The 124,894-nt window shown below is 38.3% G+C and overlaps 6 protein-coding genes across 12 annotated transcripts; 1 reads left to right on the forward strand and 5 right to left on the reverse strand.

Moving 5' to 3' along the window:
* Positions 1-35,150: 35,150 nt before the first annotated feature.
* Positions 35,151-47,836, reverse strand: micall2a (mical-like 2a). 2 transcript variants are annotated; one of them, XM_006798186.3, is made up of 17 exons: positions 47,478-47,836; positions 47,109-47,157; positions 45,061-45,202; positions 44,731-44,897; positions 44,386-44,513; positions 43,774-44,292; positions 43,476-43,660; positions 42,246-42,300; positions 41,625-41,824; positions 40,774-40,881; positions 40,510-40,574; positions 40,207-40,330; positions 37,308-37,410; positions 36,858-36,931; positions 36,666-36,780; positions 36,509-36,555; positions 35,151-36,429 (listed from the first exon to the last, which is right to left on the reverse strand). In XM_006798186.3, exons 1-17 carry the CDS (start codon positions 47,618-47,620, stop codon positions 36,350-36,352), a joined length of 2,304 nt encoding a protein of 767 aa, XP_006798249.2. In that variant the 5' UTR covers positions 47,621-47,836; the 3' UTR covers positions 35,151-36,349. The 2 variants fall into 2 exon arrangements, with proteins under 2 accessions (XP_006798249.2, XP_006798248.2); XM_006798185.2 differs by having other exon boundaries at positions 44,386-44,516.
* A 2,492-nt stretch (positions 47,837-50,328) lies between these two features.
* si:dkey-43p13.5 (visual system homeobox 2) lies at positions 50,329-52,044 on the reverse strand. The gene is made up of 3 exons (XM_035910870.2): positions 51,622-52,044; positions 51,162-51,319; positions 50,329-50,703 (listed from the first exon to the last, which is right to left on the reverse strand). The coding sequence occupies exons 1-3, from the start codon at positions 51,854-51,856 to the stop codon at positions 50,329-50,331; spliced, it is 768 nt and encodes a 255-aa protein (XP_035766763.2). The 5' UTR covers positions 51,857-52,044.
* An 8,300-nt stretch (positions 52,045-60,344) lies between these two features.
* ints1 (integrator complex subunit 1) lies at positions 60,345-78,856 on the reverse strand. 3 transcript variants are annotated; one of them, XM_006798188.3, is made up of 48 exons: positions 78,750-78,856; positions 78,271-78,390; positions 77,878-78,153; positions 77,566-77,762; positions 77,289-77,426; positions 77,046-77,205; positions 76,856-76,961; positions 76,488-76,674; positions 76,162-76,307; positions 75,930-76,071; positions 75,665-75,841; positions 75,473-75,581; positions 75,269-75,389; positions 75,105-75,182; positions 74,847-75,004; positions 74,486-74,585; positions 74,305-74,396; positions 74,149-74,209; positions 73,866-74,063; positions 73,529-73,658; positions 72,504-72,683; positions 72,190-72,339; positions 71,921-72,100; positions 71,724-71,828; positions 71,447-71,614; positions 70,779-70,890; positions 70,539-70,697; positions 70,301-70,447; positions 70,097-70,195; positions 69,775-69,899; positions 69,311-69,565; positions 69,046-69,205; positions 68,831-68,962; positions 68,497-68,665; positions 67,818-67,944; positions 67,597-67,712; positions 67,405-67,492; positions 67,058-67,308; positions 65,469-65,598; positions 64,717-64,850; positions 64,395-64,587; positions 64,146-64,270; positions 62,763-62,872; positions 62,424-62,537; positions 62,248-62,318; positions 62,067-62,158; positions 61,750-61,859; positions 60,345-61,268 (listed from the first exon to the last, which is right to left on the reverse strand). In XM_006798188.3, exons 2-48 carry the CDS (start codon positions 78,323-78,325, stop codon positions 61,153-61,155), a joined length of 6,549 nt encoding a protein of 2,182 aa, XP_006798251.1. In that variant the 5' UTR covers positions 78,326-78,390; positions 78,750-78,856; the 3' UTR covers positions 60,345-61,152. The 3 variants fall into 3 exon arrangements, with proteins under 3 accessions (XP_006798251.1, XP_035766793.1, XP_006798250.1); XM_035910900.2 differs by having other exon boundaries at positions 77,878-78,168; XM_006798187.3 differs by having other exon boundaries at positions 74,486-74,582; positions 77,878-78,168; positions 78,750-78,855.
* A 5,865-nt stretch (positions 78,857-84,721) lies between these two features.
* On the forward strand, positions 84,722-95,345 carry mafk (MAF bZIP transcription factor K). Of its 3 annotated transcripts, none has more exons than XM_006798190.3 (3): positions 84,722-84,876; positions 90,746-90,822; positions 90,903-95,345. In XM_006798190.3, exons 2-3 carry the CDS (start codon positions 90,778-90,780, stop codon positions 91,338-91,340), a joined length of 483 nt encoding a protein of 160 aa, XP_006798253.1. In that variant the 5' UTR covers positions 84,722-84,876; positions 90,746-90,777; the 3' UTR covers positions 91,341-95,345. The 3 variants fall into 3 exon arrangements, with proteins under 3 accessions (XP_006798253.1, XP_006798252.1, XP_087696068.1); XM_006798189.3 differs by having other exon boundaries at positions 84,722-84,871; XM_087839942.1 differs by lacking the exon at positions 84,722-84,876 and adding an exon at positions 86,368-87,763.
* A 104-nt stretch (positions 95,346-95,449) lies between these two features.
* On the reverse strand, positions 95,450-115,228 carry tmem184a (transmembrane protein 184a). Of its 2 annotated transcripts, XM_006798191.3 has the most exons (9): positions 114,806-115,228; positions 114,385-114,591; positions 105,694-105,859; positions 104,687-104,777; positions 102,993-103,068; positions 100,017-100,108; positions 98,626-98,795; positions 98,337-98,534; positions 95,450-96,891 (listed from the first exon to the last, which is right to left on the reverse strand). In XM_006798191.3, the coding sequence occupies exons 2-9, from the start codon at positions 114,589-114,591 to the stop codon at positions 96,668-96,670; spliced, it is 1,224 nt and encodes a 407-aa protein (XP_006798254.1). In that variant the 5' UTR covers positions 114,806-115,228; the 3' UTR covers positions 95,450-96,667. The 2 variants fall into 2 exon arrangements, with proteins under 2 accessions (XP_006798254.1, XP_087696067.1); XM_087839941.1 differs by lacking the exon at positions 114,806-115,228 and having other exon boundaries at positions 114,385-114,699.
* A 3,205-nt stretch (positions 115,229-118,433) lies between these two features.
* psmg3 (proteasome (prosome, macropain) assembly chaperone 3) lies at positions 118,434-121,033 on the reverse strand. The gene is made up of 3 exons (XM_006798192.3): positions 120,894-121,033; positions 119,765-119,987; positions 118,434-119,160 (listed from the first exon to the last, which is right to left on the reverse strand). Exons 2-3 carry the CDS (start codon positions 119,975-119,977, stop codon positions 119,008-119,010), a joined length of 366 nt encoding a protein of 121 aa, XP_006798255.1. The 5' UTR covers positions 119,978-119,987; positions 120,894-121,033; the 3' UTR covers positions 118,434-119,007.
* Positions 121,034-124,894: the final 3,861 nt, after the last annotated feature.

Genomic DNA, 124,894 nt, shown 5'->3' on the forward strand with positions numbered 1-124,894 from the left:
AGATTGTTTTATATAATCTGTGATTAGGGGATGAGGAAGGAGAGTTTGATCTCTCAGACTTGCTGACCTCCTAATCACAGGGGGTCTTTCGATCCAGCCTGCACCAACAACTTCAATCAGACACACTCTGCGAGTTTAAAACTGGCAGCAGGGAAAAGGAAAAACTAACAGGGAAAGAAATCAATGTTTTTGCATTCTTTTTACAAGAAGAGATATATGGGAATACATAAATGTATATGTGTTTGGTATTTATATAGGAATTACTGAATTCTCATGGTGTATGAAATATTCTGCTTTTACAGCTGGTTGATGTAGAACAGGTTCCAGCTGCTTTATATACAATTCAGATGGGTAGTTACACACAGTGTTATCTCTCCTCAGAACATAAGTCTGATGGGTACAAATCATACTCTATATGGTACAATGAGGCTCTTCTAGTCATCACCACAGGCATTTAACTTAGTTCTGATAACTCTGCAGCCATGTTTAAAAAGTAATTGCTGGCAGTTATGATTTTTATTTGCAAACCCAATAATTAAAACACCCTCGTTTAGCGAAAAACGTAGCCATTTCAAAATTCGACACAGTATGAAACCAAAACTGGATGGAAAATTGGAAAGATATTATTTACACGGGATACTTGTCCAGAAAATACAAAGGATTCAAGGTTTTTCTGTAAATTTCCTAGTGCAAAAAACTCTCCAGAGTACAACATAATTATCTACATCATCAAAAGCAATTATGGAAGCATAAATTGAATGCATGTCTACACCCCCATTGTCCCTGGCATATTTGTCCCTTGCACAGATAACGCAGCATTAACATTACAATGGAGGGGCAATAATGGAGTTGCCCAGCTGGGGTTAAAGGGACGTGACAATAGGCGTGACAAGCTGCGGTTAGATGCAGTGCACAAAAAAGAAATAAATAATTTTAACCCATTGAAATGTTGTCTTGTAGAGTCAAAGGACTCACACGCATCATGGTTTAAGAGATGAGCTGCCATGACAAGCATAAACAATGTGAACTATACTCAACAGTCTGAAGATGATTTAAATGTTCTATTTATCATCCTGAGATGAGTCATGATAGTAAGTGAGGATAAGTCATAGTAATTAAAAAATAAATGCTGTAAGAACTTCAGTGTAGCAATATATATACTTTTAGTCCTTTGTGGGTGAAAAAAAACATGCAAGACGACAGTGATGCTTACTGGGCTAAAGTTTTAGTTTAATCATATAAAGAGGCCATGAGGAAAACCACTGAGCATCATCTTCTTTATAACCATTTACTTTGAATTTGTGCACTATCCACTTCCAAGTCCAGTCTTTGTATAATGCCTTATGATTTAACAGGTGTAGATATAAAATCTGATAAAATCTTGTCATAACTTCTAACAATTAACAGCATTAGTCAGAAAATGACATAAAAAACACCAATCATTGATTTGGTTGTAAGCAAAAGAGGAAATATCATTCGTTGTCATTGCCAAAGTCTTCCTGAGCCTCTTTCTTAGCTAATATGTCTAAATTTTGGGTCCAAAAATTTGTTACCAGGAGAAGATTACAAATAACTAATACCATAACTATGAGCCCCATGCATTCCACGTGTTCATTTTTAATGCATCTATCAAATAAAGACAAAAACTTTCATTATGAGTTGCTCTGTCATAATGTGTTAAGACCAACATAGGTCAGTCAGATAAGCTGGTTTGTCATTAGCCATAGAAATAGTTTGAGTCGGTTATTTTGCGCACTGCCAACAGAAATACCGATGATGCTGATGAATGAGCACCTTATTCAGTGTTTTAATAACAGTGAAGAACATTAACAGTTTGCTATCAGAAAGTAGAATTATTTTGAAGTCTCTTGAGAAATTAATAAATTTCTTTCGTCTTTTTTTTAATCAGAGGACCAAATTCTTTAACGGATCCATTAATGAAAGAGTCCCAAACTGCCATTTTCAGACTAATTACAAATGATTGGAGTGTAAATATTCAGACACGCTTCGGTGACTTCAAGTCCACCGACTAATTATTTGTCAGGAGAAGCTGAACATTGCTTCTTTACTTCTTTTTCATCTGCAGTCTGCACAGATAAAATTCAAATGATCAACAGAACCAATAACTATTTAGAAATATTCAATATTTGAGCTTGTCATTGAGAAGTTGGCATTTGTCAGATGGTAAAAACGGCTCTAAAATGGATTGTCAAACATCAATTCATCCTCTGATCTAACATCCTTATCCTCAATCAACAAGAAGTGATAAACGTCTCCAAATGCTTGATCCACATTATTATCACGGTCTGCTGCAGTGGCTCATTTTGGGCCCGTTTCCTGAGCTGCAGTCAGCACACCAGGCCTACTTTTCCTCAGCTGAGACACTCTGAGAATCCCTGGCAGCTCATATATCAAGGGAGATCCTCACAGCAGTACTCCTCTTCCTTTTTCAATGCACAGGGTAAGTATTTTAATTAGTTGGCTAATTGTCTAAGTAATTGGAAGACAACTTAGCTCAAAGAGTAATCAATCTCTACAGGGCTACGTTCTATCACATCAAAGGATCTGTAATTAACACTGCAAACCATGGGATGGTCTTTGACTGAGCTCGATAGCATGGGGGCGTATGATCACAGATAAAACAGAGGTTGAGGAGACAGATCTGGGAGGCCTCCGCTGAATATGGAGAGGTGTTATCATTTAGACACAAGCAGATTCAGACCCAAACAGAGGCAGTCGGGCCCTCGTGCAAAGGCTGTGATGCAAGAGTTGCACTCCTTAAACAAAAGGCAGATAAAGCTACTGGCTATTAAATAATGCGTATGTGTTTTCGTGTGTTTGGCTTTCACACATCTGAGCATCGTTGATTCTTTTAAACTCTGGGAAAGCAGTGTTTTTTCTTTTTTTGTTGTTGTTGTTGTCAATTTTTAAAAAAAATCAACCTGAATGTCCAACTGCAAAGCTTGAATGTTCAAACGTGCATCCAACTCCCCCCTTAAATTTCCCCAAAGAATATCTGTTAGCTTGATTTTGACAATAAAATTGGCAATTCATTAAATGTTTTCATATACCGAGTATCAATTTCACTTTGCAGCAAAGCTCACGCCAGGCATTAAAAAAATTATACATTTGGGATGAACAAGACTAATCATGTCTCAGATTCATCCGTTCGAGGCCCCTTAATTTCCCCATTGTGGAAAACAAGACATATAATGAACAATTATACATAAAGTCAATTTCAGTGTTGTGCGGAAGACTTAATTAAAATCACTAATGAAAAAAAAAAAATGAACTGCTTACAGTGTGGAGGTTTACGTGTCAATTTCAAAATGACTAAATGCTTTGTCTTCGTGGAATGTGATGAAAATGACCCCGAATGGCAACACACTCCATTTTTCTGTTTACAAACAATCATCATGAATTTAAATTACCAACCATAACCCCATCCTGTAATTCACTGAGAAAAGAAGTTGGCATAATTGGGCAAATTGTGGAAGGAAACAGCAGCTAAACATCAATACCATTATATTATTGTGGAACAGCGTCTCATACTATCAATTAACAAATGCATTCAAAATGCAGAAATGACTGTCATGCTTGTGGCAGCAGCCTAAAAAGGATAATTATGATGAAACATCCAAAGGAGAGCAATCATTGGAAGACATGATATTCCCTGAAGTGATCCCCTCCCCCCCTCCAGCCCTGCACTCCCTGCCACAAGGCACAATTCACACAGTGGTACTGACAGATTGACAAATAAGGTTAATAAGTACTTTCCACCCCTCCTAAAGGCTAATCAAATATTAATCCTTGAGGTGTGGTCAGCAGAAAAAAAATACAACAAACAATTGGTAGAGCGGAATTGATCGAATTGATTCTCTCGTGTAATGCTTGGGGCCGGGGAGGAAGAAGAAGAAGAAGAAGAAGAGGAGGAGGACGAGGTGGGAGGGGTGGAGTTGAGTTGGAACTGTAGGAATTCATTTCAGGCTGAGAATGGACAAATATTTGGATATAAGCGCTTAAAGCAATTTCAATTTTTAATCCATCTCCACGTTCTGGTGGCTCTGTGGGCGCAGTTTATACGCAGCACGCTTGCAGTATTGGGTGGGTGTGAAAGTGGCTCATGACCCCCCCACCCACACACAACAAGCCCTTCCCAAACCCTCTACATGTACACACACACCTACGCCTGAAAAACACTGGTTTTTATGTGATTCTGTACTTCATGCAATGGGGATGCAATTGAAAACTCTCCTTAGTGTCTATTTTTAAAACAAACTAAATGAACAGAGGTTTTCAAACATGAAAATCCACATTTATATGACTTTGAGTGTAACCTTGTTCACAAAAGGGTGAGGGTCAAAAACCTGGAACCATTAAAAAAAACCAAAACAAACAAAAACAAACCATACTATTGGTGACAAATTTGAATTTTACACAAATCTCTTCCCCCCCCTTCCTTGAACAGTTGTCACTAATCGGAAGCCTCGGGACATCTCGAGGCCTGGTGGACCATGTGAGCAGAGCCACACACACTCATGCTCTGATAGGGCAAAATTGGATCCAGTGAGAATGCAAAGAAGCTTATCAACCAACACTTCCAGGCAGTGCTCTCTGCAAGAGCATATGTCAACATCATTTATTAGATGTGGCCAGGGACTAAATTATGTATGATCACAAAACGAAAAAAGGAAAAAAAAAAGCGGGGGGTGGGGGGGTAGGATCACACGCAGCAGGTGGATAGAATAATATTTGCAGAGAATATGAAATTATTAATAGAGGCCCTTAAGGGAGAATATTTGTTAACATTAACCGGTGAGTCATTTGTAATGCTTGGAGTCTGTAATTAATCATATTGGACATTTCAAAATCATATATAGACTTATATATAGTGAATGTTTTACTCACTCTCTGTTTTTAGAGAAGCAATCCATATTATTATTATTGTCACATATTCTTCTATATTAATATGTACTGATACAACAAGAGCCAAATTGTGCCTTTTCAAATAACATCCACTAAATTATATATTTTTTAAAGCTGCTTGGAATTTAAAAAAAAAACAAACTGTTAACTGTATTTCCTTCATTCCAGCCAAACATATACTAAGTAGCTTTAATATTGCCAGATGAGCAATATCTCAAGCAAAATACTCTTCAGAGATACTATGTAATTGACTCCACATCTAACAGTATGGAACAAATCCCACGAGCAGAGGGAGTTGACAAATTGCATTAAAAACACTCAATTGGGCCAGGATTGGATAGAAGCTCATGTTCCTCCTTATCCCATTAAACATGAAACAGTTTAATCTCTAAAACTTGCTGACATACAGGGAAACGCTTAAGCGTGCAGCTCGTATTTGATTTGCAGAAAAAAGTCAAGATACAACAACATGAACTACTGTACGCGTCTGTACGCGTCTGTACGCGCGTAACACATGTAGACATAAGCAGAATTTACACTTGCCTCAACATAGAAACTGCATTATTTTTAATCAACATCAATTACAGCGTCATTTAGCAGCACCGGAACAGCAAAACCATAAGCACGCACATTATTTGTTTCAGCCTCCTCAAAGTGAGCAATATTAAAGAGACTCAAACTGTCAAATCATCCAAGTTTTTTTTTTCTTCAATAGCTTACCCGATTTGAACATGTTCTGCTTCTTTTCATGACATGTAAACAGGTTTTGACATGGGTCTAGTTAAATGTGTAAGACATGCTGAAAAAAAGGAAAGGGAAATGCCTGAGAAAAAAAAAAAAACTCCAAACCTGTCAACACACAGTACCTGCTTTAAATCTGTTCCCCATTTCAGGCAATCTGTGGGAACCAGGCCTGTGGAGTCTAATCCTGTTTTCATCCGTACCCCTTCAACACCCCCCTCATCTGTATCACACTTTCAATTCCACTTGCTGGTGCCTTTGTGCGATTTTCATTTGATCTAGCTTTTAAAATTCTAAATCTATTCAAGGTTTTTTTAGTTGGATTCACGCTGTTGCCGTGAAGCCCTATTTATGTTCTAGATTTGGAATTGCAAATCAAGAGTGTGTGATTTAGGGGGAATGGGAGTCCAAAATTCCCCGGCATCACCTTTTATGATGCCGTAGGTTTAAAATGTTAACAAGGGTGTTTTACCAAGCTGATTTGTGCAGTATCAGTCTGTCTCTGGCAGACAAGCCTTTCAGACAATAATCATGGTAAACCAACACTTATTTACAGAGTATGGTCGTTTGAGTCACAGTTTAATTCAAAGGTCTGGACACAACCTGTGTTCCATAGTTATGGCACATAAAATGTGTGATTATGCTTTTGTTGTTGTTGTTGTTTTTACACCGATGCACAAAAACAACAGCTAATGTTATAAAAATAATTTTTTGGTCTGTTTATTATTATTACTATTATTACAATTATATTATAATGCAGCATTTCAAATATGAATACTACCAGAAATATCAGGCTGTAGTTAAAACTACATTTACAGTTCTTTATTAGTGATGCTCAGATTTATAATCATACTGTATGTACTGTATTTTTATTTTATTTTTTGCAATACTTAATAATGCTGCATCTCCTTGACTAGATATATCAAACCTGCAGATTACAGATATGAATACTGAGGTGCCTGAAAAATGCTACACCACTGTATAGAGTCATTGTTATAGTGTACTTCTCTTCATATGTCTGATTAATGTTGTCTCCAAAGTCTCAACAAGATGTCACATTTGCCAGGCTGGGTTTCAACAATGAAACAAAACCAGGAAGCAAACCTAGTCAGTATAAATAGATAATAACTGACTGCTGAAAAATAAAAGTGTCATTCCAAATAGTACTGTCTTTAGGAAGAAAAACCTCTACATGTACAATAATCTTGGACACCCGTGCACAATCACAAACCTTTGAATCGCAGACATCTAAATCCAGTTTCTATGCAAGAGTATAACAGCATCAAGAATACATGAGACAAAAACATTAGCATCCATAAAAGGATAAAGTTTGGATTGATTTTCTCTCACACCATTATAGTGATACCAATGGGACAATATCAGTATCAATGTCAACCAAATTAATGACTTTCCTACTGTGAAAGAGCTCTTGCCTGTATTGTACTTCTGTCTATTCACCGTCTATAAAAAGTAGTGAGGAAACAAACTTTGGATCTATCGAATAAATTCCTGTGAACAATTTATGCAAAGAAATTTAATATTGCTGCAGACTCTCATCCGCTCTGCAAATAAATGGTTACTTCTGCACTCAGATATGACTCTAAAGAGCACATCACAGAGAAGCCACAATCGGTCGATTCATATTCCCGAATCACAGACATTAACATTCAAAAAAGATACACTTGGTTGTTTTTCAAATGCCAAGGCATAATAAACAAGTATTTTTTTATGTGTATGTTTGTGCTCAGCACTATGTTGCTTATCTGCGGCGTGAGCTTTAGTAAGCACGTGTGAACCTTTGATGATCACTTTTCAGCCAATGTTTGTTTTGGAGTAAGTTGTAACTGATAATCGTTTTACGGTAAAACAGTGTATCGGCTTATCAGAGAATAATATTGCCGCACTTGATGCCCAGTCAGGGATTTAGGTGAGCATTATGAACTCAGCTATAACAAGTCCCGCTTCCTGTGATTATCTGACACAAGGTGCTGACAGACACTCACTGTTGACATTTCTGTTCATATTGGCAGTGAAAAAGACAGCAATAGCAGAGACTTACAGCGCTTACAGGGCTCTAGCAGTTGTATTTTCTCTTTGTAGGCCTGTGTTGTGGGACTTGGCGTATCATCTGCAACTGAATGAGCTGTGCTACTGACCTGTCGTGACAGACCAGGATCGTACATTAGGACTGTTTCTCTTTGTCATCACAGTTGTGTGGTCAGGCCTGACACCTGGAAAAGCTGAAACATCACAAATGCAAAATGTAAAAGCCCCATTGTAGAGCTGCATGTCAAAAAGTAGTATGTGTAATGGATAGAGGGTCACAATGTCAGCGTTTTTTTTATGTTGTGGTCGGATCCTAACCTGATTGGTTTCTGTTAGAAGTTATTATTAGAATAGCACAGACCCTACTTACCATAAAATAACAGGTGAGGTTAATGGCAAATGATTTGTAGCATTAAAACCACAGTTTTTGCATTTCCATCGCTTTTTTTGCCCTAATGGATTTTATTTTTACTGAATATTATCTGAAAGCATACATAATTCTGTGTGGAAGCAAATCTGTGTTTCATGAATACAAAGCAATATTAAAAGCACAACTTAAGAGACTATGAATAGATAATTTTGTATTACTAAAAACCAAAAATGCACAATTAAGGCCATTTTTCCACACCTCCTGTATGGTAGCATAGTCGATAATGTATTATAGTTTATGCTGAAATAAATTTCGGGTTAGATCCAACATGTAACAAATCCAACAAGTAACATTGGGTTTAGTTGGTACACTATATTTTTATGTACAAGACCATCAATGATGGTCAAGCGTCCAAAAACACATATTTTATATATACATTACTCTGAAAGTTCACCCTTATTGCCTCTAGAGGAATTAAGAGGGTATGTGGCAGCCAAGTGCTGCTAATCAAATGTACTTGATTAACAAGTGTGAGCACCGTTTATAAAAACAGCTTCCTGGTGTGGAACATTCAGGGTGTGTTAACAGCAGAGATGGGCAGTAATCCGATTACTTTTTTTCAAGTAACAAGTAAGGTAAGGGATTTCTATTGCAAAAACGGTAATTAGATTACCGTTACATTCCCGTAGGAACGCTGCGTTACTGCGTTACTAAAACCATGATTTTTTTTGCGAGACTGTCTCATGACAGTGACGTAAGTGAGTGCGACCTTTGTGACGACAGCTGTGTGCAGATCAACAATGGATAATATATGAGTGCGGGAGAGAGTATGAGCGTGCAGCGTTTAAAGCGTGGAAGTACTGACCTTACTTTGAGTTTGATTCCATAAAAAGTGACAAAAACATTAGTGTCCGTTGTGCAGGAAGAAAACTTCTTTTTACAGCGAAAAAAAGCCCTAAACTTCCAAGCAAGCACCGAGTGCGCTACGACGTAATGGGAAATTCACAGAGAAACTCGCGGATTCTTCCACTGACCGCTGCGGCACACCTGCACCAGGGTAAACCTCCGCCTCCCCACTCCTGCTTTACAGGTGAAAATAGAGCAAAAGGACCGCTGAGTCTTTGACTTTTTTTTATTTTCTGCGGTGTTTTACTTGCATCTATTTGAAAGAGTGAGTGTAAACACAAAAAAATATATATTTTATGTGCTGGAATGTGCAGAAAATAGGTTTAAATGTTAAACAAATGTCTTCCAGTCAGAGAATGTTGCATATAATTACATTTTTGCTTGATGCATAAAGTTAAAAGATTAAAACTAATAAAACAAGTTTTAAAAAGAGACTTTTCCATTTGATTACATTTTGTATGATGGATTATGCAGAAAAAGTAGAATCGGGCTGAAAGATCTATCACTTTATCACCTATTCAGGTTGTAAATCGTGTTTTTAAAAAGTAACTAAGTAATTAATTACTTTTGAAAATAAGTAATCAGTAAAGTAACGGGATTACTTTTTGGGGGAAGTAATCAGTAATTAGTTACTGATTACTTTTTTCAACTAACTTGACCAACACTGGTTAACAGAATGCCTACATTTTCCCGGGAGTGAATGTCCCAGGAAATTCACATCAAGGATCAATGAAAGATAAATTCCAAAAAACTCATGTGACAACACATGCAATGTAAACAACTTACAGGTCAAGCTTTTTCCCTCGACCTTTGACTATACAAGCCCTGTCTACAGTACAGCCTTGATGACTGTGATGAAGGCCGCAACCCAAAACGTGTTGGCCAAGTGATAAAACTTTTCTCAGTGCACCTTGGAAGTAGCTGAAGTTGTGCCAGAAGTTGTGTTTGGAGAAGTTCACAGTAAGAGACATATCAGCACAAACACGACATAGGGTTTGTTTTGCAGCCACAGGACCTGAGTACCTTACGGTCACTGAGTTGACCACAAACTCCTCTGTATACCAAAGTATTCTAGAGTCAAGTTAGCAGAGTCAACGTCTGGCTGAAAAGACATCATTCACCGAGACAATGATCCCAAGCACACCAGCAAATCTACAACAGAGTGGAAAAAGAATCAATGCTGCAATGGCTCAGTCAAAGACCAGACCTTAACCTGACTGAAATGCTATGTACAACTGAATGCTTGTAAACCTCAATGTGTTGAACCAATCTTGTAAAGAAGAGTAGACCAAAATTCTCCATAATGATGTGAGGAAACTGATAATCATGCAGAAAATTATTACTTCACCTTTTTGCTGCTAAATCTGGTTCTACAAGCTACTGAATGATGGGCGGAACTTGGATAGTTTGCTGTAAAGTTGCCAAGCTTTGCTTCTCTGTCTGACGGTCTACTCTTAGTATGTAGGCAACTAATTTACCACTAAGAAAAACAGTATTAAAAAAAAAAAAGGTCGCTCCAGCAAGTGTAAGTGAATAAGCGAAGAACTATTTTTAAACATGTAATTGGCAACCATAATGGCTACACTTAGAGCATCAAGACAACATGGATGCTTCTTCAAGAAGAACTCATTAATAGGATGTTATGGTCTAAATGGTCATTGAATCTTCCATATTTTTGACTCATTTTATAATCTCGTTTCTTCTCATTAATAGCAATACACTGTACATACCACAGACTCAACATCAATAATATAATGGGACTTTACTGCCTCCTATCATCTCACCGGCTCACAACCCAGATGACATACAACAGAATTTGTTGCCTTCTGATAAAGCATCAATATTAATTACATGTATTTATTAGATTTTAATATTTATAAAAGCCTATTAATATTGATATATGGTTCATAAATAGATACTTCAATTCCTGTGATATGCATCTATATGTCCACTATAGTGCAGTCACCAAGATTTATCTCTAAAGCACATACAGTAATGATTGTGGCACTAGCTTTTCCCATGACATTTAGAGGTTAATTTGCACTGGTTTCATGGTCATTTATCGATGGAGGGTTCAGAAATTAGCATTCACCACGCTTCTTATTGACAGAAGTGTTTAATAACCCATCAAATCAAATGGGATAGCGAGCCAGGAAGTGCTTCTCCGCCGAGAAAATATGGTCTAGTCAAACCACATGCATGTTTAGTTCAAAGCGTAGGCTGCTGATGTTGGATGTTAAGTCATAAAAGTTTCTGTGTAGAATAAATTTTAATGTAACACGGGAAGCTATAAGACTGATTCTTTCAAGGGAAGAGATAAATATTCTTTTGGAAGTATGCCTTATGTGTGGAGAGATTTGCAGATGACACACCTGCATGAGATGCTTCGATCCAGATGGACCTGGTCAGTCTAGTGGAGACAGATGAGACAAGCGGAAGGAGAGGCTTCTTGTTCTCGCCACAGGTTTCCCTTTATTTTGACAGATTTACAGCATTACTCAATCTATTATATCTGTTTTCACCTTCTGCCAGGGACATTCTGTTTGAGATTTACAGTCTTTCTTCTCACTTCCTTTCACAGCCCTATTCCCAAACTTTGTCACATTCCTGTGAGTAAGAGTGAAATTGTTTACCTGTGTGGTTGAATGAAGGACAATTTTCTATTTCAGGGGCTGCAGAGGAAGCATTGTGGGTTGTGGAACGACGTAGCATGTTCACAAACATGTATTTTATTCATCAGACAAAAGTGCTTGTACTAGCTGGAATGCCAAAGCAAATCATGCACATTTTTGTCTAGGAAATTAGTTCACGCCTAGGAAATGCACTGCACATAATTTCTCTGATCTCCTTTAGAACTCCTAGCTTTTTCCTACACTCTTATCTTGCTCTAACCACTGTTTGCTCGAATGTGTATAATTTCACATCCGCAGATTCACATGGCATGTCACTAACTCAGAGTGAAATATACTTATGTTCAAAGGAGTCCTAATGTGGATTGATGGGTGGGCCTTCAGTAGCCTCAGAGCCGTTGACACACAGCTGTCTTTGCTATAAATCTTACAAATCCACCAAAAAAGTCTCTTGAGACGCCTTTGAGTGCTAAATTACTTCAGCTCTGAAAGAAAGTGTAGCACGAATCTTCCTGTATACACAATTACTGAGCAAATCATTTTAGTCCAATAGAGTTACCCCGTCCTATCACAAAGCAGCTCTTTCATGTTACGCGCATGTGACCAAATGTAAATAAGTAAACAAATCTGACTTCCAACGTGTAGTCGCTGGACAAGGTTAATCCTGCAGGTTAATAAATACAACATATTCCCCCTCTTAATAGCACACACGGCCATGTCAGAGTTCCTTTATCTACAAGCCTTGTCTTTGACTCTATTATATAATTATATCATTGCATTTGTCATTGGGTTTCACCCTTGGGGTGAAGAACAAATTAAAGCACTATGAGTATGTTAGCTTTATATAAGCAGAACGTCGGCTACACAAACCATAACAAAAGTTCATATTTTCAGTGTAATGAATGTTACATTATTTATACTATGAATTATGGATGAACTTCTGCAGACCTATGCAGCCCTGACTGGGATGGCTTGTAATCAATCCTTGTCTGATGGACCTCTCCGACAAACATTTATTAGTGGTTACTCTTTCAAGTCTGTCTGGAAAAACCTCGCAGAACAATAATTATTACTACGATTACTCTTTTTACCTGCACTCAAGGTGTACATTACACTACTATTTGCAGAAAAGGTATTGCTGTGAATAAATATTAAGATATTGTTAGTGTGATAATTTGAAGATTGTGGCAACAGAGATTAAGCAGCTCAATGGTTCAGTGTCATTGAAAAGCTTATTGAAGCAGACTGTTAATACTACTCGCAAAATACTAAAGAGAATGCACATTAAATGACAGCATCCTTTGAATTAATACACTTTGTAACTTCACAGGCAGCGATATAAGCGCTGAGCTGAGATCGGAAAGAAACATTATTCATGGTGTTTTTCATCCTAACTCTACTTTATTAGCTTATTTGATTCCCCATTCTCCTCATAGTTGATTCAATACATTTCCTATTTGCATAAAACTGTCCGGTAAGATTATCTTCACTTATTCGATCTATCCTAAGAGTCACCTTGTTCAGGATCTTATATGAATAATGAGATTTTAAATTGGAAGACACTCACACAGAGAATAAGGCATTTACAGTTAATTCATCTCATTGAGTTACATTGCTTAGAGGTATTGGAGGGTTTAGATTTTCATTCAAGCATCATATTTAACAGTGTCTGCTTCCCCCACTTTACTGGCATTGAAATTTAAATGGCCCGAGCCTGACAGATCCAATATTGCGACCCACTGTTGCTATTTTCCTGGGAGCAAATATATTGTCAAAATCCGTATATTGAGAGAATGAGAAGGCACAAAAAAAGAGTGATCACATAAAAGTCTCACCTTTGTGGTCTCCCCCCCTTTTTTAAACAAATATTTAAAAGGAAAAAAAGTACTTTTTATTTGCCTATCTATAAGGACTTATGCATATCTAAATATTGCAGGAATTATTCCAGCATTTTTAAAAAAAAAAAATAATGTAATGTTTTCTTGAGAATACACATTTGTACATTAGCATCACATACTCATAGTGATTTGACAGAGAAAGAGACAGAGAATGAGAGAGAGGGAAAGAGCAAGGGGGGGTGGGGGGGTTAATTGGCTTTTTATGACTCCAATTAAATAACATTATGCATATACTGGCTTAACGGCTTATATGTGGCCTCCATTAACAATGTCCTCTTGATTGGTTCTTAGGCTTAAGGTCTCCTCCAACTCGGGCTTGTCATAGTGTTAAAATCCATATGTGCAGAAAACGCTTGTGACAGGGATTTTATATATATATTTATATATTTATATACGTGTGTGAATAACTTAAAAGAAACACCAGAAATCTTTAAAATATCAATGACATTATCTCTACTAAACACAACCTGCAACAAGAACACTTCAAATGTTCACTGTCTGAGATGACAATTGAATCAAATAAATCTCATCATTAAGGCCTCAGTGCGTTATCTTGAAAGCAAAAGAGAGAGAAAGAAAACAAGCATGTGCCTGTCCTGAAGCGGAGCTCCTGAGGTGTTAACTAATCTCTGGTGGCCAGTCTATGCAGTGCCTCCTCTAATTGCTCCCTGTATTTCAGTCTGGTGTGAGAGCAGCCATTGTAGCGAGCGCCCAGTCAGCCCCCAGAGGTCTCACACCTTCATTATCACTCTTTATTGCAGAACCTTATACGGGCACTCGGCACCAAACAGCCTGCCCGTTAAAAATAGAGCCTTCTCCTCTCCTCTCCTTTTGGTGGTTTCAGTTTTAATTACTAACACAGAGCCAAAGCCAGAGTCCTCAGCAGGCCTGGCGTTTTTGTTCACTAATTAAAGCGAGGATGGAGTTTATTGAAGGGACCCTGACTCTGCTCTCTCATCTATTATTAAGAGGGCAGGACAAATCATTTTCAAATTTATATGCTGAAACCTGTCCAGGGACAGGCAAGGGGCGGCAAAGGTTGGAGAAAGGTGGGGTGAAACGGTGCCGAGCACAAGGGAAGGTGGCTGAGACGCTGTATATGTGGAGGGTGGAGGATATCCTTGAGAAGGAGCATTGATGCGGAAAATCAGCTGTTGTATAACACAACACGAAGAAAGGAGGTGCAATAGATTAATGCTAACTGCTTTATGTGAGCAAACTTTCTGTGATGCATTTTGCCTTAATTTTGATCATTAAGGGATGAGAGACCTGCACCAATAGTATTAGCAAAGATAATGGCATTGATTGGAGGACCCCCTCTGTGTGCTCTGTGTAAACAGTGGGCATAAATACCAAAACAGCAGGGTGGTAATGTGAGAGCACAATGTCCAGCCAGATTGATGTTCTCGGCGATTCACTAACCTCCTCTGTCTAACATTCTTAATTGTCTAAACAGCCCCGACCCTGACAGCTGCACAGGTACCTCAATGAAGGAACAACAAGACAAGGATCGGACCAGGGAGATGAGGCAGGACAGCTGGCAACAAAATGCTAAATACAGCAGATGAGACACTGTACACAACTAGTCTTTACACGCTCAATTTTATGAGAAATATAGTGTTTTTACACACACATATATATAAGTAATGTTGCATTTTAAAAAAACTGATATAATATGAGAATAAATGCTACATTGCTTTGTAGATATACATCTGCTTTAAAATCCTGCAACACTCACTTCTTGCACAAAATTGTTGAACATGACAAAGATTAATCATAGCTCAGCTTTAGAATAAACGATTCAACTACATTTAATGTGCTGGGTTGGTTTGGGAATCCTATTAATTTGATAGCTTTAAAAAACAAACAAAAAAAGGAATTAAAAATCACCACATTATGGTTGAAGTGGTCTCAGAGTTGCAGTTGCAAAGGAAAAACACAACCGGGAACAAGTCTACACGGAAAATTAGCAACATACAATTAGAGAAAAAGAAAACCTTCATATCTGGCTTCTAACCTTTATAAGATGAGGTAGAGTGAATTGAAAAGGAGAAATAATGAATTTAGCCAGCTGAAGAGCAAGAGAATCCTCTCTTAGCCTAACAAGCAGCTCGCATCCTCAGGGCAATTAGTCACTGTCATATGAGGGCAAATGTAGAACCCTTTGCATGCTTGTTAAGTAAAAACTTACACAGAGGTCACTGACATGTAAGAGAAATGCAGTGTAACCACTGAGATATAGACCATTTCTAGAGTAACAGACAAAAGTCCAGCATTACAATAAATCTGTTATTAAAAACAAAATCTATTATAGCCTCAATAACTGAATGTACAGCAAAACACAAAAAACAAGAAAAAAAGCTTTTTTATTGCCGTCCCATTAACATTACATTCAGCTTGGACCTTCTCGGAATTTTAGATTCTTTATAAGCAATTTAGTATATAGCATAAGCACAAAAGAGAATTATTTTGGAGTTATATAGAATAGCTGCTATGTTTTATACATGATTTCATGTGCTGCATCTATTGCACATATTTACATCTAGATAATTCTCTCCACTTCTTTACCCAGCAAACAAACTAAGGAATAAAGTGAATTTCATGGCCATTTAATGCGCGATTGTTAAATTTGGTCACTTCTTTGCATTATAAATGTACACTTCTTTCAGGGTGAATTTTTCCAATACATACAGGGAGGGATATATAGGTCACAGACCCCAGTGCCTTATCAGTAATTCGCCATTGCCTGGTTATTAAGGACAGCTTAGGTGGAGAGGGCTGGAGTACCAGGAGGGGTTAAGGTGAATTGATTGCCTGTGGACATGTTAAACATGACCCTGTCAGGCCTCCACTCCACTCCTAAAATGCGCCAACCTGTGCACCTCACTCCAAGTAATCAGCTGTAGAGGCTTTAATAAAATTCAGAAAGCCCCGAGAACTTCCCCCCAGGGACTGTACCAAGTTGGAAATAATCGAAACCTGAGGCAAAAGACATTTGCACTGTGTTACTGTAGGAAGCATAACAAAATGCCTAGTGCTCTGGCCTCTAAAAAATGTTTTCAAGTACGGTAAGAAAAAAAAAGAAACAAGTTGTGGTTTATGAGCGTAATGGAAGCACATAGGTTGTTGTTGTTCACTGTTAAACAGATTGGAAAGTAATCACCAAAGTGTCTTTCCCTCTGCTGACTGGGTTCAGATGCAGCAGCTTGCAGCAGAGGGGCAGTGGCAGGGTAATTACGGGGTAACTTGGGCTCAATCTGTCTGTCGACGCCCTCCCTCTTGGAAGGGGGTGTTCCCCTTGATTAGCCGGACTCAGGGTGAAGCCCCCACTGCAAACGGCAGATTGAAGTTCATCACAGGGGTCTCAGCTGCCAGTATGTTGCAATGAATTGCTTGCTGTAAGAAGGTGTTGACAGGAGCAGCTGGACATCAGAGAGTGATGAAAAGAAAGGGAAATTCATGGACAACCCAGACAGAACAGTCCACTCGGGAAAAGACAGAGAATCGGTCATCTGGCGGCGAAGATCAGAACTGCAGCTTTTGTAGCCTCAGGGTGTGTATGTGTGTGTGTAAAAGGCACATTTGTTTATGTGTGGCCTTCTCTGAGGGGAACGCCTGCGTCTGAGTGTTGGGAATACCAAAGTGTAAGAAGTTCAGTCACTCTGATTGACTGGATCACCAATGCCTCTGGCAATTACTGAAGTGATAACCTCCATGAAAAAGATATTTAAGTCAAATGATAATACAAACCATTCAGAATGATGACACGCCTGCAGCATGTATAAAATGACATTACCTTTAAGACTATATAATAAATATTCCTATTATCTTTACATCATCATCACTTGGGCAGCAAAGTGAAAGTGGCAGGAATGAATGTCTGAAAGTGTTAAATGTGTCACCGTTTCAAACACAGATCACGCCGAACCATGTTTAGCATCCACATGATAAATAATGAGAGGTTTCAGAGGGGCTGACAGTGACTGTAAAACATTACATACATATGTGTCTATTGTCTCACAAGTGCTGCTCCTTAGTTCAACAATGGTGACTAATGTTAGTGAAAATGAGAAATGTGTGTGTGTGTGTGTGTGTCTGTGTGTTTTGATGAATAGAGATGGTGCCCTAAGGTGAGGACAGAGTATATTGGTGTGATTCTACCATTCAGTATATTAATGAACTGCCTAAAGGTGCAAATTAGGTTTTAATGGGTGTTACTTTACTATCTTGGTAGTACCACACACAAAGCCATTTCAGTCACTGTACTCCTCCACTTAAAAAAAACACACAGCTATTATAAATTTTAGTCATTTTATCCAAGACAAAATACAAACATGTACTTCTGGAAACAAAACAAAAAAAGCTTATTCATTTTGTTATGACTCTATACTCCAAGTCTAAGCTAGGCACTTGAAATGCCTCAACTCATACTGCCAAATTCTGTCTTCCACCAGCTTTACTGTGAACAAAGCTGGGCCCTTTTGCACGTGTGCATGTGTGCTGCATAATTTGCTGCTCTTTATTTTGAAGCAAGAGAATTTGAGGGAAAAGAACTGTGGATTGCTACATTTCAAAGAAATGCGTGACAAAAGACGAGTTTAAGAAAGACGAAAGACTCTGAGAACAAATATCTTTTAAGTCAGTGGTTTGAGGGAACAGCACCCTGCCTAACATGGTCTCCTAGCACACTTGACACCAGCCACTACTTAATTAGCTGCCATCATTGCTGAGCCCTGGAGAAAGGAAGACAGGCTAATGATTAATGATAAAAAAAAAATTCCTGGAAAAAAAAACTGTGACGCAACACGAAGTACTTTTATTTACCTGCACTGATGCTGATCAAGCATGTACTGTATATGCACACAGGCTGAAACCGTTTTCTTTCTCACAGTCAGTAACTGATAAGACATTTTTTGTGGCACAAAATATGTGACTTTGACGGTCTACAGGGAAATCTGAGGAGTCATGTTTCTGTCTGTATGGTCAGGCGGAGTTGCATTTTTCATGCTTTAACTCCTCCACTGGATCTCTGAGCATACTGCAAAATAAATAGCTTTATTGATCTACAACTAATTAGGAGAAGATAAATGGTTCAACTGTACAAATACAGGCTCTGTAATGAGCCGATGTCTAGCAAGACGTTTTAATTGAGTTCTGCATATGAGGCTATTCTTCTATATTAGAACTTGGACGGTGTTCAACATGAACCAGTGTGACTGATATACTCTGCAGATACCTGCAGCCTTAACTGATGTGGATTTCGAGTTACAGTTAATAGTATGTCTAACCTTCGTACCAAGATATTTTTTTGGGCTCATGTCAGCGTAGCAACCAGATCCCGTGGTAAAACCACCTCTCGGGTGTGACTCGTGTTGTGTGCAGTCACCAGCGATCAAAGGCTAATTAGTTTCAGCTGACACGGGGTATGGCCCTCAGGTCAAAGATCATGACTGATGTTATGGAGATGATGGCGGAAAGAGGGAGAAGCAGGGAAGAGCCGAGGGATCCGAATCCTCATTAAACAGATATTGTTGCTTTTGTATCAAATCCCAGGCCAACCTTAACATAGTGAACATGCTTCTTATTCTAATCACTTGTTTTAGACTCAAAAAAAAAAAAAAAATCTGAACTTTGAGTTGCTTATGTGAATACCTCTCCTTTCAGTCCTTTCAGTCCTTTCAGTGTGTGTTATATAGAGAAGACAAAAATAGATAGCGTTTAAATGTAATCATTTTTCAGTGCGTTCCCCAAAAGTAATTTAAAATTTAAAATATATATATATATATATAAATGTGTGTGTGTGTGTGTATAGAGAGTGTATATACATATATATATATATATATATATATATATACAGTGTAGCCAGTGTACTTTATAGACAGAGTCATGACGAGGGGCTCCCTCTACAGGCCGACCGCTAACTCCAACAGCAGGCAGCTGAGGCGCTTACTGACAGCATGCTCTCTTGCAATGCTTCATTTGTCATAGCAGATGTTCAAAACTATTTTCCCTGGAAGCCTAAAATCTGAAGAAGTAAATTAATATCCCCTCCCCTCCCATTTTAAGTCCCTCAGACTCAGTTCATAGCCTGCACTAAGTGCCCTTGTTGACTCAATTGGATTAACACTAATATGTAAACACAGGAGGTAAGAGGACTAATCCTCTAATGAGAGGAGAAAAAGTGAAATAAATAAGTTGAAATGCCATGCCTTGCCTTTAACTGAGGCATCTGTCAGGTAAGCCGGATATGTGTAGATTGAAAGTCGGTATCAAATGGGGACCAGGGGGATATTGTGAGATAAACAGTTGTGACCATTCAGTGACAGCGCAATTACTTGTTTGTAACTTAGTTGGATAATAGGAATACAGCCTCAAGGGGATAAGACAAAGACTTGTTAATTATTAAAGCTTACATCAGCCAGGCACTAGAGAGTTGCAATTATTAATGTTGTTGTTCTTGTTTGTGCTTAAACACTACCTCTGCTGTTAATATACTCATTAACCAAAATGAGTGATTTTATTACTCTTGATTTGGTTTGGGGTTTGTTAAACATATCAGAGCCCAGCTGTCGCTGTTTACTGAGGGATAAACACTTCTGGCATATGTGGACAGGTGATGAGAGAAACATCTCGTTATATCGCATTAATTATAAAACTCTGAATTTAAAAACACCTTGTTGCTCTTTAGGTACACAGTGTTCTCTTACTTTGGTAAAGTTAACTGTATGTTTCCCTGATGTCACTTATTGCGCTGCAAAGGTCTGCTCACAATTTAAGCATAATAATAATAATATAACATAATATTATGCTCTAAATGAAATGCTGTATTTTACCTGGAATCTTGAATATAATGCCTTTATGTATTTGTATTTTTAATCACTCTGTTAATGTTTGATCTAAAAAAAAATATCACAGCAGAAACCACTTTAACAGTCAGATATCATGACTCTATTGTTATTATTATATAAAAATGTGTTATAATCTGGCATATTGTAAATGAAAAAAGATTTTATTCTGTCACGTGCAGCTCGTCAAATGTTTTGTTTGTTAAATTCTTACAAATGAATTGAAAACAAGCTTATATCTTGCCAATAGTGACTTAGGTGTCCATACCGCTCTTGCTGCTCAAGAAGTCTCTCTAATTAAACCTTTTCGGTCGAGCACAGCGATAAGGTGGACGCTGATATCGGAAAACAGCATGATTAAGAAAACAACAGTTATTTTAACTAAAACTTGAGTTAGCATAGTATTCTCAGCTTGCGTCAGTTGCTCTGTGTTTAATTCACTACTTTTGATACTGAGCTGTAACTGCTGTGACTCTTAAAATGTGCTCCATATCTCCATGTACTGTAGCCTTTGTCTAATTTAGGGGAAAAAAAAATATTACATGAACATATTCTTGAAATACTCAAAGAATTAAAAAAGAAAGAAAGAAGTAAAGCAAACAAGCAATTATACTTGTTCACCCTCCATTGTGAGCTAAAGCCATATGCAGCTTTAAAGGGTGTTTCTCTTCCTAATGGGCCCCGTGAGGATGAAGGGGTTAATTGATGCAGATGTTGATCGCTTTTACACACGATGCAGGGAGCATCTCCCCGGTGGCTCCTATTAGAGGCAGTTTTAATGAAGTGCTAAACAGAAGGCTTTCCTACAGTGTGGTCTGTCCTCAGGAATACACGGCAAAGAAAGCACTTCACAGGAAAGCAAGGTCCCCTATTGATTGCCATGCCAAATAACTGAATCCCTTCCCAATCAATGCTTATTTATGGAACCTAATAGAAGACAACATGAGAGGAAGTCAATCGGAGGGGCGTTATGTTGCTTAGGGCACGTGAACGAGTACAGGGTTGTCATGTGGAGAAAAACTACTGCAGATTTCTACCTCTTGATGGTAATGGTCCCCATAATTTAGCTTTAATTTGAGTAATATGCTGGAGTTCCATTAGCGAATTTAATATAGTATTAATTAGGATATACTATGCTTTCTTATTGTTAGATGTTTTGGGATAAACAGAAAAACATTTAATGTTTGCAGGAACTTCAATACCCTTAAGACACAGTGTTCAGAAAAGATGAATTATTGCTTTGGCCATATTAAAATTTAAGGACAAAAATGACATTTTATATGTCTAAGATTACACATGAAGAAAATCCCCCACATACTAGTCAGTGGAGGTTGGTTAAAGTGATGGTAATGCATTGGGGCTTCTCATGCAGCGTTACCAGCCCATAGTCACTAAATTCTGCTCATTAAAATGACAAACCCAAACACACAGTTACTCAGGCGTGATCTTCAGCTGTGTATGGCATCTGGCCCTGATGCACCTCCGCCCCCAACTCCCCAGAGCATCACACGCACACACACGCACACACAGACACACACACACACACACACATACAGAGAGTAACCCCAATCAAATTTTAAAACAATCAGCATCCCTTTCATTTCCAATTTAGTCACCTGCCACAGTTTCCTATTAGTGTCCACTATGATACAGTATTAGGGGTTTATAAATACGGATGGTGTCTCGCTCCCTTTCAGTCTGAAAGAGTTTTCTCCATTTCCCCCAGTCAGCTTCTCACTCCATCCATCAGCCTCTTCCATCCTGATTATCAGGAGACACCAGTTTCAAAGAGACATCTTAATAGTGATGTCAACGTATTAATTAGAAGTGTTAATGAGCTAAAAGCAACCCAAATTAAATTAATGCAGCAATAGACAGAGAGCGAAATTAGCTTCAATTTCTGTAAATGATTCTGAAGTGTGCACAACATATCAGCCTGTCTGAACATTCCCATCCCCCAAAGCTAATCAAGAGCTACATTGCAATTAGCTGCTTAATTAAAGCAACACTCTGCTCGGAAAATCCGGCACAATTAAGTAATGGCTGTTATAGCATGAAGACAGACTGTATTTTTCTTCTGGAGGAAAGAAAAAAAATAGAAAACAACATATTCTATCCCTAATGGCCTGCAGGGGATTGAGCCAGCCAAGATGTGCCAAGATGGAGAGGTTTCTATCTCACGCTTCAATGGGAATCTTTGCTCCAGCTGGAAGCCTTGTGAATCAATGACAGCAAGGCAGATCAAACTGCCGTGCCCAGGGTTGCTAAGACATCTGAATTGGCACTGACTGGGGTGACTGCGTCCTAATCACCAGTTCTATTTTAGCAGCTCAATAGCTTCCAGTTGGACAGAGGGGCTCCAGACTATTGACACTTTGCACATATTTCAGCAGCAGACCTGTTACTGATCCCTGTGGCTATGGACACTGTTGTCCTTCAGTCCCTGCTGGTGTGGCTGGAATTCACCACAGTGTGGAATAAACAGTCTTAGAGCCAGAGGGAAAGGTGGCTATGGCTTTATATGCAATGTTTACACATCGAAATGGATAAATTAGGTGCATTTATCATTCAAAAATAATCTAAACAAAGAGGCATTTGGAACGCTAATTAGTCCCTGACATTGAAATGCCCAAGCTGTGGATGTTAAAGCATTTGTTTTAGGCAAAGGGTTTATACTGTTGAAAACATATCAGTATTCACCACTGTATACTACTAAATAGTACAATTAGCACTGAAACTACAAATTTTGTAGTGAATTGTATTGATATACTGCTAATTCTCAACAACAGTTTCTTCAAGGTCCTTCTATAGATAAAGAATGTGGAGAGATCACAATATGATCAAGCACTTGGCAACAGTGCAAAGGAAAACCTTCCAGCAGAACTGGACTCAAGGAGCTCCCAGTTAGGGGGTGCATGGAAATAAAAGGGGGAAAAAATGGAGATAGTAACAAAACAAAGGATACACAGGATGCTTCAGTCATCTTAACTTTCTAAGATAAAGGAGAAGAAAATCATTTTTTGTATTATTCACTGCATTTTCAACACTGATGTTAAATATAAGCAAACTACATAATAAATTTGGGGGGGTTGCATTGTCTCTTGCAATAAATATATCTCATTTGCAACTAACAAGAAAGAACAAAGCCAAGTCCAAGTGAGAAATCCCCTCTGCTACTCAGTTATTTTCTGTTTTAAAACTGCCTGAATGAGTGGTGAGCTGTGATTAACAGCCTTCTCAGAGGTGGAGTCCGGGGACTGTGGTGTAAACGCCATCTTTCAGCAGGTGTAGGCCACAGCAGACCATATGCCGTCAGGTAACCAGACCGGTATGCTCTACCGAGACTCAACTGTGATCATTTCCCTGGGCCTGCTTCTACTGGGAACCAGTGTCACTCACAAACACCATCTGCCAGGAATCAGGTCTGCTGCAAAGAGCGTTTATCAACGGGTCAAGGAGTGGTGCTTTCCTTTCATAAAAAGCCCACACACCTGCTGAAGGAAACAAAAGAAGAAGCTGCTTTGCACTGCTTTAACAGCAACTAATTTCTTCCAGGAATCAGCCGTGAAAACATAAAGCGGTAATAGCACCATGCACAAGAGATGGCTCCGACCCCACAGTGCTCCAGGATACCTTTCCCTTTGCTAAAGAGAGGGGAAAAGACACCTGAAGTGTTTGACGCTAAATTAGCTTTTCAAAGACAATAATTAGACTTCCACCCTAAAGGTAAATTACCTGCTAACCAACTGAACTGTGTTCTAATTATAGGATCTTGCCTCTGAGCCATTGCCAAAGATCCTTGTTCCTTGCAAGAAGATGTAAAACACATTTAGAAAAAAAAAATGTTGAAGTGGTAGAGCCTACATAATACAAAGTGGAAATGTGTTCAGTGCTTCCGTTGCTCTGTAACACAGAGCTGGGAAAGTGACGGATCACTTGCATAACTGCAATAACCTTTAGAGGATTTAAACAAGATAATTTCATACAGCACCCAGATGGCAGCAATCGCTCCCTATGTGCAATTCTGACAGAAGAAGTTGACTGAGCAACACTGGATGGGTGACAACTAGGTACTTATCTGTGCTTTGCATATTTTGCAGTTGATGTTGTGACACTGCAAATTGATTTATACGACACAGTCAGTGGAAGGATATTGAATATGTACACTGGCACAGTAATAAAACCTATCATGTCTCTGATGAGGAGGGCTTCTTTGGCCTTTAAGTCGAGGTAATTTCTTATTGTTCTGCTGGGCTTAGGACTGAGCCTCCCGCAAGGTGGCACTGTGACAGAGGATCCCTGCGAAAACGCAGCGAAGGGGCCACACATTTGAATTCATCACCTGTGCTGATAGCCTGTCTCTAATTAATATGTAAATTTAACATTGTTTGTTTACAGCTGTGTCGAACTTTGATGTGAAGAGTGGCTTCCAGGTTAGCAGAGATTTAGTGGAGATTGAGGGTTGGAGACTTGCCACATATTCCAACCAGCCTGTAATTTAATATTTTATTTAAATACACCGACTAATACTGTACGTCTCCACAGCTTACAACCTGGGAGACAGGCTAATGATATTTTATTAAGCCAGAGTAATTGAGGATCCCATCAAAATATGTAATTAAACACTTAAGCATAATTATCCAACACAGTAGGAACCCAAATGAATTAATTAAACGTCAATACATCAATTTATCTGAATTCCTTTGTCCCTTTTCTACTTGTAATAATTAACATTTTAATTGCCTTAATTTGTGATGAGTAAAAGAAATTCACACTTTATTTGACACCAGCAATAAAGCAAAGAATTCGAGCTCGCAGTATTAGCAGGAAAATTATGATAAATGTTAGCCACATATAGCTCATTGCAGGAAAAAAAAAACATGTTAAAAATGTATTTTAGCATCTGTGTGTGTGTGTGTGTGTGTAGAATAAACGTGGGGGATGTGATTATGGGTATATCCATTTGCGTGCATGTGTATATGTGTGTATCTTTGCTTGCTTGCCTGGGTATATGTTCATTATCAGCAGGCTGCCTGGGTTTGATGCATACCTGGAGAGCAACTTAATATCCTCGGGCCACTACTACATGTCAGGCCATGAGAAAGATACACACACAAGACAGAGGAACATCTCTGGCCCCGGTGGAGCCATTTACCTTTCTCCAAGTAGGTTCAAGATATTAATTAAGATAAATCTACCTCAATTCACACATTCTGCCATCTGCCTATTTATCAGAATTATGTTAATCATTTCTGTAGGGCAAAAGAATTATTACCCATTTTGTACGTAATTCGTATTAACATTCAGAACTAAATGATTTTGCATTCTGTTCCATATGGACTCCTTACACCATGACATCTTTTCAGCATACAGTGGAAAAATAAGGGGACACATTCATAACACTCGTACAGGGCGTATGACAGCACTTTCCCTGCGGTACTCCCACAAACAATATGGAAATGTATCCATTCTAATCATACACAGCCTCTCAGGATTTATTTGTCATGAAGCACCTCGTGCGTTTGAACAGCTTTAAACAAAACAATAATTTTATGATGATCCATGCCGTCTCCATGGCTGTGATTTCATGTGATTCAAGGCAGCTTTTTTTTTTTCCCCCTCTTTCCTTTTGGCCAATAGATGAGCTAGTTAATTAAACTCTGAGGAGATAATTAAGATGAGATGGCTGCTTGAATCACTCTGGTCATTTTTGCCATTATCTGGGGCAGACCGACAGGTGGCACAGGCCTGCATCAGGTGACAGCTAAGCCAACAGATCACATGATATGCTGGTATGGGCAAATTTCATAGCATCCCCTGGTGCAAGACACTTCATCTCACACACACACGTCGTGCTATTCTGTGGATCTTCCAACTAGTTGTGCTTTGGAATCTCAGCTTTGAGTTTGTGCCTGCGTGGATGCTGCTCGCACGTTTGGGTCAAAGCTGGGGCTGGAAGCAGTGCCAGGGCGAAAACAGGGCAGATCAGACTCCTGCACAAGCCAAGGACTAATGAGGGTGAGGACGGGGCCAGGCAAGGCTATGTGATTAAATTTAGATCTGGAGGGATATCTTGACCCATGGTGGCCTATGTCTAAGTGACATTTACCCAAGAGAAACACACTGCAGCTGAGGCTTATTAACCTTTTATAGATCTAAGCACTGCCGCCTGTCTTAATTGGCAATTGGACTATTAAACAGACCAAATTCAGAGTGATTTGATCCAACAAGGTCTACAATGTGGAGGCTATTTTGGAAGGTCCAGTCTGTGACAATGTGTGCATCCAATCCATGTACGTGATTTAATCCTCCAAAGTATATTCTCTGAGATCTTCAAACTATTACAGGACTATAACAAGCCTTATTTGAGGTAAGTCATTAGGTTAACTGTGAATCACACCGTCGGTAGTACAATTTGAATCAGCTCCCATGAATTATAAGTTAGAGAGAAAATTATATCAAAAGAAGACGAGAAGAGATGGACACCGGGTTGATCACTTTGAACTCCATCCTCAAAAAGTGTTTCTTTGAAAGCACAACTATTTGTACCAGTAGTGGTGTCAATTCAGCTCATTAAAACTTAATTGAAATAAACTAAATGATACAGCCATGAAGGTTGCCGGCATATTAAGAAGTATACCACAACATACGATTACTCTTTGAACATTTACAAAAAGATCCGAGCTGCTGAAAACACCTTCATTTATATGTTAAATAAATACAGATTAGCCTTTAACAAAAACTTGTTAATTATTTTGAGTCTGGCAAATTTACACGTGTCATCGTAATTCCTAAAACATAGTTTCCAGAGGTGGTCTGTTAAAAGTATTTTTTAATAAATCTGAATTCATTAAGAGTATCATGGAAACACCGAGCGCATTTTATCTGCACCAGTTAATTCAGTGATATAATAATGACCTAAACTGGGCCAATTACAGAACAGTTCTTTTTAAATGCTGTTTTCAGAGCAAAATGCTGCTTTTGATCGTATTTGGAACTTTGTATTAATCAAAATTCTGCTGCAGCATCATTTTAGAAAATGCAGGTAATTGGGTTTCACTGAATTTTTAAAAAGTCACACATAAACGGGGGCTCATATCATACACACAAAGTTTTTTGTACAAATGAAGAAATTTATAACTGCTTACAATATTAATGTGAATGCAGACTGATCAGTGACAACAAAGATAATGCAGTTTGTTAACGTTGCAGGTAAAATAAGTAAAAGTTTTTAATTATTTGCTTATTTTTTAAAAAACAACATCATTTACATGATGTGTCTAATGTTAAATAATGATGATCGGCGACAGAGTCAAATGTAATCAGCGCAACAAATATTCCGAGCAGCTCTAAAACTCGTGTCTGCCTTGTAGTGTTGATGAAGACTCATTCAGCACATGACGGCCACTTTTATGGACTTCTTACAGTCAGTTAAGATGACCGACAAGCACTGGGAACATTAGTTCTGTGCCACAAGTCCCTCACATCAACTGTCTTGTGGCGAGTAAGGGAGGGGATCAACATATTCTAAATGAGCAGACATAATCCCACTGAATGTGGAGTTAAGCCATTTCATAATTAGCAGATTTTCTAATGTATGCCAGGCTTTAATGACCTTTGCAAATGAGAATGGTTGTTTGAATTTCCATCCTTCACATCGTTTTATCCCTGCCATATCTGCCTGATAGAATGAGTGCACCAGTTGATGATATGCATAAGCTTAATGAACAAGTGCACACACTTCTGAATGGAAACTGATGAGCTCAAGGCAGGGAGATTGGAAATGCATTTCCACACCTTGCATATCATCATCATGACCATAAGTGGTGTCTCTATGACCCGTTAACAATGCATTTCAAGCCTTTTCCTTTAATTAGGTACACTTCTCCCTCAGATTTCTCTCATCAAAATATTATTAGCAAACTATGGCTTAAAAATACACTAGAATTATAGAGCAGCAAACGCCTTTAACTGTTCTAAATGACAAAATCATCATTCATTCAGCAGCACTGATGACATATTTCATCGCTAGACTGATGTTTTGTTTGTTAGATGTCTAACCTGAAGCTGAAATTCTCAGACCTTCAGTTTAAGATTGTGCATTGCTTTTAGATTTGGGTTAAAGGATATACCAAACTGCCGGTGTGGAGGGTCATTTACTCCATGTTTTATGGTCATGTAATAAAGTTCAGGGCTTTAAAAAATGTCCTGGTAATTTTCCACTAGTACATGATCTTTATTTTATGAAAGTTTATAGAAATGTTTTGGTAAAAATAAAATAAATAAATAAAAAAAAAATACAGAAAACATCTGAATATTAAAAAACAAAATGTGATATTATGCTGTATTTTTGCTTGTTTGTCTTTTCCAGTGTATCTGAATATTTGTAATATTTTATATATTCAAATGCATTCAATCCAAGTCTGTTCTGGGTGATGATACAGAATTGTCAAGAGAAAGTAAATATATTAAAAATTGGCTCATGCAAACAATTTAAAAGGCTGAAAAACTATTTTTAAAAAGTTGCAGAATCTATCTTGGTTGTTGTCTTTTTATTTATTTATTTATTTTTGGATAAACCTGGATTTAATGATGAAATGTGCTTATAATTAATTATGAGTGATGACTAATGTTGGGTGGGTGCTTGGGTGCGTGGAAGTGTATTTATGGATTATGATATTGTAATTTGTCTCTGTAAGTCTCTGTTTATTGTTGTTTGAAATAGAAATAAAACTGTTAATCAAAAAAAAATATCTCAAGCTCAATCGCTGCTGTAATAGATAATAGATTAAAATTGCTTAAATGTACCCTGTGTAACACAGAACTGGTCGCCAATAAAACAAACAAACAAAAAAAAAAACAACAACACCTTTTAGTGTTTTTTTAATATTTTTACTCACAGCAGGCAGTTTTTAATGAAACCAATGAGATAAATCTAAGTAAATCAGCTCAATCAGCACAATTCCAAATGAAACTATTGTTGCCCCTTCCTCTGCTGGCTGTTTAGACCTTGTAAAACAGCGCCTTACAAAAATTTAGTTATTGCACAAGCTAAAAATGATGCATAAATATATAATAAAGTTTTTCATGTGCAAGTTTTTCCTCTCTGCAACTACAGCAAAGATGATGCATTTGCTAAGGTCACATTATCTACTGCAATAAGATTTTGCCAGATGTGATTGGATAAACATAGAAAACTGATCAAAACTTCTTTGTCACAATGTGCACATGAAAGTAATGCATCAATATCTAGTGAAACCTAATTACCTATCTAATTACCTAACAGTTAGGGTTTCATACATCCATCCATTTTCTTCCACTTATCCAATTTAGGATTGCCGGGGGGCTGGAGCCTACGCCAGCTGTCATGGGGTAAGAGGTAGGGTATATCCTGGACAGGTCAGGTGTTGTGCATAAATAGCAATATTAATCCAACTACAAGTGGGCCTACTGTGCGTACCTTTCTTCAAACTGTAAATAGAGACATAAATAACACATTGATAACTGAAAAAAATCCCACACATAAATACAACTCTTTCATGTTTAAAATACTGTTAATCAGTGTATGAAGATGACATGGCCAGCAGTAGCAGCAATTTCTTCAAGACAGAAAAGTTTCAGGATAATAAATTGGCTCACAGAAAGAAAGTTTCATTAAATTATACCAGTGATGTATTTACCACTCTACTGTCAAGCTGCCTAACTTCTAGCCCTTCACAGGATCCTGGTAAGAAGCTACGTGGTGGGTTCTGCTAAAAGCCACCAGCATTCATCATGGTTTTAATGCTATCAAACTCTAATCTGTCTGGGATTTCATGTGTGTTAACACAGCTACAAATGCAGGGAGCATACACTTCAACAACACTACATAAATGTCTCAATATCCGAACTAGACAATAAACAAACCCATTCAGTTCCAGGGATTTGCATGAGAAACGTGAGCATTAGCGAACACTAAAGAGTCTTCTGCATTTCTGCAGAGGGGAACGATGGCTTCAAACATGATTCTTTGTCAGTCAGGATGGGGGACACAGTCGCGAGCGCTTCTCAGTTTTGGCAGATCTGGGCTCACAATGCCATAGATTAGTAACAGCCTGACCACGGATCTGGAATAAGCTAATTGCTTAATTAGCTGACCCAATTCTATAAGCTTCTTTTAGCATATTAACAAGAGCTATGTAACAAATAGTAATGTTTCACAGGGGCGGTGTTTGTTTATGGAATTACAATAATGAGGATCAAATACAAAACATCCGGTCAATGGCATTTCTTTTATGGAACCTCTGCTTTAGAAAATGATTGCATTGTGTGATTTCAGCAGAACACTGAGGTAAAACTTTGCTCTGATCATAATGCTTATTTGCTTCTTATTTTTTTCCTTTTCTTTTAAACAATTAAGCTACTTTGGGGTAATGGTTTGACTGCCCTCTTAATGATACTGGACATTTGAGCAATGTGGGACAAATGAGGAAAAGGATGGGGGGGAAATGTTATTAGATTGAATGATGATTGAAATGGATTAATTTACATTTTCGGCATGCATACTTTACATACATGATCTTTGCTCAGCACAGGGAGTTCTGGGCAAAAGAGCACTATTTGTATGAGATGAACTCATCTATATGCTAATTCATTGGCATGTAGACCTGCTTCATTTCTACCATTCAGGACTGTTTACCTATTAGCTCTTATAGATGCAAAGGGAATTGGAATATTAAAATAAAGTAAAAATAAATAAATAAATACAGGGCATTAGCAGCACATCAGATGTTATTATATTTATAGAAGCGGTGGCATTTCTGCCCTTTGTTTAAGCTGTAACCAGCACCACAATCCAAGACTCAAAATGAAATAAGCCAACTCTTTCACTTAAGTGGGACTTGTTGCCACTGACAAAGGTGCAGCGGCTTTTTAAAAGTCCTTCAAAGGACTAGAACAGACTAAACCAGGCTGAAAGCTATACAAACTCCTTTGATTCGAATGAAAAATGATCCGACGCTCAAAAAGCGCAAGGCAACTTCTCTTTAGCATGGAGCATTCAAGTCGATTTAAGGTGCTACATTATGTTTGTGTATTAGTCTACGTGACTATAATTCAAGGAAAAAAAGGAAGTGATTTAAATGTTGGCTGAGTGCTGCGTAGTAACACTAATATGGCCTTATAAAGAGATGTTTGACAGATCAAGCTGCAAGTGATGCCTAAATGCTAATGTAATTTCATATGAACCAGGCTGAAAGAGATGCAATCAACCATTCCCGATTCACATGACTGTTGTGTTTAAGAGGATGACAACCCCTTTTCTCATTGTCTATGTAATTCACCAAAATTGCCACTTACAGCCGCTAAGAGCAGGACGTTTCATCTCCAAGCTTCCTCTGGTCTTTGCTACTCATCCCATTTCTACTTCCTCCAAAAGTGCCACCACTTCATTAACCTTGCCAGGCATGAGATAAGAGAGGCAGTGCATCAAAGCTGCCAGCCCACAGAGAGAACAGAGCCCTGCATGTCTCCACTACACAGCGGCCGTCACACACACACACACACACACACACACACACTAGCAGATACACAGTCCAAAACCCATCCAACTCACAGAAAAGACCTTTTGTGTTCCAAACTGTCATTCACAAATGTGGTGGCTTTTTCTGTTCTTGTGCACATGACATCATTATGTTTTAAATATAAGTCCGGGTGGAGCAAAAGCATTTGGTTGTTCCAAAGGTTTTAAGCGAGTTTGACTGTGAGGAATGCAAAATAATTGGTCTCGGTCAGACTTTTCATTGCCTCCAACACTTATCTCCTAACACGCATTGTCTCATTGCATAGTCATAAGAAGAGTTCAGGTACACGCTGCTGTCATCGCTATGACCTACACACTTAAAACCTCAAAAGTGAGAAAATTAAACAAGAAAAGCATCGAGCATCATTCAGCCCGATGAGTAACAACTCCCGACTTCCTCAAAGCATGACAGTAGATGGAAGGAAATATATTAACTGAGTCACAATATTGTTTTACTTGCACCACATACAAATCTCTCTGGTGTATTTAATCCCTCTACCCACAGTTTCTCAGAAAGGAGGATATAAATTATTTTCCTTTGGTGGAAACGGCAAATCCCTGTCTGGATTCTGTTAAAAGGCTTAAAATGTCACTAAATGCCAAGGCTGAGACTCCTGCTAACACGTAGGTCTTTAAGACAAGATGTTAAAGCGTTGAAAGTTACCTGAAATTGATGAGGTTAATATTCTTATCGCAGACTGAGGCTTCTGAGAAAGTGGATATTGAAAATAGCCAGGTAACCCTTCATATTAGAGGCTATCAGGCGGATTAGTAGCATAAACACCAATTACACATTTCATTGTTTGTTAGCATTTTAAAAAACATGCCACAATGCATAAATTAAAAGGACCGGGATGTGAGGGGTGGGGGATGTATTTCGCTGTACAGTATCATTACCAGTATGGATTTCAGTAAAGAAGACAAGGAAATGTCCCTAAATAACAAGTCGGAATGCTGAATGCTGGGCTATAAATGAGTAATTTACCATGAATATCCTTCTCTATCCCTTTACGGCCATATGAGTTTCCAAACCACATTATAGGATCATGGAGGGGTCTGTCACTGAAATTTGAAATAGAGGACAAAGGGCCACGGAGCAAATAGGTTTTTTAGACACCATCCTCTGAGTTCTCTGCCAATGTGAATCAGAGGTAAAATACAGTGCATTAAGTCGACCTCTGAGGCTGCACAGAGGAGGGTAGAGTGAGACATTCTGCTATCTATTAAGACTTGCGTTATGTATATATTGTGTTTTGAAGGAATTTTACTGATCCACAAAACCAGCAGGCAAGGATAAGAGTGAGTCCCTAAGACCATGTGGTAAGCAACTGCAGTGCAAAATCTCAGGCAAGTTGAAAGTTGCTGTGCCGTTAAGGAGAAAGTCTGGCAGAATCCTGCATGCCCGCTGATAACATGGTTGGATTAAGGATGTTTAAGGGAAGTGAAAATTATTCATTTGAGATGGATGAAAGCTGCACTTGTCAAGTCTACCAGTCATGCACTTTATACATTTCATTTCCACTAGCCAGCATGCATAATTTCCCCTCAATGCAAATTTCTACACACTGAAAATGGTGAGCATATTTACACCGCTCCCTTAACACATTCTCTGACACAGAAAATGGATAATCTCTATTGAACAGGGAACAAAACAATGCAATTTTGTTTGCAGAGGTGTGAGAATCTAATTTTGTGCAGAAAGATAAACTCTCAAGACTCCCTAGAATGCAAACAATGGCTTTCATTTGAAATCATGCCTGAATCCCCCCCCCCTCCACCCCAAAAAAAAAAAAAAGAAAAGAAAAAAAGACGACTATGTTTTGTGCCCTGCTCATCACAGACACATCTTTTGTCATTTTTAAAGCATGTGCCCAGTTATCCAAACGGGCTTTTCTTAGTAGTGTAATTACTGATTTTAAGTCACAAAGTCTTGGCCTCGGTGTTGTTCTAGGAGCTTTGCAACCAAGTGTGTATATGTATACTGTATCAGTCTCACTCTCACTCTCTATACAAATATTATGATCTCTCTGATGAGAATTAAGTCTCCAGCCTGGATGGCCAATAAATTAGAGGCACGCTTCTCGTTTACTCATCAGAGCTAATGAGCCTGATAAAATTACCTCGAGGATCATAATTACAGGCTAGTGGCAGAGACTCTGGCAGTGACTGGAATAAGACGAAACACACATACGCACACACAGAATTTAGATGGTGCTGGAAGAGGCAGACTAACAGCCAACCTAGAACATCACAAAGAACTCACGCCCTATTAATAGAATAACAGACTCATTTCAGTAAAAGAAAAAAAAAATGCTTTGTACATTTTCATGAGACACACAGAAACCTATACTGTTTGACATCACGTCGTCACGAAATGCACAAGATTAACATAATGCAAGGTTCTGAACAATATTACGATTTCCACCTTTCTGTTCGAGCAGTTCAAACTGATTTCACCACCCTTTCATAAAGATTAAGCACTTCATGGGTAATGGCATATTTTAATGAACGATGGCAGCCTGGACACAAGAGCTCACCTCAGAGGATTCCATTTCATCACACATTCACAGGATGAATTGTTTTACTTATGAATATTAATGTCTCTCTAATTTGAGGCTGTTGTTAATGCTTGTCGCTAGGAGCTCGGCAAATCAGGTCCCATTCCTGTTAAAACCATGTATTAGACACCCCCCTGACACTAAGCCCTCGCCTTTGATTCTTAATTGCAGAAGTGCAAGCATTTGCAGTAGATGGGGCGCAAAGCTTTAATTAACTCTAATATCACACATTCAGTCTCGACTGTCACCCACATCACGCGTGGCATTTTGTACCAATATCATCCTCAACTGTGCTCAGCTAGAAAGATTGTGTTCCAAGTTCATGATCACAATTTCATGCATCTCAAAATGAGCGATGTGTAGTTTATAAGAAGCTGCGATATATTGACGCCAGTGAATTATCTTGATGCCGTCTTTAAAAAGCTTTAATGAAAGCATACATCGATGCTGCTCCTTGATCGCTGCGCAGCTTTAATGCAAAGGAGTTCCAGTGCTGTTGGCTTCTTACTGAAAGCAATGTCTGATCTTGGTAGTGTCATTGTATCAACAGTCATTGGTGAAGCTTGTAACATGGGGAGGGAAGAGATGAAAAGTTTGGGGATCTATTTAAAATGGGAAGGAAGCGGTTATTGAGTAAATAATTCAACCTCTCGTTCGTTCTAATCTTCAAAGGATTTATTGGACAACAGATTTCAAGTTTTAAAATACTATAAATAGGAGAACGCACACACACACACACCTTTCAATAACACTTCTAAAATGCAACATTACAGAGCATTCCTTACAAACACAGCAAATGCCATTTTCACAGATGAGTGCCCTCGCACGTCATTTCAACATTTTAATAGCTCAGGTATGGAGCAATTCTGATGCAGATATTAGTAAAGAGTAATGTTTAATTAAACCAGGTTTGAAGATAAAGAGCTCAATACATCCTATAGTTTATAAGCCTTTGCCAGCCATAAGCTACTGCTCTTCCTAATCCTCTTTCACATAACATTATTGCATCAGCACAGCTGAACATTTTTGCAGCATTTATAAAATTAGCAAAGAAATTAACTGTCTGTACTGTGGCAAATAGGATTTCCAAGTTCTTGCCGTGTGATACAGCATACCCAGGCTGCCACCTACAGTACAGTCTGGGAGAGGAACTACAGTCCAACAGTTCAACATGTGTGGCTCCCCATTTTACACTCCACAGCCATTCAAACTTAATTGTCAAGGCTCCCTCTAATATCCTTACAGGAAATTTGTTAAAATCCATTATTAAATAAATACTGAAATAATTTCATTTTGACTCAAGACTGGCAAAGGATTACACATTTATCCTCCTCACTCCTATTCACACGTGGAAGAGTCAGTGTTCCCCTCATCATTTTGACATTATGACAGTTGATTCGACGCTGCTTTTATTTTAAACCATGTGCGATTTTAAAATGGTTAAAAAGGTTACTTTATTCCAAGAATATATATCTATAAAAAATTAGTATATCCCCAAATGTGATATTCATTTTACTTTAGTGAGACTGGAATTATATTAACAGAAAATGAGAATTTTCTATACGAACAACTTTAACAGTGGAACAACAGTGGAGTAGCAACAAACCAAGAATTGAAAGTGATTTTCTAAACAAAAAAACAAAAACATTTGCACCGATTTTTTTTTAATTTTTTTTTTTTAAATAGTGTATAGACAAAATATGGCTTGGTACATCCTTCCTAATTTGAGATCTCTTCTGTTATCTTTCCCATGAGCACAAATTATACATAAAAAAGTTAAATATTTAAAAGGAATATTAATACAATAGAAATAATGACAATTTAGTAAAAAAAAATAAAAAAAAATAAATCAAATAATCCCCTTTAGGATCATTCAAAGCGTCTTTTACTTCTTCGCCTGAACACTTTTGAGATGGAGGATTTCCTTTCATTTTTGGCTTTCTTCACTCCTGTTCTCAACAAAACCAGTATATTAACAACTCAAATCAAATTGAAACAGAAAAAAAAGACATTTTATATGTTGCTTACCAAGGTTTTGCATCATTTTATTCAACTGCTGATCTTCCTCCACTTCCCTGAAATTAGCCAAAAATCAAACTAAGCACTGTCATATCTTTTTACCACATCAATCTTTAAGATTAACTACATTGTACTTAAGAATTAATTAGAAGATTGATCATGTTACCTCAGCCTGTCCTCATCGAGACCCTCCACAATTGCGTTTCTGCCATCCACGATCTCCATCAATTTCTGCATTAGTTTCTTCTCCTGCCGTTGTTCCTCTCTGGACTTTAAATGATCTGTGACAATGTTAACAACCGCATGTCGGAAAAGGAAGTAAGACAGATGCTGACAGGCAAAGAGACCGAGCGCTTACCTGGCTTCTCGAGCAGCCTGCGAAGTTCCCCCTCAACACCTGGCTGCTGCTGCTCCAGCTCTTGAGTCCTGGCTCTGAGTTTTAACACCAAATACTAATTCAAAACTCACATTGTATCTAAAACTTCTAAACAATCCTAAAAATTTTGAGTTTGATTTTTGTCCTAATGTTAAATCCAAGTAAAAGTGTAAAAATTGTGTACAAACAATGAGGGAAAAAATCTTTAAAGAAAATAAAAAGGTACAATAAATAAGGTTTGGAATTAATATAATCAAATATATAAAGAGAAATCCAACTTTCAAGTCTCAAAGTCAAGTCAAAGTAAGAATATTGTTCAAAAGCTTTTTCTGGTGTAAACAAATATTATCCAAATGAGTAATAATTCCCCGAATAATAGAGAAAGGGTCATTTAATATTCTCAACCTACATCGATCCTTCAATAATACTCACATGTAAACGAGCTCTGATTCTTTCCTAATGAACATTTGTTTTTTTCGAATGAGGTTAAACCAGTCGACCATCAGTGGGTCCATCAAGATGTCACCTTCTCCATCTGCAAAACAGGTTAGTAACACTCAGCTGAATTTATTCAGAAAATAAAATAAAAAGTTTTATAATGGTCTTGGTCTTGTTATTTAATCACTGATGTGTATATATTGTAGTAAATCAAGCATTTATGATCACTGACTAGATGTTTATTTAACAAACTCATAACATTTATCATTTCACATAAGCCAAATATTTGGTGCTGTTGTGATGTTAACTGATATACTCCAAGAGCAAACTTAAAAAAAATAAAATTAAAAATACCCCACTTGAGCAGACTCAACTACACTGTTTGCAAGAAAAACATTAAGTAGAAATTAGGGGGGGTTAGGATAATTTGGCTCATATGCAGGTAGGTGGTTCTCGATTTTTATTAAGAGAAGTGACTCACATCCTGGAACCACGCTGTCACCTTTATTAAGACACTATGTCACAGCCAACAATCTTAAAATGGAGCTTAGCCTGCCAAACCCAAATCTATTTTTTTTAATAATATCAAAATGTATGTCACAGAACATGACGTTACAAAAAACCTGTCTATACACACTTTATAGTTTGTCAGTCATCATTCCTGTGGCATCAACTATAGAATATAATACAATGTTTTGTTGACAAACATCTTTTTGCAATTTACTCAAAAACCAATCCAGTAAAAAAAAAATTAATGAACTGCTAATTAAATCATTCACAACAATACTGCTTATATTTTTCCAAAGCTTTCATTATGTGGAGCTAAACTGGTGGCCACACATATACAGAGAAGCTTTTTAAAATTTCATTTTCAGCCCTGAGAAGTTATATTATTACTCAGATTTTAAAGAAAATGTGAGAATGGATGAATTATGGATACATGATGCAGGGAACAATGCAATTTACCATCCAAGATGATTCAATATTTAAGGTTTTCACGATACGGTGTATACTTTTCAGTATTGGTCCACCACAGTACTCCGACATGCACTGCAACAGTGCTTAAATTTGCTGCTTCACCGAGTCATACCCGAGTAGGTGGATCAATTGATTTTAGGCTGAATATTTTGCTAATCCTAATTAGTGACCAATCAATCAAGTCACATTTACAACAGAGAGCGAGCTGCAGAGACAGAGGACAGAGCCCTACACATCCTGTCATTACCAGAACAAACATGATTTGATTCTGAACTGAACCTGAGTGCCAGGGTTTAGTTTTTATGCCAACAAATTCCAGTTGAGAAGTAGATGATCTCCTAGGTAGTGTGGAAATTATGTTAAATTCTGGCCAAGTGACTACATGCTCAGGCTTTCTGGGTGGCATGTAGGAAAAAGGAAAAAAAAAAAAAAAAAAAGCAATCGACCAGAATACACACACACACACACATATATTTATTACTATATCCAAGTCATGTTGACCTTGAGCAAAGCAATAAGGCCCCCTTACTCCTACTACCTCAAATGAGACGCAACATCCCTGTGGGCTAGCTGTGCCTCTCACCTCATTTGACTGCAGAAACACTAATAGAAATGGCAGGCAATTCCCCTGCACACGCACGCACGCACGCACGCACGCACGCACGCACGCACGCACGCACACCTGATGGTGAGCAAATGTGTGAAGCACCCAAGATACAACTCACCAATGCAGCAGAGTGATTCAGCAGTTCAGACAAAAATATGATGTCAAATTTTAGTTTAAGGTTATTGCAAGACACCTTTTGCTTTAGAATATTACCTCATTCAAACCAACATAGCGATGAAGGGTCTACCAACCCCCCTCTTGTTCAGAAATGGCCAGGTATTAAATATTACCTAGCTTAGTCCGATCCACATATACAGATATGATCATAATTGGTCATATTCAGTGATATAGATGTTACAGATGGGATAGGATACAATAAAATAAAGGAGATACCACAATAAAATTTAGTATAAACATCTTGCAGCTTAAACTTCTTGTTATTACACAGAAAATCCTTCACGTTTCGAGATAATCATGCTTCAAGCAATGTGATGATTGTATGGAAAGATGTAGTAGCTTTTACTTTAAGAGGTTATTAACATGGAATTAGATACAAATCAGCATTTTGAAACCCTGATTCCTGGTTTTTACATTACCATAGAAATAAGAAACTACAATAGACAATATGCCACAACTTTAAACATAATATTTACAAATAATAATAATAATAATACTAATTATTGAAGGAAAAAAAAGATAATATTTGCATTGTGACCTTGTGAATAAGGAGAAATGCTGGGGAAACAAGATTCCATAATCACAGTATGATAATACTATCCTGATATGGTAAAGCATCACCCAAAATAACCTTATGATTATGAGGTTACTACCACTTAAAAATAAATAAATCAGTGTATGAAAAATGTAAATGCACAGATGCAACGTATATGTATTCCTAACAAGTTATGATATCATTACCAATATACTGTACGATTAATAATTGGGTTTGCCTCAAAGGCATGTACGTTTTCATTGTATTACCCCTAGATTTTGACCCCTTATTAAATTTCAGTGTAATATTACTAAAGTAATTAGTAATGTAAGATATCACATGATATTCATTTGTAATCAAGATGTGGTAACTTGCCATTTCCATATCTTTAACTTATCATATCCAGCTTATTACCACACTACTGCCCTCACACTTGTTCAGAAATAATATGGAACTACGCTGCAGAGTTAAGAGTGAAAAGCCAGCTACTAAATGTCTCATGAACTATGTCTGAAAGTGGACTACTGATTGCATTGTTTAATATTTGTATGTTTTTACAAGTAAAAAGGAGAATAAGTGGAAGACACAAAACGTACCTTCCTCACAGCTTCGGAGCTTCTGTTCCAGCTCCACACCCTCCTTCTCCAAATGAGCCAAGTTTGTCTCAATATCATTCAGCTCCCTTTCAATCTGCTCCATTGGGATATGATAAGACCTTACCTGGTGCAAAACAGAGAATTTAAGAGTCACTGTCAAGTAAAGATTATCGTAATTTGAAAATTCTGACTTTGGCCACTTTAATGTAAAGAAGGTCATCCATTTTTTGCTGGGAATGTAATGAAAGCATATTTGTAGAGCTGTTAATTAATCTCTTAAGAGACTTAATGGAGGGAACTTACAGAGGGTGACCTCATTTCAGTCCTGGAGGCGTTGGTGGGTGACAAATACTTTCCCTTTTTAGCAGCTAAGAGGTAGATAAAATAGGATTAGATAGTCCTTTCATGGCAGCTTTTTAGAAAAGTATTGTCACATATGACTTAACCTGTTTTCAATAAAATAACAATTTTTAAATGTATTTATACACTTTTCATATGAAATCAACAAGAAATCTGAAATCATGTATATTTGGCTTTGATAAGCTATTAAAAAGATGGGGAAACAACCTGATGGATTTCCATGATTGGCTGGAAAAGTAGTTGAAGAGCTAATAGATTTCACAGCTGGCAGTCTGGGTGAGGATTTCACAGGCAAGCAACTCCCAAATTTAAAATCTAAAATAAAGAGAAGAGGCCTTAAACGCTGCAGAAGTGCAGAGTTCACAAAACTTTATTTTCATTTTGTTTGTTTAATATGGGAACTAATACTATAGGGTGTGTATAATTTTGTGAACGTTCAGAGCATACACAGGATGCGTCCCATTGGCTAGAGTGATTCATTTAGCATTTCCTCAAGCAAAACCATGAGGTTCACATTTATAGTTTTCACTAAAATAAGCCAACTAAAACTGGCATAAAATTTAATACAAACCACCAAGAATGTATTTCATTCTTTGTGTTGATGCTCGACTTCTCATACAGTCTAGATTATAGATAATATTTTTGGTTAGAACCCAATCACCCCCCCCCCAAAAAAAAATTAAATTCAAATTACAGCTATTTTACCATCTTAATAGATGAAAGTGTAAATTTTCCACCAACTTCATAGTTTCCTTGTGTCGCTTTGGATTCTTCAAGAGCTTGAATAAGTTAGCCAAATAAATAAAATAAAATATACATACAGTTGCTTTACATGGGTATTGCTGCTCTCAGTGTGTATTAATTGATTCCATTAACACATGACTGAACTTTGGTGACTCAAGCAGTTTTGTCTTGGCCATTTTCATGTTTAAATAACAAAACCTTTACAGAGAGGTTCCTTGCGAGCTAGTTCTGGTTCACTTTGACATCAAACACTCAATTCATTTAATACATCAGCAGACAAATGTCTCTCATTATAATGCAAAGAAGCCTCTCACCTAGGATTTCAGAGGCAGGCTGAGGTTTCTGGGGACTGACTTCCCTGCAGCACGCAGGATCAAACAGAGCAAAGCTAACTCCTGGTGCTGCAGGTGTTTGAGCCAGAGGAAGCCTTGTTGGACTAATTGAGACATTAGATGGAGGTGTGGGCATGAATTCAGCTTTATGGTTGTCAGTAAAAGCTTCAGGTTCAGCATTTCTGTAAGATATAAACAAAGAAATGAACTTATCATTTTAATACAGAGGCATTAATCCGACACAGGCGAAATGTACTAATAGTTCAGACGAGTAACAACCTCACCTTAAATTTTGAAATGTTAAAAAGGTGATAAACAGTTGAGGAATCATCAGCAGGGGTTAGAAAGGAGAAAATCTAGTGTTAAGGAGTAGGAAAGCAGGAGTTCAGGCCTTGCACTCCTCGGGACTTGTTAAGATGGGGGATAGAACTAGCGGCTCCACTTTGAGCCAGTCAGCAATAAAAGAGATGGACGAAGATGATTCTGCGTTCTGGAGAGTAAATAATCTGATAGGTCAGATGTATTTCAAGGCGAGTCTTTCAAGACATTCTGGTCCACTTGTGCAGCTTTTCAACATTCAGCCGAGCAACTGTAAATACTTACATTAGCCTGAGTTCGGTTTTAACAGGTTTTCTTTGCCACTCATGGTATACTGGATCTGCAGAGAAACGACAGACAGTAAAACCCAAAAATGAAAAATAAGGTCATTATTGCTAGTCTCCAAAGACCATGAATACTTAGATGTGAAAACTATAACGGCATATCACTGCATTTAAGAAAGGACTCGCTTGATAAACAGCTGAAACAACCGTGATTAAAATCATGTTGATTCCAACGATTCGTTTTTTCTTGCTGAAGCAGAAGGGCATTCCTCCACAAAGATCAATGATACTTTCCTCAATTTAAAGAAAGTGTTTCAAAATTTCAGAGGTGGTTCTTGTGCCTGTGATCGGCATCGCCACCAAGTTTCCCAGCATCTCACTTGGCAGTCTTTTTCATAATCTTGCTGACAACAATAACACGAATCGCAATGATCACAAACGTCTAACTCTGCATTAACCTTGGCGAATAAAAAGCACATTAGTAAATCTGTCATTACACTTCATCTTATAGTCTTGTGTAACTACCGTTTTAAAACTTTTAGAACGAGAGAAGATGGCACATTGCAGCTTATGAGACATCTGCTTTGTCGATGACGTGCACACTTGCGGCACTTCCAAGTTATTGTACACAATAAACAACAAAAAATAAATAAAAATTCCTTCGACTCGTGTGTCACACTCGTCTAAACAGCTGTCAAGCGCACAGTTACTGGTTTCATTATCCAGGTATTCACAGCACTCCAATAAAATGATTGCGCTCCACATTCTCGTCTGTACACAAGACCAAAATGATGCTTTAATCACTGACCTTGGCATAATGTCCAGTCAACATATGGTTAATATTAGTAAGAAACAGACTTCATTTCCATGTCTGGAAAACTTCCATCAATGCTAAAAGTAAAAGTGACTGAAAAGCCATTCTCAATAGACCCACCAGTAATTGTATTTCTGTCTACAAACCCACAGACAGTCAGAATGTGACACCCGTGCATGCACATCCATCCCAGGAGAATGACAGTTCAACTATGAAAGTTCATTAGTGTGAGACAGGAATTAAAATGTCAGCTATCAGCATGTGAGATGCACTGGTTTTATAAATAGGGCAAAAATGACAAAAGGGCTTTGTTTTCTAGGAATGTGAGAGACAGACTGAATGGTGGGGGTGGGTGGATGCTGGCTGGATGTCAAATAATGGATCAGACACAAGTAAAATGAATTTAGTGGAGCTTGCCTTTGGTGGTTTTGTGTACAGTTGTTGGCCCCGTGTTGTCTTTATTGATGGCCTTTAGACATGGCAATTCCTTATTGTTTGCCTGAGTGGTGGAGGGCTGTCCTGCGTAGTTTCCTGCTGAGGCTTGGCTGCATTTATCCTTTTTCAAAGCAGAGCTGTCAGCTAAACTTGGCTCATCACCAAACCTGGGGACAGAGAAAGCCCTCGCCATCAGCTTTAAAAAAAAGACTGTGGGAAAGTTTCCTTCAGAAGGACAGTGCATTCATGGCTATAGATTGTATACTAATGCAATGCTCACCATCTCTCATTCGCCGATCGGATTGTAAATGGGCGTTTGTTATTATTGTTGTAGTTTTGCTCTGCTAGTTTTTTCCCAACCATTACCCTCGACTGGCTTGTTCGATCATCATCATCAGTCGGGACCTTTGGCCTTACTTGAACACTTGATTGCTCTGTTGGCTTCCTGTTGTTGACTTTGGAGATTTCAGTAACTTGTGGCACAGCCTGGAAAAACTTCTGCCGGGCAGCCTGTGTCTTCTGGGCTGAGGCCGTCCAGGACTGGGAGGTTGGAGTAGGAGCAACTGGTTTCAAAACATTATTCAGTGGGGCTGACAACACCGAAGGGGGGTGTGGTGAAGGCTGTTTTATGCTGGCATCATTTAGTGGTCGCGCAGCTGAACTGGTGAGACCATTTTTGATCAGAGCCTCAAAGGAGGAAGTCTTGGAAGTGTTCTGGTGGGAGTTACAGATAAAAGTGTCTGGATCCGTCCCAGGTTTGTAACCACCTACATGGAGTACGCTGGCGCACTCGCCACACCTGGTGGTGGAAGTTTATTAATATTAAATTATTAATGGAATAAGCCCCTGTGCAGGGGGGGAAAGCATCTATGAATATAGATTAAATTCTTACTTGAAACAGCTTCTGTGATAGAGCTTGCCTTCCACAAAGTGCCTCTGAACAAGATGAACATGGCCCTTGCATGAAACACATTTGCTATTGAGAGTCCCGTTTTTGTTGGTGTTTTCAGCCAAAACTACCTTCTGTGAAAAAGAATCAAAAGTGAGAAAACATTTATCCAGAAAGGTATCCCATTTTTCCTATGATTCCTTTGGTGACCCACTGAAAATAAATGCTATGTTTAATCCTAAATATTATTCCTTTAAAAAAAAGCAAAGGTGTGTAAAAGAAAGACGTTTTAACACACAGCTTTAATTTTAGCTGACTGATAATGTGCCGTTTGACATGACTACTGACCTGAGTAGAAGCTCTTGCCAATTTGGGTGAGGTCTGAGCTGTGTGAGTGGAAGGTAAACAACTCTCAGTGGCAGTTTTAGATACAAAGCTTTTGGCAACCACTGGGAGATTTTTTTTCTCCGATGGCTCCTCCTTGGAGCCCTCTGCTGGCCTTTTTACACCTCCCACTGAAGACAGTAAAACATCATTAGTGTCAAAGAGTTGGGGGGGAAAAAAAATACCTCAGCCTGTACATAAAAAAGAAATATTTAAGGGAAAAAGCTCAGAATTAAAGAGGATGAACTACTCAAATGCAGTTGCTAGGGATTTTTAAAGCAGACATATTCTCACTGGGAGGCCGTCCTTTGAAGTAGTTGTAGTACTGGGAGACGTAGGTAAGAATGCTCAGCCTGTCTGGGATCCTTAAAGCCACCATGTCCTCTGCATCTAACAAAGCTGGGATCCCCAGCTTCTCCTCAGCGATCTGAAAAGCCTTAAGAGAAAAAAATAAATAAATCAAAGTTTAACCAACAGCCCCCAACTCCAACTAAATATGACAAACAAAGTAGGCATATCCAAAGCACTTTTTCCATGTAAAAACATGGCATTGGCTGGGCTAACTCCTACAGTTACAGCATGTGTAAATATGTCACACAATACAGTCTACTTTAAATAGACTGGCGATATTCTGTGGCACAACCCTAGGAGGTTTGGAAAGGGCTCTATAATGAATGGCACACTTCCTGTGAGCTTGTAGGGATAAGAAAGAGGATGGGAAGAGCGGGATATCAGTGCATTGTTTAAGATCAGCCTGGATATGCTCATTAAATTTAAAGAAAAGCCTTACGGAATAGCAAGTGGGCATATATAAAAGAAGGGAATACTGAGGAGTTCAAGTGGACAAAACCACAAATTTCAGGTCATGGGGAGGGAAAAGAAAAAGTCTAACACGGTTATTTATTAAATTAAAATATATAGAATTGACTCACCTTTAACCCCACCACCACCCCCTATCCCTGTACATGGGGGATTTTCCTAAACCTCCAGTAATATAAAAATAAATAACAGAGTATCGGAGATAGGGAAAATGGGTGTTCAATCAGGAGTTAGGCCCATAGGTACAGAATAGTGGATGTTGTTGACTATGAAGCAACCGGTTGCTCTGCTGGCCTCCACTGTGAGACATCTGTGGGTTCAGATAAGGGCAACAAGAGGCCCAGTGAACTCATAAACATCAGAAGACCTCCGCTGCTGGCAACAGGAGGAGGAGCATAGGCCAACTCCTCCATTGCAGACGTGTTAAAGACCCTAGATATAAAGGCAGATGGGATTAAAAAAAAAAAGAAAAAAAAGAAAATCGGTTTCCAATGACCATGTTCTCCTACAGAATCCTTCCTTCAATTACTTCTCTCGATAGGTCTTGTTGAACAAAAGGCTCGCTTTCTGTCCACGTGGCTTGAGCTGAACTAAATAGCTTAGGCTTTTAGAGTGTAAAAACACACCACTGTCAGGTAAAGGGGTGTGCTTTATTTCTAACACAAAACAAAATTAGAGCTTTATGGTGAAAATGAATTCTAAGAAGCAATTTCATACTAGATTGTACCTGAAATTAAAATCCAATTTATCATCCAGCCCTACCCGTAAGAAGCGTGACACCATTCATGAAATATAGAAAGGGTGTGAATTACCAGGTGCTCTCTCATGTTTCAGTAGAGGGAGCATCTTCAGCAGTGTATCCAACTTAACCTTGACCAAACACACAGTTCTTGGCCCACAAATCGTTTTGTTCTCGTATACCATTCAAGATGTATGTATCAGCAGTGCCTTCAAGAGAACAGTCACCATAAGGACAGAGTGGCAGACGACAGTAAAGCCTCATTCAAAATGAATAGACTTGAGAGCCTCTCCCCTGAGCTCAGGTTTGCTGCTGACACAGCCAAGATGATCGAAAACAACAAGGAAGTCGTACTGAGCGCGTACTGTAGTACACTTACTGCAGGGCCTGTAACCCTCAGAGGAAGCCGACAAGAGGGTAGAAAACTAAATAATGGAGAGGTCCCAGCTGCGCTGCTCATGTCACGCAGGGGTTAACCGAATAGATGAGTTCAAACGGACAGAGCAAGAGCAAAGATTGAGAAAGGTTGAGTTTGACACGAGTCTAAAATTAGTAGAGAGATATGGCTTTTGCTTAATCTGCTGTGCTGTGAAAATTGAAACAGCTAAATATTTGTCCAATCTGCTGCATAGATGCCAAGGCAAGAACAAACAGCGTGTTGCCGCGTGGCCCGTCATGTCTGGGGTTAATGAAGTGGATGTTTTCTGCTACATCAGATTTTGCAGTTTGTGTATGAAGTCTGCTCCTCTCAGTAAGACAAAGGCTGAACATCTTGACATCTTACCAGTCTGTTGTTCTCAAACACATCCTCCTTTCTGAGTGAGTCATAGTCTCTGGGAAAACAGGAATACAATGAACACAGAGAAGTTACCTCAACTACCCAGAATAGCTCTTTTACAGCATGTAGAAAAAATATATATTTAAAAGAAGAAAAAACAGCAGTATGAAACTGAACAAATGACAATGTATTAATAAAACACAGAAATAAGAATAAGGATCACTTAAGTTAGTACTTATACAACTAAAATATTAAAAACAAAATAAGGGTAAATTATTGGAGGAGGCAGGCTGTCTATATGTATTACAATTATTAAAGTACTTGACCAAACCAAAGTAAAGTTTTGGGAGAAAAGAAAAAGTTTTCAATACTTACAGCAGGTCCGGTCTGTACTTGTGTATTAGCGCACAAAAAGCCAACCCGTTCCTGAATGAAGTCGTCATGTTGGTGATGGCCACATCTCTGTAGCCCTCACATTGCATTTTACACCACTGCTCCAAAGCCTTGATGGCAGCCATGCTTGTAGCGCGACAGAACCACTACTGCAGACAAAGTGTGCAACAGGCAGGAGGTGTGACGGAGTGAGAGGAAAGACAGATATAAAACAACGTGTCTCTGTGCTGGCTTTGACCGTGATCTGCGAACTGCAGCTGCGTCCTGTTTCCTTCTTTCACCTGCTTGTCTGACTCACCGACTCTGCGAAGTGCTGCTGCTGGTGTGTGTTTCTCGGCTCATTTCACTAATTGACGCCACTGCCGATTCGTCATTCACGACAGTTGAAGAAAAGCTCATCCAGCTAAGGAAATAGTTGGCTAAGTCTGATGTTCATAATTCATGCACGTTTTAATCCCAGAGAGAAGTGGATCATGCTGACCTATTATTTATTTATTTTCCCTGGGGTGGGATTATTGAGTTAAATGATGTTCAGAAAACCAAATGAAGGTTAAATCCAGTTAGTAGGTAGGTTAGTGTAATCTGTTATCAGACAGCACATGTTGTTATTTAGTGTTTTTAGATCCTCGTGCTTGTCTCACCTGACCTTTTTTTTCACAATTAGGGCACATTTGAACCATCTTCTCTAATAGTCTTTATTGCATTTATTGACCCTGGTATGACAGCCAAAATGATGATCGTGGAATAAGCGCTTCTTGATTTTATTTTGTTGGTTAAACACAGTGTTGGACTTATATGCACGTGAGCCAGTTACGAAATTGAGTTTTCAGTTATATCTTTAAAGATGTAATTAAAAAGATCAAATTAAATAAAAGATATTAATTGAACATAATGACATGACAGTTATAGTTAAACAGACATAAGAGACATAACTAAATGACAGCTGCAACCTTTTGAGGACAGAAGTTTTATGGCCACAATATATTAATTTAATGCTAAATAAAAATATTCTTCGAGCTAAGCTTTGAAGAACAAGTGTGCTGTGGGATATCTAGAGTATAAAACCCCAGTATTGCTACCTCAGACAGTGTACATAAGGATAGTTAATGCTCTTCTACATGCATTCTTTAACCTTATTGTTCTTTGTGTGCGGCCTAATTGGGGACTAATTGAGGCCAGCAAGCCTCAGCTAAAGATTCTGACCCAATTAACCCATGTCGCCATGTCCCATTAAATCTTAGGGAAAAGTTATATGTTAATTTCTGGGCAATTTTTCTATGTAGTAAACTGAATACTTAGACATTTGATTTGCAAAGACAGCTTGCAGAGTGATTTCACCTTAACTGGGAACAAAATAAGTCTGTGTGCTTCCCCGGTCCGTTTTGAAAAGTAGTCCCAAATCAAATTTGACCCAGACCTCATCCATGAGTATTCAAACCTCTGACACAGAGAATGTAATTAGTGTGAGACCAGAGCTGAAATTGAGTCTTTGAACTGGGAGCAACCCACACTGACCTCATCATCGATACATGTCACAATTACTGTAATGCATGAATTGTTTATTAATTGACACAGGGTGACTCAGAATATGAAAGCAAAGTCTAAAACTATTGTAGACAACAATTTTTTTTAAAAAAAGTTTCAATACGTTACAATAAAATTTAAAAAAAAAAAAACGCATTCAGTCGGTACATGTAAAAAAAACAAACAAAAAACAAACAAAAAAAACAACAAACAATATTTGTCGCCTTGTCCTGTCTAAAGACGTATTGAAGCCCAGAAGGGGGCAGTGTCACACTGTTATCATACCGCTTTCAACCTGTGGTCAACTCTATAAACAAGGCACACATAACATAATTAGTATCTTTAAAATCTAGAAGTTTAGGTGAAGCAGGAACAATTCAAGAGGCACAGAGCACATATCATCAACCATATATCTTTCCACACTTCTGCGTGTGATTCAGCACATCAGAGCACAATTTCCTAATACTAAATAAATAGGCTGTAATTATAGTACAGAGGAATTAAACAACAGGGCTTGTTGATCCAAAAACACCTGAAGGTTCCAAAGAGAACCAAACCACCCCTCTCACAAGCGCTACTATGCAAATATGAGAAATATCTTTTTTTAAAATGTATTGTAGACCACTTCTATCTCCTTTACCTCATGTTTAATATTGAGGTTAAAGTTTTGACCCGACATCAGAAATGAATAAATGTAGATTTTGTAACAGAAATGTTGTATTAGTTAGTATTAAATGTCTAATAAATTAGAGTAAATACTGCAGTTAGTCTTCATGATTTCATTTTTTAGCTATTTGCATTGTTTCCTGTGAGGACGTGTGGCTGCATGTAGACATCCTGCCTGTGTGTGGAGGTAACCCAAGAGGTCAGGGATGGTTGTCGTGCTGAAATCATTTACAGATTGAGTGTATCCCATTTCAGTTTTGCCCTGATAGGCTGACACAATAAGACACATTTATCATTTGTCATTGTTACATGTTGAGGCCCCACCATGAAGCATCTACCATTCATTGGGAGTGGATGCCACTGCACATATCTGAGGTGTATCTAAAACTGTATTCAGCATATAAAAAGACATGATCATTTGCATATATATGTGCTCAAGAAAACATAAAGAAAGTTAAAAGTCAGTTTGAATGCACGGTAAAGCCAAAACCTTAAACTTTGACATTATGTAAATTTTATTTTTCAATATAAAATCTTACAGAATATATAGACATACATATATTCAGCTAATGACGGCTAAATATTTAAGTTCCACTTCCCCCAAAAGTTCCAACTCATGTATCAACAGGAAGATTGAAAATGATCAGTCATTGTGCGTGGCATCAGTTTCCTGTGTTTGTGACTGTTTGGTGCCTCCTGACATGCTTACATTGCCTTGGATCACAGCCTCGTGCTCTCTGGCTTTGGCCCGCAGCTTAGCAATGCTGCAGGAGCGGAGCTCCTCTGAGCTCGGCCCCTCCGGCCTCTCCCACTTCCCCAACTTCTGGGTTGTCCATGGATAACCTTCAGCTTCCTGTTGTTTCTCCCAGTGCTCACCGTCCGATCTCTCTGTGTGTTTTAAACTCTTGCTCGCTTTTGGAGATGTTTCATCGTTGTCCCTTTTCACATAAGGCCCTGGACACTGGCCCTGGAGTTTCAGTTGCCGTCTCATTTTTGCACGGCGGTTTTGAAACCAAACCTTGGAATAAATGAAAGAGATATAATATATGAATGTAAATAACATGGAGATTATATAGTTAAAAAACAATAGTTGAAATGTAACTGCACTAAACAGGCTCTGATGTATCTTTAGTCAAGAATTGCTTTCATACTGGTATCAGCTGAAACTGTGATTACATTTCTGTTGGGACAGAAAGGAATCTTGACCCATATGGATAGCAAAAAATTACAGATTAATCTAGTCAAGTTATTGTATTTATATAGAATAAAATACTATTTTTTTTTCTCCAGGCATTTTCCTTTATTTGGTGTGCAAGATGATTTTACTGTGAATTATTGTAAGTATTGTCAAACATGCCTATGATGGAAAATAAACAGTAGGGCTAAAGGCAAATTTGCACACTGTGCGTAAAAATTAATATCAGCTAAAGGAGTACAAAGTCAACAACTCCAGCAGGAGTTCGTCGTGCCAACCACCTGGACTCTGGCCTCAATAAGGTCCAGTCTGAGGGCCAGGGCTTCCCTCATGAAGATGTCCGGGTAGTGGGTGGTCTCGAATGCCTTCTCCAGCTCCTCCAGCTGCCAGCTGCTGTAGTTGGCCCGTGCACGACGCTGCTTCACTGGCCTCTGTTCATCTGGAAAGCGCACCACAAGCACCAATTACACAATCGCCAATGGGTGACAAGGAACTAATGGCTCTAGATTGGATAATTAGCACAGCAATCATTAGGCCCAATTTAACACTGCTTGATAATTGATTGTTAGTTACGAGCTGTTAGTCAGTCTTTTGTAAACATTTACACTGCAATCAGATGGTGCTCACAGACTGTCTTTGAGACTGGTCATACTGTGCCAGTTTGGCTACGCTCTATCTGAACAAGTCCAGTATGATACAATCAGTCCCATTTTGGCTACAGCAGCTGTGGCTTAAACTCACCTATGCTCTCTGTGAGTGGCCCAATCCCGACCGCCTGTGTGGCCAGGAGCAAAGCTTCCTTGCATAGCTCTGGCTGCAGATAATTCCTCAGGGATTCGTAGCTGATAAAAGGCCCCGGGATCAGGAACTGAGGTTGAGAGCCCAGTCTGGCTGGGAAGGCAGGAAAAAAATGAGCTGCAGGTGAATGGAAAACTGCAGGAAGGAGAGAGGATACCAGCTGCCCTGCGCCAAACATGTCCAAGTCCAATATTTAACGTCAGTCCACTGAAAAGGGTCTGGTTGACTTCTAGAGGTTTGCTGGTAGAAAGGTGAAATGCATTCCAAGGTCCAGGGTACAAATAGAAGAGAAAATTAAAGAGCTATGATTGTCCAGCAGATGCATCCACTTGGTTGTCAGAGCTGCTGTTTGCTGCTGAGGTGCTCAGCCCAGGTACAAGGTGTTGCCTGAAGAGGAAAGGTAAGACTTGAGCGGTGGAGGTGGGCTCACCTTAGCTTTCTTCCCTTCCCCTCCAATCATCTTCCCCTCTTTTCCCAGTCATATGACATCTAAACAGATGTAGGTTCATGGCCTAAAAAAAACAAAAAAACTATGACTTGTTTCTCACAGGATTAATAGTATCACCCCATCACTATTTACTGTATTTGTCATCTCTTCTCCAACCACATACATCCTGCAGTCTTTTTCAGACATGCCCCAAACCTCTCACTCTCTCTCGCTCTCTCTGCCTTTCATGGACATGTTGCAACATCTTTGGCTCCTGAAATTTCAGTGAGTGAGACGAATGGCAGCTCAGTAAGTAGCAGAGATGTTTATGTTCACTTAGGCGCATATGCTTCAGACAACTAGTTCAACGGTTGTCAGATATAATAGCAACAAATTACTGTACAGGGGGCATAATGAAAGCAGTTGTTCAGTTTTGTGGAATGGAAGTAAATACAACGGTAGCTGAACCTGACTAGCAGGTCTCAGTGTTATTGTTTTTGATTTTCTTCTTCTTTTTTTGGCTGTTCCCTTTCAGGGATCACCACGGTGGATCATTTGCCTCCATGCTGGTTTGAGTTTATTGTTTTTAGTAAATGAATGCTGTTATGTTTTTTTTTAACAACAGCAAGGATAGCTGTACATCATGCCACTCATCTTACACAGTAGCAGAAGTGCAGCACAAATTATTTTTACAAAAAATAGATAAACAAAGTTAGTTAAAATGTCTAAAACAACCCCAATAAAAACAAAGTATTTTTATTGTGTGCATTTTGCTTTATCCTATACATATCCTATACTCTGTATCCTAGACATCTTTTGCAAAATTTGGTCCCGGACAGTGTTTTTTTGTTTGTTTGTTTACAACTAATTTACTCATTTACAATTTGGCAGACTCCCATTATAACTCCAGAAAATCTAATGTAATAATCTCAGTTTCCTGTAGATGACTAAAGATCAAAAATAATAACTTGTCTCACCTGTGTTTGCTGTACTTTGTATTCTTCTGAGTTTAAAAAAAATGCTAGAAGAAGCCTATTAAGTCAATTTTTCAAACCTTTATTCTTGCACTCTACTGATGTTTCTTGCATTTATAGTTCATAATACTGCTTTGCTGTATAGCCCATCTTCCATTTGGCTTTCTGTTAGCAGACTGCAGGTTTCATCCACAGGTGGGTGGAGTTTCCCTGCCTAAAATGACCATAGTAGGTATATCCACTCTCGCTGATATCATACAGAGCCAGTGTTTGAAGAAAAAAAAAAAATGGTACATAGGTACATTTTAGCATGTTATCTATAGGGGTTAGTTAACATTTAAGATGATAAACTTAAAGGTTTACAACTTTTAAAAGCATATCATCAACAGCTGCATGAATTGGAATAAATTTTATAACACTTCTTTAAATTAATGGTCTCCTGTGGATGTTTGAAATTCTAGCACACTTTAAATGGCGATCATAAGTACTCTAACTGCTAACTCACTGTGTTAGGGTTACTTGCTTAAGGAAGTAACCAAGCGTCCATAACAAAGGGTATCTACATGCAAGGCTAGGTTTCTTCAAATGTTTAACCTCCTAAGACCCGAACTGTTTCATGGCATGCATTTTTAAATTATCTTTGCTATTTGGGCTGTTTGGGACCTGGTGAACGTAAAAACAAAGAATTACCAGATTTTTTTTTTTTACCTGATTTTTGTTTCTGAGAGAAATGAGATCCACATATGAGGATATTAGCTTTAAATTTCGATAGAACTGAGGCAGTATAATGTCCTCATAAGTGAATATCACGCCCTTGTAGAGCAAAATTTTGTATTTTGGTCTAGACATCCCAAAATGTGATGTCCACATATGTGGACGCCAGGTCCAAGGAGGTTAAGGTTCTCATATTATGTGGAAAGCAACTCTCATAATAACAACACTGTCACTTGTTCACTAAACCGGAATCAAAAATGCCACTTTTCTCACATCTGATAAAATACAAGTTTTAAAGAGGAACCAAATTGTCAAATATATCTTTTAACAAACATTGCATCAGAAGGATATGTCCTTGATAGCAAATGTTTAAAAAGGCAATTTTCTATTTTTGTGTATTTGTATTCTGTCACTTATCCCCTATGAAAACCCACGTTAGAAGCAAACTAGTGAGACATAAAATCTAAAGAAGTTCTGTAGCTACAGCAAAATAGTTTTATCATATCATGTGTTTGGTAATGATAATCTTACTTCCACAGCTGTAAAGTATGTAGTCAGTAGTCAAGCCCTGATGGGATTCTTCCATCTCAGATCAAAGCTAACACATCAACACATTAACAGCCAAGGCACGAAGATTATTAACACTTTTTTTTTAAAAGCAAGACAGCTGTAGCTTAGTGGTGATTGCTCTCTGATGAGATGATCTCCAGCACTGTCTGTGAGAATTAAACCCAGGTGTGTCAATTAATCCAAAGTTACACATCACCTAACAACATCTCTTTCTAACTGCTCGTCAGCTCAAATGGTGGTGAAAACACTCCGCTGTCAGTGTTGTCACCACAGAGCTGGCGCGCTGAGGTGGCTTTGATCAGCCTGGGATCTCTGCAAGAGGCAGCTGGTCAGAGCTAAGGTGAGTCACAGGATGGTCATTCCCATACATGCTGTGAGGACTACAAATCCATCACCTGTGTGGCCCTTTCATCTGCACCTGTTCAAACACTAAATTAGGAGGCAGGATTAGGGGTTGAGCAATTCGGATGTCTTTACAGCCTGAGTTGTACCTGAAAGCCAGTATTTAGGTGGAGTGTCTTAAATTGCAGATAAAAATTGCTCGTTTTCCCTACATTATGATTCCATAACAAAAACCTAACAACAATGAAATGTCAGCTAATAAAGCATTTTAGCATCTCTTTAGCAATCAAATCACCCCAACCCAAGGAAACAGCACTTCTAACTGCACTATTAATCAGTATGAATGATCTATCGTTTTAAGTGAGCCAACTCAACAATTAACAGGTTTTAGCACTACTTTCTACTCACGTGGAAGCGTATGCATGTAGGGATGGGAAAGGACAGACGGCGATTGAGAGAAATAATTTCTTGGGTTTGCAGGGAAAAGGAAAATAGATTAGAAGTGTCTGGTTTGAGCTGTGGCTAAATAAACACTGTGTGTGGCGGGACTGACGACTGAATAGCCATTCTGTTTGTCCCTGGCACACAGATAGTTACAGGGATTTCTGGATTGTCTGAAAGTAGACCCCTTTTCCCACCCTCAAACTACTTCTATTTGTCTGTGCCGGGGTCCTTTAATGCCCATTGATCCAGATAATCAGGGACAAGATTGGTGAAAAACCAGCGGGGGAGGTTCTGACAGTAGTTGCTCAAAAAGCCTGATAGTGGATAATTGAAGGAGGCATTAAGACAACAATAGTAATGGCTAATGCCAGCCTGTATTGGAGTTCCAGCTTCTTGAATGACAACACTGGAGATCCACAGCTAAAGTGGCAATCATTGTATTATTAGCAGACCTTCAAGTGAAGGGACGGACTACACATTATCTGAGATTTTAGTAAGTCACCAGTGGGATGCTCTTCACGTGTCTTTAGCTTGAAATCGGCATGTTTGAGCTTGAAATTATTCATTGTGAAAGTTAAAAAAAAAAAAAAAAAAGTTAAATCAGTTTTTTGGTCTCAAAGTGAAGTAAAGTGTTTTGTTTCTTCCACTTCAGTCACACTTGAATTTAAAACCAATCATCAACTCTATCTGACATAAAGAAGCAGAAAAGTACTATTAGACAAAAATCATTATTCAGATTTGAAATTTGTATACACCTGAAAGCCAGTGTGACTGTTATATAGCCATCTGGCAGCAGTGTATATAAATTACGAACACGACATTGATATACAGTCATGGTACAAACAAAGTCTGCCAGCTGTCTTTTCAAAGTTTCACATATGAGGACATAATATAAAATTAAATTAGGTAAATACAATCCCAGATGAACAACGCTTGGCATATTATGCCATGTCACTATTTAACAAAGTCAAAATACCGAAGCAGTGTGTGAAAACTACAGTACAACTCATGAGTCAACAGTTTACAAAAGCACTTCTGGCAGCAATAACGTTAAGTAATTATTTCGTGTATGACCGAATCATTCTCTTGTATCATTGTCAACTCTCATTTACAGCGATGCTTGAGTTCAATCCAAAGCAGTTCAATCCACCCAATTTAGTACAAAAGTCAGCTATTGGACAGACAGCCTCAAATTTCACTCTAGAATACTTTAGTATACAGAGGAGTTGTGTTCATGTTCCCTCCACCACCGTGCTTGACAGCTGGTTTGAGGTGTTTGTGCTGATTTGCTTAAAGTGCTTCTTTAAGATCATTGCTGATATACCACCCCCTTAGCATTGTCTTAACGTACACCAGAATGCTCCATATCTGCAAAATCCTGCTTTTATAGAAGTGCTCACACTTGCTAATGATCAATTAATCTCGTGCAATTGATTATCAGCACCTGGCTGCTACTTACCCTCCAATACTTACCTTCCAATGGAACCAGTTTTCTGATACATCTTCTGCAGTTTGACTTAATGTTTGCCAAATACATAATGACACATTGTAATAATTGTTTTGTTGTTCACCTGGAGTTGTACTTATCTAATTTTAAGACCTGTTAAGAACTAGATAACCGTCCTGATATGTAAACCCTTAGAACTGGCAGAAGGTGCATCTCCTTTTTACCATGACTTTATCACTTTCGGGTTGATATGGCAAACATTTTATCAAACTGCTGCTTTTCAGTAGATCCAGTTAAAAATAAGCATAGGGAAGTATGAATTGAATATCCAGATTCCTGATAAATCTTTGTCTATAATTAATGTTCTTGAATTAGTCAGTTTTGGTCTCCTCCAACTCTTAAAGAAAATACTTAAAGTGTCTATAGCAAGCACATCAGGAAGTTGCAGAGTGAGTCTGTCTGCAACTTGTTTTTTCTTTAACTTTGTAACCTAAAACAGCTTCTGGCCGCAGCCAAAAACAACATTACAAGAGCTGCGTGACTCAGGAGCTGATAATTATCTGTAGGTTCAGTTTTCAAGTATATAAATATTAGTGGGGGAAAATAATAATCTCAATATCTCCAAACAAACCTATGCATAAAATAACCTAAAAATATAGTTTATAAATATCTACTGAAGACGTGATACTACTCTATTTAAAGCTATTAATAAGACTTTTTCACTGATGCAGGAAACTTTTTATATCTTTAAATTTGTTGCACAAAAAAAAACACTTTCACTAAGCTGAAATTTAAATTAAATCACTCAGGCTATTTACCCACTTTTTTCCTTGACAGACATGGCTGAAGTGGATTAACTGTCACGCTCTGCCCTCGTTGTCATAAGATACCATCTGCTCTAATAGAGATCGTGAACACTGTGCATTATTATTTTTTCTGATCCACTCCAGTGGCACTTTAGCTCATAAAACAAGAGTTCTGCCAAATGTCATGCGAAGATGGATGATTATCGTCAGCTCCACTGTCATGGGAATTTATCTATCTGGTGTAATTTGCAGGCTGGAACAGCAATGAGCACAGATTCAATATTTAATGAAAGTATAAGTGAAGCTTAAGGGTTGTCACTTATGCCTCTGCTGTTAATGACGTGTCACATTATCATACTTATCTGATTGGGTCAATTTTAACTGCAATTACTAGCCTCATTTCTTTTTAATTCATTAAAAAATGTTGGATCATTTCAGTTGTCCACCTCTGCAAACACATTGGGAATGTATTGTAATGTATTCTCTAGCTTCTATATATTTTAGTGTCAACTGTCAGCACAAACTTAAGTCTAAAATCTATTAATGGGAGCTTGGATTTGTATAATTCAATCAACACACCTAAAATATTTTAGTTTAGAGCGGAGAAAAAGTATGATGACTGAGGAAGCCCCCATGGTTGGTGCCTCACTCTCGCTGGTAACAGTATCCCACAGCGAGCTGGTTGATTGTTTTAGTCCTGGATCACTGGCTATGGGATAAACCTGAGAGCCCAGCCTGCTTTTCATGTCAAAACCTTCAAGGGAAAGCGGCCACAATCCAAAAGCAATCACACTTGAGACATCAAAGTGCCAGGGAGAAGAGAGGCGAGAGACGGTCCACATTTTTTCCATGCAAGCCAAGTGCAACTCAAGCGTGGAGTAAAAGGAGATGATCTAAGACGAGGGTGCCATTGAGAGGAAGACTGAGAGCAGACAGATGTGCATGGGCAGGTAGTGGCACATCAGGGCCCCTCCTGCAGCTGAGAGGGAGACCAAAAGGCCTCCAGTGGTCGGCATTCCTGCTTGCCGCTCATTTACTGTCCACTTTGACATGGACGGGGGAAAATCGGTGATTTTTCCAACACTTGCATGGTTGGTGCTGGAAGAAATATTAAGACTTTGTATTCAAATTAAAGTGATCTTACACTGAGCAAACCAATTATAGCATTCAAATAGTATAGTGCCAAACAATTACAGCAAAATGTTCTGTAAAAATGAAAACTCCAAGCACTCGTTATGCACAAGTGACTGCTGTTAAAAAAAGAAAAGTGTACCGCAGGTTGAGATGGAGCTGAAATGTTTTAACCACAACTTAAACCGTTTGGTAGATTAGTCCACCCCCACCCCCACCAAGGTCACGGCCTTAACACAAGAGTGTGTGTTTTGGGGGCTGGAGACCATATGAGAAGCCTCCGTGTTGGAGCTGCAAACGAGCAGGGAGAAATCTGAAATGTGATAAGGAGCACCGACTAGCCACTGTTGTTTTGCAAGTGGTCATGACTACGAGCCAGAGTTGGCGTTCACGGCATTAAATACGAATAACATTTACTTTTATTCTGAACTCTTTACCCTTAAATCAACAGTTAAAGCCGGTGCCAAAATACATTTAGTGCATAATTACTTTCTGCAGTAGATTTGTTTTTTTTTGAAAGGATTCTTTATTTTACCATGAAGCAAAATGTTAACAGTGATCACGCAAACATTTAGCTCTCTGCAGCTGCCTTTGAGCGCATCTGGATTGGTATGATGAATAAAGACAGAGGTTGTTAACTTGTCAGTGGTCCATCAGGCTATTCAGCAATAGGCTTGGCCCCCCCGCTCTCCCTCCCACCACTTCCTCGTTCGCTGTCACTCATCTCTGTTCCGCCTCACTGCTGTCCAGCCAATGGGATGCTGGCGCCGGACCAAGAGCCCAAGCTGCTTGGACTTGTGTAGTCTGTTGACTGATAACCATAAACAGAATTTTTGGCGAGTTACAGGACACCATACAGGTGCAATTAACATATCACACAGCAAGTATGGTGCACAATATCATTTTTAAAACGTTTAAAATTTGAATTATGAACATCATTGTTGTCACAAGTCACCCTGTGACAATCCCCCAATACGTTTTTATAGCACTTTGTCCAACAGTTTTGTTATTGTTGTTTTTTTATAAGAAAAAACACATTATTTTGATCTGAAGAAAACCTGCTTCTAGCTGCCAGGCCCATATATCTCAATGGGTGACTGAACATTTCTGAATGACAGATTCCACTGACCCACCAGTGTGGGCATGTCTTATCATCGCTGATGATCCTCAACCGTGCTGCGACTGCATCTCCACGTCCTCCTATGTAACAAAACACCAAGAGCACTCTACGTTGTAAAACGGCCTACCCACATCACATCTTCAAAGAAGCCTTTGGTCTGTGTGATTGAACAATTACCACCATGGTTAATTTACCATAAATGTGGACGTCCACTTTGCTAGTTTACCGGCATGCCTGCATATTGTTTAACTTATCCCTTTGACTCCATCAAGAGGTTTCCAGATGAAGTCACTGGCACTGGGCAAAACAACTCACACTTTCATGGCAAAATGGTTTCCATCACAGCATGTGCATCACGCCTTTAATTTGTCTGTTACACCCCAGTGAAGAGCAAGCGTACATGTGACAGCTGTTTCCAGTTTTATCAGGATCCAAGAAATATTGGAATGAAATGAATCCTTACAGCATGAATTTTTCCTCCGTTAAATCTTTTTTTTTTTTGAGGTGCTAAAATATTATTTTGAAAGCTAATAATGGGTTCTTGTGAAATTTCTGTTGCTACATTTTGAACTTTAAACTGCTTTCCATATTAAGTTCCATCAAAGTGTCTCCACTGAGCTTCCAAACTACTGAAATATTACACTCCTCACATCCTGTCAGGTTGAGTTGAATGAAAAATAAAAAAGTGGCATTTTCCAAAAGTTATTTTATTAAGTTCACAATAAGGTTGCTTCCAAATGGTGCGCAGGTTTGAAAGGAATTCACAGCACTGTTTAAACAGTTACACTTTTCCGTTTCTTAGTTTTAATGATTCACAAGCTCTTCGAACATTTTAATAACTAGTTAATAAATGAAAGCTCTTCTTGAACCCAACTAATACAGTCAAGAAAATAAGTTAAACTCTTAATTTCAAATTCTGGAAAATTCGAAAATTCAAAGAAGGACTTCATTTTCAAAACTATTAAAAGTGTGAAGCCAAAAAAACCATTTTCTTTTTTCATGAAGCGTTGAAATAGTGCATCTGTAAATAATTTAATAACTTCAGAAATGCAAAAGTTTCTCTCCCAATTACACCGCAAATTATGAAATATGAATTCCTATATTATATTTATTTTTCATTATCTTCTGTTGAGAATTTCTTCAGCGTTATCTGCTCTGCTGTCTCCAACTAATATTCCTATATAATAATATGACCTTTTGATGTTCCATTTAACTTTATTGTTGAAGTAATCGAACCAAGTTAAATAATCCATATCTATTAAAATGTAGCACAGTAATACCTGTTCCATTATTACAATTAAGCAGATTTTACCATTTTAATTATATTATTTTCATTTTAATCAATGGGGTTTTTATGCATTTCTTGAAGTTAATAAATTATCCTGAAGTTACTGAACTGAAATTAAGGGATTTAAAAAACATAATATCAAGGTGTGGAACGCAAAGAATGACTGACAGCATTTTTAGTCAAACGTGGAGTCTAAACAAACACTTTATCGTTAGGTTGTTGCTTCCATGTGAAGGACTTTCATGGACTCTGAGATCATTGAACTGGTGTCGATTTGTCCGTAGATACCCACCAAAAACGCCTTGTAGAGCAAGATGTCTGCATGTTCTGGAGAGGGAGGGGGGAAAAGAGAACACGGCATCATTCAGCTACAAATGTGTGACTAAAAAAGACCTTTGTTAACCTCCTAAGACCCAAACTCTTCCACGGCATGCATTTTTAATTTCTCTTTGATATTTGGGCATATTGGGGCCCGATGAATGTAAAAACAAAGAATTACCTGATTTTTTTTTTTTTTACCTTATTTTCGTTTTTATGAAAAATCAGAGCCCCATATGAGGATATTCGTTTAAAATTTTGATAGAACAGTAGCAGTATGATGTCCTTGTAAATGGTTATCAGGCCCTTGTGGAGCAAAATTGAGTATTTTGGTCTAAATAACCCAAAATGTGATGTCCACATATGTGGACGCCAGGTCCTAGGAGGTTAAATCACTTAAATATTTAAAAATACACAATTTACAAAATGTTTAATATGTGGTTCGTTTGACCAGAATACCAGCGCAGGACTCACAGAAGTGTCTTCTTACCTTGACAGAGAAGCACATATTCTGGAAGATTCCTTAATGCAGTCTGCACCACGTCAAAGTTGCCACTGCCCATGCAATACATGAAAGTTGGCAGGAAGTCTGTTGCCAGGCTACAACACAAAAAACACACACTCTTATGTAAGCAATCAGAAACTATATAAATATATGAACTAAAGAACAATGACAGACAGATAGAGACCAACATATTTTTTCATGACTATTGGCCTTTTTCCTCCTCTCAGTTATTGCCACACATTTTCTTTTGCTATCAGCATGTTTTCCTTTGAGTGGTTTGTCCTGAAATGCTTTGAACCTACCATGGATTATTCTGAATGCAGCGTAGGGCGAGACTGAAGGCCATGTTCCGACACAACTCCTCAGGCGAAGTCATGAGCCTCTGCAAATCATTCTACCAACAGAAACACAATGTGGTGATTGACGTGTTTCACACTGAGACACTGCACTTGACCTTTTTTGTGTCCATTTTCCGTGACTCACAATGAAGTACTGTATGATCTCTGGGCTCCTCCTTGACTTCTCATCCACCTCTGTCAACACCTCCAACACATCTATAGCAGTTAAGGGGGAGAGAAAAAAATGAATGTATTACTCACTATAGGTATTAAAACAGTACATTACTCAGTATGATGTGGGACATAGAGGAGAGAAGTTACCCTCGACTGCCTCTCCCTTTGACATCTTTTTCAAGTACATTGTCATGTCTGCAGCGCTCAGTGAAAATGAGGCCGATATGTTGACTAAGGGCAGAGAACCTGCAGCCAAGTCGTCTGGTAAAGAGAAAAAAAATAAGATTAAAGAATTCACGCTTTTGTGGAAACCACAGTTTGCATAGAGAAATTACAAAAGATGCTCTCAAAGTGTATCACTGAAAACGTAGCAATGTATTCAGATATACAGTATGCCAGTAGGCACAAGGTGATCACTTGTAGCTTCAGTGTATCTACAACTTTAATTACACATGAGGATCAAATGTGGACAACAGCAACTCTTACCATCTCTCTCTTCTGTAGATACCTCTGCAGAAGAGCTTTTTACAGGCAAAGTGAGTCCAGCAAGGAGAGATTTCAGCTGGACCAAGTCTGGATTTTCCGCACACAAACTCCTGAAACGAGAACAGAAAAATTTGCCAAATCTTTCTGCAGTACAGACCAAGGTTATTATCGTTAACGAAAACTAACGAAATAACGAAAACTAGAAGTGAAAAAACATTTTCGTTAACGGAAATAAAAATAAAAACAAAAAAAGGAAAACTAACTAAAACTATAATGAGTGTTCACAAAACTACCTAAAATTAACTGAATTTATAGCAAAAATGTGTTTAGTTTTCATTGATGTGTGCGTGTCATACAATAGTCAAGGGTGAAAATGAAGTTTAGTTTCCAGATTTTTTTCTTGCTGTCTAATTACGCCAGCAGGTGGCAAGTACGTTAGTCGAGACGTCTGTGTTGCTGCTCCGTCCACGCGCAGAATCATGTCAGGAAAAGTCGGGAGCCAGAGTCCAATTTGGGATTACTTTGAATATGACTGTGTTTTGGATAAAGCAAGTGTCTTGTAGTGGAAACAGACAAATTATGAGGGACATTTCTAAAGGGAAAAAAATCCCACAAACCTTAAAGTGCACTTGAAAAGCTCACACAAGAAGGCTAACCTAGCTTACCTTGAGAAGGTAAGGGAGCACACTCAACCCTCATCCCCAGAAAACAGAAGCTAACCCCAGGCAAGACAGCGTGATGCATAACGAGACAACAGGACGGGGATATCTACATAACTGTGTGAGTCAATTGCCTTCAAAAAGTTTATCAATTCACTTGAACCAAAATTACGAACACCCGGTGCTGCGAGAGTTAATAGTCTCATTGGGGCCAAGATATACATTTTATAGTTGCCTGGTATCAGTGGTTGTTCATCTGCCTTTATTTATTTATTTATTTATTTATTTAAAGAACCCATAGGTGGGAATGTGAGTTGTCTGTCTCTGCATGTTAGCCCTGCGACAGACAGGCGACCTGTCCAGGGTGCAGGGTATGGTAGCTGGAATAGCAACATACCCAAGGATAAGCAGAAGAGAATGACTGATATGATGAAACTGGGATTTTGTTACACTTAATTATTGCAAACACAACTAAAACTATAACTGAAACTAATCAAAACTAAACTGAAACTAAGGATTTTCAAAAAAATAAAAACTCAACTAAACTAGCAAACAATTGGTAAAAACTAATTAAAACTGATATAAAATTAAAAATCTGAAGTCAAAACTAAATAAAAATAAAAACTAATGAAAATTGCAAAACTATTAAAACCCTGGTACAGACTTTTTTTTTTTTGGTGTTTACCCATCAGGAATGCTTTTTAAAGTTACTGCTGCCACTTACTGTAAGATGTCAGAGTGCTTCTGTAGATAAGGAATGGCTGCTGCTGCGTCGTGCGTAATGTACTTCTGTGTAAACTGAAGAAACTTGTTAATGAAGACTAACGGCGATCGTGTCCTCTGGAAATTCTACAAGGCAAGAGAGAGGCACAAACATAAAAAAGACACTATTAAAATCTTATTTGTAGCTCCTTTTGGTAGGATCCCGATACTAAATCCCCTAAAGAAGATTTGGAAACGTGGAGCTGCCCACCTGAAGGACCTTCATGAAAGACAGAAGGCAGTCTTGAAGCGCCCTCTGGTGATCACTGTGGAAAACAAGTGGCTGCAGAAGCTCCAGAATAGCGAGTACATTGCTGAAGAATGTCATGTGGTTTTGCTGGCGAAACTCCTGCATGTTTAGGTGCATGCGACCGTGTAGGAGGCCTGCAATCATGGGCAGGTGTCTGGAAGGCCAAAAGAAACAAAAGCGCATCAGTAATCAGCTTAAACACAACACACACATCTATAGTGATGGATAATTTACAAGCTCATGCAACAAAAAGCGGCATCATAGTTTAGTCTTTCTTTTTCACCTGAGTAACAGTACAGGGTGCGATACAGCCAACTTCCTGCAAGCGAGGTTGGCATCAGACACGCGGCTCTCGGCAGACTTTGAGTCTCCTATATCAGCAAGCAGTGTGACCAGGCGATGCACCAGGACATCAAGCTGAGAAACATAACATTTGGCAGTAGTAGTAGTAGTGAAATTGTGATTTTAAGAATTCAGAAAAGATTATTTATTAGGGAGACAGAGACAAAATATTTTACAAAAACACAATTCAGCATTATGAGAACTTTTAGTGGGTACATCACAGATGGTTTAACCATTAAGCAAAGCTGCAAGTTACAATGTGTGACCCGTTTCTACTACACAACATCATTGTGATCTACTGCTTCTGTTTAATTATATAAAAACTTAAAAATTCCCAACAGTATCCAGTATTCAGTTATGTTGTAAGCTACTATACTGTAGCCATGTGAACTGCACATAAGGGGATCTTTAGCATGATATTGCTATAACTAATTGTAACACTGAATAAAGGGAAATAAGAATAATTACATTTAAAGACACAATCAAATCACTCAATTACTTGTATTTAGTAAGAACTATACCATTCAGTCTACAGTAACATCTTGTTTCAAAGCTGGATCCTTATTGGATCCTGGCATGTTGATGTTGTTTATACTTTTAGTCCACCTTTACGTCGTTGGATACAAAAAAATACACAAGGAGCCTACACAAGATTAGGCAGGAAGTTCTATAACAGAGGGAAGAAATCTTTACCTTGCAGCTGCTGCCATCTGCTGCCCCGCCGCTGCTGAACGTGCTTTCAGGCAGGGCAACGTGCTGGATGACCTCAGGGAAGTGCAGATAGATCTGTAGCAGCAGGTTCTGGCACCTCTTACTCATTGCACTGAAAGCCAAAATAAACAAAACGCTAAGTATGCTATATGTTATGGTTCCACCATGAAAAGTTTCTTTGGGGGGCGGGGGGAAGACACCATTAATGCATTATTGGCTTAGAACAGTTCAGTTGTCCATCCTAAAGCTCCAAACTTAGCGAGAAAATAATCAAGAGTTTAATCCCTCATGTTATGGAGTTGTGTCACTTGGACCTTTTTATTTGACAGTAAATGGATGCTTACTTTTTGTGCAGTCACAGAACACTTGTCACAGCTTTTCTGCTAAAGCGAGCTAGAGTCCCACTGACTTTATAATATAACTTTTATCAAATTCACTCAAACTAATCTTTTTGCAAGTGATTATACACCAAGCTGACGTGACACCAGTTTAGCGAACACGATATAGTAGTTCCCTATTATTTATGTCTGTAGGCAACAACAATTAACATATATTAACACAAGCTATTGACATGAATAGCTTAATGCAATTCAGAGGTATTCACCTTCGAGTCAATGCAGTTTTATAAAATCCTCTTACTTGCTAAGGCTCTTGTCAGGCTCAAATGATGCACTTCTACTAAATGAGCAGTTTATTACAGCTATGCATTAAGCAAATCAGAGCGACCTTGACAAAGAGTAAAACATCGGCTCACTGTTCAATAGTTTCTGTGTAATTGGAATAAACACCAGCTTATCTGTCAGCAAGCTTTCGCAAGAAGAATGCTTAACATACAATCAAGTATTTACTCGACACAAGGCCGAAACCCTCTACTTTCAACATGTTTTTACCCCGCCATATTTTCACTAGCAACCATTTCACCAAACAGCTTAACTGCACTTAAATTACTGTAATTCTGAAGCTAATTTTCCTTGACCTTGGCCAAAGTTTCCTCATTAAAGTGGTTTAATAACCAGAGACATATTCATGAAAGGAGGGTTTGCCTCCACAAAGAGTTGCACCCTGATCTCTGACAGCTAAGTCAGTGCAGGAATTCACAACACAGGCAAGTTTAGAGCTTCAGCCTTAATCCTCTTGCCTTCATTATAATACACTGAGCTTTTAAAGAGATCACAGTACAGACGACTTCTGCTGGTTTTAATTTCACACCAATAGACCTAATTATCAAGTTTTCCCTGGTCCACAGCATTGTGGCTGACAGAGGAAGTCTGAAAAGTTCATCTGCACTGAGAAGGAAAATCTGGTGCGATTTACCCCAAGTTTATCAGCACAGCATAAGAAGGAAAAAATGACTTTCAGTATTGGGGCCAATTAGTGTGAATAATACAATGTGTCACAATAAGATTAATTGAGTACTATGGTAAAATATTCACAACTAAATGCAATAAACATATGTATTACCAACTAAGAATGGATAAAGAAAAAATCAATCTGAAAAAAGCAAAAAGAAGAAGAAACAGTGGAGGCATTGCCGATAAATACAGCAAATTTTTAAATAATATAAACCTTACCTGTCCTCCCATTTTTTTGAGCAGTTGATGAGGTACTCTGATACTTTCTTGATGTCTTCTAAATTTCCATCACAGTACGAGTGAAGGAGGGGCAGTCTGGATTGGATGAGGGAGCAGGGGGCCTGGTCCACACTGTTTTTGTCATCCTGGAGTGTGTCGTGGCTGTTAAGCTCTGATTCTGACAATATCAGGTCCATCAGGCTAATGAGCTCCTCTGAACTGAGCCGGAGAACAAACTTCTCGGTTTTCTTCTAAAAAGACCAAAAGGAGAGCACCAGAGTCACCAACATCAGCAGAAAAGAAATAAGAAAAAAAAAGGTGGTAACTATGAAAGCTTTCGATCCTACTTGAGGGATCTTCTGGTCACGTCCTTGCCAGATACGAGGAATGTGGCTGCACGCCCACAAGAAATCCAGAGCAGAGGATGGGTCCAGTCTAATAAAAGCAGCAAAGTGAAATTTTGAATTCTCTACACATAGGATAATCCTCAATAAAACCTCAAGACTGTGGCAGACAAAGGTTGTGATAAAACTACATACTTGTAGTCTCTGCGCTTGCTGAGAAGAGCACTGATACACTGCAGCAGAGTCGACCAGTTTGACTGATGTGTAAGCAAGGCCAAAAGATAAGGTCTGTAAGCTGGGGTCCCTCGTGCCTGAAACAGATAAACAGTAAGAAAGGATGCATCGCTAATGCCAAGCAAACACCTTCTCTGGTGTGATAAGCCAAGAACACTATCTGCACACAAGCCTTATCTTACCTTGTTGAGGGCAAACAGCAGCTTCTGTTGAAGGTCTGGACACACTGAAGTAACCTCAGGGTCAAGACGCTCCAGCCAATCAACCAGAAGCCCAGAGCTAAGTCCTGACTTTGTCACCTCTGAGCCACTGGCAAAGATCAAACCAAAGGATTAGTTTATACAAATGTAACTCAGCATCTGTTAACTACTAACAGAAGAGCTAAGGCACATCCATAATAATATTTAGTGTTAACAAAGTTGTACTGGTCAATTAGAAACAACAAACCAATTCTGAAGTTGTTACATGGAATCTGTCTTTGTCACCTTTAATTATCATTTTAGCCTCAATAATGACAACAAAATAGCTTTTAGAGCTACATCCCTTTTCTGACAATTTACAGAGAGCATCCAATAGTGCTATTACTCCCTCTACTTGTACTCCTATCAGAAAATATATATAACACAGTAAGCAACTTCTCAGTGGCAGAACTGATTACAGATGTCTTTGATGTGCATCTGAAAAGCCACCACAAAGCTGAAAAGCTAATTCAACGTTAAATTCCAAATGGAGTTTAAAGTATAAGGCCACAGGCAGCAGGCGCTGTTCTGCTATTTGTCCCAGGCAGGCATGTTTGCTATCTAGTCCTGTCAAAAATGTTTCTTGCATGACTTGTGAGGGAAATAGAACTGTAGCGCTCACTTATTAGAATCCACTTCCTTTTTCACAGCTCGCTCCTCGCTTTCCTGAAGGAGCAAAGAAATCACCATAGCAACAGAGCCCGCTGTCCCATTCTGTGTACCAACAGTCATCAGCAGAGACAGTAGCTCTTCCAAATATGGCGACTTCACCTCCATCAGCCCTTGTAGCACTGAAAAATATTAATAAGTAGTGTATTTATCATAGGCTTTGGACCACCTTTATATTGTTTAAACACAATAAATGGGAGTATGGGAGTGATAGTTCCTAATCCAAGCTGCTGTTTCTATCTATCTATCTATCTATGTCCTAAACAATCCAGTGACTTCATTATTACCTTTGCCAACAAGTTCAGGTTCTGCATTACATTTCTCTCCAGTTTTCAGCATTGCTATGATGGCTCTCAGTGGAACTTCAGTATCTCTGCGATATGCCAACGCCTCAGCCAGGTGAAGGAAACCTGTACGTACTGCAAAGCAGAGAAACACATTACTCGCTGTTTATAGAAAATGAATAAAGCAGCATCTGCAAAGAAATTACTGGTATACTCACCATCACTGAGCCTGTGCTTGTGAGAGTTCTGTCCAGCAAAAGATCTGAGCAGAGTCTTTAGTGGTCCTGCCTCTACAGTTGGGTTGTCTAACCAGATTAACATCTCAACAATGACTTTGAGAAACAGTGATGAGAAAGCAATGTCCTGGGAAACGAGACGCTGCAAAGAACATGCAGAAAGCAAAAGATGGGAATACTGTATTTAGAAGCTTTATAAAAATACATAGAAATATGAACTGACTCTGCTTGTGTATGTGTGTTTCACCTGATAGAGATGAAGCTGGCGCATAAGAGGACAGGACAGAGAGTGACTCCGATGCATTGATATTACTATTGGCCCTGCATGAGCAGAAGCGAGCAAGGCTGCAATAGCCTGCAGGAGTCGAAATGCCAAACCACCCTGCTGAATCTGGCCCTGCTTAGCTCGCATTAACTCTTTAGCTAAGGCCTGCTGGAGGGCCAGGGAGACCTGACTGGGAGGAGGGCCATGCCAGCGGGGGTCCACTTTCAAGGGGAAAATCTGTAAAGATTAAGAGAAAAAAAAAAGTAGGAGAAGTTACAGAAGTTATCCAACAGTCTCAAAAGAAATAAACTACTTTTTATTTGGATTTAAAACTCAAATAAATAATAAAATTCAGCCCAAAGGAAATTGTAACTTGTCTACTAAGTGAGCTAATAGTTTAAATAATGCCAGAAAGAGTGGAGAAATAAATGGCCAGTACATCCTACCTGAAGCAACATGCCAGTGAGATCATCGTCAGGCCCGACTACAGGAAGCTGAGTGGCTGCTCTCATCTTCACAGAGCTGTGAGGAGTTTCCACTGTAACTTTGGCCTTGCTTGTTTCAGATGAATCTGCCGGGAACAGTGCAATAAGAACATTAAATAATGTTGAAAATGCAGTAAATTCTGAGGTGTAATTTTGCAATCTACTTCAAATTAAAGCCCAGGGCCGTGTACTGTTAGAAATCAAAGCATAATGTGGATAAACATTTAATCTATCCAGTAATTTAAATGTTTACTTAAATGTTTTACAGGATAAAGACACTGACCTCTGTGTGGAGGAAGAGAGGAACTGAGTAAAGAATGGAAAGTATGCCCCCCAGTGGCCCCTCGCTCATGCTGCACTTCAACCAAATGGGCCATGTAGTCTGTGACAGAGGATATACACAGTAAGATCAATGTTAAACAATTTTTAAAAAATCCCCCAAAAAGTAAAAAAAACAGGTAGAACACAGAAGAAAAGAAAATCTTACGCTTGTCCATGATGTTTTGCTCTAAAGCCTGTGGATCATGGGACACAGCCTGATCCAAGTACTGCAAAAGTTTACTCATACTGGAGACTGGAATCCCAAAAGACTGAACAAAAAGCAGCAGCTGCTGAGCCTCGAGGTCTTGTAAAGCTGATAAAAGGGTACATACACATTCATTAAAAAGTAAAAAATGAATTATTTAATGAAAAACAAAGGTTTTTATTCACATGACAAGTTGTACCTGCGTCGACCAGTCGTGAGACCTCAGAACGAATCATCCTCAATTTCAACCAATCGGGAAGCAGCAGGGCTTCCTCTGAGGTGTCAACCAGGAAGGCAGTGGGTAGAGGTTTCTTGTCAGGAAACCAAATGTCCAAAAGCATGTGGAAATCACTCTCTCCTGTAATGATACACAATGCTAAACTTGTTCTTACAGCCCTTTAGCAGTGCTGACAATGTACTTTAAAGCAAACAGGGCTACCTTTGGGTGGTCCCAGAGTTAGCAAGATAACAATAGCGTGGACTACAAGAATGTGCATTGTAGCAGTCTCCCCTGTAGTCCAGCGTAGAAACACCTGGTCTTGAGATTCTGACTGTAAAACACAAAATAAAGCATAAAGTTACAAAATAAATGCATCTTTCCCTGGTGTATGCCCACAGTTTAAGAACAGAAATTACTCTTCGATTTCGAATGACTCTCAGGTGGAAGTTCAATATTTTCTGTACTTGGCTATTTAGTACTAGAATTTTTTTTCTTTAACTCAAGACTGTTCAATGAAAACAGAAAAATGATTAGTTTACAAGGCCTAAAATCTTAACATTTATTTAAAAGGGGAGCTATTTTAAACATTTCTGTTAACTTTCTTATCACTTAACTAGACTAGCTTTGCTAGGTTTAAAATAACCCTTATTTATCTTAAACGCAGCATTGGGCAGTTTTATCTCTCTTTAAGACCACCCTCCCTTAAAGAAAAAGGGTGGAGTCTAAAGCCTGAGCTTTTGGATCACAGGGATTACTTTTAGACAATTATTTAAAATCTTTAATAGAGAATCCAACATTGTAACAGTAGTTATATGACTAAAAATGAGGAAAAGTGTAAATTGCTGTGGGCTAGTGAGAAGAGAAAAGCATTCATCGCCAGTGCTCACCCAGCTGTAAAGATCCTCGCCCTCCTTGGTCTTCCTCATCCTCTTAATATACGTAGAGAAGATGGAGAGGAAAGCATAGAGCACAGCATCAGACTCAGGTCTGCTGGAGTGTTTGGAAAAGAGGTTGTTCATGATGGTTGAACGCTCGACGATGAGCCGGGCAATGTCCTGCAGAGAGCAAAAGGGAGACCAAACCCATGTCAGCGCTGCTCATTGACAAAAAGAACGGTTTAAAATAAAGTGACATGTGGAAACTCAAGCAACTCGCTGTGATTACCAAAGCCAGGTCATTATGAGAAGCCTGCTCCTCCACTGGTGCATGCTGGGATAGATAGATGAGATAGGCACTGATTGTCTGTGGATCTGTCTCCATGTGAATGGCCTTTAGAAAATTAACAGACATCAAAACTCTTACTTATTAACCTTCATTAAAGTTTTACACTTATTTCCAGTCCACTGTTGAGAAAAACTGACCTGCTGCAGGGCAGTGGATGTCATGCCTCTGACACTGTCAAACAAAGGGAGCTTGGGGAGGTCCTGTAGCAGCCACTGGTAACCTGGCAAGAGCTCAGCATCTGCAGAGTCTTCTTCCATGGGCTGGTCTCGCTCCTCCCCATCTTTCAAGCCTCCTTCAGTCAGCACCAAAGACAAACCCTGCACACAAATATGCAATGTATATTTTAAATAATGACATACGTACAACACAACACCATGAAACATTTTTTATCCTTTCAGGACGGTACCTTCATGGCTAAGACTCTTGATGCCACTTGAGAAGAGCTGAGACGGCGCAGGAAGTAATCCAGTACTTCACATGTTGTCTGCTCATCAGCCTTGGGACCTAACAAGAGATCCTGGAGGCGCCCGAGTAATTGCCTCTGCTTTTGTTGTCTCTGACAGGAATAAAGATTAGAAATCATAGGATTAGTCATTAAGTCTTATTTTGTACCCAGATGCAAATTTCTATTATCAAGCACATGTATACATTTTGTATGGAGGGTATGAATTTGGGATGAAGCCCTGTAATTAAGAAATAATGTTAAACTAATTAAAATACTTGTCTCTTCTTGGCTTTCTGCTCTTTGCTTTCTCCTTCTTCATCATCGTCTATGAGCAAGCTGTCATCTGCAGCATCGTGAAGAAGAAATTCACACAGGCATTGCACTGGGAGCACATCCAAGGACCCCTCACTGGACTGGACCAAATCAGCCAACCATGGCATGGACTGAGAAGAAGCCTGTAAGGGATTGAAAATATACATTTTAACACTGACACTACAACAGCAACACAATTTATATTTTCTTTCAAGTCAGTCCCATCCATCCAATCAGTCTGGATGTGAGAGGTAGGGTACACCCTGAACAGTTTGCAGGGGTTACACAAAAAGAGAGACAACCACTCACACTAACAACTTAGAAACACCAAGTAAAGTACAATGCACTTCTGGGGAGAATCCACACAGGTACAGGGATAAATATGTAAACTCTACTCAGAAAGGCCAAAGACAGCAAGAGGATTTGAACCCAGAAGCAATGGTACTAACAACAACTCAACCATGCTAAAGCTTACAGCACTCATGTGGTTTCCCATTCAAATACAAACCAGGCCAAACCCTGCTTAGCTCTTGAGATCAGATGAGAATCGGGCACACTCAGGGTGGTACAGCCTAAGCCCCAAGCCAAGCTAATATAGCTAATATGCACATCATATGATTGTTGAGGCATAATCTAATCTCTTATATCGAATATAATTATAATCTAGTATTAGATGTTCTTGAAAACATTAGATAAGTACTGAAGTCAATATAATACAACAATGACCAGGTCATTTTGGACATTTTAAAACCGATATGTTCCATGTAATGCCTTGAATTTGGTCATTGTTTGGTAATTACTGCAGATGAGTTTGAAAAAAAATTTGAGTCGCAACAGACAAAACTCACTGATTAATAACATAAACTACTGCTCTTTTTCAATACTGTGGCTGAACTGTCGAGACTACAACAAAAAACTAAAAAGGGGGAAAAAACAGGCTATTTTATGGAGATGGGGAGTTTGGGAGAGTTATTGAAATGGTCATTACCTGTCTCTGGATGATGTTGAGAAGAAAGTCGGGGTTGCGACTGCGGCAAAGGAGGTGACCGAGACGCAGAGACTGGTTGAGACTTTTAACCTGCTCCTGGACCTGAGGAGGAGGTCTGCGAGGAGGTCCCCTAAACACAAACACCAGCTATGATTCTGACCAGCAAATAAAAGCTAAGATTATTTGTTATGACTTCATTCACATTGTGATGGAAAGATATTGAGCTTATATAATTTTTTTCAGTAAAATAGGGGTTTTCAAATGTCCTAATATATGAGCAAAAATGTTTCATTCTAGTATGGGTGTCCACTCTCAAATAACTGTCTTAGTATCTTACTGTGGGTCCAGACTGGTAAGCTGAGACAAGAGCAAGCTGTTGCTCTCGGTGATGGTCTGTTTGGTTGAAGCTGCAGCCAAGTGGCTCTCAAAGGCTAAAATCTCTTGTTTCTCTCTCTGGGAGATCTGTAACTCTCTGTTGATCATCTCTGTTTTTGTGTCCTCATCCGCAATGGTACAAGGAGGGTATGTATAGTTACTATAAAACCACAGAGACAAAAGTGTTAGCCAATCAGAATTATTACATTTAAATAATTTAACCGTTACTGATAACCTTTACTTACTTTGTCATAACCATCTCCATAAGCATTTTTAGGGTGGGATATCCATCCCAGGCAGCCAAACCTAAAAGAAAAAAAGATATCAGACACCATATCTGTCAACAGATACCTAGAACAATTTATCTTATATGAAGATGTATGTAAATATGATTGCTGTACCTATCTTCTGAGGGTTAAATGCAGCCACAACAAGCAACAATAGCCATGCCTTCCAATAGAGTGTGGATATTGCCAAATTTGGTGGTTGGTACCTTAAACAAGAGTAGTCATTTGTTACTTAAGTCTGTAAACAGTATGACCTATATGTGTTGTTAAAAGCCATTAAGGATAAGTGACATACCCAGCAGGCAGTTGAATGTTCTCTGGGTGGTGGTATGTACACAGATTCAGAACAGCATCAATGAGCTGGATCCTCTCCACTCTCAGGACCTCGAGATCTGCTTAACAAGAAACAGGCAGACAGCTCAGCAGCACGCATCGTGCCAAGAAAACTATAACAATGAAAATAGTCTTTCCTTTGTTCCTAACATTACTTAGCAAACATAAAAAAACATAAAAGTTGCCCCCTGAAATATTTATAGCAGCTCATTAAAGAGAGGCACAAGTGTTTAACAAATCTACAAACATTCGACTAGAGTTTATCATAAATAACTTTAACAGCAGTCATAAACATTTACAACCAAAATGGGTCTTCCACAAACCATCTGACTGAACTCCGGCAGCTCTCTTAACCAGGTGATCAGCAAGCTCCATTGCGTCTGCCGGGCCCAGAGGCAAATCACGTGACAGCCCGATCACCAGAATACGCATCAGAGTGTCCTCCAAAAGAGGAACTTCAGAACAAAGGCGAAGGAAGAAACTGAGGGATGAAAAGAAAAGCTCCATAAAGTTACAGAAGCTAAAAAAATTTAAGAAATAACAAAAAGCTAATTATGTGCTACTATTACAGGGTTGCTCACTTTCTGTCGCTCTCTGGAGGCCAGTTGTCCCACTTGTAATATGTCTCAGGCTGCTCTGTGAAAAGCACTTTGTGAAGGCTGCAGACATGAAGCAGATAAATGATTTATAAAGCAGCAAAAATATTTCCACGTGGACAATCGACACATCTGCTACGGATACTGACCAGTGAACGTAGTCTTTTGCACCAAGTTTGCTGATGGTAGGAACAACAGTGTGAAGCCACCACACAGCATCTCTCTGGATGGCAGCAATCTGATTCTGAAAGGACCTCAGGACCTCAAGATCTGAAACAAACCAGACACATGTTTAACCCAAGCCAAGTCGAGCTACTTTAAATACAGCAGAAGGACAAATAGACAGAACGCACTCTTCTTCTCTCCTTTGTCCCATGCAATGCCTGCTTCCTTGACCTGAGCGGTGATGCCCAACATCATAGAAACAGTGAGTAAATCTGTCACCTGGATGACAAATCGCTCCTATGGGAGAAATAACCAAGTTTAAATGCATGAACGAAACAGCTTCAACAAAGTAGGCCTGCTGAATTTTCATATCCACTTACTTTAAACTCCATGTCAACATAGCTGGCCTCTTTTCTCTCCTGCATCAAACCAAAGCAAAAGGACTGGAAGTTGATCTCATGCTTAGTCTGTTTGATGATTTCTCTGAGCAAAGCTCTTGAGGCACGAAGGTAATCATCCTTATTGGTTAACAGGTCCTGGAACACCATTGCCAAGAACTGCCGAGACAAAGGTAAAATTAAATGCTGAGTTTATTAAAAAAGAATTTCATTTCTGTTGAAATGTTTCCAAACGATCTAGTTTTACCTTTGGAGCTTGCTCTGGGCTGTGCTGCAGCACTGTATGGAGGACTTGCATGTTGTTGGGATTCCGGGCATTAGACAGCTCATTAAAGATGACGAGCTTCACCATAGTTCCCAGGTTGTCTCTGTGTGCATTTAGTAGCTCCCTGCAAAGATACACCCAAAGCTCCGGTTAGTGCGAATTACTGACTGTGATGACAAAATAGATGTGTGACAATAAGAACAACTTTACAGACCTGACACACAGCATGTAATGATTAAGAAGAACTTTGGGTTTGAGTCGGATCTTGATCAGGTTGGAGATAACCTCCATGTCATCTGCTCCGTGGGTGTTGCAGTTCATGCACAAAGACATCAGGAGGTCCTGAGCTGGGCGAGTCAACTGCAACCACAGAAAAAAGTAAGCTAATGCTTAATCGCCTACTTTTAATGTATTGCAATAGCTGTATCTTTAGAGGCCACATTTCACCTTTTATTTACACAAATCCTGCAACATATTATTAGTACAACTATATAACACTATGGATTTATTTAACACAGCTGTCAGTATCAAGGGTTTCACCTTTGGGTTCTGGAGCCACATCTCCAGCCTTTGCACCGCCATGAGTCTTGCCTCTTTGTAGCCACATGTGGCTGTGAGCAGACGTAACAGGTTTCGGGACACATTGTCCATCGGCTGCCTGCGGTTCAACTGATCCCTGAGGACATCAAGCACATAGTCCTCCACACTCTCTGCAAGTTCGTCATACCTACAGGTTTCCAGTGAATAAGAACAATAAACACAAAATGATCAAGGAGCTCAGTGCATTGTTTCAATCATTTTTCATTATTCAATTGTGAAAATTTAACTGTGTTACCTATATATGCTGTAAATCTGAACACACAGACTGTACTCTATGGCCGTCACATTTATGTTGGTAGCTTTCATACCTTGGCATAATCTGCCCTTCATCCTCAGGGCTGAGTTTCTCCTCAGCTATCAGCAACTCAGTCTGGCTGTCATCCTCATCTGGGGTTGATGGATGAGGGCTGCTACCTAAAGATCAAAAGCAGCATGACCAATCAGAACTTGTTTCTGACATCAGTAATCCTGACTTGCAGAAACCTGAATGTACCATACCTGCACTCAGATCTCCAGCAGAGCGGCCCGTATCAGCCTGGAGCAGCATACTCTTTGGGGGCATTTTTGTTCCAAAAGCAGTCTGAATGTTGTCAACAAAATTCTTACAGTGAGAGCTGTCCACCCAGATTCTTTCACCCAGAGAGTCCTCAATGTAAACCTGAAAGTATATGTCAGAAGGACAAATTATAAGAAGAGCTCATGCATGACAGAAATGTGTTTGAATTTTGTGGGCGTTCTCACTTTGACAAATATCTCTGGCCAGTTCTCGTCCTCCTCGTATGCTGCCATCAGCAGATTGCATGCCAGAACAGAGACCAGGCTGTTGCCTTTTGCTTTAAAGTTGATAGAAGCATCCCTACGCAGGAGGCTGCACAAGGCCTAGTGACACAAGTGTAACACATGGAAAGTAACAAAGATTTTGTCAAATCAGTGAGGTTGACTTGGCGAAATATTGCAATGCTAATATACATTATTCATCTGTGTATGTGTACTGAAAAATAACTGTTAAAAGAATTACCTCAATAATTCCCTCAGTTGCAAAAACATTGGGCTTGATTTTGGCCAAAAACATGAGACTAAGGTAAAGTGTGATGTCGGGCTTGGCTCTGTTCATCTTGAGCTGTTTCACTGCTCCACACAGCAATCCCTCAATGCGATCGTCATTTCCTTCTGATTCAGCTGCTTCAATCTCATCCAGCAGCACTGCTGGAGAAACTGCCATAGAGAAACATATTTTTTTACTTTCCTTGTCAGTTGTCACCTGAAGATTTTCTGACATTTCTATCTCAAATTTTACAACACTTCAGAAAGGCACAGGCTTCAAAGTTACCTTCAATAGGTACTACTGATGGCTCCTTTATTGAGGGCGATATAGCCCTCTTGTCCACTGCAGCAACATCAGCGAGACGTCCAAGGGCACTGACAGGAGGGGTGGTGGATAGTTTGGGCCGCTTAGTTAGGTTGGCTAGCCCTGATGAGGATGGCAGAGTGGAGGAAGTCTCTCTCTTGCGGTCAGCAGGTAAATTTGTAGAGGTTGCCTTCAGGAGGACAGCGGGGGCTTTCGGCTCTCCTCCCTGGCTTTTAGAGCCCAGAGCAATAAAATCTCCTGTAGGGGGATGGCCTGCAAAAATGCAGATGTTACAATTTTAGTTTCTCCTGCCTAGGTGCTATTCAACATGGAACACACAGCTAAGATTGGATTTGGTTGCACAAGTAGTCCGACCTGATGGTTTCGCTGCACTGGGGCGCCTAAGAGTTGTAGGCTTTGGACGATTCATATTTACTGGTAGGCACAATTACAATCAAAGTAGAGCGGGAGACATGTATGTGTCATATGTGTAGCCTGTGTAAGACAAAACAATAAGTAAACATGAGGTTAGAAACAACAGCAAAGGTAAAAGCCAGTAATAAATAGCAGTTTAAATCTCTCTAAATCTCTACAGCTAGTAAATCATTGCATATGAAGACTAGCAAGAAGGATGTATTCAATGCCGCTTAGCACTATAAAGGTTATTAATTACATGTTTATAACACATAAGACAAAAAATGCTAGGCTAACAACGAAAACTATGGCTAGTATGACTACTAGCCCGACGTTAAACGTTAACACTGACAACTAACAGGTGTTAGGTTTCATTTAACTTAAATCAACCGTAAGTCGTTTGATTAATATGTTCAATAAAAGTCATACTGATATGATACCTGGACGATATACTTCACACAAAAAAGTCATTCGCCGCCTCAAAGCTATCAGACAGACAGAGCCGTGGTGGCTTCTTTTTCTCGACTGAAATTACTCGATAACACCAACAAGTAACAAGCGCCACCAAGCGCCAGGGAGGGTCATGTACATCTACTTTGAGTGTCACCTCCTGCTAGTCGTGCTGTATATATACACTAAGTTCGTATACGAACTTGCTCTCAACTTTTTATTATTAAGGCATTTCCAATCAGTTCAAAGTAAATAGTTCGTCGTATCCTTAAATGTCTATGCAGCAAACATTTGTGTTTAATTACTTTTACAGATTAAAATGGTTAACTCTTCCAATCATGGTGGAATTCTTATCTTTAACCCTCGTGTGTAATATTTACGACAGAACTGCGCCATCACAGTTTTATGATTTTATTCCCCAGCTTCAGTACCAGTAGACGTGGTTTGTAATATGTAAAAAAAAAGAAGTTAAAAATCTAATAATAAAAACTATATATGTTTAGCCAGTTTTATTTGCGGGGGAAAACTTATCATTTAATCACATCTGCCTTGGTAGATATGACAAATCTTCTCCTATAACTTTGTGTATTAACAAGTTTTTTTTTAACCGGAAGTCGTATTATGTCATTGTTCCCGTAAGCTGACGAGCCAACGGTGATCGTCAGAGGGCGTCCCTATACAAAATAACGACATTATAGATTCATAATACATAACTGTTTCCATTTACTGTTGATATAACAGAGATAATGTGTGTATAATGCTGTTACAGTACTATCTATGCTAATGTAATACAAGTTAAAGGAAACGTGCTGTACACCACAGGGTTTGTACCATCACAGCAGAGGAACGTGAATATTTGTGTGTACTGTATTTGGTCAATACTTAATTTAAAACACCTTCCGGTCACCTCCAAAATAAAAAACTTTTCTTTTTCTTTTTTTTCTTTTTTTCTAAGCTAAGTAATTACGTGATATTACCAATTGGGGGCGCTAAAGATTCACACTTTTTTCTTCTCCCTTTAGTGTTAATAACATGAAAATAAAAATAAACAAGAATGTGTTGATAAAAATGTTTTTGTATCAAAATTACTGATGTTAACGCATGTTGTGAAAAATAAATATGTGTTAATTGAAATAGTTTATGGTAAAGTTAAGTTGAAATCAGTGTCACATAAAGGGACAGAAATAATATTTTACTACTCTCTACAGTAAATATATCACTTTTTTCAATAGAATCTCCAAAATCTTTTTCTATTGGAGTAAAATATGAGAATAACAGCAATGTTTTATACTTTGACTCAGCTTTTTGATTAGGTCTTTTTCTAAAATCCCAAGTGAAAGATGAAGAAATGGCCAGCAGATGTCATCACTCTAATTCTATCAAATGCTGCAAAACCGTGAATCATTTTAAGCATAGTTACTGGCATTTGCTTAATGGGTTTCAGTCAGTGCCCTTTCAAAGCTTTTTCATCATCACTTGTGCCAGAGTCTGCAGATATTTTGCCATCTCATAATCATAGTCATCATTATTTCTGCACACTGTTCCTCACTACAGCTTTAGACTGGTCGAGCTTGAAAAAAAAAATACCCCTCTTCTTTACCATTTAACCTTCATTTTTAGTCTCCTTTGTGTTCCCTTGTGAAGTCGGAGGACAAAAAGGCAAGCATTGCATTTGAACTGTGAGTTTTAAGTGCTTTATTCTGAATTAAGAGACAAGATAGCTCTCATCAATTCATTTAATTCACATCATGCGTTTAATTACTTTCATCCTTTGTGAAAATTAATTGAAAAAAATTAAATCCAAGCAAAACTTTGGCTGCTTTTAAGCTTAATAAAAGAACTGCATTTCGCTTTCAAAAACACCGCAGCCAAAGGTCTGGAATGGGATACAGGTCAATCAGCTATTCTACTAAAATATGAAGATTAAATATTCTTCTGTGGAGGGATGCAGGTGCTTTTTTGCCCCCTTTAGCAGAAATGACCTTTTTAAAGAGTTTTTGCATAATTGCTTACTATCTGGCACTGGCTGGTTGAAAATTTTTAACCACTCCTCTATGCAAAATTCCTTCAGTTGCCAGATGACCTTAGGCGGGAGGGTTTTCAAACAGAAGTTCCTCTATCAAATCCTTTTTGAACTCTGGGCTTTAAGGCCATTCAATCACCTTACCGTTCTTCCTTTTGAGCTATTCCAGGGTGGACTGAAGGTTAATTATTGCCTTGTTGAAATTTCCCTTTCTGATTCACTTTTCAGACAGGTAGCCTCATATTATATTCCAATAATCTTAGTTATGATGCAGAATTTATAGTTCAATAAATGATCGCCCGGTCCCCCAAGAGAAAGGAGGCAACCCCAGACCTTACCATTTCTGTCAGTTCTTCTTCTACTAAGCTCCCGGTGTGACAAACATGTCCACTGTTACTTTAACCAAAAAGCTCTGCCTCTGATTTGTCTAGACAGAACAAATTATTCTAGAACTCCCAGCCTCAGCCTCTGTTGGCAAAATGTATTTTACTCTTAAAATTTTTTGCTTTAAACATCAAAGTCTTTTCACTGCCACATCTTCAATACAGGGAACCATCTCTTTCTGATTATCTAAACCTTTGCTTTGACAGCAACACTTGCATGAGCTACCTGCAGCTCCTCCAGTTAAAACTAGGGGTTTTGTCACTCTTGGGTTGGATTTGCTTTGGCAGCCGGTTCAGTAAAAACTGGCAGCCATCTAAAATCTACAGTTTTTGCTGAGAGTGGAATCGTGGACCTAAAAAAAAATTTAAAAAAAAAATCTGTTGCTATGTTCTTCTGGAGGTCTTAGAGAAAATGTAAGATTGTGGCATGATGATTTCAAAGTGAAGCAGCAAACTCTAGATGGGTTTAATTAAGACAGGCTCCACTTGTCACTTTGCAAGCGGAGGCTTATTTTATGCTAACAGTGACTAAACTTTTCTGAATATAAAGAATTAACAGTGTTCATTTTAAATGTGTTAATCTTCACTTTTATTTTTCAAATTTACAGCTATCAGTAGCTTTAGGGGGAAAAAATTGAGAGCATCAAAGCATTACACTTTATAATGCCCATATTTAGTCCCGCCCATAGTCAGCAGCAGTGAACTGTTCATTCCTTAAGCATTGCTCAGCTGTGACAGGACTAAAAAAGAGAAATAACTCTGTCCTTCTCTCTGCTCTCTTGCTGTCTGCAAATTCCCAAACTCACTTTTTTGCCATTTAAAGCGTAAAAGAGAATCTTGGTATTAGACTTTAAACGGTCCACCAGTGTTTGCTCCAGCTAGTACTGCCATCACTACCACTGTAACCTCACCATGTTCATTTCCATGCTGCTCTAAGCTGCCAGCTGGTTACGTAAAGTGTTTTCATATGAAACAGATTTTGGTGAAGTCAGTGGAATGTTCAGTAAATGCTCCAAATTAAATCTTGTGTCACATGTGAAGTCTACAAATGTACAAAAAAAAAAAGCTGTTTTTTAGCTTTCGAAATTACGTACAGCTCAGACTGTGCCAGAGCTGGCTGTCTAATATGTCAGGTATTTTCAGCAAGTTGTGCCTGGACACTGTGGAAGGATCTAGTGGGAGGAAAACAGGATTATTATTATTTTTAATGCAGTGTGAGTTAATTGACTGTGAGCGTAAAGGATCCTATAAATATCTTACAACCATTCTTCTGCTAACAAATCATTTGGAGTATTTGGAAGAAAAGGAATGATCCCCTTACAACAGTGGGCCTCTTTGTACCAGATCAGATTTCTTAGGAGTTCAGAAGTCTGAGTCAGAAAGAACCCAGATTAGTGAGTCAATGTTACTTCCTGTAATTCAAAACTGCCCGCAAGAACCCAGACCCCACAGCACGTCGATCTGACAAAAACCCCGGCAAGTCTGCCGCACATGGTTTTGCTGTTTTTGTTTTGTTTCACACGTCGGGTGTATTTCAGGTCATCCGCATACACTGCTGCCAGATGGACAGTAACAGAGGGTTATGCCATTGACTGAGCAGCTGGATGTCTGACTAGTGCAGAATATTCGCGGTGGTCCTGCAGAGACTCTCCAGTTTGATCTCTTTCTTTTCTCTGTCTGCACATTCTCTAGAAAACAAGCAATGCACCACACTTTTATATTTTTTATTTACATTTTCTGCATTGTATCCCATCATCTTATTTCACTTAACATGTGATTCTGATTTACTCAGGCTCATCTTTAATACAGTCCAATAACAGTTATTCTAATAACTCATTTGTCTCGTCTCATCTATAATCTGTGATGTGATGCAAGTAACCTGTACACAAAGAAGGTTACTCATTTGGTTTATTTGCTTTTTACTCGAAGCAGGTTCCAGCACAGATGAAAGGATGGAGCCAACCATCCTTAGTAAACAATTGATTCCATATGTGATTCGGGGGAAAAGGTTGAACTGTTGAGTCATTTGCCATAAATGATGACATTCATTTTGAATCAATCCCAGTCTGCTTGTCTGGCATAAAGCCAGAGTACAAAAAAAAACCAGTTCTAAGGAATTAGTCAGTTTTTCTGTAAGCAAGCTTTTGTGAATCGTATAAAGGACTACTCCTCTCTGACTCAGAATTGTCAGTCTCCAATGTTTTTGTCCAGTGCTTTGGAAAAACTGTAAATGTTAAACCATCCACCCACCAGAAAGAAGTCTGCACAGAAAGATCTCAGCGCACTGAATCGCCCAGCCAGAAGCCAACTCAGCATTTCTTCTTTATTTACTAATAAACTACAACTCATTCTTTATCTAAAGGTCACGCTTTTTGTCATGGATCTGACATTGTGTCTGTGTGCTGCTCTGTTTCCTCATTCGCCTCACCACTTGCTAAAGATAGCACTATGGAACAAAAAATGATTCAATAATGAAGCTGCTTTTGGCCTAAAATGGTCAAAGAAAAAAGAAAAAGCTTCTCTGACGTCCTGACAGCATGTCCATGCTCAGATTTTGAAGAGATGTATGGTAAATGCACAATAACAGCTCAAGAGAGTATTTAACTGTTTGATATTTGTCATAGGTAGCCATAAACCAATAAATAACCACAAATGGCTGAGTATGCACTTTAATAAAACCAACCAAAATCGACATATTTGGGTAGCTTTGGATCCAGATGTTCACTTTTCCCAGGGTTTTATTGCATTGTTTCTAACAAATGCAAATGCAACCTAAAAACTTTCTGCTGGTCCAACCAGCAAAAAAAAAAAAAAAAGAAAAAAGAAAAGAAAAGTTTTCAGCAATTTCAGCTGCCCAGCTCAAAGTGTTTTCTAGTGTCAGCACACTGCATCTGACTTTAACAGACACCATAGTTCAGGTCAAAGCTGAGATCTTCTAATACCATATAGCTGCAGAGGAAAAGCCATACAAGTAGAGGCCATAAAAGGCTACTGACTTAACATATTTACATTCAGTACTTAATTACCCAGAATAACCTGTGACGCTATTGGCAGCAGTGCAGTTAAAATAAGAGAAATCCTGGGACTGCTGAGCTACTACACCACATACTTTCCTCGGGAATGGAATGCTGCTGGTGCTCCTCAAGTCTGAGGGAGGGGGTCGCTGTTTTCCCTCACTCAAAGGTATTTTTTGAATACCTTGTAGTGCAGAGCTGACTCAAAAATATAGGAGGAAGAGGAGGGGGAGGAGGAGGAGAGGGAGGTGAGCACACTTAGAGAGCAACAGGTTTATGACTTCCTTTAGAAATCTGAAGTTTTTCTTGGCTAATGCTGGCAACGTGAGCTGACTTTGTGCAGATTAGTTTTGTAAAGTAAGCAAAAGCAGTCGCCAGCAGTATCTGTCTTCTATTTATGGCCTCCCCCAGGCCTCCCCCCTCCCCACCCCACCTCCCCAGACTGACGTCAGCACAAAGTTATTTTCATGAATGGAGGGGGCGGTCACGAGGAATCGGTGACGTGAGTGCTTGCGGAAGCAGAGCGTGGAATGTTGGTACATTGTTGTTGTTTTGTAGTTAATTTAGTACGAGGATACGCCGCTGCCCGTCTGTGCTGGACGCAACTTTGTCAACTTACTTCACCGGTTGTCGAGGAAACATACTTTGACAGTTTTACACACTCCGGTCCACAGATATCTGCGTCCACAGAGGTGAGGTTGTATTTTTTTTAATTATTTATTTTTTTCGGGAAGATGTTTTGACATTCCTTTCTAAATTACTCGAGTTCTCACGGTGACATAGTGGCGCACGCAAACAGGGTTGTGTTGTGCATCCTCCTCGTAGGATAAGTTTTGATCCCAGTTATGAAAGCTCATGTTGATTTCGTAGATTTGTTTCTTTCGGGCGGACACGTGTTGTGCTGGAGATACATAATACAGTGCTTCAAAAGTGGCGGAGACCTCGGAGCAGTCGCATATAGGAAGTTAGAAATTGTATGAAAATATGTAAAAGGGGAAAACAAACGTGTGTTTTGCCGCTTTTCTGCGATTTGAAATAATTATTTGAAAATAACAGCGGTGATTATGACACTGACTGAATGCGGTCCCTTTAAAAAAAATTATAGCTAATACATTTTATAAACTGTATAACGAGCGAGGAGACGTTTTCGACCAGCATTGTGGGAGGGAAAAAAATAAGACGATAAAAATCACACTATTTCTTCGCACTTCTCATTAAAAGTAAAGCTAAAGTTACAGAATGTGTTACAAAATATGTTTATATACTATTACTAAGCACGCCTGAACCTCTAAGGTTTTAGATTATAACTTTTTCTAGAACGAAAAAAACCCAAAACCCCCAAAATTTTCTCCACATGTGTGTTTATTTATAGCATTTCTGTGACTTGAATAAGATTTTCGGAAAATGGAAGTGAAATAAACTTCCTCACTTTCCTATTGAATCAAATCCATGTACAACATTTTTCACATCCTCCTTAATTTTCGCGCTCTTCCCCCAGCTCACGGCAGCGAGGTTGATAGCGGCTGCTATAATGCAGAATACCAGCCTGCTTTTGACATTGGAATCGACACGTGGTCTGCATTTTTAGACATGTGGGACAAAGGGCACGATGTGGAGTGGAGGTAGACCACCAGGGTTGACTAGCCTACAAAGAAGAAACAGCAGAAGGAACCCATATTTCTACAAACGATGAATCACTTTAGAGAGACTTTATCTTATCGCTGTTTAGCTATAATTCCTGCTCTGCATAACTCGTAATGAATTGGGTAAAGATAAGAAAACCTTGAATTAAAATGACTAATTGAATTTTTGACCATGGCTCCAAAATAGCTCACAATGATCTTCTTTGCAGTCTTATATGTCCACCTTTCAGTTTGCCCTTTGCCATTTACATAAGAACTTGTGATTAATATATGGAAAATATTTGTGTCTGAGTAACTTGTTCCGCTTAGATGGTCACAGGTTGATGTCTTGAGGGGGGGCTTTATGATTCACTGTTGTTTCTGGTGGGTGCACAGTGACTTTCAGTCTGAAGCAGTAGGAGCAGGGTGTGCTCCTGTCATGAGGTTAACATGTGGTTCAATCACCAAAGTGATGATATCTTTTTTGGATGGAGAAGTTACAGCAGCTGACTCATCATACCAGTATGGGACAGTGGGGGGGGAGAGAAATTCCCCTGAAGATACAGCATGTGGTCAAATTGTCTTCCCTTTGTTTCTCATTTTGCCGGACAGTGGTGATGGATGAAAGCAGTGCAGAATGTGAGACCGTTTTTGTGGTAGAGTATTGTGAAAGTGAAATGTTTGTGGTTAGCAATGCTATGACTCACAGAGAACACGTTGGCTGTGATGTGTTTTGCTCCTCTTACTGGAAAAAAGATGTCAAGTTTTGATTACTGACTGTGGAAGCCAGTGATTTTTATTTGCAGCCGAACATGCCAGCCAGAGTGGACACAGCCAATAAGAGGCGATTGTTTGAACAGGTCTGCCTTGCATCTGTCAAACGTGACTCCCTGGCAGTTATGTAGCATTTGAGATTGTTCCCTCTGCCACCGGCAGCGGCTTGTATCAAGTCTTTTCTGTCAGAAAGACTGGATCTCAAACCACTGCTTTCACCTCATTATGGTCAGAGGTGTGGCAAATGTCAGAGGTACTCCTGTAATTATATTGCCGGATTGTGATGCTGGGAATTCTCTGTTGATTCCTGATGGAGCTGGATGCAACTCTCGATTCTGTTGTGATTCAAACTCAAATCAAATCATTCGAAACATTTGCTCAACCTGTCCTGAAAGAACATTATCAAAATCTTTAGGACTATTATTAGCAGTGACTGAATATTAATATGTCTTCTTTTATTCACTAATTATTAGTTATAATTTAAAAAAAGGACCGATGTGTCCACTTTTCATTCTTTACATCGTTCTGAAAACCAGTGTCCATGACTGGGAGAATATCTTCTCACAGATATTCGGTGAGATCTCCTCCCTTTCCGCAAGAAAGTTCCGCTGGTCATGCCAACCATTTCTGAGGTTCTCTGTACTTTTCCTTCCTCTCCCTGAAACAACGGGATTTTCCAGGAAATGTCAGATCAGGAGGGTGTGATTCCCTGCTGCTGGTTGTCGCTTTTACCAGTAAACAGCATGACTCACTGCTCAGCTATGCTCTCCATTTCCTTCACATAATATCCCACCAAATGTGCTGCGCTGGAGAAAGAGCAGAGTGCTGCGCGCCTCAGTCTGTGAAGAAATCTCTCCACCCCCCACCCCTTAGAAAAGTGCAAGAAATGCAAGCGCTTTCTCGTGAAGACTAAAGTTGAATGTCAAGGGCAGCATTAAGTCTGCTTTGCGCCGAGCCCCCTCCCCAACCTACACAAAAAGAGAAGAAAAACAAAGAATCCAGACAAGCCAGCTCTGCATTTATTAGTGAAGTGTGAGCGCATAAGTCTTTGATACGCTGTTTATTTTAGGGGAAGGCTGGGCCCCACAGTTACCTGCTGTAACTGAACAGCAGCCATGAACTTGACCCGATCCCTGACTTCAAAAACAGTAAGCTATACTTTAACCACGAGGTATCGGTGAAGGAAAGGTACATACATTTATTTAACTGGCTCGGTCTCAGATGTGGAGCAAGGTTATAATGGATTTCTTGTCCCACAATTGTTTGCCTAGAGATGATTTTTTTTTTTTTAAATCACTGTTTTCTTGCTTCTGCTCTGGTTTACTTGCTTTTGAACTAGTTAAAAATATTCATGACATGCATCTGTACATCTTCAAAGAACACAGCGGGAAACATTGTGCTTTTTGCTCAAATCCCTCAGCAAACAAGCAGAGCCGTGAAATGTTTGTGCTTATAGTGGATAGACAGTGGAGCATTTACTCCAGTGAGCACTTATTTGCTTATCAGTCGTCAGAGGGGTGTCGTTAGGAATAAAACAGTATTGCTTGTTGTATATCAAAATAAGGGAAAATGAATTTAAAAAAAAAATGAAGCACTTGTTTACAATTTATCCCTTAAAGAAACACAACAATAAGAAAGAAAGACTCCTGACTTCCACACGTAAGCATGCGCAGGCTGTTTTCCATTTATTTGGCCAAGTGACAGATGTGCAATACTTCAAAATTCCAGACATTTTGTGAAATTTGCAGCCATTGTTTTACAAGTGGGTTTGTCTCCACTCCACCCCCGTAGCTGAGCGCATTGCAGGATATATTCAGACTGCATGTTCCCTCTTCAGCGAAGGTTTGCCTGTGTGCATGTGAGGGTTTGCACATGTGTGTTCGCTCAGGAATGTGGTTTTGTTCTTTACCCGCCAACTGTGGCTTTTCTTTGAGGTATTTTCCCAGACTCCTTTCCTCACTGTTATGAAGAAAAAAAAAAGCCTAACGTAAGTTGTTTTCTCGACTATAGCGAGAGGACGTGTTTTGTCTGTCTTCTCTGTGTGGTTGCTGGGGTTTGTTTTGTTCTCTGAGGAAACTTTGGTGTCTTAATCAAGAAAGCCGTGTCCCTGTGCAAGTTGCAAAAACATAAGCACATGCCTTAAGAATTTCAGGCAAACAATCTGGCATATTGGTTCAGACTGGGGACCTCTTGTATAAAGATCAGAGAGGCCCCAGTCTGCTTTTCCATGATTTTTGCAAGGAACATACCCAGGGACCCCCCTCTGACGCAATACCACTTAAATTAGACCGTTTAGGGCCAGCTTGCTTTTGAGGAATGTTTTATTTTAGTTCATCATTTTTATTTGATGCCTCTAAAATCTCAGTTATGTAATTCTTTGCAGCATGTTTTGCAGATAAATAAAGGTCATCAGCGAGCACACCAGATGTTCCTTAAATCTCTAAACCGAAGTTTATGTGGATTCTGTTTGTAGCTGTTCGCTCATTATGCACATTTGCCATGTGTTTATTTTCCAAGTTAGGATTCTGACTTGATTTTCTATTTCAGGACAATGACTTAGTAATGTTTAAAAGACAAGAAGAAAAAAAAGCATTTGTTTTTCTAAGTTTTCACTGGTCTGAGTTAGAATCCCCTAGAGGCCCTGTATTAACAGAAATATATATATATCACACAATGAACAGCCACACCCACAGTGTTTTCTTCCATGAATGCGTCAGCTAATAGATCTGAAGAGAATATTTCCCCTCTTACTGAGGGTATCACTTATCGCATTGCTCCCTTTAAATTGTTTAGTTGGCAGAAATTTGTGTCAGCACTGCGGGCTAAATATATCCACGAGCGTTAAATAAGGGCATAGGGCAGCTCAGGAAAGCCCAGTGTAAGAAGATCCAACCACAGAGAGACGAAACTAAATCGATAGACTACATTGTCTCCCAGCAAAAATACATCAGTGACTATAAAGGAAACTATTTCTCTGTGACACTCTATCTTTAGGAATTTTCCACACGCTGCCCTGTAAAGTTCAGCAGAACTATAAATGTTATACTGATGTGATGATTTGCTTTGATGAGGAGGCAGAATCCTGTAGACTGCTGCTCTGTAAATCCAGAGATGTCAGATCAGAAGATAAATGATGGGACAGAGATTGGATTTAAGAGGAGAATTGAGGATTTTTGTACACAGGTTGCCTTGAAGTTACCAGCACAAGTTAGTGCCGTTCTTTTTTTTTTCTTTTTTATTCTTTTGTACTATGTATGGGCTGTGTTGCGGTTATGAATGAGACTTGTTTACCCTTTTGGTGACCATGTGACTCACACTCCCACGCCCATTTGCAGGGCGTTTCCATGGTATCTGTTGAGCATGGAACAGTGCACTCGTAGTCAAGCTGGTCTGTAGGTCTTGAAATGGAGCCTTTGGGGGATGTGTGCCTCTCACAGGATCGCAGCTCAGCGCGCTTGCTTTTTTTGGCCATGGCAGCAGTCTGGAAAGCATGTGGCTCACTGTAATGAGTACAGAGAGTCTTTTCTAAATACTGCCCTGGCAAAATCACTCAGGCAGAGAGCTTAAATGCAAAGTTCTGTGACGAGCAGGAGAGAGGTTGCCTGTTTCTAATTTTGCCTGGTCTAGTGAACTACATTGTCGCGACCCTCTTTTTAATATGTAAAGACAGACAAGCAACAGTGCTGACAATTAATAGAGTCATGCTGCCATCTGCTGGTATTTATGTCACTAACAAACAAACATGAGCACTGACATATGATGTAACCCTGGGATGTGACGTCTGTGCAGTAAACTTCTCGAGTACCACCAGTGGGGGTGTCATTTCTGCTTATCTGTCATATCTGAAATGTCAAATAACATGCCATCTTGAGTAAAAAATATCAGTATCTCATTTTTTAAAATATAGCGCTTGAACTAAAATGCACTGTTTAAAATTCCTGCATGTTAACGCACTCTGCAGCAGAAGTAACCCGAGTAGTATAAACTAATGGTATGTGCAAAGTAACACATGCTGTCCAGTCATTCTAGTAGAATAACTTCACTAACCCAATTGCTTCTAAATTGCCAACATAAGTAGCTGAGTACATCTGCTTATTTGTAATTACTTTCGTCCATCAATAATATGTTCTGTTTCACTTACTTGAGGTCGTATGTTTTTTTACTTTTCAGTGTCTTCTGTGAGATTCTGGTCATTTGTCTTCATGCAGGGAATGACGACTACTTTTAAGACGAGCAAAGCTTTAAAGGTAAGCATGAGAAGTTTGAAAAAATGTTTTAGTGATTCACGCCTGCACACAGTTCTTCATGCACTGCTCGTGTCTTGCAGGTCAAGAAGGAGGTGGGTGAGAATGCCCCTGTGCTCAGCGATGATGAGTTGGTTGCCATGTCTGTGCGGGAGCTCAATCAGCACCTGCGTGGGCTCACCAAGGAGGATGTTGTGCGATTGAAGCAGCGACGGCGGACCCTGAAAAACCGCGGCTATGCCGCGAGCTGCCGCATCAAACGTGTTACGCAAAAGGAGGAGCTGGAGAGACAAAAGACCGAGCTGCAGCAGGAGGTGGACAAGCTGGCACGTGAGAATGCCAGCATGAGATTGGAGTTGGATGCACTGCGAGCCAAGTATGAGGCTTTGCAGTGTTTCGCCCGGACTGTGACCAGAGGGCCTCTCTCACCAGGCAAAGTTGCACCTACCAGCGTCATCACCATCGTCAAATCTACCAGCCAAAACAACTCCAGCCCATCTGCTTTCTCAACACCTTCCTAGTGTTGACAGGACTGGGCTCTCCTTTGCCTGCCTGGTCCTTCCTATTTCTGACCTGGTCTAAACCCACTCATCCCACACTGAGATGAGGCTCGGTAGTTAGACTGAGGGGTGGCCGGGGTGGCAAGCTCTACGTGATGTTAGGCTGCATTCACAATTCTGTCTCCCTCTATTTGTCTCTTTTACACAATCTACATTGTCTGTGCACTGTGCAAACCCCCTTCCTGACAACCAGCACCGGCAGGTTATCGGGCCTCTGTGACCCTACCTCCATGACTAATAGCAGAGATTTGCTTTTACTCAAATTTCAAGTATTTGACACGCCTTAATGTGGCAGCACATGGTCTGGGACACCTCTCATACTTTATGATGTAAAGAATAAATTACGAGAGGTTTAAAGTAACGCATATGAGACAGTATGGATACTTTTAAAGTCTTTGCCAAATCACATTTTTTTTGTATAAATATTAATGAGCCTCTGTGTCTGTTGCCTTGAACGGTTCTACATGTGATCTATGCAATATCTCACATGTATTTTAACACAGAGGTGATATCTTTCCACTGTGAGGTCAAATAGACACTTCTTCAAGGCCACAGTTATCAGATGCCTTTGAAAGCTAGCCAAACGCGGCACCGGAAACTTATATGCTTAGCACTTTTAGGAGGTGCTAAGCAGTAAAGTCACTTGACTAAGTGTTTGAGTAACATGCATGAAATCTTATGTAGAAATGGTTCTGAGGGATCTTTGCGTTATACTGTTGACAACTGACCAATGTTTAGCTAAAAAGCTATACTAGTCTTTTAACCATGATACCTATATAAGTAACTTATTTAGAAAGCAATACCAGTACAGTTTGAATGAACCAGTAAAGTTGTTCATATACAGCTGAAAGTGATCTAATCTGGCAGTTTTGAAGAAACACCTTAAATTAATATTCGGAAAGAGTTAAAATTACCCATTACGATAGAATTTGTCTTTGTTGGACTGGACTGTTTCCTTGTACAATATTCTAAAAAGTGCCATTTGTGCCTTCATTCCTCCCACTGGCAACTGAGAAAAGACATGTCTGAGTACCGTCAGATTTCAGAAGGGGTTCCGATCTCTCTTGTCAACTACATTCTAGTTGACAGATAGCTGAAAAGTACTGTTATGTTGTCAAAGGCAGTGTAGGCTGTTGGAGCTGTTGCATGTGATTGCATTTGTGTGTGGCCCCTTGACTCAGAAGTTTCTTCATATATATTGTAGAAAATCTTTAAATTCTGTTTAAATGGTAAACTTGGTTAGACTAAATTGCAAAACTGGAAAGTGATTAAGGAACATGCGTTTGACAATGGTGTCTTTCATCAAATAGCACTTAGAGAAGACTGTTAAGATACAGTGAGTAGAAAAAAAAAATCACAGGGCCACTTGTTTAAAGAAGGAAGTTACGCTTGCATTTCTGCAGTTACTGGTGCTTAACTAAGTGAAAACACAATGTGGTCGAACCACTTACAGGAAAGTTGTGCCAAATGTAACTAATGATAGTGAACTACTACTATCTGCTGAGGCACTTACTGAGTGGTGTTTAATCTCTTTTCTTTGTATGCAACTCTTGGTAGGTAATCCATATTGGATATAATAATAAGAGCAGACCTTTTAAGTATGATGCAATTCAAGTTGCTTACTGTATATTACAGACTAGAGACGGCAAAGCTCCCACTGCTTCTGTTGTCCCTTAGATTGAGAACTCCGTCCAAATAGAAATCATTCCTTATACTGGGTCACAAGAAGTGCTGCTGCCGGTGTTGGTATTTCCGAAACAGTAACCAGCTACTTTTCTTTTGACACGCTCTTCTACAAGAGAACTCCTGACGCCCGTTTCTAGAAACTGTGGTGTCAAGATAACTAAATGCAGTAAAGTCCTTGCTCTCATTGTACATTTTGTAATATTTAAATATGAAATTCACTTGAAATCGAGCTGTTCTTACCGAGAATCCATTCCCAATTTGGAGTGAAGTCAATAGATTGTTCGTGTCAGGATTTTCTCTTGGCTAAGAGGACATGACTGTTCTTCCCCTGTTCCATAGCTGCAAAGAACAGTATGGGGAACTTTGCTGCTGTACAACCTGCTGTGATTTATAAGCAGGGGCATTGCTGTGTTCTTACTCTCATTTTGTATTTTTCATTTGGTTTGTGTCAATACAGCCCATGTTCTTTTTTTTCCTGATACTTAGTTTTATAAGCATATACATTATATAAATATACATTATATAGTACATATTTTTCTATATTTATGTCTTTTACTATGCTGGGAGTGGTGTGATTATGTAATCGGTCTTTGAAGTCTAATTATATGGATGCTGAACTTTTCTCTCAAAAAGAAAAAAAAAAAAAAAGGAAAAAAATAGTATTCAAATTTACAACGGGAGAACTATTTTCGTAACTTAAGACTTGTGAGTATTTATGGCCCAAGAATAGTTCTTCTCAGCACATTCACAATGTATCTAATGCACGACTTGGACAGTAACTAGGGTTACATGCAGGCTGCAGATGACCTTCTGTAGAAGCTATCATATTTTGTCATGTCAAATTTGATCGTTTCGAGTGTAACACGAAACACTGCCTAATATCAAAAGTGCCTAATTTCAACCAAGTGTTCAGTTTGCAAAATGGGCTTTTGGGCAGCGTTAACTGAGGAATTATTAAGAATATTGCAAATAGAATATGAGGAAAATTTGCTCTTAAAACAGATCAACCTGCATGCAAACCTAGTCCGCCCCTGCAGCCACTAAACCTGGTATACTTTTCTAAATATGTCAAGTCAGAAATTTCAGTGACTGCAATGCTTTTGTAACTGCTTAACAAAAAAAGAACCCCAAAGCTCTTTTAGGACTGTTCACCCAGGCCTCTTACAGATAAGGAATGTGTCAAGCCTTGGACAAATGAGTACATATTACCTGTTTACATAACTTATTTCTTGAGCACATTCACCTAAAAGGCTTTGTGTGCATAGCATTACAGTGACCTCTTGTGGTTTAGTTTCCAAGCAAAACTAAGCTACATCAGGGCTTCTTTAATTTTAGCACTTATTACTGTATTTGAGTCTGAGGTGAATACTTTTTTTTTTAATGATCACACCTAAATAATAATTACCTGAAAAAAAAAACAGTTTCAAATTTTAAAGTATATATTTATGTACAGTGCCTAAATAAGGACAAACCTTCCTCTGGGTGAATTAAGTTCTACATTTCAGTATGACCTAGCAGAGAGTTTATTCATGCTCTTTTCTTGAGCTATCCAAAAAAGTCTAGCAGACACACAAGTTTGAAGAAGGTTAAAGATGTAGATACATTAATGTAGACATGTTTATGGGTGAAAAAACAAAACAAAAAAAAAAAACCTTCCTGCCATGGGTGAATACAAACCTTGGTTTGATCAGCTTTCTTTCTACATTGAAGTGAACCACAGTTAATACCAAGGAGCAGTAATAGAACAGATCGTTTTTTAAATCTTTCATACAATAATTATAGCAAATGCATGTACAGAAATGTGCATGCTTGTTTAACTTGAGTAAGCATTCGAGGTGATCAGCTGTCTTTGATTAAATAAGCTTCGACACACACAAGCTTTGCCAGTCCTACAAGCTATAGTATTTAACTTTAGCCATGTAGAAAGTCAGTTTTAATATTGTAAGAGTGGAGCATATGTACAGATTAGGTGTGGCTAAAATTATGGATGAAATACATTGAATGTTAGTTTAACAGCAGCAACTTCTGCGTTTGTGAGTTTGAGATAAATGTCTCGAGGCTTAGAGTGACTGTCAAATAGCAGTAAAAAGGCAGCATAAATTGAGTATGTACCATTCATGACTTGTCATTACTCTGCTCATATATTTTATATTTATTTCAATGATTTGTGTAATTTTATTAAAAAGAAAAAAACACCTAAATTATTTTTACATTCATTTACATGTTTTCTTAATGAACTACCCTCATGTACAAATAAAATCTATGTTGTTTCTGCTCTTATTTAATGTGTGGTAAATTTATTCCTATTAATAAGGGTCACTCTGTCTGGTTTTGTATTTCCAAATGAGGCTTTTTTTCTCATTAAAACAAAAAACAAATGTGAGTTAGAGAAGGAAAACTCTTATTTTATTTGGCTGATTAAGAAACAAGAATAAAACAATTTTGAATGTTTTTATACCCAAATGTAAATTAATTTCTGCTTTCCCAGAAAGACAGGTATTATTGGCACAAGAGGGTTTAAAAATTCACAAGCATTTGTTAGCCTCTGTTTTAAAACAACTCCCATGTTTGCTAAAAGGGGGAAAAAGAAATGAGCAAAAGTCTTTTTCTCCTAGCACAGGTTTTGGTTTTATCTAGGCCTGAGATACACACAATAAATATTATTAGGATCTTTCAAATTATACTCCAAACAGAACATATCATATCATATCGAACTAATCAAATTCTGTACAGATTTCACAATCCCTGGAACATGAAATCATAATGTAAATAGTGATGTCCACATGTCCGCCTAAAAAACAAAATAAAGCGCCACTAAAAGTATTTACAACGCTGCAGGAACTGTGAAAAATGAATCTAGTAAACTGCTGTCTAGTTGCACTGAGTTTCACTCTTTAGCACACTGAGGAAATTAATGAGAATAATGTAACTCCCACACTGTAGGAGGCAGGTTTATCCAGTTTATCCCTGCTACGGTAGACACAAAGCATTGTGAAGTGCCTGCTCCAAAACTAATGTGTCTTTGAACAAATCCTTCCATTTGTCAGGAACCCGTGCTGAGGAATGCTCAGCAAATACTTCAAACAAGCAGATGCGGGAAACGGTCCATGAAGTGCCACTCCCAGCCATCTCTGGCTTCCCTGCTTCCCACCTGGAGTCACACATTAATCATCTCCTCTTTGAAACTGACATGAATCAGAGGGAGCACACTTCAGACGGCCAGAGCGCCGACAGAATGACAGAATCAGCATCGGCGACACAGCTGAAAATCCAGCAGCTTGATTTAAATAAAACACAGCACTCCAGTCTTCTCTGATAGAGTGAAGGTGACATGTCGTTCTCCTGCAATTATTACTGCTGATATGAACTCAGATCAGATATCTGGCTATTAAGCTATTCATTTTAATACGTAATCCATCATGTGGTCAAATTAGCACTGAAACGGGACAAAAGTAGGAAGCTCATCTGAAATACTGGGAAACTGAAAATTAAACACCTGGGTTCAATCCAGCTTTATGCATCATAAGATAAAGCTGTTCCTCCAGGGGGTCAGCAACAGGGGTGGGAAGGGCACAAACACCTGGATCTTGCTGGAAAAATGCCTAGTACTCATCATCAGATGTAATCAGCATGATTTTGTCAGACTTGCGGGAGCTGCCTGTGGCCACTTTTCCATTTGTGGTGGGCAGGGTCACCTCCTGTGTGGATTGCTGGGTGTACTGCTGATAGGCTGGAGAGAAGTTGTGGATGGCATCCTGCACCATGTCTCCCGGGTTTATCGTTTCCTTCAGACCACTGGAAATGCTCTGCATTGGTGGGAGGATTTCTGTAGAAAAGCAGGAACGAGGACAGGGGCACATTAACGATCAGACAAAATGAGACGGCAATATAATTGCTTTTAAAATTTCACAAAAGTGATCAATTTGGCCATCTGAATGCAAATAAATGTGAAGGATGTGAACATTTATTTTTAAAAATAATGGCATAATACTTTATTAAATCACTGAAAATTTAAAAAGGAGTAGAGTTTTCATGTACTGACAATAATGTCTATCAAAACGTCCCAATTGCAATGCTAGCAATTGGTCACAAAAAGTAATTTCATGTCTTAAAAAACAACAACAAACTAATAAACCCTTAATAATGAATTCCAGTTATTGGTGGGATCAAATTTTAATAATTCGTTAGTACTTCTAAATGTTCAAAACATCCAAACATCTGCTAATCTGTGCAACCAAGATTGGTTGATTTTTGTATTGATTTAATTGTAGAGACAAAATGGTTTTTGATCTGGTTAAGTGACCAAAAATAGGGCTTGTCGCCATCAAGCGACTAAATATTTAATTTGTACTGTCTGTTTATTGTAAGACAACAATAAAAAATAAAAAAGGGGGTGGGGGGCTGGTAAAAAAAAAAAACACAGTTTTTGGTTTCAGGGTCACTGGCTCAGGCTTACGAAGGTGTGTAACGAGAAGTGTAAGGTGTGGTAGTTAGGCATGGCTAACCAAGGTTTGATGAAACTGTAAACCAGGGGTGTGGCAACTTCTGAAATAACATATATCAACACCTGAGGAAATATGAATGTTATTGTCCCAAAGTTCAGCTGTATTCTTGAACGGGGTGACTTAAAACTAATCTAATAATGAGGTACTCTCTATAGAGACACATTTCAATTCTGAATTCAAAGAAGTTTAAATGAAACTATGCCTTTTCATCAGCATTTCCAGAAATTGTGTATGGTACGAATTTTAAGGAATGTAGGATTTCCTATATCAGGAAACATTGCAAAATGGCAGAAGACACATCTTTTAGCTTCTATTTGCAATTTTCTTGCAAGCAGCATCGCTCACTTCATCCTTTTTAAAGTACAGCGCCTTTCCCCTCATTTTCCTCTGGTTTGCTCAAAGGCAAATTTTCTCTAACTTATTAGTCAAATTATATGCTCAGCAACTCCTACAGTCACATAGTTCATGTTTGCACTAGATTTAACTCAAGTGCAAATGTGTAAATCTATAGCTACACATTTCAGTTTCTATATCGCTTAAATCAGAGGTATTGTGACTCCTCCAAGTTGCTGGTCTAAAGAGGTACAGGGCAATTCAATTACTTTTACTTCTCAGGCTTTCAGGCCAGTGTCACTCCTTATTCTCCAGGGAAGAAGGGCAATTAGCCTGGGAAGACGTCAACAGATTTTCAAGGCGAGGACAAGAGGTAACAATCAATTGTTTGTCGTTTGTTTCCTCTGTTCTCTGTAAAAACGACATCACTCACCTGGCACTTCATTTTTTTTCTGCTGGTAGACAGTGCAGGTGAAGGCGTATCTGAGGGCAATGGCAGCAAAGAACATCTCAATGCAGATGATAAAGTTCTGCCAGCCTGCCGCCACAGTACCGGCGCCAACCTCGTGTCCGTCGATGAAAAGTGCATTGGGAATGACGCCACAGCGCTCCAGGATGGCGAGGACCATTCCTTCAAAAAGACAACATTTTTAAATCAATTTATATAATTCTATAGGCTGGCAAAGAAAAGAAAAAAAAGGGGACACGCACACTGAGCTTACCTTGCCAGAAGGATAAGAAGATGACGGATTTAATCGTGAGAAACTTGAGCACCGGTTCGTACGGTCTGAGCAGGTCACTTGTTGCGAAGTAGAAAAGGAATAGAGCGTAGAGGGCCAGGCTGACTGAAATATTGTAGATGATTGTGATATACAGGTATCCTCCATTCACACTGCATGTAAAGAAAGTTGGAAGAACGGCATAGTAAATTTGCAACCATATATAGGATTTTCTTTGATAGTGTCTACTTATTTGGGTTTTGACTTCTTCAGCTCTTCAAGCTGACTGAAAAGAAGTGGCTTAAATTTGAGGACATTTCAGCCATATCGCATCTTTTTGTCCTCTTCTTTGAACAAGAGGTTACGACTTATATATATACATATATATACACAGCCTTCTTATTTTTAGGATGCATCCAGTAAACAGACATTTCTGATTGTCAGCCTGCCTTTTTACCCATTTTGCATTCTAGAGAGCCTCTCTGAGGATTCAGCTGTGACTACACTAATTACTCCCATGCAGTATACCGTGCACGGTTGGCTGAAAGCGTATAAGTAAACAATCTGTGAATCATTATAGCCTTACTGCAGAGCCTAAAGAAAGATGTGAAGAAAGACACTTATTTCTGACTGCCATTTTTCCTGTTGAAGTATATGAAGAAATAATAACTTTAAACTTCTAAAAAGCGGGTGATGATATAAAGCTGATTGGATGCTTCTATATAAAGCCCTCATTGAACTCTGTGCTTCGTTTTTGAAACGAGTGTTGTCACAGCTGAATCTTCAGAGAGAGACGGTGAATCAAGAGGCACAGAAGAGCACCTGAAAATAAGTCGGGCAGAATTTACGGCCTGCAGATTTTATAGCTTTTGATTATATGCTAAAGCTAATTTTATTGAATATATCACACTCTCCTTGTTCTGTTAAAAACCTTATTGGCACATGTGAAGCACTAAAGTATGCTGTAATTAAATCTTTCTGTCTGCAATTTATCCCCAGCTTTTGACAAAGTAAAAATGTGAAATGAAGCAATGCTTCTCCTCCAAGAATGAAGGGCTTTCATTTTAAAACACTACATTTCAGGGAAAGTTGCAAAAAGCAATAACTTCACATTATCAACAATGCCAATGAAGCTGTGAGTGTGGCTACACATGTGACACAACTGGGACAAACGCAGCAGGGCACCTGTGAAGTTTCTATCCATCAGTTTCAGCTTAAAATAAATACTTTTAATGCAACTATTTTCATCATGCCAGCTGTGAAGAGGTGATATAATTATCTCTATTTGCAAATTGTTCCCATGCACATCACACAAACAGCAAACAAGCCTTCTGGCTATCATGTGGAAGCATATGATACATGGAGAAGGAAATGCAAAGAGAGGTGGTGCTCACTTAAAATCTCCATCGTGATATTTGCCAAAGGCCTGCAGGATGATGGTGATGACTGCCATGATGGGTTTGACAACACAGAACTGGAGAGTCGCCTGAAGAAGAAATTGTAATTCAGAATGAGACATCAAGAAACTATGAAGGAGGATGTGAGAATCTGTTTGCACATCTGACAGACGAAAACAGTGTGTTATATCCCCAATCCCTTTAATGTCATCACCAGCCATTTTCCCACCTCACAAGGTATGATTTTTTACATTATATGTCGTATACACCAATTCAGTTATTGTTTGTATTTAGTACAGCTAATAAATTCCATATGACATGGTAATAAATGGGTTAAAAGACAAATAACTGTTTTATGGTTTTATGAGGGGTTATGCACTAAACCATTTTTTGGCTCTGAGAAACAACTTCCTGGGATGTCTTCTGGTTGCTGGGCAATTGCTCAAAGGTAAGAAACTGTCCTGCAACATCGTCCCATAAAACAACAAATTGTTTTTAAACATCAGTTTCTGTGCAGATTTATCATATCCAGTCTTTGAACTGCGCTAACTGCTCTTAAATCAAGCTGACAGATGCTCTAAGCAACAAAACAAGCAGGCATATTTCATACAACAAATCATTGCTGTAATTATTAAAAGATTTAAAACACCTTATCATTGTAAAATATTAATTATTTGGCTAAATTAACCTACAGGATACATGTTTTAATGCTGATCTGGATGGAAGGTGGATGAAACAACAAAGTAGGCAGCGAATTGAGACCTGCATGCATCTCAAGAGTGACAGGTGCTCTCTGTGTTGTGTATTGAAGCCAGAACTAACCAATTTGAAAGAGGTTGCTCTAAACTCCCACCACTGCTGCTACACTTGAAAGCAACAGACCAGGTGTTTTCAACTTGAGGGATTTCCAGTGACGATGGTCAGCTTGGCAAAATGGCATCGATAATCGTTTAGAACACTGATTTACTTTGAAGCTCAAGTACCAGCAGTTTTCACTTACCGTACGCCTATTCGAGTGCAAGCTTGTCACCCAGAATATCCCCAAAGCAAGTAATTTGCATGATACTTCCTGCCATGCTTAAAATTGAAAACAAAATACAGAGCCATAGCAGTGGATTAAAAGTCAACCATGGTTTGTGGTTCAAATTAATTCAGTCCAAGCAATCCACAGTCTTCATACACTTAAATACTAATCTCAGATACATGTGAGAGTGCACTGCATGATACATATGTAAGAGGACACTGTAATTCTGCATGCTTTTTCATCTCGACTAACAACTAGTCAGTGAGTCTCTTTGCTGTTTGGTGTTAACCATGTAGATTTCACACTACACACTAGAAGTGCGACAAGAAAGAATCAAAACAGTAAAGCTGAGGACACAAAAATATTGTGAAGCTCTTCAAAGCCCTGGAAAGCTGAAGATGTATGTTATTCCTCTGCCAGGGAGCTGAGATGGAGGTATGTTTTCAGAGCTTTTCGTTTGTCTGTCAGCAGGATTACACAAAAAACTATTAAACTGAGTTTCATGAAACTTGGTTGAGAAGAGGACAATGGGCAAAAGAAGAATCTTTCATTTTACAAACAGATCCAGACATTTCAAATTCTAAAACAAGGCATACGCTTTGGTGAAGGATTCGCTCACAGAGGGTGACTTCATGTCAGCCTAATTCAACTTGTGATTACAAATTTGCACATTTGATAGAATATTAAGTACAGCAACCTATTAAAATGATCAAACTACAACACTTTGTGGTCATACCATGTTTTACTGCACCTTATTTGTTTATTTGGAAGCAAAACAGCCACAATTCACATCCACGGGATTTCACTTGTGCTCAGTTTCAAGTAAATGATTCCCCAAAGCATCTGACAATGAGATAAATGACTTAAAACTGAAATGTCATCGAACAGTTTAGGATGTAAGAGCAGCTTATCCTCTAACCTTATCTTCAAGAAACACCATGACTCTAGGCTGCTTTTTCATATCAGTATTTCATTTGTTAAGTCCCCTTATAATCACAAACTGACGCGTTCTCAAAATGTGCGAAGAATTTTAATGCTCGTTACACCCGTAAATGTAGATCGAGGCCTATCAGATGTCACATTCTTCCAGTTTAAGTACTTTCTTGTAAAGAAACTCACAGAGAACAGTGTTTTCTGATTCTGAACCACAGCTTTGTGTGATCGATATGAAGTGCTTCAGTGATTTAGTTCAAATATATTAATATGTATGGCAGCCACTTAAGCTTGTTTGGAGCAACTGTCAATGACTTTGCTTTGGTTTACATAAGCAAAACAGAATTGATTAATTTCTAAGGTGCTAGATTTATAGAAAGCTTAGTATTAAGCCCTTTCTCTAGGCCTACGTTTCACTGATACACAACAAATTACAAAAAAAAATACTGGAGTATCTGGATCTATCTTCTTCTTCTTGTCTTAATTACCCCCTCGTAGAGCATTATCTTGTTTATAGTTTTACCTCATTGCAATTGCGAGATTTTCCTTTTAAAACATTTCATGGAGGACTTGTGCCAGGGCACAACGAGTGTTTATCACTTGCTTCTTATTAAAAAAAATGTTCATTTTATGCATTTTCTTTTGAAGACAGTTCTAATATCCATCAGTGTTAGACTGGAAGCTTGTGCAGCATCCCAAGACACTGGAATGAAGCACTGCGCTGACAGCTCATATCATCTCTCTGTGTTTATTATCAAGCTGCTTTCACCTGGCCTCGATTGCTTTTGTTTTCCTTTTTGTAACCAATGGATGTTATCCTCTGAAAAAACACAGAGCCAATTATAACAGCTGTCATTTTTAAGCAGTCTGAAGACTTGAAGTGAATAATAACTCGCAGTGAAGGGTTTTCGTTTTCTTTTTTTTGGATGTATTCTTGTTTTCACTTTGTGCGAGTTTATTTCAGAGGCCCGAAGGAGAGTTTTTAGAGCAGAGATAAAAGCATGATTGAAGCTTACCTGTTTGCAGAATCTCAAAAAGCCAATGGAGTAGCTCATTCCAACGAGGCAGCAGGTACCATACAGACAATTTGATCTGTCAAGTCAACAGAACATGAGGAGTTTTTAAGTTGTGTCAATACTGAAATGTCTGATAACAAAATCAAGCAAAGTACACAAAAGATATTTTTCAAACAAAAACTTAAGACATCAATTTGTTCAAGCTTTTGTGGATATTTTATCTGGCTATATTTTAGATTACTGTGAACTGAGTATATTTGGGTTTTGGATCATTGGTTTGACAGAAAAACACATTAGAAGGTATCACCTGGATCATGAGGATCTATACATATCTATATCTATTTATATAGGTATATATCTTTTTTTATTTTTAATATTTTTAATGTTTCAACTGTTTAACTCAAATATCTAAATCAACCAATGGCATTGCAGCAATCCAATGCATTTAGGCATGTAGACAAGCACGGGATAACCTATTTAGATTCATCTTCTCTTCTCCATTCAATCATTAGAATGTAGTAGTGTAGTAGTGCTTTAAGAGAATTTGAGCTCGGCTCATGGTTGTTGGTAACAACAGCTGGACTGAATATTTCAAAAATTGCCCATCTCTTGAGATTTTCCTGCATCTCTACGATTTACAGAGACTGGTCCAAAAACAAAAATATCCAATAAGTGTCAATTCTCTGGGTGAAAATGCCTTGTTGATGCCAGGTGAAATGGCCCAACTGCCTGAAGTTGAAAAAGGCAACAACAACTCAAACAACCACTTGTTAAAACCAAGATATGCAGAAGGCTATCTCTGAATGCACAGCACATGTAACCTTGAAGAAGATGGGCTACTGCTGGAAAAGAACACACCGGGTGCCACTGCTGTCAGAGGAGAGCATGAAACAAAGCTGCAATTTTACCAGAATTGGAAGATGAGAACTGGTCTGATGAATCTTAGTTCCTACCTTTCGGACGGTAGGGGTGTTGGTGAAAACAACATGAAAGCACCGATTCAACCTGCTTGTATCAATGTTTCAAACTGGTGGTGGTGGTGTAATGGTATTGGGGATTTTTTCTCGGCAGACTTTGGGCCCATTGGAACCAAACTAAAGATCGTTTAAATGTCATACCTTATCTGAGTATTGTTGCTGACAATGTTTTCCTTTTATAGCATGGTCAGCAACCATTTATAGCTTTATATGCAGTGTGTCCATATTCTGATGGCTGCTTCTGATAATGTCACAAAGCTCAAATCAGAGTTTCCATTGAATTCCTAAAGGGTGAATGATCCTTAAACAAGATAAGCATTATACATCTTGTCTCCACCAGCTCTGTCAAGAAATACCATCATTTAACAGAGATCGACATTAGAGTCTGAACACACTCGAGAAACTGGCCCCGACTAGCTGCCCTACGGCTGAGTCAGCCATAAACACAGCTTATGAAGACTGGGTAAAAGCAGAGAGATAAAGAGATGCCTCACCTATGAACAACACAGCAGTTTATTGGTAGCACTTTCACTGTGCTGTTCAAACAAAATGCTAATTCAAGAGTAGAAAACGCACTTTGGACCTTTTGGGTTCATAAAAAACAACTATAGTTGGTTCCAGGTGAACTAATGTATTTATTACTCCTAGGTCAACATAATCATTAACACTAAAAAGCTTTCCATCATGTACATGTAACATAGAACTGAGTGCACTCACTGTATAGGCTTCCCTCGGATCTCTGACATGATTGCACTCTCTCCTCTCAAATACTCAAAGGACAGGCTCAGGAAATTGTAAATGACAAAAGCTGTAACAAAAACGAAAGAGTTATTTGTCTTTTTACCGAATGTCAAACACATTTCACTGAATAATTTAAACTGTAACTGTATTTTCCATCACCTTTAAGTTTAACTTCACCAAAAAGGTCAAATCATTTTAGAGGAAAAAAACTTTCACATGATAAAAAATAATTAGTCCTACATTTTATAACAATAAATGTTTTAGTCCTTACATTAAGAAGCTTCTAAGGGTTCTGTGTCTCGGAAATCCCTTCCTAATCCTGTGTTGCTATTTAAAGAGGGATTAATGAAGCTAATGCAGATGGTGTCCAGTCAAGAGAAGGTTCATTATGTTTTAGCCGTAGCCGCTGGTGGTATTCCAGTCTTCCTGCTTCCTGATGCACCGCACTATCAATCAGCCACAAAATTGGCCTGCAAACTGGAAACTAATCGCTTGAATAATGCATTTCCTATTTTTCTTCTTTCTCAAATTACTTGTAATCCATTTTGCATATGATTCACCTTTGCCACCGGTGAAGTGCTTTAGTCTCAAAACTTCAATTCATAATCATAGGTACACTGTAAAAAGCGGCTACTCTACCTAACTGCCACCTAGAGAACAGGGTTTAAATTAGATTTGCATATTGAAAGTTGCTGCAGGATTTTCAATATCAAACCAAAATAAATTACCTTTCTTGAAAGACAGAAACACTGCAAACCAGGGAACAAAACAAATTCACCAATAAAATTCAACTCACCCTAGAAATGTAACACCTGAAATAATGAGGTCTACGCACATGAGAACAACGACTGCTGTGAAAAACTAGTTTGGCTACTTCCTTGTGTTTCTACTCCTGGCAGCCATATAAAACAAAGGCAGGGAAGTAACAATGACTGCCCATGAAGAACACCATCACCCACAGTACTGGTGCTTATGATGCTTACCTTCATAGCAGTCTCGGACAGAATCAAAGTAGACATAGTACTGGTTGTTGCTGATGAAAAGAAGGCTGAGCCAAGAATCAAAGGCATAAACTGGCACAATAAACAGGATGCGGATGATGTAGCGCTGCTCATTTGGGACGGTGTAGGATCTAAGGTGTGTATAGATCTGCAATGAAAACATAGTTAAAGCATAGGAGAACAATTAGGAAACAAATAACCCTTTTATTGCCAAGCATTAATAAAGAACCACAAAAAAGGGTTATGAATTCAATAACTTCTATAACTATAGAAGTGATGTCTGCCTTAGGGCTGTGCGATATGACCAAAATCTCATATTCCGATATAAGAATTCTATCGTCCCGATAACGATATAAATCACAAAAATGTAACATTTTCTGTAAATTATGTGAATCTCGGGCAGCTCGTCTTGCAGGAAGTGTTTCCAGCTGCGCGTCATGTAGCTGGAGTCAAGTGTTTTAAACGATGCATGAAACTATTCATTTTTAGACATAAGTTGTAAAGGCCGCCGTTTTCTTTGTGAGCATTTATTACATGGCGTGCTGCGGGGAAAAGCCTGTTCTAACGTTTGAGTCTAAGGTTTATTTTTTAGCACCTGGCGGCTCTTTTTTTACTTCTCATCCGTAAATAATCTGCTCTTTCACGTGATTCAGTTTATTTTGAAAAGTCTTAACAGGATCTTGAGCTTTATTGTGAAAGGTTTATGTGGAACATAAACAAGCGGACACGCGATGCTGTTACCGTCGTTGTTGCTAACGACAACGCATAAAAACAGGCGCTTGTCCGTCTGTAGTGTGGTTATATTAAATATAAGAGAAAGAGAGAACTTTAAGAAATGAATATAGCCACTACAGTGACCATCAAAACGATGAAAAAAATATTGCCGTAAACAGTTTATTTTGCGACACCACGAAACAAACCATAGACGTTTTTATATCGTCATCCAATATATATCGTTATATCGAAAAGCCCTAGTCTGCCTACATGTGAAAATTGGTTCAGACCTGCCTTTATTGTTCAACGAAAAACTGGTTATAAGGAGTATTACAACCTCAACTTGAAAATAATTGTTTTTTTTTTTAATTCATTATTTATGAAGTCTCAAAATGACTTGTTACCTGGCCAAAGAAAACACATATTTACATTCATATGAATCAAATACAAAGTAGAAAACCATCTATCTTTCTATGTAAATCTAGAACAGAATATGCAGTTTGACATTTATTCCCTTTCACCTTTTGAATTGACTGATAAATTCTTTAACAATTTGTTAACTCTAAATTTAACTTTAAGTTAAAAATATATCAATTTTAATGAAGATGCTGGCCAAAAAGAGCTTTTGTATATACTGAATCCATCATTTAAATACTAATAGAACACTAGAAAGTGTGCAGACAACTACGCTAATGACATCCACATAAGAAGTGAGGAGTTGGCAAACCTAGAGTACAAAACAGAGACGAACAAACCACTTCCTACTCATAAACAACATCTGTTGATATTTATTAGAATAGTCACTAGACTTTCCATAAACATGAAAAAGGTTAAGGATTTACTACAGGGTTGTTATTAAGTGGGGATGATTTATTGGTATGATTTAGATAATTCAAAACACCAAGTTTTATATGTTAAATGTCAGTATGTTATTAGCTTAAAATCAATGTGTTTATCTATATCAGTAGCAGAGATGAAGATCATATCACATTTTATGACCGGGTATTTCAAGAGTCAGTTCAGCCTCCATAAGGCTTAGATTTTTTTAATCACTGCATACTGATAATAAACTTAACAAAACTGTAACTCACCATTGTTTAATGTCTTTGGACTTTGAAGTTTTTACTTTATGGTTACTTATCAAGTTTTTCAGCTTATCAGACATCCGTAGTGGAGAATGGTAACATAGGGGTGATAACTAATTCCTTTTTTTTCTGTAATATACTTACATATCTATATTATTGCTAATATATATTGTAATATATCTATATCATGGCTAAAGCACTTCTGGATGGATGCAAACTGCATTTCGTTGCCCTGTACCTGTGACATGTGCAATGACAATAAAGTTGAATTCTATTCTAATTCTATTTTTCTACAGAGAAGAAACAATATAAACCACAAGAGTGTAAACACTAAAATGCCAGGCTCCCAGGAGCAACCATATCATCATTTTCTTTTTAATCTGGATGGTATTCCTCGCCACACTGTATCTTGCCCTGACTGTTCTGTCTGCCACAATGAAATACTAGAAGCATGTTGTGTAGAATAAAGAGAAATTACCCAACGCCCATTTTAATGACCTCCCCAAACAAAGTTACTGACCACACCCTTACATTGTACAGCTCTTACTTAACAATATGATCAGTAACTGGACTTGGTTTCAATTGAATTATATTTCAAATGTGATGTAGTGTATCTGGCAACACACACATATCACATGGCAGACAACTTAGCTGTAGTTTTTAGACTTTATATAAAAATCATCACCTGACAGGATAGTTTTACAATCAATGAGTCGTGTTCAAACAGTGAATCATTTTTCCAAGCTCCTACTTAAAATGAAGTATGGATAATAAAGTTAAGAAAGTGACTGGGTTTTACTATGTGTTTATGTTATGAAAAAATATTAAATGTAATTGTTCCTTTTGATGCTCTAAAGGTGACGTAATGCAATGCCACCCCGGGAGTACTGTCTAGTACCATCGAGATTAAGAAATCCACAGCAAAATGCTGCAACATAAAGCAGTTGGGAAATATGGTGGGGGTTATATCCCAACTGTTTGTATCACTGAAATTTAAACTGATACAGTCTTGTCAAACTTATAATCATAGGAGTAATTGAACAGAACAAAACCCAATGTTTATACTTATATCAGATTAAAATTAGTCTGTTTTGTATAAGAAAAACTTGTTCACAGGTTCTGTGGTAATGTAATGATAACGCCTTTAATAAGCAGCTAAACAATGGCTGTTAGTACTAAAATATAGTAGTGAAAAAAGTTTGGCTCCTCCCCCCTCCCTTTCTGATTTTTTTTATTTTTTTGCTTGTTATCACATTTAAATGTTTTAGATCATCAAACAAATTTAAATATTAGACAAAGATTAAAAAAGGTAAACACAAAATGCACTTTCTAAATCAAGGCGTTTATTATTAAGGTCGAAAAAAAATCCAACCCTATATGGCCCCAGAAAAAGTGATTGCCCTCTAAACCTAATAACTGGTTTGACCACCCTCAGCAGCAACAACTGTTTGATGAGTCTTTGACAACACTGTAGAGGAATTTTGACATACTCATGTTTATAATTCTGGTATGACGTTCCTTTTCTGAAATGCCGCGTTACTTTTCCGCCAGATGTAATAGGATAAACCTTCCAAAAGATGTAAACTTTTGTCTTGTCAGTGCACAGAATATTTTCCCAAAATCTCTGGGATCATCCATCTGTTTCTTGGCAGATGTGAGATGAGCCTGTGCATTCTTTTTGTTCAGCAGTGGTTATATCCTTGGAGTTCTCCAATGGATGCCATTTTTGCCCATTCTCTTATTTGTTGTTGAATCATGAACTCTGACCTTAACTGAGACATGTGAAGCCTGCGGTTCTTTCATGCTGTTCTGGGTTATTCTGTGACCTCCTGGATGAGCTGTCAATGTGCTCTTGGAGCAATTTTGGTAGGCTGGTCATTTCTGGGAAGGTTCATCACTGTTCCAAGTTTTCTCCATTTGTGGATAATGGCTCTCACCATGGTTCACTGGAGTTCCAAAGCCGTAGAAATTGCTTTGTAACCCTTTCCAGACTGATAGATGTCAGTGACTTTGTTTCTCAGGTTTTTCTTTAGATCACAGCATGATGTGTTGCTTTTGATATCTTTTAGCCTGCTCAACTTTGCCAGAAAGGTTTTATTCAATAATTTCTTGATTTAACAGTCTGCCAGTAATCAGGCCTGAGTGTGTTTAGTGAAAATGAACTTAGTTTTCCATAAAATGTGGTTAATCACAGTAAATTCATGATTTAACAAGAAGCGCAATTACTTTTTCCACACAGGACCAGGTAGGTTTGGATAACTTTTCTCCCTTAATCAGTGAAATCATCATTTAAACACTGCATTGTGTATTTATTCAGGCCATCTTTGTCTAAAATAAAATTTGTTTAATGATCTGAAACATTTAAGTGTGACACATATGCAAAACACTAGGAAATCAGGAAGGGGCAAACACTATCACACAACTGTAACTTCAGTAACTATAATGTAAAGGTTCTTGATTTTCAATTAACATATTTTTTCAATATCTTGTAACTAGAAAAAGTCTATCTAAAGCCATTTTAATTTACAAGCGCTTGTAGTGCCATTTTCAAAGTTACTTTTTACCTAGACAACATTAAAAAACAAAACATGCCCAGCTAACCTTACAATTACTGTAATTAATTACCAACAATTAGAAGCAAAAAGGGTTCTCTTGCTTAAATGTATCATTTAAACATTCAAAATGTGTCTAAAGACGTATAATAACACCCAAATTAGCATATTGGAGTGAGGAGCTTTCAAAGTTGGAGTCTGATCAATGAAACAAAATTGTAGGTGTGCATTGGAGCTAAAGAAGAAAAAAAAAGCCACAAGCAAAGCAAACCATTTGCTACTCAGCATCCATTGATATTTCTTGGTCAAAACAGTTACTATACTTATGATCATGAACTATATTTACATAAAAAAGCAAGAGTTAAAATTTACTAATGAGCCCAGCTAGAGAGGTTGTCACTAGGTGGAGACCATTTAGTACTGCGGGTACTCTACCTAGAAGGGAGTTCTGGGCTACAAAACCACAAGTACGTGGTTTTTAGTGGCTATTGAAAATCATGTCACATTTTATGACGAGCTATTGCAAAAATCCAGGTAATTCCATAGGGCTCCCATACTTCTTGTCAGAAGTCATGTATACTGATAACAAACTTAATAAAACTGTAACTCACTTTCTGAAAATGTCTTAAAAAAGGAAGTTAGTGATGTGTAAGTGTCAACTTTAAGCTTATCAGACACTCTTATACCGATAATAACTAATGTTCCTTGTGTTTCTATAGAACAGACAAGACATATCACAAAGAGTGAACACAGACATATCAAACTCCTGAGTGCAACCATGTCATCTTTTTCTTTTTAATCTGTATGGTGTTATTTCTTGCAGCACTTTATCTTGCCGCGACTCTTCTGACTGCCACAATGGAATACAAAAGTACAGAGGCATGTTGTCTAGAATAAAGAAAGATAATCCACCCTCCCACACCCTCCCAGAACATTCCTGCTACTAAATTACTAACCACACCTTACATTGCGGAGCTCCAACTTAAGTATATGTTCGCTAACTGGACTTTGTTTTAACAAACTGGTAAAAAGTCTTAACTTTTTTTTTTTTACACACATATGCATACACATACATACACACACAGTTGCCTCTAGAAACATGGTTGACGACACGTAAACTAACACATGCACCATATGGCAGACAATTCAGCTATCATTCTTATCAGTGACCTTTAGCTTTTAGACAAAGCTTTACATAAACACGGAACAATTATTACACCAGTGAGTCACATTTATTGATTACTACTGTTAATATGGTTAAGAAAGGGATTGGCATTTTCCAGTCTAGTCTTAAATAAATAAAATGGAAATAAAACACATATCTGTTAGATAAGTAGTGGAAAGTCTGAGGAAGGTTCTTCCTTTGAGGGCTCTTGGGTAATGCAACGCTAATACGTAACCACAGTGGCTAAGACCGTCAAGATTAACAAATTGACAGTAAAACTGTTGGGAAATATGGAAGAGTTATATCTGTAGTAGTGTCTCTTCAGCTAAAAAATAAAATTTCACTGAAAAATCAGTCAAATTATCTCCTCAGTATTGCTATACTATTGCTAAAAATGGATGCAGTCAAGCACAAAGACCTCTTAAAGTAGAGTGATTATTAAAGAATAAAGAGAGACATCATTTTCTGCTAATAACTTAAGATTCATTCTTCATAAAATGACAATTTGAAGAAAGAAAAAGGACTAGCAGTTTAAATTTCCTCGGTAAACGCAGACACTTATGACTCATCAGTCAGCTACCTCTATATGAGAGGTAATCCAATTAATCCCACCAAGCTCAAGTCAATTTAGCCTAAAAATAAAAACATCATTATTTCAACTCTGATCATACCGCCTCCAATATTTGTATGATTGTTTTTGTGGTTATTTCTGGATTGGCTGTAGCTCAGGAGGTGGAGCGGAAGGGTGATGGTTTGTTCCCTGACTCCCCCAGTCTGCATGCCAAATATCCTTGGGCAAGGCACTAACCACAAGTTGTTCTCTGATGCATCCATCGGAATATGAATATATGTGAATGTTAGCTAGAAAGCACTTAAAGGATAGAAAGTTCTTCTGTGAATGGTTGAATGTTGTATAAAGTGCTTTGAGCGCTCTGCGAGAGTAGAAAGGCACTATATAAGAAATAATCCATTTAGTCCATTATGTTTGATCTTTTTTAATTGTAAACTGAATAGCTTCAATTTAAAAGGTTACTAAAGACTTTAAAACAAACATTGTTGGACATTAGAAAATCTGTGATGAGATTTTTTTTAATATAATTTTGGGGTATCTTATCAAGACAAATTGATTCCAGTCACTCAAAAAATAACTGCCACATTAACTGATACAGAATAATTACAACTTCACCTTAGACAAGCACACAACTAGTCTGTGGATCACAGAACTTTCTCTACATTAAATGAGCTATAACCTTGTGTAGAGCATAAAGGAGAAATCCTTCAGATATATCATTTTCAGTCATTTTTGTCACAAATTTATGCAAAGCCAAAAAGATGAGTGGTGACGGCACTGGTGTTTATGACAACCCTTCAGTGTACGTGGTAATGGGTGTGTTTAAAAGCATTTTGCAGCGCTGTAGGAAATTGAGAAAATTATTACCAATTTAATTTTTTTTTCACATGAATGCAAAAAAATGGCATGAATGGATCTAAAAATCTCACTTATGGCACTTTACTCAGCACATCCCCATTTCAGCCTACACATTAAAGGCTGATTACTGTGAAAACGGTGGCCATCATTTCACATATAGTGAAGCAGACTGTAGAATGATGCCCTAAATTTGCTTTAAAACACAGAAATATATATCCTTTCTGACTCTGCAGGCAAATCGTAGTTGTGTGATGAAAAATGGCTTCAGCCCACAGTATGGATAAGGGAAAAATGAATACACAAATAAACTAGAACAGGACTGAATCTAAAGTATACGTGGTTGCTAAAGGAGAATGCCTCCTGGAACACATAATACAGTCATAAAACATGACATAAATTCAGTCTGATGTTCTTAATCCCAAATGCTTCATGTTGCAAAGGGACCAATAAGCCCACCACACACACTTCACAGATTGCTACTCCAAAATGCACTGGAAACATTATAGCACAGGATCTAAGGTCATTGTCGATATGTGTTTAGTATTCAGAATGTGAGTTTAAGAGTCTATAGCAATCCTCTGGAGCGGAGTCAGATGAAACACCACCAGCATTGCAACACTCCTCCTGCAGACCGTTTTATTCCCTCCTGTGCTACACAAAGGATGTCGGTTACAAGCCAGCATCCTCCCTGTGGAACACTTGTTGTTTATTTGTTCAATTAAGATGTCTTGCTGGCAAGCGTTTGGCCAAACATGTACTATATTAAAAAGATAGAAAACCAATTGGCTCGATACTGTGTCACAAGTCCCTAAACACAGATTGCTTTTTGGTTTACTGATTGCAACATTTTAATGCTCTCTATGTCACAAACTTATTTATCTACATAAATAACGTGTCTTTCGTTCATCACACTACCTAATATAAATATGACACTGCATACATTTAGTCCAATGATTCTTTATGGGTGCATAATCAGTATTTAGGCTATAAGATCAGTGAACAGGAACACAAAATCCTTTTTCTTTATAATGTGGAAAATGTTATTTTAAAAAAAAATCAGTTGGTTTCCCTGCTGATGGTGCACAGCACTCTTTGGCATTCACTATGAGTGAAAAAAACATAATGATCAGCTATCATCTCAGCACAGTGGGCACATCAACCACACATGCGGAAACACTTCTTTGCAGCAGTGATAAAATGGTTTCTGGGTAAAGGTAGTCTGTGGTGAGCCACTCATTCATCGTGGCCATGTTCTTACCCATGTAGAGAGGGCTCACTGTGCATTCATTGTCCTGTAATAAGCTTGGGTATTTTTGTCAGTTTTAAATTAGTAGTCAACAACAACTAAAAAGTAAAACAACGCTCACACTCACAACAAGTGAGGAAGTCCAACCAAGTTAGGGACTTACTTACTTACTTGCATGGGAATAAATACCTTTAAATTAGATAAGAAAGTGCCAGGGTGAGAACAAAAACAAATAAACAGTAAAAGCGGGGAAAATGAAGTCACTGCACTAATAAGCCTTTAGGAATAGAATAATTTGTTTCTGTCCTCTGGACAGGGAAGTGCAGCACATCTGTTTCTGTTACATTAAAATGGTGAGCTGAACTCTCTTTATGCGTTTGCATCTTTGAGCGTGTGATGCTTTGTAATGCAGTGATTTTAGTTCTTTTCACGTATTTACAGTGATTTACACGAAAGCCTTTTGTGAAATGGTGCATACTCACCTGGTGACAAGTTATTAGCAAGGCAGACCAGACGAATATCCCTGAGAGGACCTGGGCAGTCACTGTGTTTAAAAACATCCCATTCTGTATGATTGCTCCGTTGCCTGATACAATAATGGTCATGTTGGACATGCCTGACTTTGAAGCATCCAGGGCAGACGAATTATTTTCGGTTAATGAAGCCATGTCTTCCGAAGAAAGGTTCATCTGAAACAGAAAGAAAACACACCAAGTCGGTTTAGTTTTTTTTTTTTTTTTACAGACAGTGAGCACACGGCCCCTCTGTGTTTGAATAAGTGACTGCATGCTGCCCATTAGGCACAATACAAAAAATGCAACAGTGTTTACTAAACGGACACAAGAAGTGCTATTTTTAAAGAAACTATATGAATGTGGTTCAAATGATCTTATCGACTCGTACCTTCTTTACTGTCAACAAAGAGATCTCCTTGTCCCGGAGAGGGCGGAAGTAGCTTTATCGCGTTTAGAAGTCACTGTCCACGAGCCAAAATTACACGACGAGCTTTAAGGGTGAAATATATTTCAGAACAGCTAAACGTGACAATTTAGGCCCATTTACTAATCGCTCGTTGACTTCATCCGCGACGCAGTCAACAAACTCGACTTCCTTGTTTGAGGCAGGTGTCTCGCAGAGGTCGAAGTCCACACAGTCGGAGAGCATAAAAAATGCTTCTATAGAGTATACAGATATTGCGATAGAACCCGAATTTACTGCGAGATGCCACGAAATAACAAATAAAATTATAAACAGCAGAGATTTGAACGTATCCTCGAGTGGCGACTCTGGGAAGCGGCACAAATCAACAGGTTTACAGGTGGAGGGTTTACGTGACCTGGGCTTGACGCCTGTCGTCATCACGTTGCTTCAGTGACAGAAAGTGCGGCACATTTCCGCTCACAGGTGCGCTTACACATGAGGCTAGAGGCAGAGGTTCGCATAGAGTTCAGTGGTTACGTGAAAGGCACATCAGGATCACCCATCATCATCATCTATGACACAGCCAAGGATATGCACCCAGACTCCAAGAATTATTGGTGAACTGGATGATTGCACCGACTGTAGCAGCATTTGCTGGCCTCCTCTCATATTATATACATCATGTATAACAAGACCACTGACTGTTGCTGCAAAATCACATAGACGGTGGCAGGACTTTCTTTAAAGGAGCCTGGACCAACAAACTCAGTGACACCTTGTTGCTGGTTTTGTATAATTAGACAAACATCATCTTATTCTTTACGTTGTCATATTATTGTAAAGTTTTGGTTATTGACTTTCCGTTTCTATGGGCTCTGCCTTCTGCCCTATTTATGGGGAAAAATCTAAGATAAGATTCAAAGATAAGACGGTATTCTCTGATGGATTTAGATGAATGCTCAAGCCTCTCATCAATGAGGAGCGCCCCTATGCAAAGTTACATGAAACAACAGGAAATTGGATGAACGCAGTGCTTTATTATGTTCCATTTCTAGTTCTACATTATTCATTTCTTTAGATGTTTTATTTAATGATGATGCTTTGACAAAAGTTGATAAATTTATAGTTACTTCTTGTCTTCTCTTCAAGGCAGACCCTGGGAGGAATTTGAGGAAGGTTACTTGGCTATGAAGATAATAAAATATGTAAAATATGACCTGGCCTCATTAAGGGAACATCGGGTGATATGACAAAAAGTGCTATTCAGTAACTGTTTATACTATTTTTATGAACTCACAACTTGTGACTGAATATTTAAAAAATGTTGTCTTTGTCTTTTCCTAATAATTTTTCCTTGACGTTAGTATAAAGAATCATGAGGGCAATAAAAGCTGTGAAAGAAAATAACGCCCAGTGCTCCAAAAATGCTTCTGCTTTATTTTACTTGATAATGTGACAGTGGACATTGTTGATGTGACTCATTTAAACTATGTTGGCTGGAATAAAAGTGGATAACAGTGAAAAATATCATTAATTAAAAAAAATAAAACCAAAAAAACGTAACAGGAAAGAATTCAGTTGCTGCTTTGTTTTCAAACTTATACTAACGTTAGTTAATTTATGAATATATTTTGAAACTGCAACAAGTTGTTTAACCCACAGGCAAACTATGAACACAGCACTTTAATAAAATCGGCTGGTAATGATGTTGTTGCCCTGTGAGACGCACTTTGTAACGTTGATTTAGAAAACTGTCTTGCTATACAAAGATAATTAGCTATAATAAAATGATCAAAGTGAAGAGGGCTGTAGTGTATCTCAATTTGCATTATGGCGTTGCTGAGAAAATGCTAATAATACTTACCCTTAACAAGTGCAAGAGTTAAAATTGATCATCTCTTTAAATGGAAAGCAACCATATTTATTTTTAGTTCATTTCTTTTCTAAATTCCAGCCTTGGTAATCAAGTGATATTATATCACCTTTATTTATTTCAGACAAGATACGTCCCTATTATTATAAAAGGGAAAGAAATTAACAAAAGTACTTTTGTTATATTTATACTGACTGCAGACCTATGAAACAGAACAGTGAGATTACATGGGTTGGGTTTTCTCAGATGGACTTTTTGTGGTCAGTTTTTATGTCGACAATGCAGTTTCAGTATTTCAGTTTGTTTAAATCATATTTTTTGAGGCAAGTTCTTATTGAACGTGAATGAAAACAAAAACATTAGAAAGGCACAAATTGTTTGATTTAGGAGAAACACAAGGAATTCATCACGTTTTAATTTAATACACCATTGAAATGTCTGCTTAATCTTTTGTAAACATGAGAAAGATATTCTTTTGTAAAGCAAGAGCCTGGAATATGTTCAATTCAGAAACCAGGTAGTTAAAAGTTTTCTGCCATGAAGAATGTTAAAAATATAAGATGGCATTCCTTTTAGCTTCATTTGATGCACTTACAAATTCACACACTCAGGCACTACTGCTATGCGAACTGGTTACGCAATGCTAGTCTGTGAGGGTTTTAGTTTCATGTCTTAGGATGAAATTTGGACGTTGAAAATTGGACATAAATATGCAAATTGCTTTATTAAATAAGGTGCATTTATATTTTTGCTACATTGATTTGAACAGAACATGTAAACATTACATTCTTGAAATGTATATAATCTGAGTTATAGATTATATACATTTATGTTTTAGGACAATTCAGTATTTTTGTAATTTTCTCTCTCTATGCCACCAGTTTTGTCCCATTTCCATTTCAATCAAACAATCAAGATATGATAGAAGTAGCACGATGAATTTTGAAACGTATAGAGTTATACTCTCTGCTCAGATCCAGCCAAATGCTGCAAAACTGATCAGACAGTGCTTCACAGTACAAATGGATAATGACCAAAAGAATACTGCAAAAGCAAACTAAGAGTTTTTCAAGGCAAAGTCATGGGATATTCAGCGTGCAAGCCAGTCACCTGATCTCAACTCCATGGAGCATGCTGTTGCGCTACTGAAGACAAAACTGAATGCAAAAAGGCAGTAACTGAATGTAGCTGCAGTAAAAGTCTGAAAGAGCATCTCAAGGTGAGAAACATTTGGTAATGTCCGTGGGTTCAATACTTCAGTCAGTCACTAACTGCATTTTAAGCCTCTGAAAGTGGGAGGCCTTGGATAAAAGTGCGTCTAACTCCTAAATAGTTGCAAATCAAAAAGACAGAAAACCAATTGCAAATCATTTCGTAAAACCACTTGAATTAAAGTTGACAGTCAGCACTTCAATCACAATTTCACTGCTTGACTTAAAATGCCTTGTTGGGTTGAAGCGAGAAAAAAAAAAGTGTCAGTTTCCAAATATTTATGGACTTGACTATACAACTTCACAAATGTAACAAAAATGAAGTATTTGTATATTACTATCAGAAAATAAAATAATTTTTAGATGGCTAGAATAAAATAATATTTTAAGAAGGCTGGTCATTTTTCTCTGAAATGAAATGAATATTTTCAGGGGTTTGGTCTATAAGTCCAGGATAAGACATCTGAAGGCTTTTCTTACTCCCATCTTACATTTAAACCAAAAAAAATGACGAAGCAAAACAAAATTGAGCATACTAATTACATTTAATGCATATAAAAGTTAGCTATTGTTCTGATATCAAAGCTCAAGTAGTGAGATGTTATAGAAACAAATGAATAACAAAATGTACTTGACAAAACCAAAGCTCTTATCTTAACCAAGCTCATATGCATCTTTAAATTCAGTTGAAAAAATACAAATGAATCATATGTTCTATAAAAGGCTTTTTTTCACAAAAGTACAAAGTTCTGAGGATGATGACAAAAATAATCCAGAGTGTTAATAATGACCAAAATATACAGTGATAACATCATTTTGCAAACCATCACTTAATCAGCACACATTGAGCTTTTGAAAGCAAAATAACATGCAGAAAATCTTTCTTTTTGACAAACAGTTAATTATGCGTTTCATAAATTATGTTTTGTGGAAGACAATCTGCTCTGCACATTTATGTCTTGGAGACATAATTGTTTTAATCAGATTAATTTTTGGAGGAGTTTCATTTTAAAAAAGATGCCGAGATAAAACGTGACAGTGTATCCAGACGAACTGTATTTTACGCCGCCTACAGGCTTCATGTCCGTTTTAATTACTTCCTACCAGACTTGACAACTTTTGATCATCTCTTTAATTTGTTTTATTGCATCTATGGAGGAATCCTTCAGTGCCAGTCCCAGCAAGACAGGCCGGTTGCCAGATTCCTGCGACACGAACATCGCCAGGTTTTTGGCACAGACATGTGTCAGAGGCTAGAAAGAGAAAAATCAGGCATTAGATTATCACCAAAGCATTATTTGTTCAGTTCGCTTAAATCACACACATTATGACTACAACTAATTCATTTGTTGAGGTTCCCCTGCAGGGAAATCATACAACACACTTTAATTTTCTGTGTCATGACTATAAACTTCATAAAGCCTGTGTAATGACCTCTATGTACTTTCTCACTCAATCTAAAACAGTTGTAAGCATTGTAAGCATTGCAAGTATCACCATTTAAAATGGCTAGAGGAGCAAAAATAACAAAAAAGTATTCATAAGCAAGTAAACTTTGTATTAATCCAATAAGACACTGATACTACTTCTCCTGCAATGTATGACTGTGAGAAAATGACATGCTCATGCAGAGATGAAATAGGTTTTCTTGAGTAAATCTTAACAGACCACTGAGCTTCAGGCCTGCACACATCTAATTTCGCCACAATCCGCCTGAGCAGTCCAGAATCAATCTCATTTGCCCTTTAACGGCATGAAATGAGATACCCTGTGTTGCAACAAGTCTGCCTGATGTCCCGTGAACAAGTTTGCATCACACTGACACGATATTTGTGTGAACAATTTCAGCCAGTGTACCTCATCTTTGCCCAGCAGTACTTTTGTAGAGAACGTTGGGGTGCTTAGATCATTAGATCTGGAGTCGGGTGTGACAGAGATCAATGTCCCAATTTTGCCATACTGAGTGAGAACTACAAATATGTAATTACTGAACTCTGTACAGACGACTTCTGTTGGAATCCCATTGACTTCTCTCTGAGCTTGTTTCGATCTGATGACAGACTCAGACATTTTGTTAACCCTGCACAGAAAAAAAAGACAAAAATATGTACATGGAGTTTACAATGCAAGAGTATTTGCAGATTTTTAAAAAATTTAAACACAATATTTTAAATATTAATTATATGCCACATGTTGTGGACAGGTTTAGTTTCCCACAGCAAAATTATACATCTGGAACTTTATACACCATGCAACTATGCTTACAATGACTATCACAATTTCTGTAGACCTAAGATAAATTCTTCAAATTGCATTTTCTATTACACCTAGAGTTTATTATCTCATATGACAATTAAACCGGCCCTTTCTCTAAAAAAAACAAAAAAAAATCATACCACTATTCAAGTATAATAGGTACACATTAATGCTGCTAATCATGCCATAAAATAATCTACCAAAATGTTTCACTCATGTATTTATTTAGTGTGAACTTCTAGGTTTGTGCAAATGCAAATGCAAAACCCTCTCCAGTCAGCTTCAGGTTTTCTTGATTACTAAAGGGCTTGCTATGTGTTGCATCCTCCCTGTTGTTTTTGTGTGCATGCTCGTTTTAAAACTGCACATCTGGTAGTTTCAAACCAGCGCTACAGGCATTTCTGACCGTGAATATTATCTCATTTATTAGCAAATTACATTTTCAAACTAATAAGCTATCAGACTTTTCAGATACAATGCTGCACTAAGTACAGCTAGAAAAAGCTTGCTTTGAAGAATTATGCCCTTACTAAAAACAACGCATTCAATCACTTGGATCAAAAATTGACTATGTGTTATTTTCCTACCCTGTCGTTATCAACTCCCCACAAGGGATGCTGCATGCTCAGAGGCTAACGTTAGCTACACAGCTAGTCTGAGCTCAGACAATGTATTAACCGATGGAATAAAAATGCACACGTTTTCCCCCGTCTGTGAACAAATTCCTCACCCTGTGTCTTCAGCTGTCCACAGTTTAAACTTTACTCTTCACAGAATCGCCTCACTTTAACTCAACTTCAGCCGTGCTCTGTCATTCAGCCTCCACCGTGAAAACAAACCGAAACGAACGTGCCTCGTTTTGTTGAGCGCGAGTACTCTGCGTAATGACGTTTTGACGTCACGCTCATTCCACCTCAGGACAAAGCGAGCAAGGAAGAAGCGCTCGCGGTCAGGTTGAATGCAAACTAGATTTGTATGTAAGCAACGTTATTGTAGTTAACTAAAATTAAACTAAAAAACAAAAATACATGTGAAAAAATTATTTTGGTTAATTAAAAAAAGTATTTCGGTTTTTGATAAGAAACAAGATACAAGTAAAACGATTTTATAAATTTCAAAAACTAACTAAAATAAAATAAAAATGTAGAGGAAATATCCTTAGTTTTAGTATCTGTTAGTTTGGTTAAAAAATATATTACAACTTATCTGATGAGTTATTGAAAGGCATGCATATTAATACTCTGAATGTCTACAATATAACATCTTTCAAAAAATTCATAAAGTTCCAAAATCTTGCCTTCGACACATGCCCTCCATACAATAATATTCAAAAACACTAAAACTAAAATTGACACTAATAAAAACTAAAATAAAAACCAAGCATTTTTAAAAAAATAAAAGCTTAACTGAAATAAGAAAATCCGCTTGGCAAACTAATTAGAAAACAGAAAACTATAATAACTGCATATAAGTCAGCATAAAGTGCAAAGAACCTTGATTCAAATTCATATTTATGTGTGGTTCAAACTATTTGTTTTTGTGAAATAAGTAGCTAATTGTTAGAGAGCAAACATATGACATTTACAAGCATCTGGAATATGCTATATTAAAAGCTTCGTGAAGCTGCACCTGCTGTGACTATGTCTAACATCATGATAAAGTTTTTTTTAGTACAAACTTTTTCTATAGAAATTTTAATAAGTATACTTTTTCCATAGTTATTGGTTTTCCAAGTGTACAGCTGTTATGGTCAGTATGATTCCTTTTGAAAGTCCTGCAAAAATATATATTTAAGCAAAATGGGTAGCTGCAGCAAAGTAAATATACATCTCACAATAAAAGTTATTATCAAGCCCTCTTGTTTCTGGTTTGGTTTAGGAGAACAGTGTCCTTTTAGAAAGATTTGCAGGTTACCTTTTCATGCCCTTGGCATTGGTCTCACAAAACAGTTCCTTAGAAAATCCTCACAAACATGTTGTGGACAAGGGAAGTTTAGTTTCCCACAGACTTGAGGAATTAAAACACTTAATGTGTAAAGAGATCTTTGAGTTTTATTTTTCTCATAAATCAAATATTCAAGGTTCTGGCATTGTTCACTTTGCATTATTATACTCAGTATGATTTAGCCAACTTTCATAAAGTATTATCAAAAGGGAATTTGTTTGAGCTTAAATTAAATCGGATCCCCTGGCCTGGTACATTTCAATCAATATTAGCCAACAGAAAGAGCTTTTCCAAAGCAAGAAATCACAGAGGCAGCATGTTTTTAATTAACTGTCAATGGAGCTTTAAAGAAGCAGATAAAGTTACGCCTTTTATTTTTCAGTTTATTTAATTATTTACTTTAGCTGTGGGTTTCGTTAAAATGTGATATTTCACACTACTGGCTGAACAGTCCCTTTGTTTGATGAGGAGGCTGTAAAAGTCCATGGCACTATAATAGGAGATGAAAACAACAGATAGGGATGGACATTACAGTGTAATAAGTGGTATTTGCACTTCATCATTTTCTTTGTGCCTGACAGACAGTAATAAAAAATAGCTAGCACACATGGGATGAAAACCACCTGCAAATGTATTGCCTCGACATTTAACGTATTCTAGTATTTGTGTGTAGGCCAAGCAAGTACTGTTAAGTCGGCCCTTTACATTTAGACTACAGATTGGCCAACCACGGCAGTCAGATTTGCTAATACAGCTAAAGGAGATACAGGCAGATGAGGAATTTTCACTGTTGGCAAAAATGCTTGCATGACTGTTTTTTTCAAGCGGATGTGAGGCTTGACTGAAGTTTGCGAGTGCTGCATCAGGCTGATTCGAAAGGAGCCATCCCTATGAACATGACACATTCACAATGTCAAATAGAACAGGCTCAGCAGAATTGCTATGCACTCTGAGTAGGCAGCATTAGCTATGAAATTGGTTGGACCGCTCCCTATACTCCCTGACTGACCATCTGTGTCCTTGACTGATGATTCTGATCTAAACAAAATTGTAATGCAAATATCAATATATAGTATTTCTACATTAATGTATAGAATAAGCTGATCCTTTCTTTTGAATTTGGGTGAGTTAGAAATCACTGTTTTATTTCCACAACATGAATAGAAGGCTTAGAGTTTTACACTTTGTGAGCCATCAAGTGCACCGAGTAGCAAATGGGCACAAGGTTTGGAAAAATTGTGAACATTCCTGTTGGAATAAATAAACATGTCCTTGTTGAAAATTGATAGAGCTACTTTCATAGCTGATTCAAAAGGATAAAGCTGCTTACAAACACAGCTTTCAGCTTTTTGATATCCAGGGAGTACACAATTTAATTTTACAGATAAATAAAAGATGACAGATGATAAGAAAATAAGACAATTCACGTTAAAGAAATAAAAGAAAGAAAGAAACAGAAATACTAGGATAAGGCATGTTGTATGTACCAGTCATGGTGGGCAGTCTTAACATTTGACTTATGCGATCTTTAAATTTTTGTGTTGTAAGCACATTCTGGGCATCATAAGAAGAATCAGGTTTTTCATTCTCAACTTGAAAATGGAGACCATATTTTTTTCTTCAAAGTTCTTCAAAGTTGAAGTCATTTTTTTTCAAAATGTGCATGAGCTGTTAGCAACTTAAGCTTTATGGTAATGTGAATCCTGTGCAAGACCTTAAAATGAATTTGTTGAATATTCGTGTTGCACAAAATGGAAAAACTATTATTTATATAGATTGCCCATTGATGTCTAATTACTCACTATTTAGGTCTGATGCCCATTTATTTGAAAAGAGTACACTGTTCCTAATAAAGGACGCAGAGCTTAAAACTATGGATATCAGTTTTGTACTTTGGAGTTTCTTTCAGCTGTATATAATTCATGTAAAGCTACACTTTCAAGTTCTTCTTACATTCAAGATCAACATACAAAACAGAGATCTGTGCTAGCTACATGGCCCCTTCACTGAAGGTTCTCATAAGTTTTTTCATCCTTTAGTTTTGTCTTCACCTGAGTTACATCAGTAATATTTATTCAATCTTTAATCAGTTTGAATATGTCCTCAGGGTCCTTGTTATTTCAATTGCCAACAATTATGACATGAAAACGCAGGCATGTGTTGCCAAGCTGTTTCTAAAATCTTGCCTGCTGTGTTTTTTTCCACATCACGGATTTTGACTTCAGATCTCTACATGTAAGAGTCCAAAGAAGCAAAGAAAAACAGTGGTTTCAACAGGTTTTTGGGATATGGTTTAATGACAGCAAATGTCACTAAGACTTTGAAATGAGTGCATGTCCGTGTATTATTAAATAGCAAATTACTAAAGGCATTGCTGTAAATAATGAGTTTTAGAGACAATAACGTCTACAGTGGTTTTTCCTGGGATTCAAGGGCTCTTGCTGTTTCCAGGTAAATTGAGAAACCATATAGTCATGTGCACCTGTAGCTCAGGTGAAAGAGCAGGTCATCTACTAATCACAAGGTCGGTTCAATCCCTCTCTGCTCCAGTTTTCCATAATCCGTGGGCAAGGTAATTATCCCTTTTATAATAAGATTCATGTAAAGTCAGCAATATGTGTTTTTGTAATCAATGCTTTGTATTCTTCTCTTCATCTATTTTTATATTTGCTGCTTTTGCCCATGATGTCACTAAAAGTAGCCTTACACCTGCACTGAATGAATGCTTTGGAGGTCCTTGAAAGCAAAGCTTTTTGATTTCGAATCACATAAGTGTGGGCATTTTAT

The sequence above is a fragment of the Neolamprologus brichardi genome, chromosome 4, assembly GCF_056152115.1.
Source record: "Neolamprologus brichardi isolate AB-2024 chromosome 4, ASM5615211v1, whole genome shotgun sequence".
NCBI classification, from domain to species: Eukaryota; Metazoa; Chordata; class Actinopteri; order Cichliformes; family Cichlidae; genus Neolamprologus; species Neolamprologus brichardi.

Bases quoted from the DNA above. Each gene is read 5' to 3' on its own strand.
- micall2a (XM_006798185.2), bottom strand. From the start codon at position 47,620: ATGGCTGCCATCAAGGCTTTGGAGCAGTGGTGTAAAATGCAATGTGAG. The intron at 43,661-43,773 runs GTGAGCATTGCA...CTCTGTCCCCAG, and splicing joins CGATCGGCGAATGAGAGATG to GTTTGGTGATGAGCCAAGTT. The intron at 42,301-43,475 runs GCAAGCTCCACT...GTTTCTCTGCAG, and splicing joins TGTACACAAAACCACCAAAG to ATCCAGTATACCATGAGTGG.
- si:dkey-43p13.5 (XM_035910870.2), bottom strand. From the start codon at position 51,856: ATGTTTGGCGCAGGGCAGCTGGTATCCTCTCTCCTTCCTGCAGTTTTC. The intron at 51,320-51,621 runs GTGAGTTTAAGC...TGCGCTTTCCAG, and splicing joins GCCACTCACAGAGAGCATAG to ATGAACAGAGGCCAGTGAAG. The intron at 50,704-51,161 runs GTGGTTGGCACG...ATTTATTCCAAG, and splicing joins TTATTGAGGCCAGAGTCCAG to GTTTGGTTTCAAAACCGCCG.
- ints1 (XM_035910900.2), bottom strand. From the start codon at position 78,325: ATGAATCGTCCAAAGCCTACAACTCTTAGGCGCCCCAGTGCAGCGAAA. The intron at 77,763-77,877 runs GTAACTTTGAAG...TCTCTATGGCAG, and splicing joins ATCAGTAGTACCTATTGAAG to TTTCTCCAGCAGTGCTGCTG. The intron at 72,101-72,189 runs GTACCGTCCTGA...ATTTGTGTGCAG, and splicing joins CAAGAGTCTTAGCCATGAAG to GGTTTGTCTTTGGTGCTGAC.
- mafk (XM_006798190.3), top strand. From the start codon at position 90,778: ATGCAGGGAATGACGACTACTTTTAAGACGAGCAAAGCTTTAAAG. The intron at 90,823-90,902 runs GTAAGCATGAGA...CGTGTCTTGCAG, and splicing joins AGACGAGCAAAGCTTTAAAG to GTCAAGAAGGAGGTGGGTGA.
- tmem184a (XM_087839941.1), bottom strand. From the start codon at position 114,699: ATGGGCAGCATGCAGTCACTTATTCAAACACAGAGGGGCCGTGTGCTC. The intron at 98,796-100,016 runs GTGAGCACCACC...CTTTACATGCAG, and splicing joins TATCACGATGGAGATTTTAA to TGTGAATGGAGGATACCTGT. The intron at 96,892-98,336 runs GTGAGTGATGTC...GCTTTTCTACAG, and splicing joins GAAAAAAAATGAAGTGCCAG to AAATCCTCCCACCAATGCAG.
- psmg3 (XM_006798192.3), bottom strand. From the start codon at position 119,977: ATGTCTGAGTCTGTCATCAGATCGAAACAAGCTCAGAGAGAAGTCAAT. The intron at 119,161-119,764 runs GTACACTGGCTG...TTCTCTTTCTAG, and splicing joins TACTGCTGGGCAAAGATGAG to CCTCTGACACATGTCTGTGC.